The 113,767-nt window shown below is 42.1% G+C and overlaps 1 protein-coding gene and 2 pseudogenes across 2 annotated transcripts; 2 read left to right on the forward strand and 1 right to left on the reverse strand.

The window, feature by feature from the left end:
• Positions 1-12,253: 12,253 nt before the first annotated feature.
• LOC141500788 (A-kinase anchor protein 17A-like) lies at positions 12,254-34,615 on the forward strand (annotated as a pseudogene).
• Positions 34,616-35,504: 889 nt separating this feature from the next.
• On the forward strand, positions 35,505-98,052 carry RMND5A (required for meiotic nuclear division 5 homolog A). Of its 2 annotated transcripts, none has more exons than XM_074196999.1 (9): positions 35,505-35,693; positions 54,353-54,495; positions 69,474-69,608; positions 71,854-71,954; positions 82,362-82,528; positions 84,281-84,446; positions 85,734-85,836; positions 87,848-88,002; positions 97,542-98,052. In XM_074196999.1, exons 1-9 carry the CDS (start codon positions 35,552-35,554, stop codon positions 97,564-97,566), a joined length of 1,137 nt encoding a protein of 378 aa, XP_074053100.1. In that variant the 5' UTR covers positions 35,505-35,551; the 3' UTR covers positions 97,567-98,052. The 2 variants fall into 2 exon arrangements, with proteins under 2 accessions (XP_074053100.1, XP_074053089.1); XM_074196988.1 differs by lacking the exon at positions 97,542-98,052 and adding an exon at positions 89,612-91,672 and having other exon boundaries at positions 35,507-35,693.
• An 11,444-nt stretch (positions 98,053-109,496) lies between these two features.
• LOC141513032 (ras-related protein Rab-4A pseudogene) lies at positions 109,497-110,357 on the reverse strand (annotated as a pseudogene).
• Positions 110,358-113,767: the final 3,410 nt, after the last annotated feature.

Genomic DNA, 113,767 nt, shown 5'->3' on the forward strand with positions numbered 1-113,767 from the left:
CTGAGACGTATACAATCAAATCTAAATCTGGACCATAGGTATTGATTCCAGGGACTGGATACAATTGTCTATCAATAATTAATACATAATACAAAATAAAGTGGGGCATCAATTTTCAATTTCATACAAGCATCTCTAAGTAGATAATTTTGGCATGCTACTAATTGTACTTACCTCTTCAGGAACTGAGAGTGGTTCTAAAAAAAAGATCTGCTTTCTCTTCAACTTTTCCTCCCTAGGCTGGCCTAGTAATAAGCAATATTATATACTCTATTCACTTCTTTTTCCAAAATATTTCTTTTATATTGATTTATACTGATTTTCTTTTAGATTGATCAAGCATAAAGAGGTCGTGGATGAGCTAAACATACATTTAAATTAGGACTCAAAGCCTCAGAGAGGGCTCATTTTGCCTAAATGTTAAGTTAGGAATTTTCTTAACTAGGGGTTCTGAGCTATTGTGATTGTACTATTAATTTCTCATCTGTTATGAACTCCACAAAACAGTAGCAGAGAAATCATGGGCACCTGCATGTCATCATATTACCCCTGGGACTAAAATGCAAGCTAAGGAAGTGGCTAATTAAATCTCCTTGGAGAATGGGCGTAGGGAAAAGTCTCTCTGATCTAAGAAGAAAATATCCTAAATCCTCCTAGGGAGGACATAGACAATGCTTGAGAAACATTCAGTTTTGTCTTATCCAGAAGGATTGAGGAAGCAGATAGGATAGGGTACCAGCTGACCAACTTCATATGCCACAGCACTACTGATAGTACATGTGGGGGCTCATTGAACCTAATTTTTGCTTTTATTGGTTCTCAGAAGTTTAAGAAATGTGTTAGTTAAAAAAAGTTTTTGCTTCTTTTAAATAAAATTTCCAACAATTTTACTGCCAATTTGTTTTATTGGAGTTTGAGCAAAATTGCTTGATCAGTTAGTAAATTGCTTTTTAGTGACTGGTTGGTTTAATATTGTTTCAATATTATAAAGAAATGAGAATTGTTCTTCAGTTGTTTTTCAATCATATATTTTGCTTAATGAACCCATATGGGGTTTTCTTGGCAAAGATATTGGAGTGGTTTACCATTTCCTGCTCCAGTTCATGATACAGATGAGGAAACTAAGGCAAACAGGGTAAAGTGACTTGCTTAAGGGTCACATAGGTAGGAAGTGTCTGAAGCCAGATTTGAACTCAAGAAGATAAATCTTCCTGATTCCAAGCCCAGTACTCTACCTACTGAGCCATCTAGTTACCCAAAATACTGTCTACTTATGAATATTAGCAATTATAGGGGATTCCTGATATTTGAGGTAGAACCTGGTGTAAGAATGCATATATTATAAAAGATTTGAAGGTCAAAATACAAGAATTAGATACTATAAAATACCTTTGGCCTGGAGAAGACCTAGAGAATCGGATTTGACCATTCCAAAATACCCAACAAAATTTAGAAAGGGGATAGTCATGGAAAATGACTATCAACAATACCGAACATTGGAGATGGCAGCAGGAAAATTGAAATAGAAACTTGGAACTATATTTGAAATATCACCTCTGGAGTAAGTTAAACCAAGATTCTTTCCACCAGAATCAGACGTTCATATGAGAATAATGCTGATTTTCTCCTTTAGCTGATAATTCTGAAGTTTGACTATGATATTCCTTGGAGTTTTTATTTTCGGACCACTTTCTAGAGGTAATTGATGAATTCTTTCAAGGACTATTTTTATCTTCTTGTTCTAGGATATTAAGACAGTTTTCCTTGATAATTTCTTGAAAGATATTGTCCAGGAAATTTTTGATTGTGGCTTTCAGGGAGACCAATAATTAGTAAATGATCTCTCCTGGATCTATTTTCCAGGTCTGTTATTTTTTTCTCTAAGAGGTACTTTCCATTTTATTCTATTTTATCCATCTTTTCCTTTGTTTAATGGAATTTTGATGATTCATGGTGTCATTAGTTTCCACTTGCCCAATTCTAATTTTTAGGATTTTATTTTCTTCAGTTATCTTTTGGGTTTCTTTTTTTCAAATGGTTAATTTCACTTTTAAAGGAATTGTTTACTTTTTCTAGTTGGTCAATTTTTCTTTTAGAGGTATAGTTTTCTTCAGTCAATTTTTGCTTTATTTTTCCAATTTTTTAGAGTTCACCTGCATAACTCTCATTTCTTTTCTTAAGTTTTCTTCTTCCTCTCTTCTTTGGTTTTTAAAATCCTTTTTGGGTTCTTTCTAAGAGCATTTTTTTAGATTTGAAAACAATTCATAATCCCCTTTGAGGCTTTTTGTCATTGCTTTCCTCTTCAGAGATGACATTTTGATCTTCCCTATCACCATAATAGCTTTCTATGGTTAGCACTCTTTGCTTTTTGTTCATTTTGAAAGCTGAGATCTATTTCTTGGACAAAGAGGTACAGTCCCAAACTTTTTGTGCTGAGGGCCAGGGGTCTAGTCCCTGGCTTTCCCCTCTTGGTGTTTCAGGTACTTTTGCATTAGGGTAGCCTGACCCAGTCCAGCCTGGTGCAGCAGAGTCCTGGGGCTTGAATTTTGCAATTTGAGCTGGGATTGAAGCCCTCACTACCAGCCTGCTGAGTGGGGACCTGAGTTTTACTGTGGTTAAGAGTCTACACTTGTAGGGGCGGAGCCAAAATGGTGACAAGAGGGGATCCCGTCTTAGGTGCTCTCTCTCATAAATCTTCAAAACTAAGGACTCTAACTAAATTTGCAAGAGACAGAACCCATAGAGGGACCCAGTGAGGCAGTTCTTCTACTCAAGGTAACCTGGAAAAGAGCAGAAAGGCTCTGCTCTCCTGGGTTCAAGGAGTGGCCTGCCAAAGTGAAAGAATTTCAGCCTCCTGGAGGCAGGCCCAGGGTGCTGGGAGACATGGCTCACAGCAGTGGGGGAGTTTCCTGACCTTCTCCATGGGGAGCATCAGGCACAAATTGGGGGAACAGTGGGGGGTACCTCTGCCAGAAGCCCAGCCCTCAGGGCACACAGTGAGCAGAGTGGCCATAGCAGCCCAGATCCAGAAAACAAAAGCAGGTGGAGCCAGTAAGCAGGAGCCCCCAGGTCATGAGGCCATTGAACCCAGGGAGGGGAGTGGAGAGAGAGACTGCCAGCTCTGTCCCTGGAACAGGACTCTGGGGCTCTGACCACATTCAGAGCCTGCTCGCAGTCTAGGCCCCCCCCATAGAACAGCAGCCCCCCCCACCTCAGCCCCGTGGTAGAGTGGGGCGCTTATGGTCATTCACAGACCAGGAGGGAGGACAGAGCCTTACACACTGAGACCCTTGTGGGAGTATACCAAAAGCTCAGGAAGCACCCCAAAACCAAGCTCAGGCTGGGAAAACGAGCAAGCAGAGAAAAAAGAGGAACAACATTGAGAAATATTTTGGCTGTGAGCCCAAGAAGGATCAAAACACTCATTCTGAAGATGAGGAAGCACAAGCTCCTGCATCTAAAGACTCCAAGAAAAACAGAAATTGGGCTCAGGCTATGACAGAGCTCAAAAAAGATTTTGAAAATCAAATGAGGGAGATAGAAGAAAAACTGGGAAAAGAAATGAGAGAGATGCAGGATAAACATGAAAATGAGGTCAGCAGCTTAGTCAAGGAGATCCAAAAAAATGTTGAAGAAAATAGCATGCTAAAAACCAGCTTAGGTCAAATGAATAAAACAGTTCAAAAAGCTATTGAGGAGAAGAATGCTTTAAAAAGCAAAATTGGCCAAATGGAAAAAGAGATAAGAAAATTCTGAGGAAAACAAATCCTTCAGACAAAGAATAGAACTCAGGGAGATTGATGAATTTACTAGAAATCAGGACTCAATACTTCAAAACCAAAAAAATGAAAAATTAGAAGAAAATGTGAAACATCTCATTGAAAAAAACAACTGATGGAAAACAGATTTAGGAAAGATGATTTAAAAATTATTGGAATCCCTGAAAGTCATGATCAGGAAAAGAGCCTTGACATCATTTTCAAAGAATTACTACAGGAAAATTGCCCTGATATCCTAGAAGCAGAGGGCAAAATAGAAATGGAGAGAATCCACCGATCCCCCGAGAAAGAGATCCCCAAAAACCAACCCCTAGGAATATTATGGCCAAGTTCCAGAACTCCCAAGTCAAAGAGAAAATATTACAAGCAGCCAGAAGGACACAGTTCAAATATCGTGGAGCTGCAGTCAGGAAAACACAGGACTTAGCAGCAACTACATTGGAAGCTCGTAGGGATTGGAATACAATATACCAGAAGGCAAAAGAGCTTAGAATGCAGCCAAGAATGAACTACCCAGCAAGGCGAATGTCCTCTTCCAGGGAAAAAAGATGGACTTTCAATGAACCAGGGGAGTTTCAAATGTTCTTGTTAGAATGGCCAGAGCTGAACAGAAGGTTTGATCTTCAGATACAGGACTCAGGTGAAGCATAGAGAGTGGAGGAGAAGGGGAAAACATGAGGGACTTAATGATGATGAACTGCATGTATTCCTGAATAGAAAAATTACACTGATAATACTCATATGAACCTTCTCAGTTAATAGAGCAGGTAGAAGGAGCTTTTATAGTTGAAGCAGAGGAGAAAGCTGAATTTGAAGATAAAATATGGTGTAAAAATGGAGTCAATAGAAAAAGGGAAATGTAATGGGAGAAAGAAAAAGGAGAGGGGGGAATAGTCCAAGATATTTCACACAATAAGATTATTTTTATTACAATGAGCTATTGCAATGATATGGAAGGGGGGAGGCAAGGGGGAATGAGGGAACCTCATTTGCTCTCATCAGAGATGGCTAGGAGAGGAAACAGCATATATACTCAGTGGGGAATAGGCATCTGGAGTAAGAAGGAGGGGGGAGCAGGGGGAAGGGGTGGGGATGTGAATAAAGGAGGAGAGGATGGACCATGGGGGGAGAGTAGTCAGATATAACACATTTTCTTTTTTACTTCTTGCAAGGGGCTGGGATTAGAAGGCCTGCCCAGGACCATGGGGCCAGGTGGATTCTGGGCCTAAGGGGTGGTATTGGGGCTCAGGGCTTCTTGGCCCCAGGACTAGGGATCTGTCTGCTGAGCCAGTCAACGACCCTACAGCAGAGTCAGAGTGAAAGGAGAGAGAAAATAGAGTACATGGTAGTAGAGAAATAAGAAAGGAGGGAGTTGCGATCAGCAATGGCAATGGTGGAAAAATATGGAAGCAACTTTTGTGAGGGACTTAGCATAAAGAATGAGATCCACCCATGACAGAGTTGTTGGTGTTGGAACAAAGACTCAAGCACATTCTTCATTATTATTATTTTTGTTGGGGTGTAGGGCAATTGGGGCTGGGTGGCCAGCTTGGGGCCGCATAGGACGGTGATTGTTGGGTATCTGAGGCCAGATTTGGACCCGGGTGCTCCTGGCTCAAGGGCCAATGCTCTGTCTGCCACCCAGCCACCCCTACTCTTATTACTATTTTATTTTATTTTGGGTGTTTTTTTTCTTCTTTTTGGTTTTTGCAGGGCAGTGGGGTTGGGGTGGCTTGCATGTCACACGACTGGGTGTACGGGGCTGGATGTGGGCTCGGGTGTTCATGGCTCCAGGGCTGGCACTCCATCCATTGCGCCACCTGGCCATACCTACAATTATTACTATTTTTTTTATTTTAATTTTTTTCTCTCCCCTTTACTTTATCGCTCAAACGAGTCTATATTTTTTGGCGAGGGGGGGTATTTTGTTTACTCTTAAACAAGAATATTTTGTTAATGTATAAAAAACATTATTTGTACAAAATGAGAATAAATATTATATATAAAAAATAAAAAATGAAAAATGAATATTAAAAAAAAAGAGTCTACACCTGGCTTCCCAGCTTCTCTGCATATGTTAGGTGGTATTCCCTTTTTTACCTATATGAAACAAACCTTTCCTGAAGTTCCTTTAAGATACCTTGGATTGAGAACTTATTTCATTTTTTTTTTGTTGCTGTGGGTTCTGTCACTTCAGGAGATGTTTAGAGGATTCATTTAAAGTTTGGGGAAAATTTGTATTTAAAAATGTAAAAAACAAAACAAAACAACAGCATAAAACTCTTAGCTCACAGGTCATACAAAACTAGTCAGTGAGTTAAATTTGACTTTTCCCTTGTTTATCCTACCTCCAGACTAGAGTGAACCAATACATCATATCAAGGGTCCAAGCTGTCCTAGATTAGTTTTGTACTGGACTTGTGTGGTGGCCCTTCCTAGCATCCAATGGAAGAGGAAGATAAGAAGATTGCTTGGATCTGTCCAGGTGGATTACATCTATGGACCCCCAAGGCAACTTGAAGGCATCTTCTACTTTCCAAAGATTGATTCCCCTTTGGATTATAAACTCCTTGTGGTCAGGGACTCTTTTGTATTTTTTGTATATCCAGTATTGAGCAGAATGCCTGCCTCTTAATAAAGATTCATTGATTGATTGATTGATCCAGACAATAGTTGTAGAGATGAACAACTTGTGAGTATTGGTGTAGCTTGAGGATTTCATTGTCCTTAAGAAAACCCCAGAAGACCTTGTAGAAAGATTAATGAAAGTATTGGACAAGGAATTCTTTACTTTGAGTCTATAAACTTTGCTTTAAGAAATGCAAATATAGGGGCAGCTAGGTGGTGCAGTGTATAAAGCACCAGCCCTGGAGTCAGGAGTACCTGGGTTCAAATCCGACCTCAGACACTTAATAATTACCTGGCCATGTGGCCTTGGTCAAGCCACTTAACCCCATTTGCCTTGCAAAAACCTGAAAGAAATGTAAATATTTTGATAACTATTTCAATAAATTAGTTTCCTTCATAAATCTTATGTATTTAAAAATATTCTTTTTTAATTTTTTAAATTTAAAAACATTTTTATTAAAGATTTTATTTTTTGAGTTTTATAATTTTTCCCCTAATCTTACTTCTCACCCCCCACAGAAGGCAATTTGAAAGTCTTTACATTGTTTCCATAGTATACATTGATCCAAATTGAGTGAGATGAGAGAGAAATCATATCCTTAAGGAAGAAACATAAAGTATAAGATAGCAAAGATAGCAAAATCAGACAATAAGATATCAATTTTTTCCCCTAAATTTAAGGTAACAGTTCTTGGTCTTTGTTCAAACTCCACAGTTATTTCTCTGGATCCAGATGGTATTCTCCATTACAGACAGCCTCAAATTGTCCCTGATTGTTGCACTGATGTAATGAGCAAGTCCATCAAGTTTGATCATCACCCCCATGTTGCTGTTAGGGTGTACAATGTTTTTCTGGTTCTGCTCATCTCACTCAGCATCAGTTCATGCAAATCCCTCCAGGCTTCACTGAATTCCCATCCCTCCTGGTTTCTAATAGAACAATAGTGTTCCATGACATACATATACCAGTTTGCTGAGCTGTTCCCCAATTAAAGGACATTTACATAATTTCCAATTCTTTGCCACCACAAACAGGGCTGTTATGAATATTTTTGTACAAGTGATGCTTTTACCCTTTTTCCTCATCTCTTCAGGGTATAGACCCAGTAGTGGTATTGCTGGATCAAAGAGTATGCACATTTTTGTTGCCCTTTGGGCATAGTTCCAAATTTCTCTCCAGAAAGGTTGGATGATTTCACAGCTCCACCAACAATGTAATGGTGTCCCAAATTTCCCACAACCCTTCCAACAATGATCATTATCCTTTCTGGTCATATTGGCCAGTCAGAGGTGTGAAGTGGTACCTCAGAGAAGCTTTAATTTGCATTTCTCTAATAAGTAATGATTTAGAGCAATTTTTCATATGACTAAGGATTGCTTTGATCTCTTCATCTGTAAATTGCCTGTGCATATCCTTTGACCATTTGTCAATTGGGGAATAGCTTTTTTTTTTTTAAATATGACTCAGTTCTCTGTATATTTTAGAAATGAGTCCTGTGTCAGAAACATGAGTTGTAAAGATTGTTTCCCAGTTTACTACATTTCTTTTGATCTTGGTTACAGTGGTTTTGTCTGTGCAAAAGCTTTTTAATTTAATATAACAAAATCATCTAGTTTGTTTTTAGTGATGTTCTCCATCTCTTCCTTAGTCATAAACTGCTTCCCTTTCCATAGATCTGACAGGTAAACTACTCCTTGATCTTCTAATTTACTTATAGTATTTTTTTATGTCTAAATCCTGTATCCATTTGGATCTTATCTTGGTATAAGGTGTGAGGTGTTGGTCTAATCTAAGTTTCTTCCATACTAACTTCCAATGTTCCCAGCAGGTTTTATCAAAGAGGGAGTTTTTATCCCAATAGCTGGCCTCTTTGGGTTTATCAAACAGCAGATTACTATAATCGTTTCTTGCTATTGCATCTAGTCTATTCCACTGGTCCACCCCTCTATTTCTTAGCCAATACTCGACGGTTTTGATGATTGATGTTTTATAGTATAATTTTAGATCAGATAGGGCTAAGCCCCCTTCTTTTTCACTTTTTTCATTAAATCCCTGGAAATTCTTGACCTTTTATTTCTCCATATGAATTTACTTACAGCTTTTTCTAACTCATTAAAGTAATATTTTGGAATTTTGATTTGTGGCACTAAATAGGTAGTTTAGTTTTGGAGGAAATGTCATTTTTATTATATTAGCTCTACCTATTAGCAGTTGATGTTTTCCCAGTTGTTTAAATTTGATTTAATTTGTGAGAAGTGTTTCATAATTGTTTTCAAAAAGTTTCTGAGTCTGCCTTGGCAAATAGACTCCCAGGTATTTTATATTATCTGAGGTTACTTTGAATGGGATTTCTCTTTGTAGATCTAACTGCTGTATCTTGCTAGTCATATATAGAAAAGTTGAGGATTTATGAGGGTTTATTTTATATCCTGCAACTTTGCTAAAATTGCTAATTGTTTCCAGTAGTTTTTTGGATGATTTCTTGAGATTCTCTAGGTAGACCATCCTGTCATCTGAAAAGAGTGAGAGTTTTGTTTCTTCCTTCCCAATTCTAATTCCTTCAATTTCTTTTTCTTCTCTAACTGCTGAAGCTAACATTTCTAGTATAATATTGAATAGTAGTGGTGATAATGGGCACCCTTGTTTCACCCCTGATCTTATTGGGAATGCTTCTAGCCTCTCCCCATTGAATATAATGCTCGTTGATGGTTTCAGATAGATACTGCTAATTATTTTAAGGAATAGTCCATTTATTCCTACACTCTCTAGTGTTTTTAGTAGAAATGGATGCTGTATTTTGTCAAAAGCTTTTCCCACATCTATTGATATGATCATATGATTTCTGATAGTTTTGTTGTTGATATAATTGATTATACTCACAGTTTTCCTAATATTGAACCAACCCTGCATTCCTAGGATGAATCCTACTTGGTCAAAATGTATTATCCTAGTGATAACTAGATTTTTGCATCTATATTCATCAGGTATTATTCACCATAATTTTCTTTCTCTACTTTAACTCTTCCTGGTTTAGGTATCAGCATCATATTGGTTTCATAGAAAGAGTTAGGCAGAGTTCCATCTTCCCCTATTTTTCCAAAGAGTTTATATAGAATTGGGATCAATTGTTCCTTAAATCTTTGGTAGAATTCACTTGTGAATCCATCAGGTCCTGGAGATTTTTTCTTAGGGAGGTCAATGATGGCTTGTTGAATTTCTTTCTCTGAGATAGGGTTGTTTAGGTATTTAATCTCCTCTTCATTTAACTTGGGCTACTTATATTTTTGTAAATATTCATCCATTTCACTTAGATTGTCAAATTTATTGGCATATAGTTGGGCAAAATAATTCTGAATTATTACTTTAATTTCCTCCTCATTGGTGGTGAGTTCACCTTTTTTCATTTATAATAGCAATTTGGTTTTCTTCTTTATTTTAATCAAATTGACCAGAGGTTTATCAATTTTATTGTTTTTTCATAAAACCAACTCTTGGTTTTATTTATTAATTCAATAGTTTTTGCTTTTGTTTTTATTAATTTCTCCTTTAATTTTTAGAATTTCTAATTTGGTTTTTAGAAATTTTTTAGTTGCATATTTAGTTCATTGATTTCCTCTTTCTTTCTCTAATTTATTCATGTAAGCATTTAAAGATATAATATATCCCCTGACAGCTGCTTTGAGTGAATCCCATAGATTTTGGTATGTTGTTTCATTATTGTCATTATTTAGGATAAAATAATTAATTCTTTCTATAATTTGTTGTTTGATCCACTCATTCTTTAATATGAGGTTATTCAGTTTCCAATTAGTTCTGGGTCTATATCTCCTTGGCCCAATATTTCATATGACTTTTATTGCATTATGATCTGAGAAAGATGTATTCACTATTTCTGCCTTTCTGCAGTTGATCATTAGGTTAAAAACATTATTCTTATTGTTCTCAGGAGAGAAGGCTTTATTAGACTGCCCAAGATGCCATCACTCAAAAAAAGGTTAGCCTCTGTTCTGAAAGAAAGTGGTCTAGAACTTTCAATGGATAAGTAAGAATATTAGAGAGTTTCTCTCATGTGTGTTGGTCATAAGGTATCATAACAAGGCTTAAGCATTGAGAGATAGATAGACTGATGGATGGATGGATAGATAGATAGAACAATTTATTAGGCACCTATTAATAAAGTATTGCACTAAGTACTGGGAATATAAATGCAAGTCAAAAAACCAAATAGTTATTGCTCTCTGGTAGCTTACATTCTAATGAGGGAAGATAACACAAAAAAGCAGGGAGGTAGTGGTAAGAAGTTCAGCACACTGAGAAAAGACTAGTGAACTTGGCTTGCTTTGAACTCTTCCTCATATGGAGGTTCCAAGGAGATATCCATCTATCAGAGGAGGCAGCAGAGGCATCTTCCAGGGACAGAAGATCACTTGGAAAAAAAGTAAGAGAGAAGTGGTTCTGACTTGATCATGTCCTTTGAGAACTAAGGATTTTGCTAAAATTGAAGTTATTAATCCAAATTTGTTAAGAATTTGAATGACCTCATTCAAGCATAAGTGCTGAAAATGTACAGTAATAGAAGGACAAGACATATAGAGATAAACTTGTCTATTGAAAATTTTAGAAACAGGGGTGGCTAGGTGGCACAGTGGATAGAACACTGGCCCTGGAGTCAGGAGTACCTGAGTTCAAATCCGACCTCAGACACTTAATAATCACCTAGCTGTGTGGCCTTGGGCAAGCCACTTAACCCCATTGCCTTGCAAAAACCTTTAAAAAAAAAGAAAGAAACAGTTTTTTACTAAGACAGTAATGGTCACCTGACACCAATGATGAAACCAAAAATTTGTTAGCAGAGAACTGAGCAACAGTAATATCCATACCCTATGAACATGCCACAGTTTCTAGTTTTAACCTGAGTGGTCACTGAGCAATTCAAAAACCATGTGTATGGAATGAATTTACAAGTTTTGTTGCTGAGTAATTTTAGTTGTGTCTGACTCTTCATTTGTGACCATCATCTTGGCAAAGATATTGGAATGGTTGGCCATTTCATTCTCTAGTTCATGTTACAGGGGAGGAAACTGAGGCAAATAGGGTGAAGTGATTTGCCCAGGTGACAGCTAGTGAATGTCTGAGACCAGATTTGAACTCAGAAAGAGAAGTCTTTCTGACTGCAGGCTCAGCAGTCCACTCTAACTTTTCTGCAGCCTTGCTGCTATTCACAAATACAGTCTGACAAAAATCCACTCAGACATCTTCTGAACAGTGGAAAGGTGGATGCTGTTTTTCCAGAGGAATGGCAGCACTGACTAATTATAAATACATGATTAGTTAGGAGAAGCTCTCTTTCCAGAAGGCCATGGGACACTCAAACTAGGGCAATACCTTTAGAAGGAATAAAAGAGGTAGGTTTTAGTCAAAGACCTGCATTGCAAATAATTGATATCACAGCTGAAGCTTAGGCTTTTCACCTGGCAGTATGCCAATAGTATATGTGACCCTCATTTCATTGAACCAATCTTCTTTCCTGTCTGTAGGTGACTGATAAAAGGAGTAGAGACTACATGAAACAATGTAAGTCAAAAAGTGAAGATGTAATGTCCAAGAACTCAAGAGCTAATCTCTCCAATGGACTTTACTACTGAGACAAAGATAGAAAGTGAAGCAGCATGACAGTGAAGAGTATCAGATGGCCCCTGATCCTTCATGTGGTACTAGAACATAGCTGATGGACATAGCTAGGACATGTTGCTCTCTGGCCATGAAAGCAATATTTGATTACTTTGGACATGGTATTCAAGAAAGGATTCTAGAGCTAATAAGAAATCGATTTTATTGATCTAAGATGACAGCAGATATCAACTACATGTGTGAGACTTGGATTTGATGTGTGCAAAGAAAAATATTATCAGTACATGCTGCATATTTAAGAACATAAGTATCAATAAATTTAAAATGTCTGCATTGAATTTTTATCTCTCTGAGTAAATAGCAAGTACATGTCTATATTGGTAACAACTGAGCACATTATAAATATGTTTAGGGGTACCCAAACAGGAAGGAAAAAACTTCTGTGATTGCTAAAATTTAATTTAAAATTTTAAAGTTGACTTAAAAATATTCTGGTGGAAGGGGAAAGGAAAGCATTGTTGGGGGGGTGGAAAGATGGGGCCACTCCCCATTTCTGTGGAAGGATTTGGGGAGAAGGGGGAAAGTTGGATGCAGGGGAGCAAGCCTCTGACTGTTAAAAAGTTAGAGCCAGAAACTCCTACAGCAGGTCTAGTTTTTGGCTATGCTAAGATAGTTCATGATATATCTGAAGCAGCTGCCCTTTGTAGTTTATATTAGTTTATGACTTTGTAAGTTTATATCTCAAGTCATTTCCAAAAATGATAATTAATATGGCACTTCCACAATTAAAGCAACCCAGAAAATCTGTTTCTTATTGGAAAGTGATAGAAAGATTGAAAGTAATGTTCAGGGGGCAGCTAGGTGGCAGAGTGCATAGTCAGGAGAACCTGAGTTCAAATTAGACCTCAGACACTTAATGATTGCCTAGCTGTGGGACTTTAGGCAAGTCACTTAATAATCCCATTGCCTTGCAAATAAAAAAAAGACAAAAACAAAACAAAACTGAAAGGAATGAAGAGTCATCAATTTTCTATTCTTTGAATTCCTAAAAGCATTCTAGATTTCATCTGTTTTGAAGGAGTTGAAAATAAAAGTTTGATTGTTTTCTTGCATGTCTTGATGGCAAAACATTAAAGCTTAGTGGTTTGTCAGATACTTTAAAAGTATGGGCTGCTAAGTTTACTTTAAGGATATTTTTTTCTCTCAACCTATTCAATTTTTTTTTTAGGTTTTTGCAAGGCAAATGGGGTTAAGTGGCTTGCCCAAGGCCACACAGCTAAGCAATCATTAAGTGTCTGAGGGCGAATTTGAACTCAGGTACTCCTGACTCCAAGGCTGGTGCTCTATCCACTGTGCCGCCTAGCTGCCCAGGGGCTGCTAAGTTTAAAATAAATTCTCCAACTTGGCATGACTAGGAATCCTTTTTCTGTTATGCAAAAGATAAATGAGACTTTTCCAGGAGAGGGATCAAACACAATTCATTTTGAAGGACTACCTTATAAATGATTTATATTGAGAGAAGCTAGCTCAGAAAAACCAAATGAAGTTTTAATTAAGGTATTTGAAATATTTGGAGAAATATGGAATGTGCATATCCCAATGTTGGGCTCTTCTAGAGAAGAAATGACTGGAAGAAATTTTCATACTTGTAGTTTTGGTGGATATTTGGACTTGGAGGCTTATGTTCAGAATGAGCAATATGCTGGTTTTATCAATGTCATGAATGCCTTGCATGATAATGACCATTGTATAAAGATGGTAAAGCAATAATCAATAATATAAAGGTTTCTTTTGACTCAACTAAACACCTTAGTGATGCCTTAATTTAAAAATGGCAACTTGACAGGCAGAAACTTTAAGAACTTGAAGAGCAGAAACATAAAGAAAAAGAAGGTGAAAAAGGCAAAAAGAAAAAAGAAAACAGAGGTAGAGGATATGGGAAGAGAATGAAAATGAGAAGAGTAGCCATGGAACAGAGAAAATAAAAAAGACAAGTCTATTAAAATCAGAAAAAAACTAGAGCATAAAAGCAGAACAGCAGAAAAATTACAGAGAAAATAAAAATTAGAGAAGAGTAAATTGGCTTTGACTCAAAGAAAGCTTCAGTCAATAAGATTAATTGCAGAACTGCTAAACAGAGCAAAAGCAGTAAAATTACCAGAGCATGAATAGAAAGAAGACAGAATCTGCCTTCAGTAACTCAAGGTGAGGAGGACTTTTTAGGGGGTTGAATTCAGATGGGTGGAGGAGGAAAAAGAAAGAGCTCTGGGACTTCAGAGGAAAGAGAAAGAACTAAGGGAGAGGCTATTGACCATTTTGTTGAGCAAGATAACAGAAAACATTGAAGAACAAGGAAGAAGCAGCATTTTGTTCTGCCCTATTACAATCTGTTATAGATATTATATACAGTTGATGTCTTCAAGTTATGTTACTTCTTCCTCCTTGCATTCTCTTGTGGGTCAGTTAACTCAGATGTGTCAAACAGAAATCCTGCCGAGCCTGGAGATTAATTTTGAATCCAAAAATGTGAATGGAAACTTAAGAGAAGATCAGCAAAGAAAGAAAGAAACTTACCTCTATTACAAGTGAAAACTGTACAGAAAAAAAAAATGTTCAGGTGCTCTCTCTTGTTTTCTTGCCAATGATCAACAGCAAAAGGTTATATCTAATTATAACCAGAACATGTATAATAAAAATTCATCTTTTGAAAAAAATGGATGTAATATAGAACCAAGTAAAAGGAAAAGCTGGTCCAGATAGAAACAGAAGTTTACTGAGGAGAAACTTAACAGGGTTAGGAGAAAGACGGAAGGGATTCAAGAAAAGAGACAAAGGAAGACAATTTCATAGAAGATGTTCTTACAAAGATAATAGTTCTCACTTTGATATATCTCAGTATCAGAGGTCCTACAGCAGAAATAGATACTGGAATAGAAGTCTCTGCTTTGTGCATGCCAAGTGAACTGCTTTGTGAAAAGAAACATAATTACATTGGAAATTTCTTATCTTTTTTGAAGATTGCAGAATTATTTGTGTTTCAGTTTCAACTATATTGGTAATTTGTTTTTCATTTGTCTCCTTTTTCCTTTTAAATATTATGATTTGATAGTTTTAATGTTACCAATACTCCCCTTTTTTTCTGGTCTCAGACACTTGATATTTACTAGCAGTGTAACCTTGGGCAAGTCAGCTAACCCTGATTGCTTTGCATCCAGGGCCATCTCCAGTCTAATTCTCTATGCTGCTGACATCATACCCTCTAACTCTGCACCGCTCCCCCTCCAAAGGTTACATGAATGAAGACATCGAAACCAAATAGTTCTGGCCATTCAATCCAGATGGTCTGAAGGAGAAAATGAGTCTGGTGACTTAGTACAGCAATCTCTCATTCAAATCCAATTCATGTGCATGTCATGGCATCACATCCCTGATGTCATGGTTCTCTTTGAGAATGAAGAACAAATATCATCATTCGATCACCATTCTCTTTTAATAAGGAAAAAATGTATAGATTGACAGTTTAAGGGGTGGCTAGGTGGCGCAGTGGATAAAGCACCAACTCTGGAGTCAGGAGTACCTGGGTTCAAATCCGGTCTCCAAAAAAAAAAAAAAGAGAGAGAGAGATGGAAACCCACCACCTGGGGACAGTTAAGAATTCCAGACACTACATAAATATATGCAGAAATTCTTTATGTGCTCAATGAAGTCAACATGTACTACAAAAAAAATTTATTTGAATTTGAGATAAGTTGCCAAATGTTGCGTTACAAGCAACCACAAAAAACTTAAAGGACATTTAAAAGAAAAAAAAAGAACTGCTAATTTGGTTTCATGTTGTATTTAACTGATTCAAAAATATGGAGATGGTGGTAGAAAGTAATGGGCACAAAATGTTCATGGCATATTAAGTCATACATGAAATGTAGGTAGAATTCCTTTAAAATTAAAAATGCAAATGCATCATACTTTTTAAAGATTCTAGTAAGTTGGAGTATGAGAGATAGTGCTCTGGAGATACTCTATTACTTTTTTCAAATTAAAATAATAAAGAGTAAAAAGTTAAATTAGTACATGTATGCTATTTTAAGAAATTATTTTGCTACATTATTTTTATTTGCAATGTTTCAAATGGATTCAAGCTGTATTTGCTAAATTTTATGATCTTTTGCTTCTCAAGATGAAGCTCAGGAATAGTTTAAAGTAGTTGTAACCTTTGCGTTATAAAAGGTTGTGTTTATTTCAGTTCAAATTTTTTATGGTACAATAAACACTGAACCTTAAGAAAAGAGCATCATATACCACTAGTAGCAAGACCACTACTGGGTCTATACCCTGAAGACATCATGAAAATGGGTAAAAATGTCACTTGTACAAAAATATTCATAGCAGTCTTGTTTGTGGTAGCAAAGAATTGTAAATCGAGGGAATGTCCATCAATTGGGGAATGGCTGAACAAATTGTGGTATATGTATGTTATGGAACATTATTGTTCTATTAGAAACCAGGAGGGATGGGAATTCAGAGAAGCCTGGAAAGACTTGCATGAACTGATGCTGAGGGAGATGAGCAGAACCCTAACAGAAACATGGGGATGATGATCAACCTTAATGGATTTGCTCATTTCATCAATGCAATAATAAGGGACAATTTTAGGGTATTTGCGGTGCAGAATGCCATCAGTATCCAAAGAAAGAATTGTGGAGTTTAAACAAAGACCAAAGTCTATTACCTGCAATTTTTTTCTTTTAGGTTTTTGCAAGGCAAATGGAGTTAAGTGGCTTGCCCAAGGCCACACAGCTAGGTAATTATTAGGTGTCTGAGATCAGATTTGAACCCAGGTACTGCTGACTCCAGGGCTGGTGCTTTATCCACTATGCCACTTAGCCACCCCTACCTTCAATTTTTTTTAAAGTGTCTTATGCACAACATAATTTTGCTATCTCTATTATTTTATTTTCTCCTCAAGGATATGATTTCTCTCTCAACACATTAAATTTCGATCAATGTATAGCATGGAAACAATGTAAAGATTATCTTGTGGGGGGATGGGGAGGGAATGGAGAGGGGGGAAAATTGTAAAATTAAAAATGATAGGTAGAAACTACTATTGTATATAATTGGAAAACTAATAAAATATTTTTAAAAAAGAAAGGAAAAGAGCATCATGCCCCTAGCCTGCTCATATTTGATGTGTGGTAGATATATAATATTCCTTTTGAAGAAAGCAAAGGAGAAATTGTTTAACCATGACTATCTTAGGTCCCACCTGCTTCTTTCCTGGAGATCAATTGGGGTATAACCGTGGTCAGCTCCTACTCTTCACAAAGGCAAACATGGAAGTCTCCCTTGGAGATAGGGTGAGAGACAACCTAGATTAGGTATTTCTCCAGATTACACTAGCTGGTCTATATATGGTTTTATCTACTTTATCTTTCTCCTTTAATGTACTTAGGAATGTCTGATCAAAAAAATTTGGAGGCCATTATTCTAGAAAACAAAATCTTTTGATATACTCAATCTGTTATCTGATATATTAGCTAATCTTCCCAGATATGTGCCACCTGTAAATTTTATGAGCATGCTAAGTTTGACATTGATAAAAATATTAAACATAAATCATTGGTGTACTGATCTCTTGCCACCATTAAAAACCAATTTCCAATCTAAGAGTATTATTTTTTAGTCTGTGTGTCTCTTCATTTTCACAAGAAGGGTGTGAAATACTTTATCGAAAGTTATGCTAACATCTATATAAACTTTATCTATACCATTCCCCTCATCTATTAATAATTATGTCAAGAAGAAAATGAGAATGCAGCTAACTGAGCCAATGGTTAGAGCTCTGACTTTGGAGTCAGGGAGACCAGAGTTCAAATCCATCCCAAATAGTTGACATTTAGTAGTGATATGACCCTGGGCAAGTCACTTAATCCCAATTGCTTGGCAAAAAACCAAAATAACAACAACAAAAAAAAGGAAATGCTAAGTTTAGCATGACCTGTTCCTGATGAAGCTATGCTGCCTTTTTGTAATTTTTTTCTTCTCTTTCTAGATGTGTACAGTTTCTAATGAAATTTCTAGACTTTTCTCAAGAATCAAGGTCAAATTCATTGATCTATTATAGTTTCAATACTGTTCTCTTTTCTTATTTGAAAATGAAGATATTTCTAGCCTCAGACTCTTAATAATTATCTAGCTGTGTGATCTTGGGCAAGTCACTTAATCCCATTACGTTGCAAAAAAGAAAAAAAAGAAAATCAAGATATTTGCTTTTCCTCAATTTTGTGCTGCCTCTCCTGTTTTTAAAATATTTTTGAGAGTGGTTCAGCATTATCTGTTAGCTTTTTCAAGACCTGAGGATAAAATTTATCTGGGCTAGGTGACTTGGTCTTATTATCTCCTAACTTATTGTGGGTAGCATCTCCCTGTTAATCATTTTTGTTTCATTTTTGTGGGGGTCCAGCCTCGGTGGGGTCCTTGGAACCTGACAGGAGGGATAGAGTAGGCGAAATGAGTTGAGTCAACAAGTGGGTATAGGCAGGAGCAGGTTGACTGACTGTCTGCTGCTTAGATTTATTTTTATAGTCTTAGGATCATATGAAACAAGCAAACTAAAATCATTTCCTTGGTTACAGAAGTGTACAATTTTCATCATTACTCATATAGTTCATATGGTTACAAGTTTGATCATGTAGTGGTTATAAGTGTGATTATCAATCATATAATTAATTTTCTTGTCCCTGCTCAGACCGTGATGACCTCAACCTGCCTGTTGCCTAGTTTGTTGCTGCATAGTAAAGTTATTAATTAAACAGAACTTTCCTTAGAATAATCTTTGATATAATTTGTTTAATGGAATGCTTCTATGTTTTTGTGCCGCATATGTAGTGTTTTTCGATATGCTCCCTTGAAAACCTATAGCAAGGGTAGTTATGTTTGTCCACCTGTCCGTTGACTCCTTCAATAACTAATTTTCCTTTCAGCCCTTGTTGGTAGATGCTACGGTTTCTATGAGTTTTTATTCTTTCCCAATAAATTAGGGCTGTTAGAGTTCACATACTGGTTACCTATACTAACTATTCTCTCACCATCTTTATCATATATTCCTGTGTATGATAAGGGGGGCAAAACTGTTAATTTTCCTGGAATTCTATCTGACCCATCTTGTATCTGATTTCCCTGTACATATATTCTGACATCTCCCTGGAACTCCCAGTACTGTGTCTTCCAAAGATTTCATAATGCTGAAGCCTTTTGTATATCTCAGGGAGAGGCAGTCCTATTAAATTTGGATAGTTCACAATCTGTTTTATTCAAGGAATTTCTCTGAAATCCTTCCTTTATAGTCATTCCACTATTAGGATGAGTAAGTTTTGCAATCAATAATAGACCTATAAATATGGGTATACATGGAATCCATATATATATATATATATATATATAGATAGATAGATAGATAGATAGATAGATAGATATTGAAGAAGGACATGTTCCATCAGGCAGTGTGACTGCTCTGAGTCTTTTTGCCGCTACTGTGTCAAACAGCTTAGAGACTCTGGCTCCCAACACATTTTTCTCCTTTTCAGAGAAAAACAGCGATAAGATAAGAATTGGGCACTTCTGCCTTCTTTCTATTGTTAGTTATTATTGTTCCATCAATAAATAGAGAAAAGGTTCTAGCCATTTTTTTCTCATCCTTTTTTTCCTGCAGAATAGTGAAATATTTTTTTCCCCTTAGCTTCCCTCACCATTTTCAGTTCATTATGTGTTTTAGCTTCCCAGTCACTAAGGGACCGTGACATGCTTTTATATTTGTTCTCTGCTTTTGGTCTTGTTTCCATCTTCTGTGCATTTCTTTTTAATATATTAGTTGTTGGTAAGTTAATGCTCATCTATGCCAGTTGCCTCTTGAAAGAAGTTGGAGAAGGTAAACAGTGCAGCTGAGGAGCAGTGGAGCATCCTGGCCTGAGAGACAGTCATAGTCCTTCCCAAAGCTAGGAGATGGAGTAGAAGAAACAGGCCAGGGTAGAGAGGAAAGTGCCAGGTGAAAGAAGAAAGGGCCAGGTCATGAAGAGCTTTAAATGCCAATCAGAAGACTCCATTTGATCCTAGAGATAATAGGGAGCCACTGCAGTTCAATGAGGTGGGATAGTGTGATGAGATTTGATCTTCACTTTAGGAAAAAAAAAACACCTGGTGAAATGACTTGTCTAGGGTCACATGTCTACTACAATATACTCTTCTGAGTCTAGCCTAGCATCCTTTCCATTATGTCACACAACCTTATAATTGTAAATTCATTATTTGCATTGGTAGTTAAAGAAACATTGAATGTCAGAGTTCTAAGGGATCTTACTCATTCCCTAGTCTAAACCTCTCCTTTAAAAATAAAGACGGTAAAGTTCAGGAAGTTTAGGAGACTTGCCTGAGGTTACATAATTCAGTTGGAATTCACATAATTGGAATTAGTTATCCCAAACAGGACAAAAGATAACTCTAATTATAACATCTGTGCTTCATTTTCAAAGAAGACCATGGCATCAAGGAGGTGATGCCATGACAAGCACATGAATTGGATTAGAGTAGGGGGCAGTGCTAAGTCACCAGTCTCACTTTCTCCTCCAGAGTCATCTGGGACCCGTGGCCAGATATGAATCAGGATGATTGGAGATGGCTCTTGTTTCAGGGTAATTAGTATTAAATGACTGTCCCAAGGTCACACAACTAGTAAGTAGCAAGTTTCTAAGGTTGGATTCAAATTCCTGTCCTCCTGAATCCAAGTCCAGTGCTCTATCCACTGCACCACTTGTAGCCACTGGCTACTTGAGTTCGGTTCTGCCCATGAGGAATCATTATTCTGACTTAGGAAGGGTAGAAATAAAACAAAAATTTATTATAAAGGTTACAAGACATAGGAAGGGATAGGTAGAGAGAGAGGGAGAGAGAGAAAAGAACAGCCAAGCAGCATTGGCTGGACCAACAAGTCAGAGAAGACTTCGACCCTGAGCTGGAGTCCAACAAAAGTTTTAATGTCTTGCCTCTCATCTAGAGGGCAAAAGGTGAACTCCTTTCCCCTTACTGGACCCACAATTAGGTAGAAGGTGAAGCCTGAGGAGATCAGGATACAGCTTTTACATCAAGAATGGGGATCTCCACCCAATTTGACAAGATTAGCATCCTTTAAGATTACAAATTTTGTTTCTGTTACAATCATGATTCTCTATATCTTTTTCATTGTAGTCAATTTACATTTCAACCCAATTTCTACATTCACATTTGTCTTCATCTTTCCCCTGCATCACACCTAGCTACCTTACATACAACAGAGTATATTGGTGACAAGGGTTTCTCAGATACTAGTTATCATTATAGGCACTAGAAACTATTTGATTATATCAATTAAAAAAAATCTGCCAACTCAAAATGCCCAAGAAAAATCAAGTTCTAAAGGGGCATTTCAGGGCTGGAAGTTAAAGAAAAAAGAGGTTTGTGAATTCAGTCAAGTATGGTGGAATTTAAGAGCAAGAACCCTTCAGAAGGTTCTAGTTTGGAACTGAGAAGCTTATGAATACCTTTAGGCTATCAGAGAGTGAAATTTTGGCTTAACTTTTGTATTGGGAAGATAAGACTATTGAACACATTCTATTGTTGCTAAACTTGTCTAACCTGTGGTTCAGATCCCTTCAGGCTTGGGCTTACAAAGACCAGGTCCAATTTTGCTTCGACCCTAAGAGAGCAAGAGTTCTTTAACTCATTATGCCCCCACACTAGGAAAATTACCCAATATCATTCAGGTCTAGCTCTTCACAAAAATAAATAAAAGAGAACCCTAGCTCCTGTACAAGCACTCAAGGTAACAATGATATTGGGGATGTGTGGCTTTTTTTTTTTAATCCCAGGGAGTCATTCTCTTGTCTCTCTGCTGAGTCCTTCAGGATACTTACTGTCTTCCTCCAGTCTTGTAGTGACTTGGTGTTATTTGGATTCATCCTCCAGGAAATACATTTTATGGTTGTAAGTCACTCAAGTGAGTGCCTAATATTGACTGCCTTCCACCTCTGTCAAAGACTCTGAGCACCTGAACTCCCTTGGAAGGCAACTGGGTTGCTAGGCAATCAACCTCTGTCATTTTATCTGCACTGTCTGACCTGTAAATTAAAACTTCCTCTACCAATGTGCGTCAGCATCTTCTTTGCAAATTATAGTCTTTGAAAATTGCTGAGAGCACTGAGAGGCTGAATAACTTGTCCAGTCATGGAAGGCAACTCCTAAGATTGGCAAGGTATGGGAAGTTCCAGGTCAGGTCACACAGAAGGGAACTTCCCTTTTCAGATCTGTCCCTTCTTGCTGCTCCAATTGCCCACCTATGGCTGGGCCTCCTCTTACACTCCAGCCAACTTCTCACCTGCTGTCTTGAGCAAATGGAGGTCTGGTTGGAGTCTGGATGATATGGGAGATAATTTAAATTCCCCTTCAGAAATCAGCTAGGGCAAGTCCTTAACCTCTTGGCACCTCAATTTCCTCACCTATACAATGAAGCTAAGGTTTCTTCCAACATTAAAATTATGAAAATATCATCCTTTCCTTTTTCTTCCCCCCCACCAGCTCCCTTTTCAGTTTTAGGAGCCATAATCAAATTAATACTGACATTGCAACTGGAAAACATCTGGCAAACTACTTTCTAAATCTCTTATTATCTCTACCTACCAGCCTGTAAATTTTGAAAACTTAAAGAAATATACCTTGCTGGCTACCATTCTCCTACATGTGTCTTCACTCCCTATTAGAATGTTATTTTTTGAAGGCAGATAATGTTTCAGATTCTATATTTGTTTTCCCTGTGTTTAGAACAGTTGTATATAGTAAATGCTTAATAATCATTCATTCATGTATTCCCATGTAGTTTACCATATGCTTCTGTTGTAAGGCAGCTGTTAGAAATTCCTAGGATATGACACCATCTGACTTTTTAGATCTCTCTATAAGAAGGGTCAATAAAGGCAAAAATGAAAAAGTTTTGACTCTTTTAGATTGTCTCATTTTATTGGACAACACCCAAGGGTGGATTTTATGATAATGGCCTATCTCCCAAGAATTTGAGCCAGCCAATTCATACTGGGCCATCTCTTATTAAGGCAGGTCATCTTCCAGGGGGCACCAAGGCAACATTTCCATTCCTTCTATAGTAGTGGACGGAGATGATGTTGTTGTTTGTCTTTTGTTCCCAAAGAAGACCATGACCTCAAGGAGGTGATGCCATGACCTGAATGTGAATTGGATCTGAATAGGGGGTGCTATGCTAAGTCACCAGCCTCACTTTCTTCTCTGGAGCCATCTGTGTCCAGTGGCCAGATAGGAATCAGGACAACTGGAAATGGGCCTGGATGGGAGGCAGTCAGGGTGAAGTGACTTGTTCAGGGTCACACAGTTAATAAGTATCAAGTGTTTGAGGTTGGATTTGAACTCAGGTCCTCCTGACTTCATGGTAACCTAGCTGCGCCTGGATAGAGATGTATATAGATAGATTGAACATTTATTAAACAACAAATTCTGTGCTAAGTGCTGGGAATGCAAACACAAGCAAGAAAATTTTTTCCTTCAAGAAGATTACATTCAAATTGGGGAAACAATACAAAGGAGAGAATATAAAGAGTTAACCCTTTACTCACTTTATAATAATGGTGACTAGCATCTGCTATATTCTGGCTTGTGACTGTGCTTGAGACGTCCACCTGCTACTGTACCTGTCTGATGTATGAAGAGGAAAGGTAAGAGAGAATCTTTTATCTGATCATGCCTTCCATCTTCTGCTGCACCTGTTTCCTGAGAGTAGCAGGAGAAGGAAAGCAATTTCTATCTCCTGCTTTGAAAATTGAACTTCCCTCTCTTGTAGAATCATCTAAAGAGGCCTCCTTAGAGATAAAGAGTGGTGGCTTCCACTCAATGGCTAGAATACTCATACCTAGTCCTATCCTACACATCTCAGTGTAGGTCATCATTCAAACCTTATTCCCCCTCCCCCACCACTTAATTTTTTATTAACCATCCTCCTTGACTTCCCCACCCAAAAGTCACAAGCAAACACTATCAGCCCCTTCCATCATGGCCTACCTTTCCTTTAGGTAAACTTGCCTTTATTTTATTTTTTATTTTTTAGGTTTTTGCAAGGCAGTGGGATTAAGTGGCTTGCCCAAGGCCACACAATTAGGTAATTATTATGTGTCTGAGGTCAGATTTGAACTCGGGTACTCCAGGGCCAGTGCTCCATCCACTGTGCCACCTAGCCTCCCCTTGCCTTTATTTTACATTTGTTCCTCTCCCACTCCTTCTTTCTTCTAGTGAACACCAAGACCTGATTCTCACTGATGACATAGTGGCCAAGGCCAGCCTTTTCAGTATGGATTGTACTTTCAATGCCTAAACTAGAGAAATTAGAAACCTTCTTGTTTCCCATTGTCACTGCTAGGTTCTCCTTCTATTCCTGTCTCTAACTTCTCTTCCTTTGAGGTTCATACAGTTCACATCTCCCACTCAATCGAAATCCTGTTGTCTTCAGACCTCTTCTTCATCAATGAGTTCAGTACCTGGATACCAATCTTTCTTCACAACTCCTTCTCATATCAGGGAACTTCAACATATGAATTGACTCTTCCTCAAATACCTTAACCACCTCATTCCTCAATGTACTTATTTCCCATGAGCTCCCTCCACCCTCTCTTAGTCACATACAAAGATGGTCACATCCTCCATCTTACTGTCACTCACAAATGCACTATTTACATGTTCAAGAATTTTGAAATCTTCTTATCTGATCATAATATATCGGTTTTCCACTTCTCTGCCTTCTCACATCAAACCCTACTCTGTCCACCTGATGATCTCCCTGCACTAGCCCCTCTCTTTTCTTTTCCCCATTTTGCTCCCTTGGTGAACCCATTCAACTCTAAACTATCCTCTTCTCTTGAGTCTCTGGCCCCCTTATTATATCACTAATTATGTCCAGCCAAGTCTCCACCCAGGAAGATTGCCATCATTGTGGTTGGTTAGTCAGTCATTAGGCAGGCCTGTATCCATCCAGGTCATGTTTGTTATTGCTTATAGAATTTCTGGTTCCACTTGGAATATGTATGATCACATATCCTATAAACAAAGGATTAGTAAAGTAGCAAAATACAAGAAAAAATTTAGTAAAATGACAAAGTAAAGGAAAGTACTGAAGAAAATTTTGACTGGACTCAAAATAAATAAAATCTTTAAAAAAAAGGAAAAAAAAAGAAAATTTTGACTGGGCCTGAGATCACCTTTCTATTACACTTAAAAGTACATCATTATTTACTTGTCTTAAGACTTTTAGCATGGCATTTGTCATATAAGTGATTAATAAATGTTTGTTGACTGACTGACTGTGATTCAGGAGCATGACTCATACAATTATAGACATGTACAGGTATCAGTTTTTTAGGACAGGTGAATAGGTGGGAGAACCAGGTCACAGGATTGGGCAAGAATAGCTGGGTCCTATTGCTCAGTCCTCCCAGGTTTAGAGGCTAGTCCCAACTACTGTGAATGGGGATCCTTTCCAACAATTACTAGAAGTTGCTATAATGCTTGGAGAAAGAGGGAAAGATACAGGGAAGACTTCTTGAATTTGGAGAAAGGGACTTCCTTCTGGGGCAAATAGCAGGAAACTGCTCTTAAATCATTTGTGTAACTATGGTGTAAACTAAAATAAGTAGTAAGAAAAATAAATTCAGTTGAGTGGGAGGGGAAATTAGTTATCCTAGTGGCACAGACGGATCTTATTAACAATTTTTCCATCTGGTAGTTTCCTATTTTAATTACTTATGCTTGTTAACTAGGAGCTAAATTCACTTGCTTCTTGGACAGAGTACTGGGCCTGGAGATAGGAAAACTTTCCTTCAAATCTGGCCTTAGACATTTCCTAAATATCTGTGTGAACGTGGGCAAGTTCTTTAACCTCTGTTGGCCTCAGTTTGCTCATCTGTAAAATGGGCTTAATAATTACCTCTACCTTGAAGGGTTGTGGTGAGGATCAAATGAGATAATTGTAAAGCATGTAGCATAATGCTTGTTATTCTTATTATCAAGTGTGTTTGTTAAATTTTTTGCAGCCTCTAAATTTTAGTGCCCTGGGTTGAAGCCCCTATTGCACTATACTAGTTATGGCTATGGTTCTAGGTAGCATTTCTTTGGTGGTTTTTAGGACATTTTCCTTGTTCGATGCTCTGCTGAGCCATCCAAGGTACTAAAGGATTTGTTTTGGGAAGTAGGTAGAATGCCGACCTTAGGGTTAGGGAGACATGACTGAGGCCCAGAACAGTTAGCTGACTTGCTAAGAACTTAGCAGAGTCATGATTTGAAATCAGGTCCTTTGACTCCAAGTTTGGCCCTCCTTGCAACGTACCCCACTATCTCTCACTTTTTCTTTTGCAAGACAATATGGGTTAAATGATCTGCCCAGGATCACATGGCAAATATGTGTCACATTTGAACTCAGGTTCTCTTCCAAGACCAGTGTTCTATTCACTGTGTCACCTAGATGCCCCTCCCTGTTTTTTTAAAGTAAATTTTATTTTTTAATTGATAGAAATTATTTTTTTCTCCCTCTACCTCTCTATTAGGAAAGAAAAAGAGGAAAAGAAAATTTCTGAAGCACATTTTTATAGTTAAGCAAAACAAATCCTCTCCTTGACCACATCCATTTAATCAAGCAAGTTCTTCCAATGTCCTAGGCACTGAGGTTAGTAGTTGTCCAAATATTAAATATCTCACTTGGAACTATGAATGTCTCACCTTCCTATCAGGAGGTTGGGAACATGCTTCATTATTTGTCCTCTGGCATCACAAATGGCAATTGTGTTGATAAGAATTCTTACAGCTTTCAGGATGGTTTATTTTTAAAGTGTAGTTGTCAGTGGTCATTTGTTCTCCTGCCCCTGCTCATTTCATTCTTTATCAGTTTATGCAAGTTTTGAGAACTGTTTATTTTTATAAGTATTGAGTATGACCTCAGTCTCAAAGCTCACTACTTTGGGACTCTCTCCTTATTGATTTCCACCAATAAGGAAAGAGTTCCATACTGATGGGCTTTGGAACTGGGGTTACAAGAGTTGTTACAATTGTTCTTCTGATTCTGCTTACTTTAATGAATCAATTAATTAGTAACTATTTATTATGTGCCTACTATTAATCAATCTATTAATCAGCAAACTTGATTAAGTGCCTAATACACTTAAATGCCTACAGCAAATATTAAGTGCCAAATTCTGTCTTAAGTGCTAGGGAGAAAAAAGAGGCAGAAGATAGTCCCTGTCCTCAGGGAGCTTACATTCTAATAGGAAAAGACAATTATAAAAGGAGGCCGAAGGGTAGCTAGGTGGTGCAGTGAATAGAGTATCAGCCCTGGAGTCAGGAGGACCTGAGTTCAAACCTGACCTCACTCACCTAGCAATTGCCTAGCTGTGTGACCTTGGGCAAGTCACTCCTAACCCCACTTCCTTAAATAAATTTTTTTTTTAAAAAGGAAGCTGAAAGGGGATGGGAAGAGGTCTGGGAGCATGGAGGAACAAGAAGTCCAGTCCAGGGAGGGACCAAGGCTCCACCATGGATTGAAGCCCTTCTTTTAAATGGAGGTTCCTGGATTTTCCAAGGTGAGAAGGTTGCTTCCTCACTCTCAGAATTCTTATCCTTCAAAGCTCAGAGTAATGAAGCATTCCCCTGATTTCTCAAGTTTCTGGATTTCTCTGTGTTCTCTTTTGTGAGCATACTCAAATGCTGAACCTGGAATGAGTAAGACCTGAGTTCAAATCCAGCCTCAGACACCTACTAGCTATGTGTCTTTGGGGAAGTTAATCTCTATTTGCCTCAGTTTCCAAATCTGTAAAATGGTGATAATGGTAGCACTTACCTACCAAGACTGTTGTAAGAATCAAATGAGATAATATTTATAAAGTGTTTAGCACAGTGTTTGGCATATGAATTGTTATTTATTGTTATTGATATTGATATTATCTCACTTAAAATTTGCTAGCTATGGCTCAGTGCCTCAATAATTTGGGGCTTATAAGAATGACTCAGCTTTATGGTATCCTCAGAATAATGCCTCTGGTTCATTTTACTCCTCTTTTAGAATTTCTTCTAGGTCTTCTTTTACTGCCTTATTTAAAGTTTCCTCTAGGTCTTCTGAATATACATTATGGAGCACATATCTAGATCTCCATAAATATAGTTAAAAGGACTCCCAGTTCTCAAGGTAATGAGTTGATTGATTTTATTAAATGTTATCAAATGTTTTGTTTATTTATATTTATTAAGTGCCTACCTTATGTACCTGTGGATCCAAAGACAAAACCAAAAAGTGCCCCCAAAGGAGTTTACACTTGAATAGGGAAAGACAACAAGTGCATAGATGGATATAATGAAGAAATATAATCTGAAGAACAGGAACAGGTTTCATTCTACAAGCAATGCAGAACATCCAGAAGATTTACAGAAGCCTGTAAATCATATGTCTCCTTCTTTCCCAGTGACTCTGGTCTTATCTCTGGGAATCCATACTATCCTCTAGACTCATAATGACATTCTGTGGTTTAAAAAGGAAACTACATCATCTGAATAATTTCTGATAGTAGCAGAGGGCAAAATCCAACCAAGTCTTTTGTTCCTCCATCTTCTTCCTGCTCCTCTTCTCCTGATATTGCCCAGGAATTCCACACTTTAATATTTGTTTGTGACTACAATATAACCTATATTAATAATAAACATAATAATAAAATGTATTAATATTAAGTTCTGGAATACTTGAAATTGTCCACAGGGTTCCTGCTCTCCTGGGGCTGTTGCTATGAACTGGTGCTCTTGTTACATGCTTCTATCACCTGTAAGGCAGGCACTTTGCAAACTCTGAAATGTTTTCTGAATGAATGGAGCATTAATAGCTGAGGACAGAAATCAAAAAGTTAGAAAGTCTGTTCTCAAGGGGCTCACATTTTAGTGGGGAGACAACTCTTAGGAAAGGGATCAGATTTTAAAGTTCCATGGTCCTTAGTGAGTGGGATAAAGTCTGAGATTTCTTCAGTAGAATATTATAGATTGGAGAATAGTTAACTATGGGCCCCTCCTCCCTTGACAAAGCAACTTCTGGGATACTGGTGAAGAGTCAACTGACCCCACTTTATCTGTTGAAGTCTGGATGACCATTCAGTTCCTAGGGTTGAAGAGATAATCTGGTTTCAGTTTGAATTTTATGCTCTTTTCCTTAGATTAGTGTAGGTTGTAAAATCACATTCCTCATTAAGGAGGGTGGGTCAGTGGGCTGGGGGATGGAGTTAGGATAAATGTGATTCTTGGACCATTTGCTCAATCTGTGTAACTGAATGGGGCCTGTTCCTCAAGAAAGGAATAAAGCTTTCTCTTCATACCTCGAGAGATCTCCGAAATTTATTTAAGTGGCATTTGTCCCACACATTAGCATGCAGTGGGGGCAAATCAGATTTTAAGGCTTCTTTTAAAATGTCATTTCCACTGATGAAATCTCAATTTTAAATACAAACCACTTTGTTATAAACGGCTCATGAATGCTTAGTCCAGAATGATTAAAATTTTTTTTTTATTAAGACACCTTAATAAATGGCACATCTCTTTCAAGGGGAGAAAGGTGAGGAATCCAGGAAATGTTAGGTCTTTTATGCACTTTGAAGGATTTTGTTCCTGTCTCTTCATGCCAATCATTGGCTGGGGTCAAAATCTAATTGATACATTGGTCCCCTCATTATACTAAAGAGCAAGAACAGCTACCTCCTTGAGCATGTGCAAAGAAGGTCTAAGACCCTAGGTTAGCTCAGAACTAGGTGGGGCAGACCTGATCTAATCTCAGTTTTTGATCAGATTTGCGGCTAAATCTTTTGTTAAGACTCTTACAGGCAACAATAACAGGCAAACCCCAGTCTTTGTAATGTAAACTAACAATTCTCCCTTCACATTCTTGTGGAACCCAAAGACACCCCCCCCCCCATATTCCTCACCACTTGACAGTGACAAGGACTTTGATGATAAGAACTTTTTTTCTGGGTTTTCACTAGCTGGGACTGCACCTATAGGAGCAGGCCAGGTGGCATCTCCACAGAGGCTGCTTCCCAGGAGGATGGTTGAAGGCACTGGACTGGAAGTACTGCCATTCCCAAAGTTGGTGGGTAATTTAGGGTCAACTAGGCTGCCCTACCAGTTTTATGAGTGGCAGTTGGCACTTGGTGGGGATGGCTGGTCTCAACTCCTTAGGAACTGTTTCCCTGGCTCACGGCCATGAGGGTTGGACTGGGAGCAGGGCCAGGAGTCTGGGGAGGGAGATGCTGCCAATCCCAGGGCTCCTGGCCTTATCTGCTCCTAGGTGGCAGCTGGTTAGCAGTTGTTGCTGGTGATGATAAATATTTATAAATAGAAGCCTCCACCCAGTTCTTGTTGAGGTTCTCTGTGTCTCTAGTAACAAATGTCATAATCACATGCAGAGTCATTGAACTGAGGAGGTGGATTTGGACCTTAGCTTAAGTACATATATTCAATTCCTTTAGTATTTATTTGTAAAGTTCCTAGGAAAAGCTAGAGACAGCTGAGTGACCTGGAGTCAGGATGAATCTTCTCCCTGAGATACTTCCTAGTTTGTGAACCCAGGCAAGCCACTTCACCCTGTTTGCCTCAGTTTCCTCATCTGTAAAATGAGGTAAAGAAGTATCTCTGCCAAGAAAACTGCAAATGGGGTCATAAAGAGTCAGACTTGACTGAACAACCCCAAAGAAAAACTAGAACAGAAACATTTAAAATAAAACCCAATTGCAACATCTCTTTAGTTTGTACTTTAGCCTTGTTGATCTAACATCTGGAGATTAGATGCTTTAAACAAGCAGTTTAGAATACTCATGTTCCTTTAATCATAAATCCAAACCTAAGTAGACAGGCTAAAACTAAATTGCTAAACTGAATGGGGCTAACTCAAAGAAATTAAATGTCCTAGGTAAAAACACTTGATAAATCTTGAAGTACTATTTTTGTTATTTTTTTATATAATAGCTAGAATTTCTGTAATGTATTTACAGGTTTGCAAAATCTTTTACAAATATCTCATTTGATCATCATGCCAGCAATGGGAGGTAGGTACGATTACCATTTAGCAAGCTAGTGCCTGAGGTGGAATATCAACTCATGTCTTCTGATTCCAAACCCAGTGCCTGGTGTGAAAATTCAGTGCCTTATAAAAACTTTTTCTTCAGAAATTTGCTTTGAAACTGAATACTAAGAGACAGTTGATTCTTTGCAGGTGGTGGGCCCACCTGCAGCCCTCAAAGTCCATTTATGTGGCATTATTACAGTTTATTATTATGTTCATTGCTAACGTAGGTTAGTCAAAAATATTAAATTCCATAGGCAACCCTTGAAAAATTTTTGTTGGGTGATGCAGCCTAGAAAAACTAAAAGGTTGGACACTCATGCTCTAGAATATGATGTATACTGTCTTCATGTGGGGTATATGAGGTGAGGAGAAGAGAACCAGCACCTCTGGCGTGAGGGCTTGTCAAGGCCTTTTCAGGGCTTGGATACCTTTTGGTGTCCAACTGATTCACCCAACTCTCAACTGTGGTTCTAAGAAGTTGTAGTATGTGCAGTGGCCAGAGCCCAATAAACCATCTCAGCAGATGAGCTAAATCAGGTTGAGGGGTAACCAACAGGTCTCCAACTCATCAGTGAGTTAAGGGCATGTCACCCCCAAGCATGTGAAGACTAATACTGCAGATTGGGCAAATTTATTCCAAAGGCTAGAAAAGCTGCTGAAGTAAGCCTATTAGAGCTCTTAGAGCTTGGTCAGACATTAAAAACACCAGGGTCATCCATCCACTGCATCCTGGGCCATTGAGCTGCCTAGCCATTGGACTCTGATGATTCTAGAAGAGAAAAATGAGACTGCTGACCAGTGACCTGGTCTCACTTACATGCAGTTCACCCTTGAGTCAAGCCATCACCCTTGATGTCATTGGTCTGCTTTGAAAATCAAGGACAAATAGCAGTCTTCATGTAACTTAAGACCTAATAACATACCATTCTATATATTTTAGGACTCTGAATTTTCTCTGGTAAAGCTATTATTTTCTCTCATTGAAAAACACTGCCTCCTTCTAATACTTGAGTTATTTATTATGCATCTTTTGAATATTCTAAATTTCAAACATAATCCTGCCATTTTGTTTTATTTTTATCATCTCACCCTCTCTGAAATGGGTGGTGCCATTTGGCTTTTTAGAAACATAATGCCTGCATTTTGGCACCGAGACTTCAGTAGGAAGGCGTAAAGCTGAATAATTACCTCATTTGTTTCTCCACGTGATGCAATTTAGAGAATTATTAATAGAAGCATTTGTCTTCTGTTGCAACAGTGAGGCATTGTTGACACATCCTCCAGATACTTCGCATAATGCCTAACACACATGCCATAGGCTTCTTTTGGGATGATTTAAGAGCAGTCACCAAATCTCAGGCCCCTAACCAAATCAATACCCATAAAAATAATTGAGTTGCCTGATCTTATGTGCTGGAAGCTACCCTGTGGGAAATGGTGATTTCCCCAGGGCAACATGCAATGGGTGCAGAAATGGAAGCAGATTTCTTATTTTACTAACAGGCAATTTGGCACAGCCTTTCATTGGAGATTTTGAAGCCCACCACCAATGAATCTTGTTACTCAAGGGGAAAACAAAATACATTAACCGTAAAATGGGAGTTTTTAAAATGAATTGGTAGGAGGAGGGACAGAGAGCTAGAGACAGATAGAGTCAAAGATGTCTATATCTATCTTATCTGTAGAGGAGAAAAAAGAGAAATGTTGACAGAAAAGGGGAAGAGACGAGAAGAGACAAGAGGCAGTAGGGCAGTAGACAAAGATAGTCAAAGGAGAGAGTGAATGAGAGAAAGACAGAAACATAGAGATAAAGACAGATAAAAGAGAAAGGGGAGAGAGATAGAAAAGAGACAGACATAGAAGAAAACTAATTGGGAAGGAAATATTACCTTTTCAACATCCTTAACAAAAATTCACTTTCAGAAAAAAATGAGTTTGTAGCTTATACTGTGTACTATTTTATTTTTTTAAGGCAATGGGGTTAAGTGACTTGCTCAAGGTCACCCAGCTAGGCAATTATTAATCGTCTGTGGTCCCATTTGAACTCTGGTCTTTCTAACTCTGGGAGCAGTGCTCTATCCATTGTGTCAGCTATCTACCTAACTGCCCTTCTGTGTAATAATTTAAAAGTTGAAACTTAACATGCCAAACAGCTAAGTATGATTAGAGATTGGAAATGGAGATTTCTGCAATATGGAAAAGTCTATGTGAGATAATGCAGAGTTAAAAAGCAGAGCTAGAAGTCCTGTATGAATATACAAGGGTCAAGTCTAATTTGCACCACCACTCTGGTCTGGATGAGGTGGCCTCTGAGGGCAGTTTGAGGTTATAGTCCTTTGATCCTCATTCGAACATGAGGAAATTGGGGCTCAGAGGAGTAGTGAAGGAACTTGCCAGGTGCCACCTGACTGCTAAGTGGCAGAGCTGAGGTTTCAACCTCTTTTCTCTGATTTTCCACAGCCTCCAAACCTTACCCTCAAACCCCATAGACAGCACTAAAATGATCCCCCAGAGCCAATGATATTCTTAAAAGAGCTGTCTTTTCAAATGCTCCCCAGGTTCATCATGAAATACAAAAATTAACCTGTCCTCTTCAATTAAAAGTTTGCCGACTTCTACAATAAAGGGGTTCCGTTCCTTAGACTCACTCTCGTAGGGTCTTGCTTTAGTCTAAGAATCGCAGCATCTTTATTGGAGAAGCGAACAGCAAACGACGCGAGTATTTTTTACCAAGAAACCTTCAAGTGGGGTCCTAAGAGTGAGACACAAGGGGGGAGGCCTGTGGGATGCGGGCCTGGGGCCTGGGGCCCGGCCCGGCCAGGCTGGCCAGGCCACCGGGGCCAGGCCCCTCTCTTCCCCAGGAGCGGCTGGGTGCAAGGAAGGCTGTATCTGGGGGCGGGTGAAGGTGCCAGCCTGGGTCCCTTCCCTCCGCCCCAGGCCGACGTTGGCACGGAGGCCCCTCGGTGTCGGGCCGCTGGGCCTCGGCCCCCCAGGCTTTCCTCAGTCCGGGCCCTGGGGCCCAGCTGGCTCCGAGCCAGGGAAGCTGGGCCCCGGAGTCCCCTTTAACCTCTGGAAAGGCCCCGCCCTTAGGCCCAGGCTGGGGGAGGCCGGTTCTGGGCGGGAAGGGTGGGCTCGGAGGGGGCGCCCCCGGCTACCCCCAGGCAGGCGCCGCCTAAAGCGCGGGCACCGGGCGGCCTCGCGGGGGGCGCCCGCAGCCGGGCCCCTCCCCTCCCCCACGGCGAGAAACACAAACACCCGGACACGTGGCCACGCCGGAGCCCCGCCCCCCTCGGCCACACGTGCCGGAGCCACGCGCCCGCTCGGCCCCGCCCCTCGCCCGCGCCTGCGCGCTTCCTCTTTCCTCCAACTCCCTCTCCCGGGACCGGGGTCTAAGGTCACTCATGAATCACGATGACTAATAGGAGCCGTCGGCCTGCCCCGGAGGGGGAGCCCGTCTCGGGTGTCCCATCCCGGGACATCCGGCGGGGTCGTAGCAGCCCGCGGAGCCTCGGTCCGCCACGAGCCCCCGGCGACTCGGCAGCTCCCGCCCTCACCTGGGGGAGGACGGGGGTCGGCAGGCAGAGGGGCCGCGGCGCGCGGGCTCCGGGAGGCCAGGGCCGGTGGCTCTTTGGCCTTCCTCGGAGCGGTTCTCCCCCTCCGACAGTGCGTCGCTTGGTTCGGCCCGCTGGCCCCGGATTGGGGGAGGTTTGATGCTGCGGCTGCGGATTGGCGGAATCCGCTGGTGACGCGGGCCGGCTCGCTAGCCGCGCCGCCATAGGCTCGCTGTGCGGGCCGGCCCCGGGGGAGGGGTTAGAGGCGGTTTCCCGCTGGATTCGGGCGGCCCCGGAGCCCTCCCCCCCCCCCCCCCCCCCGCTTCCCTCGGCGCGCGCACGTCCCTGGCCCCCGCGGGCGCGGGGGTGTCCGGTGGTTTCTCCCGGCCGCCCCTCGCCGTGGTACGGCCCGCGCTTTAACCGCGGCTGCGCGCGGTCGGCCCCGCGCTGGGCGCTGCTCGAGTCCCGGCCGCGCGCTCGCTCGGCTCCCCGGTCCCCCCCTCTCTTTCCCCGGGCGCCCGGCTTGGTACGGCCCGGCGCTCCCTCCCGCTCCCCCCCGGCCGGCGGCGCTTGGTGCGGCCCGGCCGAGCAGCGGGGCCTCGGTCGGTTCCTGCGAAAACAAAAACAATCGGCGGCGGCCGCAGCCGGGGGCCAGCCGGGCCGGGCCGGGGCGCCATGGAGCCGGGGGCCGCGGGCAGCGCGGGCCGCCGCCGCTGAGCCGCGCCGCCCCGGCCGCCAGCCCCGGAGCGGGCCGGCCGCGGCCTCGGGCCGGCCCGGCATGGACCAGTGCGTGACGGTGGAGCGGGAGCTGGAGAAGGTGCTGCTCAAGTTCGCGGGCCACGGCCAGCTGTGCGAGCGCGGCCTGGAGGAGCTCATCGACTACGCGGCCGGCCTCAAGCGCGAGATCCTGCAGAGCCGGGGTACGGCCCCCGCCCGAGCCCCCCGCCGGGCCCGAGAGCCCCCGCCGGGCCCGAGACTCCCGCCCCGAGACCCCGCCGAGACCCCGAGCCCGCCCCCCGCCCCCCGCCGGGCCCGAGACCCCCGCCCCGAGCCCCCGCCGGGCCCGAGACCCCCGCCCCGAGACCCCGCCGGGCCCGAGACCCCCGCCGGGCCCCCCGCCGGGCCCGAGCCCCCCGCCCGAGCCCCCGCCGGTCCCGAGACCCCCCCGCCCCGAGCCCCGGCCCGAGACCCCCGCCCGAGTCCCCCGCAGGGCCCGAGACCCCCGCCGGGCCCGAGACCCCCGCCCGAGCCCCCCGCCGGGCCCGAGCCCCCCCCGCAGGGCCCGAGACCCCCGCCCCGAGGCCCCCGCCCGCCCGAGCCCCCCGGCCCGAGCCCCCCCCCCACGGGCTCCCCCTCACGGCCCGAGCCCCCGCCCCCCGCCTCCCCTCCGGGCCGCCCCCCTCGGAGCTTGCCCCCCGGGCCCGGGGCCTCCTCCGGACCCCTCCCCGCGGCCCCCCAGGAGGCCGGCACCTGGTCCCCTGCCCTCTCGATGGTTCCCCCCCCCCCCCCCCCGTGAAGGGAGGCCTGGGGGGCGCGGCTGGCCGGGGCTTTGCTCCAGGGGGTGTTGGGGGGTGGCCTGTTGCCCCCCCACCCCTCTGCTCTTTCTGGAGAACCCCCCGCCCCCCACCTTGCAGGGAAGGGAGCCCGGCCTGGCCCCCCGTCCGCAGAGCCGGGCCCCGCGGCCCCGCGTTCTCTGGGCCTTTTCCTTCTCCATCCCCTGTCACGGGGGGAAACTGAGGCAAACGGGCGCAGCGACTGCCCAGGGGCACCCGGCAAATTTGAACTCAGGACCCCGAACCTTCCTGGGGGAGGCCGGCTCCATCCTCTGAGTCGGCTGTGCCGTGTACACTTGGCCGCTTGTCTCGTTAAATCGCAGGTCCCTGGGGTGTGTGTGTGCATGTGTGTGCGCGCGTGTGTGCGTGTGCACGGGCACATGTATGTGCAAGCAGTCCCGTGTGCTGGGCCAGGCACCTGCCCCGGAGGACCCCGCCGGCCTGGCCCCCAGCTCCCTGTGCGAGGGGTGCCCCTGGGTCCGGCCTAGTGATCGCCCAGGAGCCTAGGATAAAAGGAGAAGGGCTGAGGGTGCCTGGCCGCGGTGCCCTCCTGCTCCTGGTGGCTTCCGCGCATCAGCTCTTGGAAGTCTTTCTAGGTTTTTCTGGAGTCATCCCGCTCCATTTTTCTAACAGCTGTTCCGCCGTTGCCCGATAACCAGGCACCCCCTCAACTTTAGCGTTTAGCAGCCTCAAGAAGAGCTGCTAAGAATATTTTGGTACAAACAGATCCTTTTCCTGGCCTCCCGCCTTTGACCTGTGGTAAAGCAGCTGCCCTGACCACCTTGGTCCGCCCTCCCCACCCTTGGCCTCATTGTCGCAGCTGTTAGACGCCTTGGACAAGCTGGGTGGTGGTTAAGTATTTTGAAATTCTTTGGTGACTCTACCATGGAATTATTTCAAAATTGCAGCAGCACCCTACTTGGGAAAGCCTTTAAGAGTCAGGCAGGGTGGGAGGAACTTAGGGTCGTGTTTTGTGAATCCACGGGTGCTTCGGCTTAAATCAGTGTTCTGGATGCGTGTGAAATGTCTGAGGGGGCGGCCAAGTGTGGAGCTCAAGATGTCGAAGAATGCTAGGACCCTGTCCTTCACCTGGGCATCCCCGGAAGGTTTCTGTAGGTGTCTTGTCTGACTCATCCCATTAGCCTCTGTCACAATACTTGCTATTTAAATAACTCCTTGAGGGTGCCTTATAATCTCCTGAGGTAGCTCTGCTCTTGGCTAGCCAACTGATCCATTCCCAGCTCTCAGGTTCTTGGCTCTAGGGATGACCCTTTCCTCTTGACCTTAGCCACCATGCTCCTACCTGGCCACCATGGGACTGGCACTTCCTTCCATTTGAATGATGGCTTTTTGGACTCATGGTCATTTTACCCTCCTGGAAGGGAGGAGGTAGTAAAATTAGATCCTTTTTCAGCCAGGAATGATGACCAGAGGTCAATGACTTTGCCCTGGCTGAGGTCCCCATGCCAGAGGTGATACGGTGGCAGGGGCACAAGATCAGAGGGTAGGTTCAAACACCCACTTCCCCAACCTCACTGATACCTTGCTCTGGGCCTTAGTGGGTCAACTTTCCTCTGTGAGTCTTGGACTCTGCAGAAGAGGGCTCTGAGACTTGAGACGATGTGTCTCTTCCATCACCAGTGTTCTTTGAGAGGAGAGGTCTTTCCAAGGGGAACTTGTAGATGAACAAATGTGAGAATGTGTTTTTCATTTATGACTCTGGATTTAAGATGACTTCACTTAATCATTGACCTGTTATTTCCCCAACCATAGAATCATTTCTCCCTTAGGTTTGTGTGGTATTACAGGTTATTTCCCTAATTAGCACAGCCAGGTCCCTTGTGGGGGCCTAATGAATCCCACCATGGTGTATTATTCAAATTCACCTGGTATTTTTCCATTGGGCTGGAACCAGTCACTATATTTTGTTTAATTAGAACTTCAATTAGTGCAAAGTTGAATATAATTGATAACTTCATTACTTCCTCTGATAAGGACCTGGCAGGATCCAGTGTAAGGCACAACTCTTTGTTGGTATTGCTCAAATGATGTGGACTGCGCCCACCCTGCCTCTTGTGGGTGTGCACCGCTCTCATTCATACCCCCTGAGTTTGTCCCAGCTGCTTGGGCTGAACCATGTGTTAAGGGCCCTCCTTGAATTTTTTGATAGCCTGAGGATATGACTAGCAGCCCACAGGCCATCTTTGAAGTTTTTCCTTGATTAATGGACTCAGCTATTGCCCTCTGCTTTCATTTATAAGGAGAATGTCCAAATTTGCAGACTTCACTGCTGCAGGTAGTATTTATATTCAGAGCCCCAGCTGTTGGTTCATGGTTTAAAAAAAATTCAACTGCTCCTTAGTTTCAGCTCTGACTTTTCTCTCTCCCACTAATCCCAACCCCCTTCCCTCCAAAAAATAGGACTTATAAAATAAGTATAGTCAAGAAAAGCAGGTTTCCCCAATAGATGTATCTTTGCCTTAATCTATCCTTGAGGTCATTTCCCTTCTGTCTGGAAGTTCACATTATGGATGGTCCTCAAACCACAATTACTCTGCCTCCTATGCAGAAGCAGAGGGTGACCATGCGGGACCGAGTTCCTCACCAGTGGCCAGCCGGCACATTGGTGATGGAGCTTCTCTCTATTTTGATAGGCTGACCATAGCCTGTTGTTGGGCCTATACATCCTAAACCCTTCTAACTTGGTCGTACCAGTCAAAACTTGTGGTCAGTAAAAACATAATGAGACACCGAAGTAGGATTTTAAAAAAACATTTAAGGAAAAAAGCAGTGGATAAAGTATTGAACTTGGAGTCAGGAAGCCCTGACCACAGATGATTGTTAGCTGTATGACCCTGGATAGGTCACTTAACTGGTCTCCCTCGGTTTTCTTATCTGTAAAATAGGAATAATAGTAACACCTACCTCCCAGGATTGTTGTGAGGATCAAATGAGATATTTCTAAAGTACTTGCAAACTTAAAAGCATGATATAAATGATGCAAGAGGCTTTTTCCTTGAGAGGAACAGAATGTCCCTATTAAATGTACTTGAGTATCTTGGCCATTTACTAGAACATACATATTCCGTGCTGTTCATTCATACAACCAATAATAAGTCCTTTGCTTTTTTTTTTTTTAACCCTTTTGCAAGTTGCAATGGAGCCTGGCTACCTAACTGGGGAGCTGGAGTAGACCCTCCCCTAAGGACCCAGAACATGATGGGTCCCAGGGCAGTGCATGGCTGTTAGCCAAAAGCATACTAGGAGTTCAAGGAGAATGTAGGGGAGCTGGCTGGAATGAGCCAGGAAACGTAGCAGTCTTCATGGACGATGGGGATGGGATTTTGACCCAGGTAGAATTGAAGTAGATTGAGAAGAAGGAGGGTTGAGAAGTGGAGGTGGCTCTGGGGAGCCACCGAAGATTGTGGAGCCCAACTGCAGTACAACTTGGATGCGAGATAGGCCTTGGAAAACTAGGAGGCCAATGTGATTCTTTGGGGCAGGAGGAGGCTTCATGGTCAGATGTGTGTGCAGGGGAAAGCCCATGAAGTAAATTCTCAATAAATACTTTTCTATTATCCTATTTGACAAATAAAAGGGAAGTCAGGAAGTATTTGGGGGAAAATCATTGAATGAATTGAGTTTGAGGTACCTGCAAGTGTTCATGTCTGGGAGGCACATCCGTCTAGAGTCAGAGTTGAAGCTCAGCTTGGCCGGCCTCTTCCCCAGAGAGGGGAGGTCTAGTTTTCTAGATGCCTTGTTCCATTTGAGTAGGGGTAGAGGCACAGATTTGGAAGGGGAGAGTGGAAATTGCGGTGAGAATGGAAGCTGCTAATAGAGGAGGTAGAAAATAGAGATTCTTAACCCGAGTTTCATTGAGTCCCAGGTATTCCTGTGAAGTTGGCTTATTAAAAATATTTTGTTAACTATTTCACCAATACATAATTGGTTTCCCTTGGAATCTGATGTACTTCATGTACTTAGAAACGTTATTTTGAGAAAGGGATCCATGCTCAAGGGGGGCAAGACACACACACATACACACAAACACACAACAGTTGTAGCCTCACACGAGAAGAAAATAGGAGTTAGTTAACTCAGAAATAAAAAAGGGAAACCAGAATAGTATGTCAAAAGAAAGGAGATCGGTCAGTAAGATCCAAGATGATTTGATTTGATGATGAGGAAATAATTGAACTTTTGAAAGAGCAGTGTCTTTTCAATCAGAAGACAGGAATTGGAAAGCATTCAGGAAGTGAAGTGGAGGAGAGAAACAGGACCTGGGTTGAGGGCTGTTGTTGGAGGTTTCTCAGGATTGGGCAGATAGGTACATTTGGAAGACAGGAGGGAGCTCGTGAAGAGGGAAAGGATTGGAGCTGATTTGTAGAGCTTTTCTGTGGAGAAGAGAAGGTGAAGGAGCTGATTCAGGAGTGTATATTGGGGAGGAGAGGAGAAGAGATGAGTAAATGAGGAGTTCGAGAAAAAGATCCTCACTGGTCCCAAATCAGGACTGAATTTTTGTTTGTTGAGAGTCTAGACTTTGACCAGTAATAGAGAAAATAGTAATATTGCAAATTAAACTTAAAGGTATATTGTTGTATGGTTTCTTTTCTGGAGAGTCAGTTGTTAACCATTTACCAGCACATCCTTGATCCTGTAGTATTGATAGATACTATCAACAGCTTAAATTTATATGTTAAAAATTAGTTTTGTAAATTTTCCTTACTAAAGGTTTCTTTTTTGCTGCTTCCCCCTCTCTTCCTCCAATCTAGTTTGAACTCTCCCTTCTGACCAAAAAGAAAAATTAAACAAAAACATCTCATAGCCTCTATTTGATAAGTAGTTAATCCTTGGCCTCATTGCTGGAGAGTAAAGTGGGTTGTATTATCTTTTCTCCAGGACCCTTGTTGGTTTTTTTTTTTTTGACTCTGGAGTTGGAATTCTTTTTACTGATGTTTTCATTTATCTTGTTGGACTTATGTATATTGGGCTCTTTTCTTGGCTTTTTGTTCAACTTTTTACTGAGCTATTATGTTTCCCACTTGTCTTACAGATTTGTTTTTAGCCAGGAAGGTTTTCAGGTTCATTTCCCTCACAGTACTTCATTTTGGTATATAATGAACCTTTGCCTTCCTTGGGATGAGTAAGCCCCTGATGGGATTGCCTGGTTGAGGGACCTGGTTTGGTTACTTGCACTGGGCCGTTTCATAACTTTACCACTGTGATCTGCCTGCTTGTCCCAGTGCCCCCCCCCCCCCCACTGATTCTTTGTCAGTTTGCATGATTTTAAGGAAAATATCAAAGTTGTTTTAATTTTTATCATTAGTAATTTGTGGTGTGTTTTCATATGGTTGTTTATAATTTTCAATTCTCTTGAAAACTTAATATACTTTGACCTCTTAATTGAAGAGCTCTGCTATTTTAGATATATTGTTTTAATTCCCAATATGTTTTGAATAAGTGCCTTTGGTAATCTTTGTTGTAAATATTTCACCTTTTAAAATTCTCTGTTTTCTCTAATTTTACCTTCATTGATTTTATTCTTAAAGTTTCTTTCATAAGTTAGTCAAAATTGACTCAAATGTCTTCTGTCATTTGATAAGTTAAGAATTCTCTCACTTGATACAGTTGTGGAAGAGCCCTGATTTGTCCCTTTCTCTTTGTAGTTTGACATTTTTATGCAGAGGTAACATCCTATTGTATGAAGTATAAGATGATGACCTGAGTATAATCTTGCCAGAAGCTTATAGTATTCCATTTCTGGTCTTAAGGGGAATCCTTCCCTAAGAATAGCATTCTTGGGCTCATCAAGCTTGCTTTGGTGCATATCTATTTTTTCCTTATCTAGTTCATTCTATTTTCCTGTTTTTTTTCCCATCCATCTCTCTTGTTCTCTTTTTCTGTCATTGTTGGTAAAATTCTTGCCAGAATCCTGCTTATTAATAGGTTAATCCTTCCACCTGGAAGATAGCTATTTACCTGAGAGCAAGTCTTCAGAAAGAACCAAAGAATGGTTCTTGTTGCTCAACTTCCAGGAGAATTGCCAGGAGCAGACTGGAGATCTGTAGGCTATGCTCACCAATCTAATCAAGGCTTTGGATATTTGTCAGTTATGAGGGCTTGTAGAAAATTATGTCAACTTTTGGTTTCTTGGAGAAGTTTATCAAAATTTTACATCAGTTCCATGGCAGTATTGTTCATGGGTGCTGGATAATGGATAGAACTCTTAAATTTTCCCAGTCATCAGTGGAATGGAGCAAGGTTGTATGCTTGTTTCTAAGCTTTTGAGCATGATGCCTTCAACAGTGATGAAAACAGCATCAAGGCCAGCTACCTTGAGAATGGTCAAGTTATTTAATGTGAAAAGGTGACAAGCCAAGACTAAAGTGGAGGGAGATGCACTCTGAGGCTGAGATGCAGCAGAATATGGATTGATTCTCTGTTCCTTGTGCCAATTTTGGCCTACCAGTTAACACCAAGAAAACAGGTTCTCATCAACCAGCACCACGCCTTCTATATGTTGCAGCAAGAGGAGAAATGTTAAATCCTGTAAACAAGTCTACTTAGCTTGCCAGTCCATGTAGAGATGAAGTCGAGGCATGCATTTCCAGAGCTAGCCCAGTGTTTGAGAGACTGAAGGAAAGTGTGGGAGAGCAGAGGAATTAGACTGCTTTGCTAAACTGAAGGTCCACAGAGCTGTTGTGCTGACCTCATTGTTGTAGGTGTGGGGAAACTGGACAGTCTGTCAGCACCAGTTCAGGAAAAGGAATTGCTTCCATTTAAATTGTCTTAGGAAGATCACCTGGCAGGAGAGGAGACCAGACCCTGAGGTCTTTGCTTGAGTTGAGTTGAGTTGAGTTGCCAGGCATTCCAACTCTCCTTCAAAGAGCACAATTCTGATGGGTTGACCATTTCAACTGCCAAGCCTGTGTTTGCTAAAAGAGAACTCAGGGCAGACACTCCCAGGCAGTCAGAAGAAGCGCTATGGGTACTCTCAAGTTTTCTCTGAAGAACCTAGGAATCTCTTTTGAGAGATGGGCGACACTGTCCTGGGACCATCTAGCATGGGCGCCATGTCAAAGCTGGGGCTGTTGTCTAGGAGCCAAGCAGAACTGCAGTAGCTCAGGATAAATGGGAGCTGCATCCCAGATAGCTCCACTCCACCTGGACCAGACCACAAACAAGCTAATGCAGTTGGAATCTGCCCAGACTCAACTGGAACAAACATGAAATACTTTAAAGATAGTGGAAGGGTCTGATGGCTACGCAGTGGAAGTTGCCATGGGAATGCCGAAGCAAAGCCCTGCCTGAAGGGGACAAAGAGATGCCCTGCAGAGCGAGGTGGTTCTTGGAGGAGGCTATGACAGATGTGTTGAAGGCATCATTGCAGTTTGCAAAATGTTAAGGCCTAAGTGAGAATTGGTCCACTTGAAACTGTGGCCTACATTGGATGGAAAGGAACTTCAGGGTTCAGCTCACACCCCAGGTTCTTCAGGGACCATCACTGCCCACTTCTTGACCCCATTCTGCTCATTTACCATCTTCCCGCTCTGCCTTCAGCTATGTGACTAATGTGCCAGCCAGTTTCCATCCTGAAGGAAGACCCTACAAGGGACTTCAAATACCACCTTAATGAGCCAAGAAGTGTGATCAGTGAGGAGCCCCCTGTATCTCTGACCAAGTCTGAGGGTGATTTGAAAAACCAGCCTCAGGAGGAGCCAGATGATGGAATCAGAGACATGATTTCTGACTCTCAACTGAGAATAGAGATCCTGCAACTTTACATCTGGAGACCTAGGGAGTGCATCCAATAATTTCAGTTATTATCTGCTGTAAATCCTTCGATTGATTACAGGTTGGGAGCACCTCCCCTAAAAAGCTCTCCCAGGAGCCAAGCAAGCACAACAGAGAGGACTCTGGCACACCCTAATGTGGCCAGTTCAGCTGAAGAATCTCTGTCTTCCAAATCAGACTACAGAGCTGCAAACTCACTTGATGTTAAAGCAATGTCTTCAGTGATTGGGAATCAAGAAAAAAAGATGCAAAAAGTGAAAGGTCAAGAGAAGATGCTAATGAAATGAATCATCCCTTGCTTCATTTTTTACCTATGGACTGTGCCTAATTATATATCATGTTAAACAGACCTACTATTCTATGGAAGGTATTTTTCTGTGAAAGTTTAGTAAAAAGAGTCATAGTAAAGCCTCATGAGCTCATTGGACACTGGCACCCTGTTACAGTGATGACATCTTTTTGTCCTCTGTCTGTGTCTCTGTTTCTGTTTGTCTGTCTGTCTCTCTCTCATCATCCCTCAATACCTAAAAGGTTTTATATAGTATTGTTGTTTTTATTATATTGGCAAGGCCCAACTATGAACGGTGAATTTCTCTTCAACTTTTAATTTCTTTATTTCTGTATGGAGAGAATTTCGAAGGTTTTTTTTTATATCTATAGATGCCTTGTTTTAGGATACAGGATAATTTTTATGCCTGCAATTTCTTTTTTTTTGTTTGTGTTTATTAAAGTGTTGATAAATTCTATTGACTTGTATTTTGCTACCTTACTTAAGATATTAATAGTCTTAATAGGTTTCCTATCTGATTCTCTGAGTTTTTTTTAACTAAGCATTTTATATCAACTGAAAATGTCTTTTTTTCTTTGATGTTTACGTTTTAATTTTGTTCTTTTCTTATTGCTAGTATTTGTCTTATAGCTAAAATTTCTATAACTATGTCAGATAAATATTTTTGACCCTATTTTTACTGGGAAAACTTAATGGTTCTCTTTGGCAAAAGATGTTAATACTTGGTTTTGAAATATAAATTTTTGATCATATTAACACTCCTTTCATACATACATGTGCTTTTTGGTATTTTTTAGCAATTGTATTTTATCAGAGTAATTTTTTTTTTCTGTAACCACTTATTGAAGAAAATAGAAACCTTTTTTTTGTTTTACTTTTTTTCTTTAATTCTTAGAAAAGAGAGAATGGGATCCAGTGGGATGACTGAACATAGCTGTAAAATAGGAGACAAAAACCCAATGAATTATTGTAGTTTGGATGGTGTGCCTAGCTTCTATGGGAGGAGCCCAGCTCTTGACTTTTTGATGTGGTAAAGTAGGGAGATTGTAATCCTACTTAGCTGAATGATGATGGCATTTTTAGAAGTACAAATCAACCTTTTTAAAAAATGAAAGGTGCCAACAGATGGCCTGGAGAGTTGGGGTCTATTTTTTCAGAGATACTACAGTGGACTGTAATGCTCTTGCGATGTGGACCTGTTTAAATCTCCCAGTGGAAGATTGAAGTGTCTTTCTTTTGAAAGGTTTCTGTGCTTTTGCCAGGAACATCCAGAATAGGGACCTGGAGACTTTTGAAGGCTCTGAAGAGAACTTCTTCAAGAGTCAAGAGGCTTGTTGATGGGTTTATATCTTAATTTGGATGTCTATAGTAAAATAGCCTTGGACATATATGTATGTGGCACAGGATGTCTGAAAAGTCGTAGTGCAGCTTTAAATTTTAATAGCTTAATGTCCCTAGGCAGCTTAATCTACTGAGTAAGGAGGAGATAGTTTTTTAGATAGAAGACTCTGGGTTTGATAGTTTAGTGAGTTGAAGTTTTTCTTTTGAAGAAGGTAGTTAGGCAGCTAGATGGTGAAGCTCTGGGTTGGAGTTCAAATTTGACCTCAGATAAATACTGTATAACCCTGGGCAAATCACTTAAACATCTTTGGCTTCAGTTTCTTCATTTGTAAAATAAAGATAATAATTCCTCCTAGGGTTGTTGTGAGGATCAGTGAAGATACTGTTTCACAAATTGTTCCATAAATGTGAGCTCATATCATCATCATCATCATCATCATCATCATCATCATCATCATCATCAATCATTCTGCAGTTTGCTGTCCAGTTAATAGAATTGCTATTGTTTAATGAGTCATTGTTTGGGTTGTATCTCAGGACAGTCCACATTCCTCTTTCCATTTGTTAACTCCCCTTTTGCTAATGGTCTGTGAGCTTGTCTTTGTCCCCCAAGCCAGGCCTGCGAGGAGGGGGCCCAGTGCCTCTATTGGACCCAGCACGTTGTTGTTGGGTCGTTTCGATCGTGTCCAACTTTCTGTGACCTCATTTGGGGATTTTTTTGGCAGAGATAGTGGAGGGCTTTGACATTTCCTTCTCCAGTTCATTTTACAAATAAGGAAACTAGGGCTCACAGGGTGAAGGGACTTGCCAGGGTCTGGGGGCTGGACTAGAAACCCAGGAAGGTGAGTCCCTGCCCACAGACCAGCTGCTCTGTGAGCTCAGTCACCCACTGGCTGCCTGTCACATAGTAGGTGCTCCCTAAACTCTTGATGAATGGGGTAGTGAGTGGCAGCTTTCTGAACTCATTTCACTGTCCTTGGTCTCTGCAGAGCATTGCAGAGAAATGAGACTGGAGAGAAGGAGATGGAAAAGAACATTTGATTCTTTTCTGTCTCAGTTTTATTGCATTAAGTCACATGGGAAGACCTGTAAATTCTCCCTCTAGGATCTCTCTCAATTCTATCCTGTCTTATTCTTCTAGGTCAGATTAGGGTCTCAGATGCCCAGGAGTTCCCAGACTGATGGGAGAGACAGTGAGCAAACAGGTGCATACAATGTAAAACTTAAAAATGTGGGGCTCAGATTCAATGACAGAAAACAGAGGTGAGACATGAAATTTATTCTCTAGGATTTACCACAAACCTAAAGGCAGAAACCATTTATCCAAGATGACTCCCCAGAACAGAGAGAGAAAAGGGAGAGATTATCCATAAAAAAGGATAAGGGAAATCATGAAACCTCCTTGGAAGCCTGTCAGGTTTCACAAGATGGTCATTTTTTTGTGTCCTGGACCCCTTTGGCAGCCTGAAACTTGTGGAGTCCTCCTCAAATTATTTTTTAAACTATATTAAATAAAAATAGAATTTCAAAGATGACCAGTTGTCATGCTGTTGCTATTAATAATAAATAACTAACATTTATGTTACTGTGCTGAGTGCTTTAATTTAATCTCTTTTGTTCCTCACAACAACTCTTATCCCCCTTTTGTAGATTAAGGCAGATGAGTTAAATGACTTGCTCAGGGTCACTCAGCCAGGAAATATGTGAGGCTGGATATGACTCAGGTGTTCTGACTCTAGGCCCAGCCCTCTATTCACTGTACCCACTGAACTGCCTAGCTATTTTGAAGTAGAATAGTTTTCTCTTTGACTTGGGAGTTCTGGAACTTGGCTATAACATTCCTAGGGGTTGTGGGTTTTTTTTTTTTTTTGGATCTCTTTCAGTAGGAGATTGGTGGATTCTCTCAATTTCAATTTTACCCTCTGATTCTAGGATATCAGGGCAATTTTCCTGTAGAAATTCTTAAAAATTGACGATCAAGGCTCTTTTCCTGATCATGACTTAAAGGTAACCCAATAATTTTTAAATTATCTTTCCTGGATCTGTTTTCCAGATCAGTTGTTTTTTCCTAGTTTTTCATTCTTTTGGGGTTGAATTATTGTGATTTGATTTCTTGCAAAGTCATCAGTTTTCTTTAGCTGCATTCTACATCTGAAGGATTTGTTTTCCTGAGAGAGCTTTCTTATCTCCTTTTCCATCTGGCCAATTCTGCGTTTTAAAACATTCTTCTCAATAAATTTTTGGACTGTTTTACCCATTTGACCTAAACTGGTTTTTTAATATGTTATTTTCTTTAGCATTTTTTTGGATCTCCTTGACTAAACTGTTGACTTGGTTTTCATGTTTTTCCTGCATCTCTCATTTCTTTTCCCAATTTTTCTTCTATCTCCCTCACTTGATTTTCAAACTCTTTTTTGAGCTCTGTCATAGCCTGAGCCCAACTTCTATAATTCTTGGAGTGTTTAGATGCAGAAGCTTGGACTTCCTCATCTTCAGATTGGGTATTTTGGTCCTCCATGGGACCAAAGTAATTGGCCTATGGTTGAGTTCTTTTTTTCTGTTTACTCCTTTCCCCAGCCTGTGCCTGGTTTTGGGGTGCTTCCTGAGCTTTTGAGTATTATTGGGACACTCCTGCAAGGACCTTAGTATGTAAAGCTCTGATTGCTCTCCTGGTCTGTTGAATGGTCACAAACTCACCTTGCTGCCCTGGGGCTGTGAGGAGGGTCCCTGCTCTATGGGGCCCCCAGACTGCAACCAGGGTCTAAATATGGCCAAAGCTCTGGAGTCCTATCCCAGGGACATAAGACAGACCTCAACAGTCTTCCCCCCATCCCCTTACCTTTTGTGGGCTGAGAGCTCAGGGAGCAGCTGCCAGCTCCTGCGGGGCAGCTTCATGGGCCTGCTTCCATTTCCTGGGATCTGGGCTGTGCTTAGGGCCACGCATGGCCATGCTGTCTTGGGCTTCGTGCTTGCTCTGGCAGAGGTCTCCCTGCTGATCTTCCAAGTTGTGCTTGATGCTCCCTGGGGTGGTAGATCAGGAAACTGCTTCTGCTGCCAGGAGCTGGGTCTCCCAGGGACCCAGGCTCTCTGGGGTTGTTCCCAGAAAGCTGAAGCTCCTTTGATTTCCTCTGGAGCGCTGCTGCCCCCTCCAACCCCATGGAACAGAACCTTCCCACTGTTTTCCAGTTACATTGAACTGGAGAATTCTTCTTTGGATCTTTCTGTGGGTTCAGTCTCTCAATAATTTAGTTAGAGTCATAATAGGTTTTTGAAATATTTTGGAGAAAGCTCCTAAGAAAGGCGGGTCTCCTGCCACCATCTTGGCTCTGCACCTCAGAATGAACTTTTCTTAATACCTGAAGTAGAATCGTTTTCTAAAAAAAATCACAGTCATGGATTCCAGTTTAAGATCCCTTCTGCATTAGGAACCGCATTAGACCATGCTTTTTATGTTTTGGGTATATGTAAAAGTCACTTTTCTCCATGAAGCATTTAAATAGAAATGATAAAAGGTTGCATTTCCAGATCCCCTTCACTTCGTTTACAAGCCATTCAAAGTTGTCCATTCAGAACAGACTCTTCTTCCCTCTTTCCTTCCCTTAATGCTTTCAGCTTCAGGTCCTCCAAGTGAGGATTTATTATTTATGATCACATACATTTAAATTCACAGTGGAGCTTGAACATTGGCTATTTCATTATTTTTATTTGCCTCTTGTTTTAAAAAACCACACCTTTTTCTTCATCTCTCCCTTCTTCCCCCCCTTCTTGGCCAAAAGAGCCTTCCCTTGGACCAGGGATGATTAAGCAAAGAGCACACAGCTCCAAATAGATCTGCAGAACCAAAGACCACCTTGCTTGGGTTTGGATGGCACATGCAGCATTCCTCATTCCACAGAAAGGATAGGGCAAGGAGCATCTTCTCCTTTCTTCTCTTGAGCTGTGTGGCTATTCCACTCACTATTTTGGTTTTGTTCTCTTTTGAGATTTTATTTCTGCATCCCTTCATATCACTTTCCCATGCATCTCTGAATCTCTCATTTGTTGTTTTCACATTACAGTGGTATTACATTCTGTTTATGTATCAGTCTCTTTCTCTATTCTCAGACTGATGGTGACCCACTTTGGTCCCAGTCCTTGGCTACAACAGATAGGATCATATGGAGAAGTGGTGGTCTAGAAGTACAGAGTGAAGCATATGTTTCTGACCTGCCAGTGTCCACTGCATCTTACTTGCTTTGGTTATATTCCTCACAATTGAGAGAGCTTCTCTTTGGTGGAGAGGGGGTGAATTAATATGAAGTGATAGAAATGCAGAAAGAAAAAAGAATCAAGAAAACATAAAAATACCGAGAAGAAAAATTGAAAGTTTAGAAGGGGACACAAATGGCAATTTGTTTACTTCCCACATTGCATTTAATATTCATTAAAAAAAAAACTATATAACAAGTTCATTGTTTCATTTACAATCCTTTTTTTGTTCTTTAATGTAAGGGGAAAATATGGCAATGAATATTTTTGTATATGTGGGATCTTTCTGTCTTTGACGTCTTTTGGTCATATTCCTGAGTGTTAGGATTCCTTGGTCAAAGGGCATGGACATTTTTGTTTTAGTTGCTTTAGTGTGGGAATAATTACAAATTGCTTTCCAAATTGGTTGGACCAGTCATAGCTCTCCTAACAATGAATCAGTGTAGTGTGCCCATCCATCTTGTGTCATCTTGGGCAAGACTCATTTTCAGTAGTAGAACAGGTTTGCTGAGTGACATTGGAGGCGCTGTTGTGGGTAGAGGGTGAAAATTGATTATGAAAAAATTCCTGAAAATATCAGAGCTCTAGTGTCCAACTCTGAATCTAGATTCACTATATTTCTGAAATTTGATTTTACTTTGTGGGGTTTAGAGGAATATGTAAAGAGGTGCCAGTGAGGCAGGGCCACAACTCCTCACCCAAAGCTAACACTTGAGGTGGTTCCTTGAAGAAAACTAGAGACTTTTTGAAGTAGAAGAGGGAGAACATTCCAGGTAGAGAGGATAATGGGGTGCTGTGAGACCAAGAGGAAGAAGGCAGATTGATTGGCAGGGCCAGAGTGGGCACAGAAGGAGGAAAGTGGAAGCAGGCTACAGGGTAGGTGGGTCCAGGGAGAGGAAGAAGGAGAGATTTGAGGTAGAAAAAACAATTAGTAGGCTCCTGAAGTAGTTCAGGTAAGAGGAGAAGGACCTGACCTGGGTGGGTGGGGGCACCTGATTAGATATGGGGTGTGGGAAGGGGAGGGATGGAGGGGGATGATGGGGGCTGGAAGGCTGGTGGCCCCCAGAGTGAACTAGGGAAATTTGGAAGGGAGGAAAGAGTAGGTGTGCCTTCAGGAGTCATCTGCATGAAGGTGACAGGTTTATGGAAGCTGGGGAGACCAATGAGGAGAGGGGCCTCTGACAACCATGATCTAGGGCAAGAGCCAGCCAGCATGGGTGGAGGGCTAAGAGACCTTTTTAAGCTAAGGTTTTTCCCAGATTTAGGAAGGGAAAATGATGAGTTTAATTTTGGTCATGATGAATTTGAAGTTCTTGGTGGGACCTCAAATCACCCTGGTGAGGACCACCAGGGTGAAATTCTGGAGGTTGGAAATGCTATAGGTTGAGCTGTAGGTTTGTTCACTGCTGTGCTGACTGAAGCAGGTTGAGGAGAGGGGTTGGGGGAAGGCCCCCCCCCCATGAAATCCAGAGGAAGAAGATGCCCTGGCCAGTGTGGGAGGAAGCAGGCTACAGGGTAGGTGGGTCCAGGGAGAGGAAGGTCAGAGGGGTGGTAAGATCCAAAAGACTGAAGCGGCTTGTGGAAGGAAAATGGTTTTCTTCTCTGAGAAAACCTCATTAGAGGGGCTTTTTCAGGCTGCAGGTCCCATGGTGCCAATCCTTGGCATCTTTCCTTTAGTCCATCTGAAGGTGCCGTAATGTGATGGCAGCTCTGACTGATCCTTCCTGGCTTTTCTTTTCAGTTGGTTCCCTGATCCCACGCGCTTATTGTACTGTGTGCTGGCCATTGGCTTTTCCTCTTTTTTTGTGTCCCAGACCCTGTTGGTGAAAGAGGAGCTCCTCCTTTTTCAGAAATAAGTTGCACAAAATGCACCTTAATGCATAAAATGCAAAATAGTGTTTGAGATAAAAGTTTAAAATTTCACTGATTGGGGGAAATAAGCAGGAAATAACAAATAAGAGTAAGACTTCTTTTTTTTTTAAGGTTTTTGCAAGGCAAATGGGATTAAGTGGCTTGCCCAAGGCCACACAGCTAGGTAATTATTAAGTGTCTGAGGTAGTATTTGAACTCAGGTCCTCCTGACTCCAAGGCCAGTGCTTTATCCACTACGCCACCTAGCCACCCCAGGAGTAAGACTTCTAATAGCTTGCATCTGCATTAATCAAAGAAAAGGGGAAAGGAGAGTAAGAACAGCAAACTTCCAAAGATTTTTAACATGCTTTAGGGAGATGGACTTTGAGGGATGTGACTTAGCGACCTCCTCTCAGGCTCATTCTTGTCTTTCCCAGCTGTCCAACTTTTCAGGGAGATTTCACTCTAAAGAATTTGAGAGGAGCTGTGATAGTCGGTGGGGATTGTTACTCACACAGAAGGCTACCCTCCTCCTTATTTGAGTATACTTCAGAATGACTGTGACCAGTTACGGGCAAGAGCCTTCTAGTTGATAGGATGATGGGTATGGAGCTCAGGCTGGACTCAATGCTTTGGCTGCTTGGCAGCATGGCATGTTGTGGTGGTGGAGTGGCAGGCTCATTCTTCTTATCTTTGACCTAATTATCCTTCCATCATTAGTCTTCGAGTACCTGCTTTGTGCAGGGGCAAAGCACGGCTCGTGATGGATCCAAACATAGTGGCACAGTGCCAGATGATTGGGGCAGATGAGAAAGAAGGGAGCATGTTAGGCCGTGGTGAGGGCCATCACCCAAGACATCGGAGAGCTGTAAAGGAAGATAGGGAACAGAGGAGCAAAGACCTGGAGGCGAGCAGAAATTTTGTTGCCTTAGAGTCTGGGGTTAGGGCTGAAAATCTACCAGAAAGTCAATTCTTCATTTATTTTATTTACTGAAGAAGTTATTCGAGTTGAGAAATGGTGCATAGATGAGCTATATTCAGTAGACTAGATGTGGTCATTTTACATTTCTGCCACTCAAAAACAAGGGAGTGTCTTTTCAAAGTCCTTGTCTTCCCCCTTCTTTGGGTTTTTTACTGTGCTAAACTTAACCAGCATTTATTAAGTGCCAAGTCCATGCATGCTTGCCCCTGCTCAGTCACTGATAGTTCTCTCTCCAGGGATTGGACAGTAACATTTGGGGGGCTTAGGGCAAGGCTCACAGAGGATCCTGAAAGGTAGGAGCAGAGAGACATGAGGTGGGCTTTGGCTGCTACGGGGCTGGGCTGCCTGGGTCCTGGAAGTACCGAAGTAGGAAGAGGCTGTTTAGATCTCAAGGAACAGAACTTCACCCTTGTGTTTGCTGATAAAATAGAAACTCCAGGTGGTTTGAAAGATAGAAGGCTCTGTGTGCTAGTCTCTGTTTTCCTGATATCTTGAGAGGCAAAGGAACCATGGGGTACAGAGCTCTTGGAGAGCAGCCTTGCCCACAACTGCAGCAACCTATGCATGGGAGGGGGCCTAGTAGTGAAGGCTGAGGATTGGTATTGTAGTTTTAGAGGCGTTAGGGAGCCCCCTGATGGTTTTGAGGAGGTGAGTGACTTGTTAGTAATTGTGCTTTGGTAAATATGTGTCAGGGTAGACTATAGAAGGAAGAGACTTGAGGTCCAGGTAAGAGATAATGTAAGAATCTTAAATAGTGGGTGGATAGAGAGAAAGGGAGAGATTAAAATCAGGATCCTGGGGCAAAAGAGAATGGGGAAGAATTACAGATATTTTGAAGGTTTTCAACTGGGTGACTGGAAGGATAGTAGAGGAAACCCCTCTAGCTTTTTGCTTTTTGAAGTTTTGGTTTTTGTGCTGCTTTTTACTTGGGTAGGGCTATAGAAACCATCAGACCAAGACAAAACCCTCTTTTGGGATGTGAAGGCATAACAAGATTCTTGTAGTGAATATTGTCTGGGAAATGATCATTAAATACTTTGATGAGGCAATGATTACTAATTAGAAAAATGCTGAAAAAAATTTTTAAATATGGTGGGAGATGGAGCATAAATCTTGTGACTTCTCTAATTTTAAAAACTCACCTTTTTGAAAGAAGCATATGGGAAGGATCAGTGCTTTCCTAAACATGGGGAGCTTGCTGGTTGGGAGTTTGTGCTTCTAAGTTGGGACAGATGACTATTGTTTGTGACTTAGTCTCTTAGGTAGTAAGACTCAGAGGTGGGATTTGTTCCTGTCCAGGATCCACCAGACTCCATCCTATTGATAGCTTAAAAGAAAATCAACCTTTTCTTAGATTTGATGGTCTTTAGGCCATCATTCAAAAAGTATGGTTTGTTTGCTATTTTAAAATGGCAGAATGATACCATTGATGATTTGAGTTAATTGTTCTGCCCTCATTAAGTTGAGGGAGTTGCTACTTTCATTTGGTTTGCTTTAGTAATTCATTTTCTCTTCATATAGGCCAAGATGGTGAATTATCAGGGACACTGTCACTTGTTTTGACACAGTGCTGTAAAAGAATAAAGGACACAGTCCAAAAACTGGCTTCTGATCACAAAGACATCCACAGCAGTGTTTCCCGGGTTGGAAAAGCCATTGATAAGGTAGGTTATTTACTGTGTGCGTTAGTAGCTACAAGTCCTGTAACTTTTCTTGAGGGTCACTCCTTCTAAATCAGAGGCCCTAGAATGTGGGGGAATGGCTTGCCATGGGCTAGTAGCCTTGGGGACCTCCAACTGTGAGCAGTGGACTGACATCTGGTTCACCTATGGCTTATAAGTCCACTTTCCCTCATTGATCTTCTCTCCAAAGGCTCTTCAAGTTTCTAGCTGCTCCTCCCTTCCTCCTTTGGATGAGGGTCTTCTAGACTAGCCTTCCTGGGGGACCAAGTCCTTTCTTTCCTGTAAATCCCCTACCACAATACCCCTTTTTGGCTTTTAAAAAAGTGGGAGTCTTCCACAGGGATATGAATGGTAGGGGGGAGCCAAACAACTGGCAAACTAATATAACTGGCAGAGACATTTTAGCAATAAATCATTTTCCTGATCTTATGTGCAAATATACTGGAAACTAGACCTCTTGTTTCCCTCAATCTACTAGTTGTCCTTCAGTATTGAAGAGCTCCAAGGACCATGCCAACTAACCAAGTGATTGGTGGCATGGCAATAAAACCCAGAACTTTACAGTTATTTTGTGATCTGGAGTGTTCATTTCTTTTCTCCCACTTCACCCTTGAGGTAGATCTATTAAGGGTCCTTCTTGTGCTCCTCACTGTTCTATTCATTATTGTAGCCTGGTAGTGGTAAAACTTGTATCCTGGTAGGTTTAGGAAACATAAGTTTGCCTATCTAGGGTCTTTGAGTCTTCATAATGCGTTCATGTGCCTTAGGGAATGGGTTCCTTGACCCTGTCTCTGAACCTGGTTATCAGCATTTGGCCAGGGGCTCCCTTCTTAGTTATTCTACAGCCTGGGGTGAATTGAGCCCAGCTGCCTACCCCCATTCTTACCTTCAGGCTAGCTTTGTAGATCTTTCTTTCTCTTTTGGAAGCTTGGACACAACTGACTGCCCCCCAGTAGAGCCATTTCTAAGTGCTCTGTCTGCTGGGGTTGTCAGACTCTTCTTCCTTTTCTCTTGTAACTACAGCCGATTCTGGATGGCTGGTGCTGCCTCCTTTACTAGCCCTGGGCCTCCCCCTGCTTCTGTCATCGTACTATGTATATGCTGCATTTGTTCTCTGGGCTGGAACACTTGCTCCTGTTACCTTGTGCCTCATGTAGCTCCTGGCAGACACCCCTGGGGAAAGATAAAAAATTATGATCAGGAAAAGGAATTTTGGAGGTCATGATCTTCTTTGTGTAGAGAGGGGAGGAGTAGGGTGTGGGCTTTTCAGATTATGGTGTTGGAGAAGACTTGAGGGTCTGTTGAACAGCAAGGAGATCAAAGCTGAAATACTTGGCCTCATAACGAGAAGACACAACTCGTTGGGAAAGACCCTGATGTTGGAAAATATTGAAGAAAAGGAGAAGAGGAAAGAAGAGGATGAGGTGGATAAATTGTGTCTTGGAAACAACAAAGACGAACTTGGCCAAGTCTATGAATTAGTGGAGGAGAGAAGGACCTGGTGCAATGGTCAGCCAAACAACAAGAGCTGGATGTTGGGAGTAGTTGAGGATGGATCAATGTGTTTGTGGAAGTTTCTTTTGTTGAAGGTGATGAGAAGAGAGACTGTAGACTGGACCCTGAGAGCTCCAGAGAGTAGATAGATAAGAGACCCCAGACTCTGAAGGGGTGAGAAATCTCAAAGGTTAGAGTGGCTTTATGAATGGCAAACCCAAACTATTCCAGGTCCTCCATAGTGCATCAGGACAGGAGAAAGCAGAGTCTGTTTCTTAAAGAGTGTAAAGGGACACTCACCAGTCCTGTGGGAAGGGAGCCGGGGAGAACTGGAGTTGGAAAGAAAGAGAAAGGCTGAGACTTAAGATCAAAGCAAGTTTGTGCCCTATGGGAGCAGCAAAAGAGACCAGAGTTGGGGAGGTGGGCTGATCTGGTCATGTTAGGGGTGGGAGGATGGAGGGAGTACCATGTGTAGTTCAGGATCCCTGGGGACAGCATGGGAGCAGCTGACTGTTGGTCAGGATGGGTTGGGGTGGCATCATTGGTCAGAGGCAAGTTCATTGAGAGGGTCATGTTATTAGACTGAATTGTTCATTAAAAATGTTACAGTCAATAGCAAGATAACAGCAGGAAGAGCTAGAAAGAATAATTCCATTCAAAGTAACCTCAGAAATATAAAATACCTGGGAGTCTATTTGCCAAGGCAGACTCAGAAACTTTGAAAACAATTACAAAACACTTCTTACATGAATAAAATCAACTGCTCATGGATAGGTCCAGCTAATATAAAAATGACAATTCTACCAAAACTAAACTACCTGTTTAGTGCCCTACCAATCAAAATTCCAAAAAATTACTTTAATGAGTTTGAAAAAGTTGTAAGTAAATTCTTATGGAGAAATAAAAAGTCAAGAATTTCCAAGGATTCAATGAAAAATGCAAAAGAAGGGGGCTTAGCCCTACCTGATCTAAAATTATATTATAAAGCATCAGTCATCAAAACTGTCTGGTATTGGCTAAGAAATAGAGTGGTGGATCAATAGAATAGACTAGGTGCAATAGCAGGAAATGATTACAGTAATTTGCTGTTTTTTTCTTGGGTTTTTTTGTTTTTTTTAGGTTTTTGCAAGGCAAATGGGGTTAAGTGGCTTGCCCAAGTCCACAGGGCTAGGTAATTATTAAGTGTCTGAGGTCAGATTTGAACTCAGATACTCCTGACTCCTGGGCTGGTGCTCTATGCACTGCACCACCTAGCCGCCCCGAGTAATTTGCTGTTTGATAAACCCAAAGAGTCCAGCTATTGGGATAAAAACGCTCTTCAATAAAAACTGCTGGGAAAATTGGAAGTTAGTATGGAAGAAACTTAGATTAGACCAGCACCTCACACCCTATACCAAGATAAGATCCAAATAGACATAGACTCTATGCATAAAAAACAAACTAGAAAATCATGGAGTAGTTTACCTGTCAGATCTATGGAAAGGGAAGCAGTTTATAACCAAGGAAGAGATGGAGAACATCACTAAAAACAAACTAGATGATTTTGATTACATTAAATTAAAAGCTTTTGCATAGATAAAACTACTGTAACCAAGGGCAAAAGAAATGTAATAAACTGGGAAATAATCTTTACAACTGATGTTTCTGACAAAGGATTCTTTTCTAAAATATACAGAGAACTGAATCATTAAAAAATACAAGCCATTCCCCAATTGAAAATGGTCAAAGGATATGCAAAGGCAATTTACAGATGAGATCAGAGCGATCTAGTCATATGAAAAGTTGCTCTAAATCATTACTTATTAGAGAAATGGAAATTAAAGCATCTCTGAGGTACCACCTCACACCTCTCAGACTGGCCAATATGACCAGAAAGGACAATGATCATTGTTGGAAGGGTTGTGAGAAATCTGGGACACTATTACACTGTTGGTGGAGCAGTGAACTCATCCTGCTTTTCTTGAGAGCAGTCTGGAACTGCACCCAAAGGGCAACAAAAATGTGCATTTGATCCAGCAATACCACTACTGGGTCTGTACTCTGAAGAGATAATGAAAAAGGCTAAAAACATCACTTGTACAAAAATATTCCTAGCAGCCCTGTTTGTGGTGGCAAAGAATTGGAAACTAAGTGAATGGGGGAATGGCTTAACAAACTATGGTATATGTATGTCAGGGAACACTGTTGTTCTATTAGAAACCAGGGGGACGGGAATTCAGGGAAGCCTGGAGGGATTTGCATGAACTGATGCTGAGTGAGATGAGCAGCACCAGAAAAACATTGTACACTCTAACAGCAACATGGGGGCGATGATCAACCTTGATGGAATCGCTCATTCCATCAGTGCAACAACCAGGGACAATTTGGGGCTGTCTGCAATGGAGAATTACAATCTGTATCCAGATAAAGAACTGTGATGTTTGAACAAAGACCAAGGACTATTACCTTTAATTTAGGAAGAAAAAACTGATACCTTATTATCTGATCTTGCTGTCCCTTATACTTTGTTTCTTCCTTAAGGATCTGATTTCTCATCACATTCAATTTGGATCCATGTATACCATGGAAATAATGTAGACTGGCAAATTGCCTTCTGTGGGGGGTGGGGGGGGAGAGAAGTAAGATTAGGGGGGAAATTGTAAAACGCAAAATGAATAAAACCTTTATTAAAAAACCTATAGTCAGACACACTGTAATCTGTCTCAAGCATAGGATGTCGTTTTGGTCTTCTTCAATAATGAAGGACAAGAACTAACTGTTAAAAAGTTTGGGGGCAGGTAGGTGGCAAAGTGGATAGATCACCAGCCTTGGAGTCAGGAGGACCTGAGTTCAAATGTGGCCACAGACACTTAATATTACCTAACTGTGTGACCTTGGGCAAGTCACTTAACCCCATTACCTTAAAAAGTTTGCAGACATTTTTTCTATTTATTTGAACTTTCTTGTAATGCTCAAATGTCCTTAGATCTTCTAAGTCTCATGTTTGAAAGCTGGATGTGTGGTACATTATAAAGACATTCTTTTAAAAGGAAAAGCAAGTATTACATTTTAGTTTGTAATTAATTTTTCTTAAATTTTCAAAATGTTTAGAGAAATAAATGATAAAACAAAGATCTGATTTAAGTGCTTAGGACCAATGGAGTCTGCCTGGAGGGGAAGAGAGAGTTGTATTATTTGGTTTCAAATCATACATGTGGAGCTTCATCTGAAAAGAGGGGGAAATTTGTCTCAGTGTGAGTCAACAGCGGGGTGGGTAGTGGTTGTTTTTAGTTTGGTTGATCCCAGTCAACTGAATCCATGACCCTGGGAGGTTCTTTTTAAGGCTTCCAGCACTGTGGACACTTTCTGAGCCAGATTGCATCCTTGGTAATGTTTTCACAGCAAAGCTGTGTCATTTTCCTGCTTGTGAAGGAGCGTGATTGTGGGGTGTGCCTGCTCCTGGGGTGTGAAAACCTAGTTACCTTACGGTTTACTCTTTTTTTTTTTTTTTTTACTGAGGTTTCAGCATACTGGTGAAGTGGGATGAAGTCCTAAGAGACTTCAGTTAATGACTTTTAAGTCGATTTCCCAATTTGTCCCATCAGGTGCCTGTAAAAGTTAATAATAGTAAATACAGAATAGCTAGACTTTCTTATTTGTTGAATTTTGGATTACATTTCAGAGCAGCAGAAGTTATCCCGTGAAGCCTTTCAGAACAGGTGGTGAATGAGCTGACCCCATCAGCCTCTGGAATCATTTAGTTGCATCAGTACTAGAAATAATGGAGCCAATTATAGTAACAGAAAACAGATGATGATTAAAGTGAATTTTTAGGTCAGCATCTTCTGCCAGGTATGATTTTTAGCTTGAAAGGCCACCTGGCAGTGAGTTCTTAAAGACACTTCTCAATATTTTGTAAAGGTTCCCCCCCATTCCCCTCCCCTCTCCCCCCAGAAGACTCATATCTTTTTTAGTATCAGCATTCACAGCAGGGAAATTTGTTTTTCCAAAAACCCATATGGAACTATGTCCATAGGCATTTATTTCTACTAACTGCCTCTTCATTAACCCAGCAGGGCAGGCTTGTCCCCAAGTACTACTTAGTTAAACCCTTTTGGGTGATTTCCTCTGGGTTTGGGTGCTGGGCACCGAATAGACTTTGAAGGAAAAATGCCAGATAAGTGTCTATGGCTGAAGTGTCACCGAAGCCACCCACCCTTATTAAGGCCTTGCTGTGGGCCAGGCTAGTTGGACACTAGGGTACCATAGAAAGTGCGCTTCTGCTGTCAGGGAGATCACATGGGGCGGGGGAGCCACGTGTACAAATAAGCAGATATATAGACTTTAATCTAGATTGTATGTTTTTGGCAGGGAGTGGTCAGTAGCAGTCCTGAAGTCCAGGGATGACTGGTAGGTGGAGGCAGGTAGGACTGTCCATGTGCAGAGGCCTCCAGATGATGGCATGACATCTGTGAGAAGCAACAGAATGGCCAGTGTACCCCAAAGTGTGCCAATGGGGCAGAGCATAATAAATCCACAGAAGGGGGGGCAGCCGGCTTTTGGAGCTCTTTAAATGTCAAATGGAAGGATGTAGGTTTGATCTTAATGATCTTGGAGTATTGGGGTGCTGTCATTTGACCTGTGCTATAGGAATATGACTTGGCAGCCATATGGAGGATGATGTTGGAGAATGGACTTTACTGTCAGATTTCAGTTTTCTTAGTTTCCCCTACTCTCTTTTCCTCTTTCTCTTCCAAGGGGTAGGCTTTTGCAGTTTGTTTTTTAAAAAAAAAGGAAAAAAATTACAGTAGTCTTGAGAAATGATGAGGACCTGAGGTAGTGTGGCAGCTTTGTGAGTAGCCAGAGTTTGAGACATCTGTGGGACATGATGTTAAAAATGTCCACCAGGCAGTTGGAGCTCAACTGTGGTTGATGTGAGATCTTGGAACCATTTGTCTGGTGGTGATGCTCGAGGCCCATGAGATGGACCCTGCAAGGGGAGACGAGAGAAAAGCCCAGGTTGGACCTTGGCTGCACACTTTCAGGCTGGGTCGGGGGGAACGGCAGGAGGAAAGTCAGGAGATAGAGTGTGGAGAGTAAAGAACCCCAGGCTGCCAGGGCTCTATTTCTAGGCTTCTTCTCTGGGGGTTAACATTCTTAAGGTTCTTCAGAGTTAGAAGGGCTTGGCAAGTGATTCTTTTTAATTTTTTTTAAAATTGTTTAAAATTTTTTTTTATTTAAGGCAATGGCGTTAAAGTGACTCGGCCAAAGTCACACAGCTAGGTAATTATTAAGTGTCTGAGTATGGATTTGAACTCAGGTCCTCCTGCTCCAGGGCTGGTGTTCTCCCTGCTGTGCCACCTAGCTGCACCTCTTGGGGAGGGGTGGAGAGGGGGCAGGGAGAGAAAGAAAGAGAGAGAGAGAGGGAGAGAGAGAGAGAGAGTGAATGAGAGGAGAGAGGAGAGAGATTGAGTGTTGGATGGATGATATGGGCCTAGGAATCTGGGCAGAGGAATTTTAATATACTGTCATGGGACAGAGAGGGCTAAGCGGTCTAGGTATAAGAGAAAAGAAAAGAGAGAATTGGAATCTGAAGGGACAGCTGGTGAAATGGAGTTGGGACTGCCTTGAGGGAAGATGTGCAAGTGTTTAAAGGAGAGAATCGGGAAAGGCTGTGTGGCATTGGGCAAGCCACTTCACCCCACTGCCTTAAAAAAAAAATCACCTGAGAATCGGGAAAGGAGGAGACTAGATTAGATCTATCAAGATTTATCCAGGGAATGTCATTTGGGGTGGTTTCTGCTTTTTGGATGCTGATTTATATTAGGGTTAGAATTGAATTGTCTTTGGTCTTGAGGAGGAAGAGGAATTGGTGGTTAAGAGAAAGGTCAGGTAAAGGATTAGAGGAGGAGATAAAGTGTAACTTTATCTTATAGATTATACATTGATAGCATTTTTGAACCCTGATTTAGCCACAGAGCTCCATACTCACTAGTAAGACCATAGATGTCTTCTCAGTATAATCATTGGACTGCAGGCCAGAATACAGTCAGTCGGTCACTGCAGGGAGAAACTCCATCACTCAGGTGGGTCTAAAATTTAAAAATAAAAGTCATGTGCAGGGCATTAGTTTTTTTTTTAAAATAAAAGTGTTGCCTATGATTTCTTTCTCCCTCTCCTGTATTTTTTTTTTTTTTGCAAGGCAAACAGGGTTAAGTGGCTTGCCCAAGGCCACACAGCTAGGTAATTATTAAGTGTCTGAGGCCGGATTTGAACCCAGGTACTCCTGACTCCAAGGCCAGTGCTTTATCCACTACGCTACCTAGCTGCCCCCCTCTTCTGTATTTGAAATCTTCTAGACTTGGAGATCTTAAAAAATTAGACTTCAGATCATAGGTTGCCTTGTAATCAGTTAACAATTGAATCAATTGATCATTGGTGGATTTCATGTAAATCTCATGTAAACAAATATACTTTATGCAGCTACTAAAAACCCAACAGTTAGTTATTGCTTAAGCCCTTGGGATCTAGGAACATAGCTATAACTGAAAGGAACCTTAAAACGCAGAGTCCAACCATATCCTTTGGTAGAAAAAACTCAGGCCTCTGAGTTAGGTTCTGAATGAAGGGTAGGGCATTTTTATCAAGACTTTGGTGAGAGGCACCTGGCAGGTATCATCATGGAGATGTATAGTGGGAAATGGTAAGTGGATAAGGCATAAGTTAATGAAGAGATAGGTGGGCATCCCTTGGCTCACCTAGTATCTTCATAATGTTGAGGGAAAACACATGCCAAGGCCTTTGGCACATTGGTGGGTCTCTGTGACTGACTTGTTTAAGGAAGTGGTCAAGAGAAGTACTATTAGTGTTGTTGGGGAAAGTTCAACTAGAAGACTAAAGTAGAGGAATGCATGGCCTGTTTGTCCATTTGGAAAAAATAACTCGCAGCTGGGACAAGGGAGGTCTCAACAGTTCTGAATATGGTCCTAAAAAAATGGGAAACACCTGAGTAGAGAAAATGTCATCTTACACTAGTGTCCAGAAATCAACTTCATAGGATTGGGGTGGGAGAAAGGCATAAAACATTTGTCTGAAAAGCATCTGGGCTTTTCTATAAATTCATGTAAAATATAGAAATGTCTGAATCACTAGTATGAAGGGAGTTACGAGTGTAGTATGGGAAGCAAAACTAATGCAGTTTCGGACAGAGAGTGTCATTCCTTCTCCTTTCCCCCTCCATTTGTTTATTGTTACTTTGGGCTGTTACAGTTTAGTTATGTTGTTTAAAAATGCCTTGAATTTATGGTACATGATTTGAAGTAATGAGAGAGTGAATCAAAATTTACTTTTAGTCATTGCTATTATTTTCTTAATAGCATTTATTAACTATTGATGGCCTTCCCCACTAATTATAATTTGTAATATTATATGTATTATCATTTGAATTGGGTTCTATTTTGGAGATCTCTTATATTTTATAGATTCTTGTCTATTTTTCTCTACCAATACTTCTGATAATGACTGCTTTGAAGAGATATCTCTCTGGAAAGGGAGGGATGGGCATTAAGGATGGATAACTAACGGAAAGTAGGTGATTTAAAACAAAGATAACCACGAAAAATTTATTAAAATCTGCTATAGCATGCCCTACATATACATTTAAACTCATTGGAATTTTGAGCTTTTTAAAATTAAGATGATGAACTTTGACATATCTAGCATAATCAAATGTTATGTTCAATGGACTATTCCTCTAGTTATTTAGGTCTTCCTTTGTTTTTATAGGGTTAGATATAAATTCATTAACCTAGTATTTATTGTCCCTCCACAATCTGATTTTTCCTTTGCAGTTTTTTTTTCAGTATTAGGGATTCTTTTTTTTTTTAACTTAAAACACACCAAAAAATTTTATTTTTCTTTAGCAAGGGCTTTGTAAAGCATTACCATAATATAACAGTAATAATAAATAAACTTTAAAACTTGGTCATAATACATCATAAGATGATAAAGTCAAAGCAATTATACATTGGTCCAGTTATGACAAGTTTCTTATCATTTATAAAAGAAAAAAACTCCATTAGTTTAAAAAAATAACTAAACCAACCAAACTGATTGTATGATAAAATTTCTTTCCCCTTAATACCTGGGAAAAAGGAGCCCCTGATCATTTCTCATTGCTCCATATCCCTCTCTGATTGGACATTTTGGCACAACTCAGCATAAGTCAAATTATATTGGTAGCTGTATAATCACAAATGTAAAGAATGCTTACTGAGATATCTGCTACTTTGCATTACACGGCATAAGGAAAGTGTTCTTTAAAAGCATCATTAGTTCTCAGAAAGAGAGGACACCCTGACAAAGTCATCTTTTTAGCTTGCATAGATGTTGTAACAGCTTTTTTGGTTCAACTAAGAACACAGGTAAGAAAATGTATTAATATATCATTTATTATTACCAACAAGGGATTTAAAAAAAATTTTTTTTTTAAGTTTTTGCAAGGCAACAGGGTTAAGTGGCTTGCCCAAGGCCACACAGCTAGGTAATTACGTGTCTGAGGCCAGATTTGAACTCAGGTACTCCTGATTCCAGGGCCAGTGCTGTATACACTGCGTCACCTAGCTGCCCCTCAGCAAGGGATTCTTTAAAAAATATTCACATATTATTCTTTATATGCTGTATTTTAAACAAATTGAATTTCTAATTCTTTCCTGGTCTCATCATGTCCTTTCCCCAAATTTACATACAGACTTTCCTTAGTTTCTGGAGTATTTCCTTTTTAATTTTGTTTAAAAATTTTTTTTCCTTTTTAAATTTTTAAAATCCCCTTTTTACTAGCCATAAATTGGCTAATGAATTTCTTCTCATTTCCCAATAAAGTTCATTGTACTTTAGTAGTTTTATGTGAAGATAATATCAATATTTTTACAAACTGTTAATTTATAACTGAACTCTTTGGCAAGAATTGTTGGACAGAAATATATACATGTTATGATTGAGATAATAATCCTGTCTTTTTACATAAGAATCTTTCATTAGGTATTTTTGTTTTTTAATTTGATATTTTTTCTTTTGCTTTCTCTTGTAGATTTGGCTAAGTCTGAGAGAGGAAAATCAAATTCTCCTTTGTTTTGGGACCCAATAGACCATCCTTTCCTTCCCTATTTCTCAAAGTCTATCCAAAGTTTATGTTTCTTGTTTCTTTGTTACATTTGTCCCTTCCATCTTCCGTCATCCCTTTCTCTTTTTGCCTTCAATCTTTCCCAACATTAGTCTTTTCCAGTGAGTCTTGTCTTCTCATTATGGGGCCAAGTAATTTAAGCTTCAGTTTCAGTATTTGACCTTCCTGAATTAGACTGAAATAATTTCTTTAAGCTTCTTGCTTTCCAAGGAACTCTCAAAAGGCTTCTGTAGCATTACATTTTGAGAGCTTCAGTTCTGTAGTGGTCAACTTTTCTTGTCTTTTTTTTTTTTTTTTTGGTGGATGCCTGGTATCTTTTTTGTCCAGTCTTTGTGAACCCCATCCTGGATTTTCTTGGCAAAGACCCTGTAGTGGTTTGTCATTTCCTTCTCCAGCTCATTTTATAGATGAAGATCAACTTTTCTTATAGTCCTACTCTCACTCATACCTTATTAGTGAAAAGCCATAGCTCTTGACTCTAGATATGGACCTTTGTTGGCAAGCTGTGATGTCTCTGCTTTCTAGTTTAATGTCCAGATTTGCTATAGCTTTCCTTCCAAGGAGCAAGTGTCGAATTTCATGGCTGCAGTCCCTGATGGCAGCAATATTTGAGCCCAAGGATATAAGATCTGACTCTGCTTCCATTTCTTTACCAGGGAAATGATGGGACCAGTTGCCAAGATCTTAGATTTTTGGATGTTAAGCTGGCTTAAAACTTATACTCTCTTCTTTCACCTTTAAGAGACTTTTTAATTCTATTCATTTTCTGCCATGAGAGTGGTTATCATCTACATATCTGAGATTGTTGATATTTTCCCCAGCAACCATAATTCTAACTTTTGATTTGTCTAGCCTGGCATTTCATATCATGTATTCTGCCTATAACTTAAATAAATAGGGTCACTATATATAGCCTTGTTGTACTCTTAGCGATTATATCTGTCTTGCAATTCAGTTAACTTTTCTTTTGTTACTTTGGATGCTTTGGCATTTGGAGCACCTTAGTTTTGTATTGATGTTGGTTTGCTGTCCCTAATTCCTCATATCCTTGTTTCTTTTTTTAATATTGTGAATTTTGTATTTTTCTTTGTTTGATAGCATGATTGCAAAACCTGCTTTTTTGGATTCACTTGACCCATATGGACCTCTTTTCTCTAGTTTTTAAATTTTACTTAAATTGATTCCTTTTTCTTCCTTTATTTTCTTTTCTCCTTTTTGAAAAAAATTTCTAATTAGTTAATTAAAAATCACCCTTCTATTCACTTCTTTTGTCTATTGTTTTAAAATTTTTTAATCTTTTTTCTAAAAAGTGCTTCTCTACGTTGTTCCCTTTCTATCTACTCTAACCTTGTCTTTTTTGATTAATAGTCTTTATTCATTTCTTCTTCTGGGCAGCTTGGTGATGATGCAGCAGACAGAAAGAACATTGAGTCTGGAGTAAGAAAGGCTCATCTCCCTAGTTCAGATCTGGCCTCAGACACTCAAAAGCTGTGGGGCTCTAGGCAGGTTATTTGACTGTTTGCCTCAGTTTCCTCATCTGTCAAATGAACTGGAGAAGGAAAGAGCAAAACCACTGCAGTGTCTCTGCTAAGAAAATCCCAGGTGGAGTCATGACATCAGGCCAGAAATCAGTAAACAGCGTTCCTTCTTTAACCTCTCTGGTCCTCATGAAATCAAGGCTTAAGATGTAGCACTTTCTCTATCCTTTAGAAAGTGGGATGTTCAAGGAGGCCCCCAGGTCCAAGTTCCATCTCCCATACAGAATATTTTTCTCTACACCATGAGAATGTTTTTCAGTGGAACCCCTTCTTCCACCAAGTTTTAAGAGACCCCTGTTTCAGTCTTTCCCTCTGCTACCTCATTCATTCTCCTAAAGTCCCTCGTTTTCTTGAGAGGAGATAAGAGTTATTTTTCTCTTCATTGTGAACCTTTCCTTTCTCTGGTTTAATCCCACAGTATGCATTGGTTCAATTGTGGGAGATCTTATGATGTTTAGTTCAGGAATCTGCTGTCCTTTCTGCTGTTTCTCAAAATGCTTCCAGATCCCCTTGGCTTGATGGAATGGAGCCCCCTTCGTTGTTGTCTCTGTGCAGCAGTTCTCATGTGGAAGACATCCTCAGAGTGCTTGTGGGTTGGCCGATTCCATCAACCAGAAGCCCTTCATAAACCCTTTGAATGTTTCTCCCTGGAAAAGAATGTCTTACTCAGAACTGATTATCAAACTGCAGCTTCTTCCCTGGGCAGCCTCCTTTAAGCAAGCCCCAGGATCACCATGCTCTGGGCCTTTGTGGAGGAGTTGACAGGCCACTGAAAATCACCCTGACTTTCCTTATGTGAATTGTTGTTTAACCATGACCTTGTTCAAGGTAAATGGAGGTTTTGAAGTCAGCTGTCCTAGTCTGGCCCGATCTCTTTGCAGTTTAAGTGCCCCTCAAATTGTATTTTGTGTTGTGCTCCCACTTCTAAGTGACTGAATTGGCAAGTGACTTTAACTCTTTTATCCCTCATTTTGGGATCACCCTGACCCAGCCTCCCTCAGGAGATTTTGGTGAGAATCTCTGCCCATTAAGAAATGCCATGCAAATGTGGGGTGCTACAGGTCTGTGGCGAGGGAGTGGGGATTATGTGCATTTGACCTCTGATCTCTGGGTAGACCCTGGGCCTGGAGCATCTTGACCCATCCCCTGCTGTGGTGTCTGCAGACACTGGTTTTCCTGTGCCTCCACAGCATCTTTTATGTCCACAGACACTGTCCTCCCTAATCCAGACCCTCATCAGCTCTCATAGGAGCTCTTGCAGTATTTCCTGATCCTTCTCACTGGTCTGTTTTCTCTTTTCAATACATCTCCCCAGCTTCCAGCTTGACAATTCTCCCAGACACTTTGTAGAACTTTTGTTTTTTATTTCTTTTCCTGGGTAAGTAGAAATTGAGCACTGTATAAACAATGATTCTCTATAGAGAGTGTAACAGTGGACATTGAATCACGGTTGATAGGACCTCAAGGACTAATCTAGTTCCCTCCCTTTCCCCTTGCTTTGGCAGCATGGAAGAGTCTTAGCATCATCTGAAGATTCAAGGGTTTTTCCATTTTTACATGCATACACTAATTAAAGGATTTTTTTTTTTGGCCTTGTAGTTCTTCCTTGTTTTCATTGCAGATGCCCAATAAATAATATTGGTAGAATTCACTTGGATTGTTTGGGAGCTGTAAAGTCAGGACTGGCCCACAACCTGAGCTGACTGTTGTCACTGGGAAATGTATTTATTTCATCCTCATGGAGCAGAGTACTTTCAAATTCCTTGAAGGAAGATAGAGAACCTTTTACTTGGACTCCTTAAGTTAGAACCAGAAATTCCCATTTGGTTTGGTTTGGATGATGCTGGGAGATGGTTGCAGAGAGTTTGTGATTTCTGGGCACCTCCTTAATCATGCATTTGTGAAACAAACCACTGTAACCATTTGTGATACGAGTCATTGTTCCCTTTCTAGACACCCACTTTCCATTCATTTGAATGGGTCTTTGTCTGGAGACTGGTTGGGAGAGGACTTGGGGTGAGAGGAGGGGGTTGAGCTGTGATACCATCTTTCTCTGTTCTCAGCATTTGAGGACTTGGGGAAGAAATCTGTGTGTGGGAAGAGACTAGGCTGTCATAGGGAACAGAAAGATGGGATAGTGTGTTTAAATGTACTGAACTATTAGGCAGAATCTGATAAGCTGGAGTGAAACTCAGCCTTGTTCCAGGGCTGCCAGCTCCCTCCAGGCCTGGCTGACAATAAATGCTTTCTCTCTCATGGGTCACTGGTGCTTTGGGTTACTTCTTTAAAGTAAAATAATACTGAACCTTTAAGAGAGGTAGATGTCTGTGCTGAGAAAACGAATAAACAAAATGAAACAGTTTGTTTATTTCCATGTTTCTGTATAAGATCTTCATGATTATGTCTTTTGTTGTATGTCGTAGTTGTCTTGGGCTTCTGACTTTAGGGCAGTTCTATTTGAGGCAATTATTTCTTAGTATGATTTTTTTTTTTTTTTTTACACATTTAGAGAGGACTTAACCTTTGGGAGTTTTGGAGTAGAAGATTTCTTTAACACTCTGATGTTGAAAATGGCCTTTTGTAATCAGTCATGTGTTGTCACATGTCTGTCCACAATAGAAAGATGATGTTCTGGCCTTCTAGACTCTTGGAGCAAGTGATTGGATGGCTGGCTGGGAAACAAACAAAAACCCATCTGAGCAGTGCGTTGCAAGAGGCTTCTAAGGGGATGTGCCCTGGCCAATCGAGTGTTCCTTTGTGCCTTTCAGAATTTTGACTCGGACATCAGCAGTGTGGGCATCGATGGCTGTTGGCAGGCAGACAGCCAGCGGATCCTCAATGAGGTGATGGTGGAACACTTTTTCCGACAAGGGATGCTGGATGTAGCAGAGGAGCTCTGTCAGGTAACTGGGAGACAGGTGGGCAAGTGGAGAGAAAGGAGCATGAGCAGAATATATCCCATGCTTGATTATTCCAAAGCTGGCTTCAGGAGTTCTTCTACTGCCTGATACTAGCTCATCCTTACTGGAAGATTACTGGATTATGTTTAAAAAGCTACTTTTATTTTTTCATTAAATATTTCCCAATTACATATAAAAACTTTTTTAAACAATGCTTTTATAAAATTTTGAGTTGCGGGTCTCTCCCTTCTCCCCCCGCCTTTAAGAAGGTAAGCAATTTGAGACTGATTATACATACAGAGTCATACCAAACATTTCTATATTAGACATGATGCAAAAGAAAGCATAAGCAAAACAAAACAGATTAGAGAGTAAAGAAAGTATGCTTCAATCTGCAGGCAGAGTTCATCAGTTCTCTCTTGAGGAAAGTCACATTTTTCATCAGGGTCCTTTGGAATCATGGCCTTGATCAAAGTAGCTGAGCCCTTCACAGTTGATCATCCTTACAGTATTATGGTCTTACCATGTGCATTCTTCTCTTGGCTCTGCTCACTTTACTCTGCCTGAGCACCTATCATCTTCCCAGGTTGTTCTTATAGCACAGTTGTATTCCATCACAATCACAGACTGTTTCCAGCTCTTCATCATCACAAAAAAAGAGCCACTTTCAATGGTCTTATACAAAGAAATCCTTGCCCCATTTCTTTGATCTCTTTGGGATACAGACTAGTGGAGGTGTTTCTAGACACTCCTCTGGGCCGAGATCCAAACTGCTCTCTAGAATGGTTGGACTGGTTCGTGGCTCTACTAGTGGTGCATTAGTGTCCCAGTTTGACCACACCCCTCCAGCACTTGTCATTTTCCTTTTCTGTCATATTTGCCAATCTGATAAATGGGAGGTGGTTCCTCAGAGTTGTCATCATTTGTATTTCTCTAATTTTTTTATATGATTATTGATAGCTTTGAGTTCTTCTCAAAACAGCCTATTCATATCCTTTATCTATTAATCAATTGGGAAGTAGCTTTTATTTTTATAAATTTGGCTCAGTTTCTTGTACATTTGAGATTTTAGTCATTTATCAGAGAACCTGTCAGTTTTTTGTTTTCTTTAATGTTGGCTGTGCTAGTTTTGTTTTTGTAAAACCTTTTAAATTTCATGTAAGCAAAATTATTCCTTTTTATTTCCCATGATCCTCTCTGTTTCTTGTTCAGTCATGAACTCTTTCCTTACCCATAGAGCTAATAGGTACACTTTCCCTTGCTTCTCCAGTTTACTTAGGATATCACCATTTATGTTTAAATCATGTACCCATTTTGACCTTGCCTCAGTATTTGGTGTGTGAGATGTTAACCTATGCCTAGTTCTGTCAAGTTCTGCCAGTTTTCCCAGAAATTTTTGTCAAATGTTGGTTCAGTTATTATTCATGTTGAGAATTGCTTTTTTGGTAGGCTCCTCTTTCCACAGGGCCTGTTTTGTCTTTACTGGACAGGTGGGCGTAGATCTACAGAGGACCTGCTTTCTTTCTCATTATCTTCTTTACCAGGCTAGGGGAATATGATGGTAAAAGAGGAAAAAGAGGAGAAAAATGAATGATAGTGTTGATCTGTTTTTCTCAAACTCTGGAAATATTCCTGATCAAGTCAATATCTGAAAATTTGCCCCAGAATTAGTACTCCCTAAAAGTTAGTCTTGTCTCTCTCTCGGGTCTTTGATATGCTTCTAAGACTTTTTAGTCTCTGGATACTTCTTCCATTGCTAAAATTATCAAGAACTTCCCAAAGAGCATTTGTTGGTAGGTTATATCTCAATATTTCCCATAGTAAAAATGAACATGTCTTAGTGCTTTTATGAAAATAGTTTTGGCTTCACAGACTTCCCTGAAATGGCACCTGGGAGGAGTCCCCTAGTCCACAATTTGAGAACCGCTGATGTAGGAAGCTCACAGCATTTTACAAGCTTGAGCATCTTCTGTTTTCTGGATGGGAAAAGTATAGACTAAATAATGTGGCTACAAACTGAGCCTCTGATCTGAAAATGGAACATCTCCATTTCAATTTTTCCCTCATTTCAGTCATGCCCCGAGCTGAACTCAGAACTATCCTTCAAGAGCTTGTGTGCACTCTGCCTAATTCTCAGGAATACCTTTTCAAATTTTATTTTAAATTGTCCCGAATTTCCAGTGCTAGATTACCTTTTTTGTTTCATAGTTCTGACTTAATGTAACAAAGGAACTTTTCTGCTTTTCAGGAATCTGGATTGTCTATAGACCCAAGTCAGAAGGAACCATTTGTGGAATTAAATCGAATATTGGAAGCATTAAAAGTCCGAGTTCTGAGACCTGCCTTGGAGTGAGTTACTAAGCTTGATTTCTTTTAAAAATCCTGAAAAGGGGCGGGAGGAGGTAGGAAGGGAAAAAAACATATTTATGGCGACTGCTGTGACATTGTGATTAGGGTTTTATAAAAATATTGTCTCACTTATGGAAGCAGACAGATAAACAGAGGTGAAATCAGTGACTGTAAGTGTCTGAGTCAGGATTTGAACCCAGGTCTTCTGAGTCCAGGCCCAGGGACTCAGTTCTCTATATATTTTAGAAATGAGTCCTTTGTCAGAAACACTAGTTGTAAAAATTGTTTCTCAATTTACTACATTTCTTTTGATCTTGGTTACAGTGGTTTTGTTTGTGCAAAAGCTTTTTAATTTAATGTAATCAAAATTATCCAGTTTGTTTTCAATGATGTTCTCCCATCTCTTCCTTGGTCATAAACTCCTCCCCTTTCCATAGATCTGACAGGTAATCTATTCCTTGTTCTCCTAGTTTGCTTATAATACTGTTTTTTATGTCTAAATTCTGTATCCATTTTGATCTTATCTTGGTATAGGGTGTGAGGTGTTGATCTAATCCAAATTTTTGCCATACTAACTTCCAGTTTTCCTAGCAGTTTTTATCAAAGAGAGAGAGTTTTTAACCCAGAAGCTGGGCTCCTTGGGTTTATCAAACAGCAGATTACTATAATCATTTCCTGCTATTGTACCTAGTCTATTCCACTGGACCTCCACTCTATTTCTTTTTTTTTTTTTAAAGGTTTTTGCCAGGCAATGGGGTTAAGTGGCTTGCCCAAGGCTAGGTAATTATTGTCTGAGGCCGCATTTGAACTCAGGTCCTCCTGACTCCAGGGCCAGTGCTCTATCCACTGCACCACCTAGCTGCCCCCACCACTCTATTTCTTAGTCAACATCAGATAGTTTTGATGATTGGTGCCTTATAATATAATTTTAGATCTGGTAAGGCTAAACCCTTCTTTTGCACTTTTTTTTCATTAAATCCCTTAATATTCTTGACTTTTTTGTTTTCCTTATAAATTTAATTCCAGTCTTTTCTAGCTCACTAAAGTAATTTTTTGGAAGTTTGATTGCTAAGTCTATAAATAAGTAGTTCAATTTAGGTAGAATTTTCATTTTTATTACTCAGTGACTCTCAGAGGATTCTCAGCAGGAGATTTTGCGTTCCAGGTCCCTCCTCTGTGTGACCCTGGGCCCTCGCTGAGATTCTTGAGAGCAGAGAAAGTCCCAGAACTTTCTTATGGGGAGGACCCAGCTGGCTGGAAGCCTTGGATGCTAAGCTCCTGAAGGGCAGGGATGGTCCTCAGATCTGAGCCCAGGTGTTGATTGATTCAGATGCGTGGGCATTTCCTGAGGCAACTTTTGAAGACACAGATCGAGTGGAACTGTTCTAACTTGAACATTAGACAATGTGTGGTGATAATAATACAGAGTTTTCATGAGAAGAAAGGCTTTCTTGTTTCCTCCCTTGGATGCTTCCTTCTCTCCCTCTTCTGTGTGGCTTCCTTGGCCCCTACTTCATCTCCTCAGAAAAGCAATATAAAACAACACAAGGCTGTAGGTCACAGGGGCATCTACCCTGTTAACTCCTCTGGACCTCATGGCCCAACAAAGACCCCTCCAGGGCCACATACAGAGTTCTGTACCCATTCATGAGTACAGTGCAAAGCAGACTCCTAGGGGAACAGCCACAAAAGCCTACTGGCCTGGACCCCTGGGTTGCAGATTAGATACCCCTGCTCCAGGAGAACCCTGTTTAGTCTGTCACGGGAGGCTTGTGGAATCTCTGGGCTCACCTCAGGACTGGGTCACAGGCTTCCCAACTGAGGTGGTAGTGTGGAGACTGGATCCCCATTACATGTTCTTCCTCCTTGTGCCCTTTGAATCTGAGGGTCCCAGGCTTTTGTAAATAAAGAAGGTCCAGGTTGTTGGTGGCAGATGTGGGATGATGTGATTGGGGACCCTGCCAACCCTCTAGTCAGGGTTAGCTGAAAAGCTCAGTTTGATCCAAGGCCTTTAGTAAGTGCTGGCAGAGCCTTAAATCCCAAGCCCAGCCCAGCCTTCTCTTGGAGGGTGCATTCCCAGTGCTTGGAATAAATTTCATTTTATTCTTGAAATTCCCATTTTCCTGTACTGGGCCCTGAGGCACCTGTCTGTGCTTCCCTCCTCCCATCTCCCCAGGCAGCTCCCCCCTTTAGTACTACTTTTCTGGCTGCCCCCTCTCTCTTTCTCTCCCTCTCCCCATTTATTTATTCTCCTGACTCTGGCAGAAAGTTCCGGCTGCTGTCCCATGGCTGGAATCCCTCCTCTGATTCTCCTTCCTTGCGCCCATCTGGGGGACCTCAGCTCACCTGGACAGACACAACAACTAGAAATAAGGTTCCTGACCCAGTGTGGTTCTCAGAGAAGGGAGGCTGGGGCTTATGATGTGGTATTCCTGTCTCCAGGTGAGGGTTGGGGTGTGACTGACCTTGTACTCCCAGCTATGGGGGGTAAGGGGAGTGAAAATATCCTCATTGTTTTAAGACCAGTTCTAAGTCATAGGCAGCTTTTAATCTCTGCTGGCGTCCTCATGGAGGGCTTGGCTGTCTCTCACCCTAGCAACAGTTGCAGAGCCAGAGTTCCCTAAAAAACTTAATAACTGTGGAGGAATAGTATTTCCCAAATAGTGACAAATGTATGAACTTTTGGAACTCACATGCTGGGAATGAATCCATAGCACTTAGTCTTTATAGCATCATCATTCTCATCATCATATCCTCTGACATTACCAGCACCTTGGTACAGACTTGGACTATTTAAGACTTTTTTTGGGGGGGGGGGGGATATCTTTTTCAACATTCATTTTTAAAAGTTATTTTTTATTTTTCCAGTTATCTGTAAAGATAATTTTCAGCATTCATTTTTGTTCAGTTTTTCCTCCCTCCCCCTTAACTCCCCTCCCCCAGAATAGCTAGTAATCTGATAGAGGTTATATATCAACATTCATTTTTGTAAAATTTTCTCCCTGTCTCTCCCTTCCAAGACAGCATGCAGTCTTATAGATTATACATACACAATCATGTTAAACAAATTTCCATGTTAGTCATATTGTGAAAGAAGAGTCAGGAATTAAAAGGAAAACCTAAAAAAAAAGCAAAAACAAAAAACAAATTTTAAAACATGTAAATTGTAAACTTCAATCTGCGTTCAGACTCTCCAAGACTCTCTGGATGTGGATGGCATTTTCCATCCCACATCATTTAGAATTGTCTTTGACTATCGTCCTGCTGAGGATAACTCATAGTTAATGGATCGCTGGTCAGTGTTGCTATGTATGATGCGTGAACCCTGCTTCCACTCATTCAGTTGACATCATCCATATGAGTCTTTCCAGGTTTTTCTGAAATCCGGTAGACCTGGACTATGCAGACCCCTCCAGGCTTCCCCATATCCATGTCTAACCATGTCTACTCTGCTGCCTTTGGTCACCTCTGGTCACCTCCACCCCATCTCCCTACCTCCTTGCTGTGCCTCAGCCCCTCTCCTCCTTGACTGGAAATTCTCACTGGTGTATCCCAAGAAGCCTGGCCCCCTCCCTCCTAATGCCAGTCCTTCCCTGTTTATTTCCCTTTTTTGCTCCTTGCTATTTTAAATCATAAGTTTACTTAGAATGTGGATCTTAATTAATTATTTAGAGTGTGGATCTTAATTTTTCTCGACTTAATCTCTGATTTGGTCAGGGGAAAGTAAAGGTGAAAATGGTAATGATACTCCAAAAAAATGACCAGGAAGGAGTGTCAGTGGCACATTTGAAACCTGCCTAGCAGAGAGAAGGGGATGGGTCAGAGGGGCTGCCGGCCAGGAGGGCGGCTTGTGTTACCAACTTCACTTTGATGTGTCCTTTTCAGAAAGCTTCATGTGGTTGGTAGCTTTATGGTTTCATATAGTCTTCTTTTCTGATGAAAGTTCCTAATAAATATTTTTAAAACTTGGAAAAAGTTATCCTGGTCTCATTTAATAAAATTTCTAAGTGACAAGAGGCAAAAAAAGAATTCCTGCTAACTTTTGTTTTTGTCTGGTTAGACTCCATAACTGGGTCCAGATGAGGCTCCCTCTGGGTGATGAGACCCTCAGAGCTAGTGCCCCTTCTCTGGTAATCTTCGGAAGCTACCCAGGGGCTCTTTGGAGGTAAAATGACCATGACCATCCATCTTGTTAGTCTGGAGAATAGTATTGGGCATGGCGGGAGCCAGACGAATGCATTTGTCTGTGACCTTCACTGCACTTCTGCCTCTAGCTCCTGGGCCTTCCCTCTGGAGGCCAAGCCCTTCACATATTGCAGTGATCTTGGCATCCCTGCCTCTCCCAGGACCCTTGACACCGCTTTTTGCATCTCTGCTGCCTTCTGCATGCTCCAACTTCTCAAAGTGGGCTGAAAATGTCATACCAGAGAGTGAGGTGAGCAGGGTACATCACCTGTTTCTCCTGGCACCTGGTTCTTTCTAGTCTTAGAAAGATTCCTTGGGACCAGGAGCTGCTGTGGCAGCCTGGCTGTAGTGGCTGAGAACCTGCTCCATCTTCTTTCAATGTCTCCTGAGATAAAGGATTCACTCATTAGCTGGGAAATGCAGTTCTTCAGTTAAGGTCACTTGAGTTTTAAGTTTCTTTTTCTTTTTTTTTTTATTATTTAATTTCCTGAGATCAGTATTATGTAAGGTGACATTACTGCAATTAGAAATCTTTTTATAGCAAATAAGGGGGATTAAAGAATGAGTCACCAAAGCTAACAGGAGTAGAATGAAGGGATGGGACTGACGCTTTAGGGTTATCCTGAATGTGACTGAAAAAATCTTGCCCTCATCACTTCATAAAGATCAAATGACTGGTGTGTTCCAGACTTCAACCGAAGTAGCTGTCTGGAGTGGTTCTAGAGCTCATTATACTGGCAAGATTTTTTTTAAGTTAACATACACATTGATTTTTTTTCCCCCTTCCTTTCCCAATGCTTCCACGCCTTCATCACCACTGAAGGAAAAAGAAAAGAAAAACCAAGTCCTCTGGTTCTGGTTCTCTTGTGGGTTAGCATCTTCCCTGCCTTCCCTGCCTTTTCTCTGGACATCCTAGGACACAGTGCAGTGGGATAGACCACAGATGCCTCTTTTGGGTTGTCTTGACTTGGTCCAATCCATGGATGGTCTGATGGCACCAGAACCTGGGCAGGATCATTCCCTGCTTGTGAAGGCACTGGTGTGAGGTGCCCCAATGCTCTGCTGAGGAGCTGTCATCTTTGTCTTTTGTTCCCAGCTCCAGGCAGCAGAGTGACTTTGGTCCTGGACCAGTTCAAGCCCTTTCTGGTAACTGCCTCGCCAATCTCCACTGGTGGCATGGCGCAGTGTGAGCACGATGGTAGTCGTTTGAGGAAGATGAGCTCCAGCCTCATCTGAAACTTGTAAAAAATGAAAACTCTTAGTACTGAGCCTATCAGACACCTCGCTGCGGGCCTTTTCAGGGGAATTTCCCTGCCGGCATCAGGGCATCTTAGATACCTCATTAAAAAGGAGGTACACTGTGGCTGTTCCCACTTATAGATGAACTCCCTGTCTATGTCTCGACCAGACAGAGGGTTTTATACAGGGCTGAACCACGGGAGGCAGGGGAGGACTACGGTGCTCCTGGGTGGCAGCCCGGGACTGCCACTGCTTGTTTCCTTCCTTCAGGCTGACCTCAGATAGGGTAGAATGCATGATCCTGAAAGGAAGAATCCACTCCTCCCTGCTCTGACCAGCACCCTGGCTCTGTGTGGGATAGCAGGGAGGGCAAGTGCCAGGGGAAAGCCTTGTCGTCTTCCAGCTAGGAGTGCCCTCCCTGCTGCACGCTTCAGGGAGTGTCTTGGGCTAGAAATATGGATATTGGCCTTCTTTGATTTATTTCTACTATTGTAATGAAAGTTTACAGACAAATGTCTATTATTGAGTGACTTGAAGTGTGGGGGGGTCTTTTCCAAAGTAGATTAGGGGATTCTAATCTGATTGGAAATTCCAGTCTATCTACACTCCCCTCAGAGAGGAAAGGCTAAGGGGAGAGTGACCCAGAAAGAACACCATGGGGCTTGGCAGTGCCCCCAGAACATCCACTGATGGGGGGTGATATTTGTTAAGGACAGACCCAGGGCCTTGGTTGCTGAGGGATACGAGACCTCGGTCACTGCACCTTCTGTTTTGCAGCTTAGTGGATCTCTTCATTCATGGAAGTCCTTGGAGACTGTTTCTGAAACTTGGGGTTTCAGGGAGTATTTTTTGGGAAAAACTGTCCCAGGAAGCTCCCAAGAATAGAACCCTAAGGAAGCTAGAGAAGGGTCTTTGTGAGTCCTTACTACAAAAACTGTCCCAAAGGAGAGATAGAAGAGATGGGGAGGCAGAGGGGAACACAGCCAGGGAGATGGGGGACAGAGGAGAGACAGTTGGGGAGAACAGGCAGAGAGAGGGGGGAGAGAGATGGGGGTGGAGAGACAAATAGGGGTACAGAAACAGGAGAGGAGGGGGGACAGGGGAATGTGGGGGCCATGCTTGGAGGGTGAGGGGTAGAGTCAGGTGAAGTTGCCGGGATAGAGCCTGTAGTCTCCTGATGAGTTGAGGATCTTTGAAGATTGTGATGATTAATGCTAAGTGTCTGGGTACCTGGGCTGGTGTTGGAAGGGTCAAGGGCAGAGAGACCCTTGCCTCCTGTGGGTTGTCCTCTGGCTTGAGGCAGCTTTGGGACTTGACCCTGACCCTGCACGGGGCGGGGGGGCAGTGGGGGGTTGTCTTTTTGGGTATTGGGCTGTTGATTACAGTTAAATCTATCTTAAATCAGAAATCTTAGTTAGCTGGAGGAGGGCCTAAGGGAGGAGCTGTATTAAATTATAATTTGGCCTTAAAAGGGAACAGACTCTTTGATCTTTCTGGCCATGGGCCCAACCCTGGGCTAAGTGTAGAAGCAGGTTCTCATCTGATCTTCACAATAGTCCTAGGAGGTGGGTCTGTTGTTGGTCTCATTTTGCAAAGTGAGGTAGAAGTCAAGTGGCTTTCTCTAGGTCACAGCTAGTAAGTGGTGATATGAGGCCGGTCTTTCTGACTCCAGACCCCGGCTCTCTCTCCATGAGTGGCAGCTTGGGTCCCTGTTAGCACTTTAGAGAGGTGGGTGGAGGAGGGAAGGACCCCACCCCTCACCCTCATATTGAGTTCTGATCAGAGGCTGTGGTTTTATGATGATAGGGAGAATCATTTGGTCATCTGGGCCACCGGACCATTCAGCAGATGGAGAAACTGAGGCCCAGGGAGAGGAGAGGCAGAGGGGCAGAGCTGGAGTCAGAAGAGGCATTCCACCATGCCTCTGGCCTCTGTAAGGGACTGAATCATCCCCAAAAAGCTTGCATGAATGAATGGGTTTTGGGAAAAGGTCTAACCCGGTGAGTGTCCTGTCCGCAACATCCCTTGTCCCTTCCCCCTCTCCCCCTGGGCTGGTGAGCCCTGGTCTCTTGGATGTTTGGATTCCTTCCCCTCAGCTTCCTGAGGAGTTGGCCTGAGAGGCTGCCCTGGGACGTTCTTGGCCCTGGTCCAGGTTCCTGGGCTATTTCTGGCTGGGGTTATATTTCTCTCCAGGACTATGTTGATGCCCACATTGTTTGTCATCGTCATTAAGGCTCCCTAAGACTTTGACTATCCTCTACCTCCCTTCTCCCTCCACAGGACTCAGGGTGCTGTTTTAGATTGGGGCAGTTGCTTTGGAATCTTGCTGGGGATCCCCATGTAGGCACTCCTGGGCCTCCTCATCTAGTCTTTAAGACATGAAGAGTCAACTTTAGCCTCTGCCCTCGGAAGAGGAAGTGAACTGGATTTTTGCAAGTTAATCCTGGCCCTCACCCTGTAGATGGAGTTGATTGGGGGGGTGGGGGTGGTGGCAGAATGATCCATTCCCTTCTTACCCCCCCCCTTGTGGCCATGTGGGCAGGGTCCTGGGTCTCTATTTCTTCATTTCCCCTTGTCCCTGCCTTCTCCCTTCCCCTCTGCCAGGCTGCCTTCCTGACCCGCTGCCTGTCCAGATTTGTTCCCCTTTCTTCTCTGCTCAGGGGGCACCGTGGTAGTCTCCTTTCTTAGGTTCTGTCCTGGGCCTCTTTCACATTTGTCTTCAAGATTTGACTAAGTGAGTTACTTCTAAAACTTAACATGGGCTTTTTGACTGGCACCCCCCCACCTTGCCATTTGGGGGTGACCTCCCACCACCTTCCACTAGCTGGAATCACTTCTGGGCCTCAGTAGCTTTTCCTCTCCCCACCTGGAAACTAGGAGTCTCTTCTCCTTACTCTGCTCTCCCCTCAGGAAACAGGTAGACAAAGTTTAAATGCCTCATCCAATGTCGTCATCACCTTGCTAGAGAGTATTGAGGGCAGGATTTGAACTCAGGCTCCCTGACTGTTTCCTCCTGGCCAGCATTTATCTAGTGCTCTATACCAGCCGGGCCTGCCCTCCCAGCCATAGGCCTCTGCTCCTTGGCAAGCCTGGAGCAGAAGAGGAAGAGGGGGTTCTGGGTTCCTGAGATTGTCTGCCCGAGATGCTCTGGAGAAGGAAATGGAGACAGGACGGGCACTTCCTCATTTAATGAGCATTTAGGTGGTGGCTTCCATATACCAGGTCCTGGGCAGTCTGGCTGGGAGATGCCATAGGCTGCCACCTGCGGCCCTTCGGGCGCTGGGCAGACAGGTCTGTGCTGCTGATCCTTCAGGGCATGGCCCAGCAGAAACTGTTGTAGAGAGGGCGGTGGGTGAAGGAGGCCTGGGGTGGGGGTGGGGGCTGAGCATGTGAACTGTGGAGTGGGAGCTGGGGGGGAGGGGACCAGCCTCTGTGCACCGGAGCTGCTGACTCCCCATCCTTCTGTTGCCCCAATCCCTGCCCGGCTCTCCTCACTCCCCCTCCCCTCCCCACATGGGGAAACAGCTTTCCAGGTCTGTGCCTTAAGGACCTCGGGGCTAAGAGGGGAGGAGCCCCTATTTAGGGGAAAGGGAAACAAATAAGGGAAGAGATTATGGATCATGTTCTGAGTGCTGACTTCTCCATTTGATCCTCACCACAAAATTTGGTGACTGGGCTGGATTTGAACCTAGACCTGCCTACCTTCAGGCTCCCCTCCAGACCCCCCATGCTGGCCAATCCCTTCATCCTTACAGATAATGAAGCAGACTTGGAAAGAGTAAATCACCTAGTTCTGGGACACGAATGGTCCTTGAGTCAGCGCAGGAAGGGAGAAATTCATTGGCAAGAGGCCCAGGCTCCCCCAGGATGGGCTTAGGGCTCCCATCTCTCTCAGGTGGTGGCCCTGTTCTGGCCGTCAGGCCTTCATTTGAAGGGAGGGTGACATTCCTCTCTGGACACTCAGATAGTCTTAAACACGTCCTGTCCTTGATTGGCCCATATTCCACATCCTGCTCTGCCTCCCTTCCCTGTCCTGGCACCCCGACTCTCCTTCATGATTCAGTGGCTCAGAGTCTGCCTTCTGCCAGAGCCCCTACCTGTAGAATGCCAGGCCAAGGGAGGCCCGGAGCACAAGTGTCTGTGCTTCTGGAGCCCCCAGGCCTGGCTGGGAAGAGTCCCCCCACACTCGTTTTCAGCCAGCATTCTGACCAGACCCTCAGACACCTCCTCTGCCAGCTATTTCCTCCCTCTTTCTCGGGGAGACCCTGGACTAGGGAGGGCAGGGTAGGGTTCTGCATTGTCCCCCTCCCAGTCTCTGGGACTCCCAGACCACAGCTGCCCTCTCTGTGGTGGGTGGTCCTGGGTGGGTGGCCTCTTCTCCCTTATAGGACTCCTCCATATGTCCTGTGTTGAATCTCACCATCATAATAACACGCACACAAAACAATGGTCATTCGTCATCCGGCCTGAAGCTGGGCTTTGTCATCCCTTCCCCTGGCCCTAGGATGGACCCGTGTGGTATTTGCTCATGGAACCATTTGCTCGAACCTCCTCATTTTACACGGATAGACATAGGGACCTGAAAGCCTTAGGGCCGTGGCTGGAATTGGGGTTCAGCACATTGCTTCTATGGGCCAGGCAGCCAGGATTGGCCGTTAGTTCTTCAAGTCTGTGTCCATGGAGAGCAAGGTGTTTTAGCCTTTAGTTGGCCTAAATCATGTTGGCCTGCTCCTCTCATTGGTGAGGGGCTAACAGGAGCAGGTGGGGCATGCCTGAGACTAGCAGTTCCCTTTCCTGCCCAGCTGCTGCTCAGGGAACCTTCCGGCTTGTCCCGCTTCCTGACACCGCTTCCCTTCTGCCCCAGTGCCGGGTCCGGTCACTGGCGCAGCTCCAGAGGTGCCCACCAGGTGGCAGGGCAAGCCTATCCTTCCTCCTCCAGCCCTGGGCCCTGATAACGCTGCTTCTTCTCTCCCTTTCCTCCAGGTGGGCCGTGTCCAATCGGGAGATGCTCATGGCCCAGAACAGCTCCCTGGAGTTCAAGCTGCACCGGCTGTACTTCATCAGCTTGTTGATGGGTGGCACTGCCAACCAGCGGGAAGCTTTGCAATATGCCAAGAACTTCCAGCCCTTTGCCCTCAACCATCAGAAAGGTAAGTGACTCTGCAGGTTCCAAGGGGGCAGAAATGGACTTCTTTGGAAAACAGTCGATGTAGACTTGCTAAATTACTTTGCTGGGGACCCCCTTTCTTCCCCCTTACCTCCCACCACCCAGCTTTCCTTGGTGCTGGCTCCTCTTTCGGCTGGCTCTCCCACAAAGGGTTGGTATATTTTTGCTGGCGTGGTTCCCTTCTCCGCTGCCATCTCCAGAAGCAGCCCTCTGGACCAGCCCTGCCCCTACCGGACGCTTCTCTAGCAGACGCTTGTGCCCGTGGCTCACCACCCACGGCTTCCTGCCTCTAGCTTTCCTCATTTTTGTGGCTCAGACTCCTGACCACACCGTCACTGCTTCCACCCGGCTCATGGGTCTCTAATCACTTTGACTTCTGACCTCCTAACTCGGCTGAACTGGCCACCTGGATGCCTTGTCTCCGACCTCTTTTGGCACAATTAGGCACCCTTCCTGTCTGGCCACTCCTCCAGCTTCTTTGCTTTGTCTCCGTCCATATCATACCACTAAAGGGGCCTGTGCCCACAGTCTTCTTCATCTTGACTAGCTCACAGTGGTCATCCTCTCATTGGGGTCCACTTGTGATCTTTGCACAGATGAGCCCCAGATCTTGGGTCCTCCATCACCAAGTACCTGCTGGACCTCTGAATTCAGCACATCCAGAGCACAATATGTCCCCCCCACCCCAGCCCTGCTCTCTCTCCAGCTTTCCTCTCTCTTCACTCATACTCCTTCCAAAGTCTGAGTTGTTGTCAAGGCCCATGGCATCCCTCCCCTGTGACGTCGTCATGGCTCCTGGACAGTAGGGACTTGGGGGCTCGGGCTGCTCCTCTTTCTGCTCCTCCATGGCTCCTCCTGTAGAGCGCCCTGCACCCCCCTCCCCCTCAGTATCAGTCTGACTCTGCGCCTGTGCCTGTTCAGGGCCTGGCCTGCCTTCTGGAGGAGTCATTCTTTTTGACCTCCTTGGCTCACATTTGCTTCCAGCAGCCTCCTCCTGTTTCAGCCTTCAGGCCGGGCTTTCCCTTGGAGGTGATCATGGACTGTGTGTGTGTCTTGCCTGCTACTTTGTGGTGGGCTTGGTTTCCCGACTAGACCAGGAACTTCTCAAGGGCAAGACTGTCTTTGCCTTTCTTTGTATCCCTTGTGCTAAGAAGCAGCATTTCATCAGTTCCATGACTGACCAGGATGACTCCTTAAGGTCTGGCAGATAGGGCTTGGTGACCAAGCGGAGGGGGAAGATGTAACCTGTCTAAACAGCCTTGTGGAGCGACTGGGTCAGTCTTGTTTGGACTCTTGGTGGGTGGCAGAGCTGGTATGTGTGAGGAAGCTGGCTTGGCATCCGGGGGGTTCTAGCAGCCCGGGCTGCCATTTGGGAGCCAGGAGCCAGGTTTGTAGCCCTCCAGTATCAGTGAATGGAAGCATAATGATTCCTTCTGTGATGTGCAGATAGCACCTGTTTTCCTGCTCTCTGTCTCTTCTATGGCCATTGAGCTACTTGGGAATTGTTTTTTTGTAAAGGAAGGGGAGGAACAAGTATGCATGAGCAGCATTATTTTTGAAAGAAATGAATGAGCAATTTTCAGGAGACAGTGATTAGAAGTTTGGGTTGTTTTTTGGGGGGGTGTCTCTCCTTTTTGATTTCTTCTCAATAGTGAAGGAGGCTAACTGGAACCCCTCACAGAGTTAAACTGTTGGTCCCAACCCCACTGCTGCTAACTTGACTTTTATTCTTCAGATATTCAGGTCTTGATGGGGAGCCTGGTGTATTTAAGGCAGGGCATTGAGAACTCGCCTTATGTTCACCTGCTTGATGCCAACCAGTGGGCGGACATCTGTGACATCTTCACCCGGGATGCCTGCGCTCTCTTGGGACTGTCAGTGGAGTCACCTCTCAGTGTTAGGTATGGCGGAGGCCTTCTTCATCCTTTACAGGTCAAGCTAAAAACCATGCCAGGTGATGGGGCCTGGTGAATGTTCTACCTGCCACACTATGTGGTTGGTCAGAGTGGCTGCTCCCTCACTCCAGCACCCCAATTGCTTTCATAATGACAGATTCAAGGCTTCTAATGCTGGTGAGCGGGCATTGATGTTTGCAGAGGAATTAATTCCTCAGGGTGGCAAGTCTGCATCACATGTGGGTCTTGTGAAGGGCCCTGGGTTTGAATTCCAACTGCCTTTTTATACTATCCTTGTGACACAGTAAGTTAGTCCTCTTCTCCTGATAGGTTTTTCCTCTCATTTTACAAATGAGGGGGCTTTGAAATAGTTGGGTTCTGGGGCTACTTGCTGGTCTTATAATATTTGAATTTTAGTTTCCTTTGAAATCTGGCCTGTGTCTTTGCTAGATAGCATGATCTCCTCCAGTAGGCAGGCCAGGCCCTGACCAGACACAGGTGCAGAGTCGGACTGATGCTAGGTGGGGGGTGCTGGAGGGGGAGCCATGGAGGAGCAGAAATTATAGAAAATGAAGGTGGTGTGACAAGATCGTGGTTGAGTGGAAAAATCAGTCCAGAACCCACTGTGAAGTTGTCCCAGCTAGGATGACAAAAGATCAAACTCCTTAAAAACACCAGTTCTCTCGTCCAGTCTTTATGTTTAGGCCAGGGATGTCAAGCTCCAGTAGGAGCAGGGCCACCAGCCCTTACTATGTAGGGTCACCCATCAACTTGGTGTGAAGTGAAACATTAGATAGGTTTTGTTGTCTTTTTGTTTTTCTAGACATTTCCCACTTCCATTTGAGTCTGGCTTGAGCAGCATGTCTGACCCCTCTGCTCTTCCATTAAAAATGGAACTAGTTGAGAACCAACAGACAGTGATGGGGGGCTTGGAGTCCTCCAGACCTTGTCCTGTGCAGACCTAGCCAGGCTGGACATCAAGGGGTCTGGTGGCTAGTGATAGTGGGGACCCCAGGTGCAGCCTAGTGAGGGGGTGAGCAAGTGGGACAGAGGCCCTCTGCTTTCCTGAACAGAAAGGCTGGGCTGGAGGGGAGCGCCTGCAGTGGGACCTTGGCTGGAGGGAGCTGGGAGGGGGACTTTGGGTCCTGCTTTTCAGTTAGCAGCAGCCCCCTTGTTTAAATCCAGATTGGTTTGGTTCAGCATGAAGGTCAGCAGGATTTTGCATTTCCTCAGGTTTCCTCAGTATTTGGATTAATGTCTGAATCGGCTCTGAAATTGTTCTCTCCTTGCCAGTTTCTCAGCAGGCTGCGTGGCCCTGCCGGCTCTGATTAACATCAAGGCGGTGATCGAGCAGAGGCAGTGTACGGGGGTCTGGAACCAGAAGGACGAGCTGCCTGTGAGTTGAGGGTTGGAGGTGGTGCGTTCCCTTCTGCCGAAGCCCACGACGGCCATGCTGAGTGCTGCCATCTGTGGCAGCTTCACAGAGCAGCAGGATGGAGAGGAGGAATCTGGTGGCATCTGAAAGCTCCCCTGCATCCTCTCCTGGGATTGGGATGGTGGAAGGCAGACAGACCCGGGATCAAACACAGGGCCTTAGCAGCCTCACAGTCCCCTCCATAGGATGAGGAACAAGTGGCAAAGTGATCCCAGGGTGCCGAGGAGGGGAGTGGCACCAAGCTCCCTTCCTTGGGAAAGCATCTTCTGGGCCCACCCTGGCTCCAGGAGCCTCCAGGCAGTCTAGATTTTGGCTTGGATTTGCCAACCTCCAGGGTCTTTATGACTGATAGAATTAGGCTTTTATAATTGGGACTGACTGAAAGAGCTGGTGGCCTTGGGGCTTTTCCAGGATTTCTGTGGTATATTTGAATTATAAGTATGGCTTATTTTACACTCATCCAATGAAGGATAACAGGGGTTCATATCCTCAGCCCAGCCCTGCAGACACATTTGTCCAGGGTCAGGCTTAGGCTCCTCATTTGACCTCTCTGTAGCCTCTGATGCTGCTGACCACCAGCTGCTCCTCCTATGAATCCCCTCTCCCCTCCTCTTCCCTCCCACCTCCAAGCTGTTTCTGCGCCATGGACCCCTCTGGGCCTTAACTTTCCCCATGCCAGTGCAGTTCATCTGACCACATTTCCCCATATCCTTGAAGCTCCGCTGTCCTCCCATTGTCTTTCTCCCTTCTGGCTCCTTACACTTCTTCACCCCAGCTTCAGCCACACAGCCTCTTGCTGGACTTCTCACTCCACCTTCGTTGCCCCCCAACTCTTGCTTTGCCTGTACTGTCTGGCCCCTTCCTTGCATTGCCTCAGTTTCTCAGGTCCCTTAGAAGGACACCCCACCTGGACGTGCCCTGGCTGCTCAGGCCTCCTCTTGTTTGTATCTTTTATGTACCAAGGGATTCCCATTTGTCTGGGCTCTCCTTAAGGTTAGGGACCATAGGTTGGCATTCCCCTGTGCCCTGGCCTTAGCACAGAGATCCTGGCACAGGGAGAAGGAATGGTACCAACTTATTACCTTACTGTGGTTGGCATCATCCAAATGGTTCATGGTATATGGAGATAGGAGAAGAACTCAAGATTGGGTCTTCACAAATCTGGCCTTGAAGCCCAGTTCCATCACCCCCTGCTTGTAGGGCTGTTTCCTCATCTCTTTAGGCCTCAGTTTCCTCCTCTATAACTTTTGAGAATCCTATGCTCCAGCCTGGCTTTCATTATTTTGACAGTTGTTCTTTGGCTTTTGCGCTTTATCTAGAGGCTCTTCTAGTGGGAGTTAGCCTCCCTAACTGCAGCAGTGTCCCACCTTTCTGGGGCCCACTTCAGAACCAAGAAGGCTTTACCAGCTTGGAAGTAGAAGAGGCCTTTGAGAGGGTCCAGAGTCTGGATCCTGAACTCCCGGAGGCTTCGACTGCCCCTTTGAAACTGTGACCCAGGCTTTCCCATTGGGGGCCTGTTAGAAGCAGCAGCTGAGGAGGGGAGGAAGAGCTTGTGAAAAAGGCAGGCACCCATCGGCACCCATCTGTTAGAGAAGAGCTCAAAACGATGGAAAGGGAGCCCTGAGCCATTGTTGTTTTGGTGTAGGTGGCCCAGTGAAATGATCTTCGAGATCCTGAATATTGGACAGTGGAGAGAGCGGAATTGCCCCCCCCCCCCCCCCTTAGGTTTCTTTATCATGGCCATTGACTTGACTCCAAATCCTTGTAGGTCGGCAACAAAAGCTACCTGACAGTAGCTATGAAGGTAATTTAGACTCCCAGGAAACCTTGTGGCAGAAGCTGAGTGTTGGAAGGTCACATGGAGATAACTGCATCAAATAGGCAGTCAACCTCAGCCCTCTGCTTAGCTATTCATTCATTCATTAATCAGCTCATTTATCTTTCTATCTGCTATTTTTGTTTTTAAAAACAGATTGAAGTGGACCTTGGTAAAAAGTGCTGGTATCATTCTATCTTCGCTTGTCCCATTCTTCGTCAGCAAACAACAGATAATAATCCACCTATGAAGTTGGTCTGTGGCCATATTATCTCAAGAGATGCGCTAAATAAAATGTTTAATGGTAGCAAGTAAGTGTCATGACATTTTTAGCCCTTTGTTTTCTAAAAATGCTTTTAGAACTTGGAATATTTGGGGTATTTGGTGGCCACAAAGGAGAAGAATGGAAGTTAGTGTCCCCCTTAGTATGGCTCAGCTTAAATGTAATCAGTCATGTGGCCCTTTGCATAGAGGGCCAGGTTTGGAGTCCAGGCCCTGGGTTCAAATCTCCCCCCCCCCCCCCCCCCCCCAATCGCTTGACTGCAGGACCCTGAGCCAGGTCATCAACCTCTCTGTGTCCATAAGCAACTCTCTAGGTATGTAGAGTCACAGAAAGGCTCCTGACCTGTCTCCAGTGGAGGCAGTTCCCATATTGGGTGCTCACTTAGAATGATCTGCCTTCTTCTCCCCAAAGGACAAAACCAAATGGACTCCTTGACCACATGTTTGCATTTGTAATGTTTATTTGTATGAGATAGAAGCGGTCAGATCTCACAGAGGCCAGGAGTAACTCTCTTTGATGAGCTCACTGACCTGGACAGAACAGGTCCACTGTTCACACACATACCTCAACTCTGTCAGTGCGCAGTGTTTTCTCAATGAAATGTGTCCTAGACCCATTTTTACCATGTCAGGTGAGCTAGGCCAAGGGTCCCTCTACCCACCCTTTCCCAAACCCTGGAACAAAGGAGTCTCAGCCCAGCCTCCTTCACTGTTTCTCTTCCATAGTTCTTGAATGGGAATGCCCTTAGAATTCTCACCTTTGGGAGTCATCTGATTGTTTTGTTCTTTTCAATTGATATTTTATTTTATTTTTTCAATTATATATTGTGAAAGTTTTTCAACATTCATCCATGTGCATATACCTATTTTTAAGTTACATAATTTCCTTCCTCCCACCCTTCCCATCCCCTTCTCCTTAATGGTGAACAGTCTGGTGAAAATTGTACATACATATCTGTGTTTAACATGTTTACAGATTAGTCATTTTCTGTATGAGGAATTAGGATTAAGGGAAAAGAAAGAAAGCTATGGGATAGGAAGGAAAAACGAGAAATTTTTAAAAAGTGAATGTAGTGTTCTTTCAGATTCTATAGGGTCTTTTTTGTTTGCTTTGTTTTGTTTTTCTTTCTCTGGATGTGGATAGCATTGTCTATAGCAGGTCTCTTAGGGTTATCCTAGATCTCTGAACTTCTGAGAGGAGCTGCATCCATTAAGGTTGATCAACCCCCAATATTATTTTTTTAGTTTTGTTCTTTTAAAAAAATAAATCCCTAATTTATGATTTCTCCTAGTGGGGGTGGAGTGGTATAGTGTATGGTGGGGCCAGGCCCCCCTCCCCAAGCTAGATTGCATCTATTTCTTTTGGGAGTCTATGTGGCTTAGTGGTTAGAGGTTGTCTTTCTGAGCCTAGCCTTGCCTCTCACACATATTGGGTGTTTGACCTCAGGCAAGAAGCTTGGACTCTTGGCTCCTTAGCCTGGGCTGGGCTGAGAGGGCAGAGATTGCCAGCATACATAATGGAAGGTTGGCAGAGGCTCTTGAATCCTATGGTTGTGAGTAGTGCAGAGAAGGGACAAGGAAGCTGCTTCCTGGACTTCAGATGTTTTCCAGTGCCCTTTGTCTTTTCTTTGTCTCTAGATTAAAATGTCCTTACTGTCCGATGGAACAAAGTCCAGGAGATGCCAAACAGATCTTTTTCTGAAGAGATCACTTCAAATGCCGCTTGTCAGTGACCCTTGGATTGCCGGTGCATTTCCGAGGACTAGCCAGCACTTGCTGCATTTGCCGCCACAGACCATGGACTCCTGGGTCTCCTGAAGCAGTCGCTTCAGACCTTTGGTCAGCAATGGAGTGTGTTCACCCGGCGGCAAGTGCTCCTGATTTTATCTTACCGTAGGGCTTTATTATACTCTTGATCTTCATTTTTGATCAAGGAAATACACCAGCAGTTGTCATTCAATGCCGGTTTTTGTACTGAATTATATGGTGATTTTTTTTTTTTTTACTTTTTAAGAGTAGAAACAAGAATCACCCTCCCCCATATGTTGACTATTATCCTGCTTTTATTCTGTCATCCTCTTCTTGATGATTTTCATCCTTGAAGAATGTTTGTGAAAAAGTTTCATTTCATGTTATGTGTACATAATTAAAAATACTTCAGAAAAAGTTTGATAAATTGAATAGTGGTTATAAAACTAATTTGTATTTTTTGCTTAACGGAGAAAAGCTGTGATATATTCTGCTTTCCAGTGTTTCCCTCTGCACCTTCTTCTTGCAGCTCTCCTCGCAGTCAGACACACAGACATCTGTCCATCTGTTTTTCTAGGGTCCTGTCTCCAGGGCTGAGGGCAAGGTGTCTTCCTGAAGGGATGGGCTGCTTTGGGCGGTCAAGGGCCTCTCGTGCCAAGGCTTGGAACTCTTGGCCTTTCAGTGCATTGTTGTTTGTGACAAGACGCCAGTGCCAGGCTGCGGAATCCTCTCTCCTGTCTCTCTCCAGTCATAGGCTGCAGTTGTACAATGGCATTGTATGTCCTTTAAACTAGAAACTAGCTAACTCCAATCGGTAACTCGGAGTAAGTTTGTTTATTGCCGTTTGTATCTTAGCTGTCATCTGTGCTCATGTTCTCATCAACATAGGATGTTGTCTCATTGACTATGAATCTGCGCTCGGCTCCTGAGGCAGATTAGTCCCTTTTTTCTCATAAGCTTTCCTTATTGAATGGATGCACTCTCCCAAAGTTTGCCACCTGGCGGCATGTAAAGGTGACTGTAAAAAATCTTTCTTTGTCTTGTGAACTGTAGAGAAGAGCTCTTTGGAGAAAAAACCCTGGCTTCACTGACTTGGTGAAGAATGGTCAGAAGAATGCCATTGGGAAATCTACATTTTTGAAACCCTGTTTCATTGGACTTACAACTGGACACCAATGTAAAAACTTCCTAAGGAGTGAAGAAGAAGGAGGAGGAGGAGAAGAAGGACAGCAGACAAGGAGGAGTTTGAGATTTCAGTACATAATCTCCAAGGATGACTTGGCTATTAAAAACCGGGTGGGCCGGGGCAGTCTGAGATACCTAGCAGGTGAGCTGGGAGGGAGTTATCTGGGCAGCATCTGGGCTTTTTCTGGTGGTGATGTTTGGCATGAAGGACTGGACGACTAGGGGAGAGAGAATGCCAACCCATTCTGTTTGAACTTCACCTGAGGCTCAGTGATGAAATACGAGACCCTCTTTGACTGGTTGAGCAAGTTTTCAGGGTCTTTGATTTACTTGGTTTGGAGAAGATCTGGAAATAAGAGGGTTTGCTTCTTTTGCCCTAAATCTGTGCCTGTTTTGAATTCTGCTCAACCCCCCCCCCCCCCCAGCCCCAAGTCACTTGGTGACCAGCGAGTGTGGGCCTGCTCATGGCCAAGGTGGGAAAGAAGCAGTTTCAAGAGATTCTTGTCATTAGGCTACCTGTCAAGTCTCTGCTTTTCCCCTCAAATTTAGCTGCAAAAATTTTCCCTTAACACCTTTGCCAAGCTAAACTTGGTTTTGTTCTGATCATATCCTCTTCTCTGAACTTCCTATGCCTATAGGATACTTAGAATTTATGGGAAACCTTGAAAAAGGTTGTCAGGGCTTGGTAGGCCAGACATTTCTGAGAGCAGACACGTGATGTTTGCACGACCATAAGCCATAGACTTGCTACAAATTTTATTTATCCCATTACTAGAAATTTTGTTAGATTTGTAGCTCATTAAGAGTGTATAGAGAACATAACTAAAGTTTTTGGATTTGACTTTTCATTCCCCTAGGGAAGTGAAAGGACCTTAGAATACGAAGTTAAATTTGATTCAGTTTCAAAACCATTTTGTCTGAAGACATGCTTTATAAAGCACAGGATGTGTTGTTAATTCACTTGAGACTAGATGCTTTGGAGATGAGTATTTGAAGAGACTCGTGGCTGAGCTTTTGTCAATGGTAACCAAAGAAGATGAAGACCTTCTGATTCTGGGATTATTTCACCATCATAGGAGCTGGCTTGTCCTCAGGGCAGCCACTGTCCACATCCATGGGGTCCAGAAGAGGGCTGGGAGTGTGCAGACAAGCCTTGGGCCTGCCCCCCCCCCCCACCTGTCGGATGCTAATGGGACAGTCGGGGTTTTTTACAGGGTTAACAACAAACCACAGGAATAGAGTGTGATGTCAAAGCTGCTTCCAAATGATTTCTCCAAGTTTTGAGTTTGAAAAGGTTTCTTGTGAGTCCTGGCCACTGGTCATTCACAGACATGGGCCACACCACTATGCCAAGCTGATTGAGACCTTACTCTCCAGGGGGGCCGGCCCTTGGCCAGACTTGCTCTCTTTCCAGTACAGTTTTCAAGTGGTTTTGGTTGTCTCTACCGTTTTCACTTGTATGCAATCCTTTTGAGATGCCATTGTTTTTGCTTTTAAATATGAAAGATTTGTCACATATAAATGAACGGGTATTGGTGCTTCTTGGGACACAAGAACCACCTCACATTCATAGGGTGTGTGAGTATATAAGTGTGTGAGTATTTAATTGAAAATATGATGCTAGAGAAACACAGCCTCTGTTGTGCTTACGTAGGGCAGCACTACAGGAACGCTACCATCCTCTCCACAGCGGCCTGTGGGAAGGATGACCCCCTTCCTCCCAAAGCCAGCCCCGCATGCTTCTGCTTGGGCCTTGTGTTCCCATTTCCTCGTTTCTTCAATATCTGAGCTTGAAGGGATCGTTTTCTCAACCAGGAGAGTTTGCTTGGCCTCTTGGGACAATCTTCTGGTACAAGTCATTTGGAGAAGCAGACAGCCAGTCAGCAGACTCGGACTATCTTCAAAGAGGGACTGGGACTGGGGGGGTTATGGGTGTAGTTTGCTTACTTCATCAATAGGATGGAAACCAGATCACTTGGATCACTCACAAAGGCAGTCTCTGTGACCACCCTGATGGCCAGCCATCTCCAGGAGAGGCTGGGGAGCTGCCTTGAGGCTGTGTTCAAATAATACATTCATGTTTACCTTAAGCAGGTACAAGATTCATGAAACCTTGGTATTGAATTGTAAACAGATACCAAAAATCGGTAGAATGACACATGTAGTTTAATAGTAGATGAGTCATCTGCTTGGCAGCGTGCATTTTACAGCTGTTGTTCTTCCTTCAAAACCTGGGGAAGAGATCAGAGTTTTGTTTCCAGAACATTCTCTCGGTTCCAACCCCTCCATTTTCAGCTTCGGTGATCATATCATTTATTTTCTCCCAGAAGAAAATGAAAAAGGAGAAGATAGTTGGCTTAGCAACATTCTTTTGTTAGCTCTATCTTGTAGTTAGTGGGAATAAAGCCTCTGCTTCTACAATTTCTCTTTCCCAACAAGCCAGGTATGGAGTTTCCTAGGATGTCGTAGTGCCTAATCCTCTTGTGGGGAGAGGGTGTGATGAGTGTGAGAAACTGGGTGGATGTGTTGTGGGGGGAGTGGGGTGTGTGTGTGGATTGGAAATTGAGCAGGAAGGTCCTCCAGATTGAGGTCTGTTGGGAGGGCCAGGACTTGAGTGGATGATTTCCTCAGGATTGCAAACAGCATGCGTGTGTGGTATTTCTCCCTCCCCCCCACCCTTAGGTTTTCTTATTTAAACCTATGTTGAAAGCAGTGTCATCCAATCATTCTGTTCATATGGCTCAGGACTGTATTTCTTTTGCTTTTGTGCTGTAGGGTTCGATAGTATTTCTATAATTATGTAACAAAAATAGTGTTGCACTGTAATGTATGAAATAGAGCTATATGTATGAAATTTGATCCGTTTTTTAAAAATATATGTATCTTTGCAAAGGCACAATAAAACTGCATCTTAGAGACTATAGGCAATAACGCTAACAATAAACATTATTTAACACATGAATTGTGAAATATTCTCTGTCCATTTGATGGGGGGATCTTGCATATTTAAGTGACTTCAGGGATTCCATTTAAACCTAATTAAATGTATTTATAAATTTCACTGTCTCATATACATATATATAGTATGTATATATACACACACACTATTAGAGAAACAAATTGCAAAAAGTGCTTTGAGTTTAAATGTAAAACATTGTTTCTTGTTGATGGATGGGTATGTACTTAAAAAAATTAAATGCCTTCACATTTCTGAGTTGTTCAGTGGACTAGACCTATATTTATGCAGAAAATGAGTATAGAGGAGGGAGCCTGGAGATTTTGGTAATGTCTTTGGAAGCAAAGATTCCTTGGATGCACAGGAGTCTCCTTTTCTTCCCTGACAACTTATGTATGATTTATCCTAAAAGCTTTTGTTGTTGCCATTTTTCCATGTTCTGATGGCATCTAAAGCTCAGAGAAGATAAAGTGGCTGGAAATAGACTCTTCTCAGGTTGTCTTCCCTACTTGCTCCCTTTATCATTTTCAGGGCCTATGGTTCGTTTCTGATACTCCCCTACCTTGGGTTCTAGGGAGCATATGGAGTTAAGTGTGGAAGGCCCCTTCCTAAACTGTCTCCTTTCCATAAACCAGTGGAGTTAGGGACTTTTTTTTTATTTTAAGGTAATAGGGTTAAGTGGCTTGCCCAAGGCCACACAACTAGGTAATTATTAAGTGTCTGAAGTTGGATTTGAACTCGGTACTCCTGACTCCAGGGCCAGTGCTCTATCCACTGTGCCAAGTTAGGGACTTTTTAAAGACCTCAGACACAAGGTGCTCTATTTCTCCCCTTGATCCTGTTCATTCTCATCCTGCCTCCCTCATTTTCACAGCTGTTAATCTCCCACATATCTGTTGAACTATAATGATTGTTTGGAAAATTTCTTTGTGTTTTCTGATAAAGGGATTTTCTTCTGGTTTTTGTCCAAAATGTCCCTAACAGTAAAATTTCCATTCCTTTTAATGATGACCAATGCTCTAATTTTGGTCTCCTTGCATATTTTCAGAGAGAGATAGACATAAAGATATTAAATCTTTTGAGTTTATTATCATTTACTAGAAAATTTTGCTGATTTTTTTTTTTTGTATTTGTGTAGTGCTCCTTTACCAAGTTGAATTTGGGGCTAGAAATCTGCTTTGTAGTCTTAAGATGGTTTTTGGTTAGTTTGCGGATATGTATTCTTTCATTTCCTGCTGTTGTTCAGACTTCTGAAATGGGGACAAAGAAATAATATAATGCCCCTATTGTCAAGTAGCTTATAACCTACAGTGATAAGGTTATAAAGGCTTTAGAATACAAAAGAAATTCATAAATACAAAAGAATACCTAACAGTTTCTGGTAGACATAGTAAATACTTGATTCATTGAGATGATGTGTACAAAAAGTGCTTATAAAATCATATAAGGGAGAGGTCACTTCCATATTAAATGATCAGAGAAATCCTTATGGAAAGAAAGTTGCATCTGCATGTCTCCAGGTATCCAAAATAGCTGATATTCAGCATCCTAAAACATTGGAATTTTGATTGTCATAACAAATCAGCTAAATCCCAGATTGTTGAAGTATTGTACATTGCGCATTCTTTCCCTAGCCAATGAATTGACATTCTTGTAAAAAACAAATCTAGAAGATTATATATTATTTTTTATCTAGAGAGGAGTAAAAGGGAAGGGCAGGTCACATTTTCCCCAGTTAAAGAAGTTGACAAAGGTGTTTTCATCATATTAACCCGCAAACAAATATTACTGTAACATTAGCATCTCAGTGTAGGGTTCAGCATGAACAAAAACAAGCCAACCATCATAAAGATCGTAGCTGGCAGAGAATGAAGGAGAAATTCTATAAGTAGCTTGATGACATTCTAACTAAATCAACTTGATATTTGTATGCTGATGACTGCAGTGGTGGGCTAATCTGTATGAAAAACCTGGTTTGGGATCAAGGGAAAAAATAGTAACCTAGATTGTAGACTACTCTGAAACCTGTACCTGTACATCATGAAAATTTTCTTCAGAAGACATTTGGAAAATCCCAAAAATCAAGAGCAAAGAAGAAAAGATGAAATTCACTGCAATGACAGAAAATAACTTAAAGCTAATGTAAAAATCAAAATAAAGGCTAGACGTATGATAAAAAGTAAAATGGTAGCAATCCCACATAACCTATTGAAAGTCTCAACTAAAATGGGAAGAAAATTAAAGATACTAGTCCTGCAGTTTTTTTCAGAAATGTTACTGATTCAGGACATTTCAAAACTAGAAAACCCAAAGAACTTAGAAATCTTATCCAACATTTTTATTTCCTTAATAAGAAAATCATTAAGTGTTGTTTTGGGTATGAGCTCATTTGCAAAAGGAATGATGGAGTACTGTGAGAATAGTATCCTCTTGTAAAATAATGAAAGTAGTTGAGGGGAAATGATTTGAGGAAGTTTGTTTTGTGGCACATTTGAGCCACATGATCCTAAGATGAAATTAAAAATTAAAATTAAAAAGAAACAAATAAGATGTTAACAAACAAATCAAGTGGTGTTGATGAAGTGAACTTTAGTCATACAATTTTACTGTAAGTATTGAAAAGAATTAAAAGTAAATGCTAATAAGCAGAAGTGAGACGAGGGTACTAGTCAAGGTATGTAAAGTGGACTACTCAGTTAATGTGTAGGAGAGTGAAAAGAACAGACTTTAAATTTTTAAATTTTGTCTTATAAACACACTTTAATATGTGCATGTGTTGTTTAGTGTTTTAGTGTTGTTTAGTCTTTTTCAGTCCCATATGACTCTTCCACATTTTTCTTCTTGGCAGAAATACTCAATGGTTTGCTATTTTTTTTCCAAGTCCAGTCACTAGGCAATTAAATGTCTGAAGCCAAATTTGAACTCGGGTTTTCCTGACTCCAGGTGCTCTATCCACTGTGCCACCTATCTCCAGCTCATTTTACAGATAAGGAACCTGAGGCAAACAGGGTCACATAGCTTAGTAAATGTTTGAAGCCAGATTTAAACTCAGGAAGATGAGTATGATTCCAGACTTGGCACCCTATTCATGGTGCCAACCTGGCTCTTATCTCCTCCCTCCATGCCTTTAACCCAGGCAGTCTCTGCCTCTTCAAACCCTGATCTTCAAAAGTAAGTTCTTTGCTTACCTCTTAAACTTCTGCTAATATTCCCTCTCCCTTCAAATAATTTATATTTTATTTTACTTGTCTGTGAGTCAGTGTTTTGAAGTGGATAGAGAGCAGGAAGATAAGTCTTGCTTCTGATATGATTGCTATATGACCATGATAATAAGGAATTGGCTATCTGCATTAGTGGAGGGAGTTTGCACATAGAGAGTTCATGTGTGAAATTTGATTTAGTGCATATTTGTGATGTACCAGGACCCAAACAAATAATTATGTATTTATGTGTTGCATCTCCCCAACCCCAATACAACTGAAGCTCCTTAAGAGCAAGTATTGTCTATTTTTATCTTAAGTGTCTCTGAAAGCTTGTTAGATGAGCTTAGATGCATAGTCACATAAGCTGCCTGAAATGTGTAACCAATATATAATCATACTCTTTTGGGGATGCAGTTGTAGAACAAAAGCGTAGACCCAAGAGGCTCTCTGACAACATGGTATTTCCCATGCATAGGTTCACATCGCACCAGATTCTCTGATAACTGCAGCAGAAGAAAGAATACTCTTCAAAGGAGTAAAAGGTCATCTGTTCACTTCAAGACCCTGTGACATCACTGAAGATGCTCCACAAAGAGACCAAGTGGACATTTATCCAGATGCTCCTGTTTTCAGAGAATAGTACATTAACTGCAATATCCTTCAATGAAATCCGGTCGTGTAAAAGAGACCATTTAATCAATTACCTCTGATAAAGAAAGTGGACTTTACAATAAAAACAAAATCCTCATTGCTCATGTTGAATATGCAATTCTGGAACCAATCCATTGAGTTTCTTCATCAGTATATATTTCACAGACTTGGCAGGGACCAGCTGGTTGGAACTGGCCAACTGACTTCTGAAAGAAATTCCCATCTGTATAACATTCTAATAAGTTATCTAGCTCTCTGCTTTGAAGACCTCCAATGATGGGAGAAAACCATTATTTTCTTAGAGAACCACCTTTCTGCAGTTCCAGATTCTTTTCCTTCTCTTACCCATTGAGGAGGCAAGAAATACAATATTCATTAAAAATACCAAGTCATGTAAAGCAGATTTCTGTATTAGTATCCCCTCGCTACACCCCCCCCCCCCCCAATATGCATCAATTTATAGTATTTTTCATCATGATCCTTTGGTAATGTGGTAGATCTTTATGTTGAGTTAGTTGGTCTTTCACAGTTGATTATTGTTACAATATTACTAATACTACATAAAATTGTTCACCTGGTTCTGCTCACTTTCATATATGTCAGTTTTATATAAATCTAAGTATTTCTGAAAACCATCCTCCATCATTTCTTACAGGACAATAGTATTCCATTGCAATTACATACCAGGGGCAGCTAGGTGGCGCAGTGGATAGAGTACTGGCCCTGGAGTCAGGAGTACCTGAGTTCAAATTTGACCTCAGACATTTAATAATTACCTAGCTGTGTGGCCTTGGGCAAGCCACTTAACCCCATTTGCCTTGCAAAAACCCCCAAAAAACAAAACAAAACAATCACATACCACAATTTGTTTGGCCATTTCTTAATTGATGGATATCCCCTTAATTTTCCAGGTTTTTGCCAAATATTTTTGCACATATGGGCCCTTTCCTTTTTTCTTTGATCTCTTTGGGTTAACTTATTTAATATATTTTACAGATGGGGCTTTCTTTTGGAAGTCAGTTGGCCAGTTCCAACTTTTGTCACTCCTGAATCACTCTCTCTTTTGGTCATGAATTCTTTTTTTTTCCCAAATTTATTTTCTCATTTTGTACAAATGTTTTTTACATTAATAAAATATTCTTGTTTACAAGTAAACAAAATACCCCTCCTCCTCCGTGAATATAGATAGACTTGCTTGGGCGAAAAAAGTAAAGGGGAGAGAAAAAAATTAAAATAAAAAAATAATAGTAATAATTGTAGGTATGGCCAGGTGGCGCAATGGACGAAGCACCAATGGATGGAGCCACGAGCACCCAAGTCCATATCCAGCCTCGTAAACCCAACAATCACCCAGCCATGTGACATGCAAGCCACCCGATCCCCATTGCCCTGCAAAAACCAAAAAAAGAAAAAGAAAAAAAGACCCAAAATAAAATAGTAATAATAGTAGGGGTGGCTGGGTGGCAGACAGAGCATTGGCCCTTGAGCCAGGAGCACCTGGGTCCAAATCCGGCCCCAGACACCCAAAGATCACCCTGCTATGTGGCCCCAGGCAGGCCATTCAGCCCTACTTGCCCTGCACCCTCCCCCAAATAATCATAACAAAAAATGTGCTTGAGTCTTTGTTCCAACACCAACAACTCTGTCATGGGTGGATCGCATTCTTTATGATAAGTCCATCACAAAAGTTATTTCCTTATTTTTCCACCATTGCCATTGCTGATCGCAACTCCCTCCTTCCTTATTTCTCCACTACCATGTACTCTATTTTCTCTCTCCTTTCACTATGACTCTGCTGTAGGGTTGCTGAGTGGCACAGCAGACAGATCCCTGGTCCTGGGGCCAAGAAGCCCTGAGCCCCCATACCACCCCTTAGGCCCAGAATCCACCTGGCCCTGTGGTCCTGGGCAGACCTTCCATTCCCAGCCCCTTGCAAGAAGTAAGAAAGAAAATGTGTTATATCTGACCACACTGCCCCCATGGTGCATCCTCTCCTCCTTTATTCACATCCCCACCCCTTCCCCCTGCTCCCCCCCTCCTTCTTACTCCAAATGTCTATACCCCATTAAGTATATTTGCTGTTTTCTCTCCTAGCCATCTCTGATGAGAGCAAAGTTTCCCTCATTCCCCCTTGCCTCCCCCCTTCCATATCATTGCAATAGCTCATTGTAATAAAAAAAAATCTTATGTGAAATATATTGGACTATTCCCCCTCTCCTTTTTCTTTCTCCCATTCCATTTCCCTTTTTTTCCTATTGACTCCATTTTTACACCATATTTTATCTTCAAATTCAGCTTTCTCCTGTGCTTCAACTATAAAAGCTCTCTCTACCTGCTTTATTAACTGAGAAGATTCATATGAGTGTTATCAGTGTCATTTTTCTATGCAGGAATACATTCAGTTCATCCTCATTAAGTCCCTCATATTTTCCCCCTCTCCTCCAATCTCCATGCTTCACCTGAGTCCTGTATCTGAAGATCAAACCTTCTGTTCAGCTCTGGCCATTCCAAAAGGAACATTTGAAATTACCCTGGTTCATTGAAAGTCCATCTTTTTCCCTGGAAGAGGACAATCAGCCTTGCTGGGTAGTTCATTCTTGGCTGCATTCTAAGCTCTCTTGCCTTCCGGTATATTGTATTTCAGGCCCTACGAGCTTCCAATGTAGCTACTGCTAAGTCCTGTGTGATCCTGACTGCAGCTCCACGATATTTGAACTGTGTCCTTCTGGCTGCTTGTAATATTTTCTCTTTGACTTGGGAGTTCTGAAATTTGGCTATAATATTCCTAGGGGTTGGTTTTTTGGGATCTCTTTCTCGGGGGGATCGGTGGATTCTCTCCATTTCTATTTTGCCCTCTGCTTCTAGAATATCAGGGCAATTTTCCTGTAGTAATTCTTTGAAAATGATGTCAAGGCTCTTTTCCTGATCATGACTTTCAGGTATTCCAATAATTTTTAAATTATCTTTCCTAAGTCTGTTTTCCATATCAGTTGTTTTTTCAATGAGATATTTCACATTTTCTTCTAATTTTTCATTTTTTTGGTTTTGAAGTATTGATTCCTGATTTCTGTTAAATTCATCAATCTCCCTGAATTCTATTCTTTGTCTGAAGGATTTGTTCTCCTCAGAGAGTTTTCTTATCTCTTTTTCCATCTGGCCAATTTTGCTTTTTAAAGCATTCTTCTCCTCCATAACTTTTTTGAACTGTTTTCTCCATTTGACCTAAGCTGGTTTTTAGCATGCTATTTTCTTCAGCATTTTTTTGGATTTCTTTGACTAAGCTGCTGACTTCATTTTCATGTATTTCCTGCATCTCTCTCCTTTCTTTTCCCAGTTTTTCTTCCAACTCCCTCATTTGATTTTCAAAGTCTTTTTTGAGCTCTTTCATAGCCTGTGCCCAATTTCTGTTTTTCTTGGAGTCTTTAGATGCAGGAGATTGTTCTTCCTCATCTTCAGACTGAGTATTTTGGTCCTTCTTGGGCTCATTTGCAAAATATTTCTCAATAGTTTTCTTTTTGTTTCTCTGCTTGCTCATTTTCCCAGCCTGGGCCTGGTTTGGGGTGTTTCTTGAGCTTTTGGGACACTCCCACATGGGTCTCAGTGTGTGCGGCTCTGTCCTCCCTCCTGGCCTGTGAATGACCATAAGCGCCCCCCTCTGCCAAGGGGCTGAGGTGGGGGGGCTGCTGTTCTATGGGGGGGCCCTAGACTGCCATCAGGATCTGAATGTGGTCAGAGCCCCAGAGTCCTGTTCCAGGGGCAGAGGAGAGAGCTCGGCAGTCTCTCTCTCTTCACTCCCCTCCCTCAGTTCAATGTAGTGGATAAAGCACTGGCCTTGGAGTCAGGAGTACCTGAGTTCACATCTGGACTCAGACACATAATAATTACCTAGCTGTGTGGCCTTGGGCAAGCCACTTAATCCCCATTGCTTTGCAAAAACTTAGAGAGAGAGAGAGAGAGAGAAACTGAAATTAGAAAAGACCTATTTTAATAGTCCAAGTTGTGGTCACGTAGGTCTGAATTATGATAGTGATTGTATGAGTGAAGTGCCTAAACTATTTACATACCACCTCCTTATTCTAGACCAGTTTTGTGCAAGACTTTCTGTAAATTCCAAAATAGGATACAATTAAAATAGTAGAGGGCTTGCTCTGGTAATGCTTCTTGGAGTCATTTTGTCTGTCTTGTTCTATGACCAACCATCATAAATGAGTTTTTTGTCTTTTATCCTACTTCTGAACAAAGTCATTTTAGGTAATATAGTATGGCTTATTTACATGTAGAAGCCAAGTTGGTTCTTCCACATAATCAACTCCAGAAATTTTTTTTTAATTTAACACTTTATAGCTGAAAAAAAAATAATAGCATCAATTTTCAATGATGCTTGTCCAATCACCCAGTAGAATCTTTCCTTGTAATAAGGAAGTGCTCTTCCTTGATGTATTCTCCATTCACCATTTAGATAAGCAAAAACAGTCAATACATTGATTGGTCCCAACAGATAACATCAGTCTTCTCATCTAATATTACCTAATGATGGAGAGAAGCGATAGTTTAACAAAGTAGCCATTGGTGCTTGTATTTATCAGTTCATATTTCTTTCCATGTTTCTTTAAATGGTTTAAGTCAACATGTCAACATTCTCTTAGTTCTGTTCAATTCATTCTGCACTGGTTCTTCATAAAAGTCCATCCAAGTTCTCTTTATTTCTTTTCATTTTAAAATTCCCTTTATTAGAAGCCTAACTTTAAACAAATGTTTCAATATACAAAGATAGTTTTGCATATGAAATTGTTAAATTGTAATACTTGATTTCTTACCTGCATATTAAATTTACTCTGGTAACTAAATTACTCAATTTGGGTCCCTTTCTGAATTTTTTCCTGAACTTTTATTGATACTTTCTTCATTGATACTTTTCTTTTCATTTTTGCATTTCTGTCACTGCCCAGCAACTCCCTCTTACAAATAGATGCTCTGAATTTTTCATAGTTATCATTTCACATTCAACATTGTAGAACACTTACATGCCATTGTTTATTTCTCGAAAAGAATACATCTTGTTTCCAGTTCTTTACTACCAGAAAAACTTTCAGACCATCTCTATTCTCCCCTTTGATTCTTCTGAAATAGTTCTGTTCCATCACCCAGCATCACCAGAACACTATCAATTGGGTTTTTTAAAATGGTAATTCTGCATAGCAAACACGTAGGATCCTCTCTTTCTCCCCCTCCAAAGTGTCACTTATTTTCCCAAATGTCAACTAATATCTTCTCCTCAAGTTCCACCATGAGCAATTTAATTGCTGTCTACAATGCTTGTCCAAGATAAAGATGTAATGATATCCAAAAGGTGAATGGGCTGATGCATGGAGCAGATTAGGTACATGATGTATAGAAACAATGAGCAGAGGAACCTAGTGTTCAATAAGCCTAAGCAGACCAGTAATTAGGATAATAATACACTATTTGACAAAAGCTGGAAGGAAAAATTAAAAAAAAACACTCTGGCAGAGACTAGGCATAGATCAGCATCTCAGACTGTATACCAAGATCAACTCAAACTGGATACATAATTTAGACACAAAGGATGACATCATGAGCAAATTAATGGAACATGGACAAAATTATCTGCCAGATCCACGGATGATAAAGAGAAGAATTCATGACCAATAACTTCCGAGAGAAAGAACCCACAAAGGGACCCAGTGAGGCAGTTCTCCTACTCAAGGTAACCAGGAAAAGAGCAGAAAGGCTCTGCTCCCCAGGATTGGAGAGGCAGCCCGCCGGAGGGGTGGCCCGCCAGAGCCAAAGAACCTCAGCCTCCCGGAGGCAGCCCCAGGGTGCTGGGAGTCTCAGCTCACAGCAACAGGGGAGTCTCCTGAGCTGCACCCTGGGGAGCACCAAGCACAAAGTGGGGGAACAGTGGGGGACCTCTGCCAGAGTGAGCACGTGGAGCCCAGCCCTCAGGGCACACAAAGAGCAGCAAGGCCACCCCAGCCCAGATCTGGAAACAGAAGCAGACTGAGCCAGTAAGCAGGAGCCTCCAGGGCATGAGCCCATTGAGCTGAGGGAGAGGAGTGAAGAGAGACTGCCTAGCTCTCTCCTCTGCCCCTGGAACAGGACTCTGGGGCTATATTCATCAGGGAAATAGGTCTATAATTTTCTTTCTCTGTTTTAACTCTTCCTGGTTTAGGTAACAGTACCATATTGGTTTCATAGAAAGAGTTAGAGAGAGTTCCATCTTTCCCTATTTTTCCAAAGAGTTTATATAGGATTGGAACCAATTGTTCCTTAAATGTTTGGTAGAATTCACTTGTGAATCCATCAGGCCCTGGAGATTTTTTTCTTAGGGAGTTCAGTAATGGCTTGTTGAATTTCTTTTTCTGAGATAGTGTTGTTTATGTATTTAATCTCTTCTTCATTTAACCTGGGCAACTTATATTTTTGTAAATATTCATCCATTTCACTTAGATTATCAAATTTATTGGCATAGAGTTGGGCAAAATAATTTTGAATTATTACTTTAATTTCATCCTCATTGGTGGTGAATTCACCTTTTTCATTTATGATACTAGCAATTTGGTTTTCTTCTTTCTTTTTTTAAATCAAATTGACCAGTAGTTTATCAATTTTATTGGTTTTTTCATAATACCAACTTTTGGTTTTATTTATTAATTCAATAGTTTTTTTCTTTCAATTTTATTAATTTATCCTTTAATTTTTAGAATTTCTAATGTGGTATTTGATTGGGGATTTTTGATTTGTTCTTTCTCTAATTTTTTTAGTTGCATGTTTAGTTCATTGATTTCCTCTTTCTCCAATTTATTCATATAAGTATTTAGAGCTATAATATATCCCCTGAGTATTGCTTTGAACGAATCCCGTAGGTTTTGGTATGTTGTTTCATTATTATCATTATCTAGGATAAAATGGTTAATTTTTTCTATAATTTGTTTTTTGGTCCACTCATTTTTTAAAAATGAGGTTATTCAGTTTCCAATTTGCTCTGGGTCTATATCTCCTTGGCCCAGTATTGCATATGACTTGGATTGCATTGTGGTCTGAGAAAGATGTATTCACTATTTCTGCCTTTCTGCAGTTGATCATTAGGTTTTTTATTTCCTTGTACATGGTCAATTTTTGGATAAGTTCCATGTACTGCAGAGAAAAAGGTATATTCCTTTCTATCCCCATTCAGTTTCTTCCATAAGTCTACCATATCTAATTTTTCTAACAATCTATTTACCTCCCTAATTTCTTTCTTGTTTGTTTTATGATTTGATTTATCTAGATCTGATAGCGAGAGGTTGAGGTCTCCCACTAGTAGAGTTTGGCTGTCTATGTTGTCATGTAGTTCTTTCAGCTTCTCCTCTAATAATTTGGGTGCTGACCCACTGAGTGCATATATATTCGGTATTGAAATGACTTTATTGTCTATGGTAACTTTTTGGAGGATAAAGTTTCCTTCCTCATCTCTTTTAACGCTATTTATTTTTTGCTGCTTCTTTGTCTGAGATAAGGATTGCTACCCCTGCTTTTTTTTTTACTTCAGCTGAAGCAAAATATATTTTGCTCCAACCTTTTACCTTTACTCTATATGTATCTCTCTGCTTCAAATGAGTTTCTTATAAGCAGCATATTGTAGGATTCTGGTTTTTAATCCACTCTGCTATTTGCTTATGTTTTAAGGGAGAGTTCATCCCATTCACATTCAAGGTTATGACTACTAATTCTTTATTGCCCTTTGTGCTATCATCCCTCTGTTTGTATTCCCCCCCCTTTCCCCCTTTTATCTATATTCCCCAGTATTTTGTTTTTGAATACCATCCCCTTCAGTGTGTTTGCCCTCCTATATCACACCCTCCCCTTTCTTTCCCCTTTCCCTTTTTCCCTTTTCCCTTCCCTTCCTTTTGTTATTTCCCCTTATTTCCCCCACTCCCCTTCCCATTCTCCATCCCCCTCCCCTTTTCCCCTTTTAGTCCTCATATTTTTAGATGTTTTATAAGTTAACTGAGTATGTGTAGGTTGACTTTAAGCCCAGTCTGATGAGAAGATGATTCAGGTGTTTCTCATCAGCTCCCTTCTTCCCCTCTATTACCATAGGTTTTTTGTACCTCTTAGTGTAATGAGATTTGTCCCATTCAATCCCCTCCCTCCTCCCACCTCTTTCCTGTCCCCCCTTTTAGGGAGGTAGTGTAATTTTTTAGATCATTCTATCTAGGTCATAGAAAATTCTGAGTGTCTGTCCCTTCTAGTTCAGTATATTATATTGAATAGAGTCAAAAATTCCTGAGAGTTATTAGAGTCTTTCTCCCAAGTGGGGTTAAAGCCAGTTACATACCATTAGATAGCAGTCTCATGGATAGGTCATGGATGTCCATCATTTCTGGCTAGGTATATTCTCTCTGTTAGAGTTACATTTCTCAGGATTTATGAGAGTCTCTTCCCCCCACTCATGCTGGGATATAGCCAGTTTCAACTTACTGGATTGCATTTTTTTCCTTTTACTGCCCCCCCCTTTTTTTTTTACCTTTTCATGTGTCTCTTGAACCTCCTGTTTGATGTCCAAATTTTCTGTTTAGCTCTGGTCTTTTCATGAGAAATTTTTGGAATTCTTCCATTTCGTTAAATGTCCATCTTTTTCCCTGGAAGAGAAGGCTCAGCTTTGCAGGAAAGTAGATTCTTGGCTGTATTCCAAGCTCCCATGCTCTTTGAAATATCTCGTTCCAGGCCCTTCGATCCCTTAAAGTTGATACAGCCAGGTCCTGCGTGATCCTTCCTGTGACTCCTTGATATTTAAATTGTTTCTTTCTGGATGCTTGCAGGATTTTCTCTTTTATATGATAGTTCTGGAGTTTGGCCACAACATTCCTTGGTGTTTTCATTTTAGGATCTTTTTCTGGTGGGGATCGATGTACTCTTTCAATAACTACTTTGCCCTCCAATTCCATGATGTCAGGGCAGTTTTCCATCACTAAATCCTGTAATATTAAGTCCAGGCTTTTTTTCTCTTCAATGTTTTCAGGAAGTCCTATAATTTTCAGCTTGCCCCTCCTTGATCTATTCTCGAGGTCAGTGGTTTTGTTGATGAGGTATTTTACATTTGCTTCTATTTTTTTCTATTTTTTGATTTTGTTTAACTGACTCTTGCTGTCTCATGGAATCATTAGTTTCTGTAGACTCCATTCTTTTTTTGGGGGAGGAGTTTTCTTCATTAACCTTTTGCAACTCCTTTTCCAAATGGTCAATTCTACTTTTGAAAGAGCTTTCCATTTGACCAATTGAGGTTTTGAGAGAATTAATTTCTTTTTGCATTTGCTCATTTGAGGATCTGATTTATTCTCCTTTTGTGTTTGTCCAATTGTACTTTCTAAGGTTTTGTTTTCTTGTTGCAAGGTACTAATTGTCTCTCCCAAAATTTTAAGCTCCTTCCTTATTTCTTCAAGGAAGTCTTTCTGTGCTGGAGACCAGATTGTATTCTCCTCAGATGTTCCAAGTCTCTCTGGGTTAGGGTCTTTCCCTTCCAGGAATTTTTCTATGGATCCACCTTTCCACTGACCCTTCTTCATTATGCTAAGACCTTGCCTTGGGGGGGGGGCTGTTTCACCTGGGCTTGGGATCGTCAAAGGGTTTACTGAGTGCAGTTTCTCTGGCTGGCCAGTAGGAGGTGCTGGTTTCTTTCTCTGGAGTGTCTGTGACCTTGGTTGAGAGGCCTTCTCCCTTTGCTTGAGGGAAGGAATTGGAGCTATTGAATTCTTTTGTCTTCAATCAATGGTGGGCTTTACCCTAGCCTGAGGTCATTCCTCAGCTGGCCTGGTTCTTTTGCTCACACACCTGGGCCTGAGGAAGAAGTAGTTTGCAATTGTTTGTTCTGGAGGAGGCTTCAGTGCAATGGAGGTGTGGATTCAGAGTTTCTCAGACCTGAGGAGCCCAGGGATGGCGTCTGCAGCTCTCCTGCACCAGACCTCTCCCCTCAGCCCCTTCCCCAAGCTCCAGAGGGACAGCACCAACACCAGTGCCTCTGCTTTCCCACAGACCCAAGCCCCCTTGGTACAGCCCTACCACTGATCCAGCAGGTCCAGCTCTCGGGACCTCAGACTCCCAGTTCCAATTCAGCTATTAATCTGGCTGATCTCGGGCTGCTCCTCCCTTGGAGCCCAGAATCACCCACCGGTACTCAGCCAAGGCTGCTGCGGGAGACAAATCCTGGCTTTTCTTTTTGGGTTTCCTGGTTCAGATTTCTTTTAAGAGGTTTGTTTCATGTGATAGATGGGGAAGAGATCAGGAGACTTTAGAACTGTGCCTGTCTTCTCTCCACCATCTTGGCCGGAAGTCCCTTCTTGACTCTTTTATGTGAAATATCTTAGCCCCTTCTTCTCCTTTCTCTTCCAATACTTTCCTTTATCACCCATTGACTCCATCTTTTTACTATATTATACCATTATATTCAGCTCCTTCCTGTGCCTTGTCTACATATGCTCCTTCTAACAGCTCTTATAAATGGGAATGTTCATATGAGTTATCAATATCTTCTTCCCATGCAGAATACAAAGTTCAATATCATTAAGTTCCTCATAGTTAGTCCTTCTTGTCCACCCCCTCTATGCTTCACCAGAGTCCTATTCTTGGAGATCAAACTTTCTGTTCAGCTCTGGCCATTCCAACAGGAACATTTGAAATTCCCCTGGTTCATTGAAAGTCCATCTTTTTCCCTGGAAGAGGATGTTCAGTTTTTTGGGGTAGTTGATTCACAGTTGCATTCCAAGTTCTTTTGCCTTCTGGAATATTATATTCCAAGACCTATGAGCTTTTAATGTAGTTGCTGCTAAGTTCTGTGTGAACCTGACTGCAGCTCCATGATAATTGAATTGTGTTCTTCTGGCTGCTTGTAATATTTTCTCTTTGACTTGGGAGTTTTGAAACTTGGCTATAATATTCCTGGAGGTTGTTTTTTGGGATCTCTTTCTTGGGGAGATTGCGGATTCTCTCCATTTCTATTTTGCCCTCTGCTTGTAGGATATCAGGGCAATTTTCCTGTAGTAATTCTTTGAAAATGATGTCAAGGCTCTTTTCCTGATCATGACTTTCAGGTATTCCAATAATTTTTATATTATCTTTCCTAAATCTGTTTTCCATATCAGTTGTTTTTTCAATGAGATGTTTCACATTTTCTTCTAATTTTTCATTCTTTTGGTTTTGAAGTATTGTGTATTGATTTCTCATAAAATCAGCAGCCTCCCTCAGTTCTAGTCTATATCTGAAGGATTTGTTTCCCTCAGAGAGCTTTCTTATCTCCTTTTCCATCTCAATAATTCTGCTTTTTATTTTTATTTTTTCAATGGAAAATCATTTTCCAATTTTATTTTCTTATATTAGTGAACTTTAAAGTAATGACCTCATTGTATTTCAAGTGTAAATCACATAAACATTGTGTAGCATGTGGCAAAAAATAATTAAATAGGAAATTCTCTGGCCATCAATGCCAGTGGTTTTATATTTCAGGTCATAAATATAACCAAATGTACAATACAACACAAACATGATGATAAGAAGCACTCCTCACAATTAACAAATTTTAGATAATATGATTAAAAAATATTAAACTGCATTTAGTGCAACATTCTATTATATCATACATCATATACCTTGCTTTGGAAACTTACTGCATTACAGTATATACAGGCAGGATACAGCAATGTTTAAATGAAAAGTGAAAGGGAAAATGTGGAACAGAAAATTTTTACATCTCTGTATGCATCTATTTGTATTGTTCATTGAATTAGATTTATTATATAATCTGCTGTGCCATATTGGCTATCTTGCATAACACCTTGAAGTACTTTTATTTTTCCCCCAGCAATGGTCTACTTCAGACATAGGGTGGAAAGATCGTGATAAAAACAGCAGAACCTTGAAGCTTCATCGGTTGCTTCCCAAATATCATTTGTATATAGAGCTTAGGTTTCTATAGTGTCCAAAACTTCAACAGCCACACTCTTGAGCAGTTTGGGCTTGTGCATGACAAGGTGATCTGAGCTGTCTTAAGGCAGCATCTCCATATTGAATACCTGAGCCCATACTTTCTGGATCCAGTTCACCTGATTTTATTGAGTATTTTTCTTGCACATTGAACAAAAAAAAGGCTTCTTCTACATTCTCCCCTGTTAGTGCACTAGTTTCCAAAAACATAGGCTCATTTTCCTGGGCAAACCTGGAAGCTTCTAAGAAAGTAACTTCACGATCTGCATCCAGATCTTTTTTGTTCCCACAGAGTATTATGACAATATTTTGACTTGCTAGCATTCTTGCATCTGTCAACCAATTAGTAAGTGTATTATAGGTTTCTTGGCTGGTAATGTTGTAAACTAATAGATCAACTGCTGCACCTCTATAGTAACTTCTTGTCACAGACCTGAATCGTTCTTGTCCTGCTGTATCCCATATCTGTAATTTTACATATTTACCACCTACATTTATTATCTTTGAACCAAACTCCACACCTATGGTGTGATTTGAATCATCTTTGAATTTTTTTTTCTATAAACTGATGAAGTAAGCATGATTTGCCAGTTCCTGCATTTCCGATTACCAGGAACTTAAATAAAAAATCGTAGGTCTCAGACATTGCTGTCTGCGACATCTTGGGAAGCGGCGACGCCTCTTTCCCCGGTCTCTGGCAGCGGCGGAGGCGTGGGGGCTGGGGGGGGAAGGAGAGGGAAGAGCAGGGTTGGCCGGCTGGGCCAGGGTCCCATGGGGACACGAGGAGCGGGGGGTGGGTGGAGTGGGGTGGGCAGGGAAGGAGGGGCATGGCCGGGTCCCCATGGCAACTGCCAGCCACCCCAGAGTGGCTCCTGTCCTCTAATTCTGCTTTTTAAAGCATTCTTTTCCTCAATAACTTTTTGAACTGTTTTATCCATTTGACCTTTGCTAGTTTTTAACATGTTAACCTGGTATTTTCAGCATTGTTTTAGATCTCCTTGACTAAACTGCTGACTTCATTTTTGTGTTTTTCCTGCATCTCTCTCATTTCTTTCCCCAATTTTCCTCTATCTCCCTCACTTGATTTTCAAAGTCTTTTTTGAGCTCTGTCATAGCCTGAACCCAATTTCTGTTTTTCTTGGAGTCTTTAGATGCAAGAGCTTGTACTTCTTCATATTCAGATTAAGTGTTTTGATCTTTCTTGGGATCATAGGCAAAGTATTTCTCAATGGAGTTCCACTTTTTTCTCTGTTTACTCATTTCTCCAGCTTGTGCCTGGTTTTTGGGGTGCTTCCTGAGCTTTTGAGTATTATTGGAACACCGCCCCCCACCAAGGATCTCTGTGTGTGAGGCTCTGTCTTCCTTCCTGGTCTGTGAATGACCATAAGCACACTCCTCTGCCACAGGGCTGAGGTGGGGGGGGCCCTGCTGTTCTATGGGGGACCTAGACTGTGATCAGGATCTGAATGTGGTCAGAGACCCAGATTCCTCTTCCAGGGATAGAGGACAGACCTCCCCTACCTTCAGTGGGCTGAGCACTCCGGACTCAGTTGCCTAGAGGCTCCCGCTTGCCAGCTCCACGCTTCTGTTTCCTGGATCTGGGCTGCTCCAGCTGCTGCTGCTGTGCTAACTTTACTGAGTGCTGCAACCACCCTGAGGGCCTGGGCTTCGCTCTGGCTCTGGCAGAGATCTCCTGCTCCCTGGAGTGTAGGTCAGGAAACCGCCCCTGCTTCTGTGAGCCATGGCTCCCAGGTGCCCCTGGGCTGCATCTGGGAAACTGAAGTTTCTTCACTCTGGTGGGTCACCACTCCAACCCCATGGAGTAGAGCTTTCCACTATTTTCCTGGTTACCTTGGTCTGGAGAATTGCCTCACTGGATCTTTCTGTGGGGTTATGTCCTGAAAATTTTGTTAGAGTCATAATTTTAAGGTTTTTTTGAAATAATATGGAAAGAACACCTAGAAGAGGCTCTTCTCCTGTTGCCATCTTGGCTCTGCCCCCCCCCCCCCCCCAAGTCACTTCTGATGAGAATGAAGGGCCACTCATTCCCTCTCACCTTCCCCCTTCCACTCCATTGCCAAAGCTTTTTCTTGCCCCTTTAATGTGAAAAACAGCCCATTCTACCTCTCCTTTCTCTTTCTCCTAATATATTCCTTTCCCCCCATTAACTCTATATTTTTAATATATTAATATCTTCAAATTCAGTTCCCTCCTGTGCCTTGTCTACATATGTTCCTTCTAACTTTCCTAATAAACACAAAGGTTCAATTTGAGTTATCAGTATCATCTTCCCATGAAGGAATAGAAGCAGTTCAACGTCATTAAATCCCTCACAATTTGCTCTACCCATCTACCCTCTTAATACTTCACCTGAGTCTTGTACTTGAAGATCAAACTTTCTGTTCAGCTCTGGTTGTTTCATCAGGAAAGTTTGAAAATCCTCTTTGTCATTGAATGTCCATCTTTTCCCCTGAAAAAGGATGTTCCATTTTGCTTGGTTGTAAATCCAAGCACTTTCACCTTCCAGAATATCATTCCAAGTCAAACTGATATTCTTAAAACACCAAATAATCTTCAGTGGCTCACTTTTGCCAATAAGATAAAATACAAAATTCTCATCTTCCATAAATTGGCTCCCATCTACCTGTCTTATTTAAGATTGGTCTCCTTTGTGTACCAGTTCAAGTAAAGCGAGTTTTGTAGTCTAGGTGTAACACTCCAGTTCCTGTACCACCTCCAAACTTACTCTCTACTCCTCTCACTGTCACCATCTTCTGGAGCTCTGGGCTTCCTTCAAATTGCCTCCTAATCCCACAGTTCCTTGATTTGTATACCTCTTTTTTATTTTTTTGCAAGGCAAATGGGGTTAAGTGGCTTGCCCAAGGCCACACAGCTAGGTAATTATTAAGTGTCTGAGGCCGGATTTGAACCCAGGTACTCCTGACTCCAGGGCCAGTGCTCTATCCACTACACCACCTAGCCGCCCCCAATTTGTATACTTCTTGCATCCTGCTACCACCAGGGTCCTCAGTAGAATACAAACTAGAGGGCAGTAACTTCCAATTATGCATTTCTGGTCTCTGGTACATAGTAGATGATAATTGTTAATTTTGACAAGTGTTACAGATACATTTCTTCCCTTTATACATGTGTAAGTCCTTAAAGAATCTCTTTGTCTTTTCTACATCTAGGTTGAACTCTTTTTCTTTCTTTTTTTTTTTTTGGTGAGCAATTGGGGTTAAGTAACTTACCCAAAGTCAACCAGCTAGATAGTGTCAAATACCTCTGTCTGGATTTGAACTCAGGTGCTCCTGACTCCAGGGCGACCTTGCTGCTGCTACCATTGGAAGATTTTTTTTGTGTGTTTTAAGAATATCAGTTTGACTTGGGATATAATATTCTAGAAGGCAAAAGAACTTGGATTACAATCAAGAATCAACTTACTCTCGACTTCTCAGATCCCCTTTCCTGCCTGGGGCACAAGTTATGCCTCCTTTCAAAATCTATTCAGGTCAGGTTTGGATCTTAGCTTACATGCCCTTCTGTCTCCAGAAATTCAGTGATTCAGTGTTTGGGATGAAAAAAATAAAACAAAAACCTGGATAACTGAAACCAGAAATTCAAAACCTAACCCTGTTAAATCCTAAATTCTTAGATTTAGATCTAAAAAGGACCTTGGTGCCAACTCCCATATTGTATAGAAGAGGAAACTTCACTTCATTGACTTTAGGCTTATTTAGTCACACAGTCTGGTCAATGTCTCAAGTTGGGGGGAGCCTGAGTCAGACCTTAGGCCCAGACTTTTCCTTCCCATTCCACAATGTTTAGTAAACATGTGATTTGGAATGTGATTCCTTCTTCAGGCCTCAGTTTCCTAATCTGTAAAATGAAGGGACTGCATGCCATCTTTAAGGTTCTTTCAAGATCTTAATCATGGAAAAGAATTTTATGGCTTTGTTCTTGTCCCTCAGCCCCCTTCCCCAGCTCCCAAGTGACAAATCCTCCCCCACTGAATTCAAAACCTGGTACCAGAGCAAGTGGCTCATCTGTTGTCTTCAGCTTCACCCAAAC

This window comes from Macrotis lagotis, chromosome 1 (assembly GCF_037893015.1).
Source record: "Macrotis lagotis isolate mMagLag1 chromosome 1, bilby.v1.9.chrom.fasta, whole genome shotgun sequence".
Classification (NCBI taxonomy): Eukaryota; Metazoa; Chordata; class Mammalia; order Peramelemorphia; family Peramelidae; genus Macrotis; species Macrotis lagotis.

Excerpts from the sequence above, each read along its gene's own strand:
- RMND5A (XM_074196988.1), top strand. The coding sequence starts at position 35,552 with ATGGACCAGTGCGTGACGGTGGAGCGGGAGCTGGAGAAGGTGCTGCTC. Across the intron at positions 35,694-54,352 it reads CGAGATCCTGCAGAGCCGGG|GCCAAGATGGTGAATTATCA; the intron begins GTACGGCCCCCG and ends CTCTTCATATAG. Across the intron at positions 82,529-84,280 it reads TGCCCTCAACCATCAGAAAG|ATATTCAGGTCTTGATGGGG; the intron begins GTAAGTGACTCT and ends TTTATTCTTCAG.